Source organism: Felis catus, chromosome D1 (assembly GCF_018350175.1).
Source record: "Felis catus isolate Fca126 chromosome D1, F.catus_Fca126_mat1.0, whole genome shotgun sequence".
NCBI classification, from domain to species: Eukaryota; Metazoa; Chordata; class Mammalia; order Carnivora; family Felidae; genus Felis; species Felis catus.
The window spans coordinates 26,782,156-26,885,728 of NC_058377.1; the positions used below are offsets into that span (position 1 = coordinate 26,782,156).

Genomic DNA, 103,573 nt, shown 5'->3' on the forward strand with positions numbered 1-103,573 from the left:
GGCCCCACCTTCATGACCACATCTAACCCTATATAACTCCCAAAGTCCCCACCTCCTAATAGCATCACACTGGGGGTTAGGGCTTCAACATGCATAAACTTGGGGAAGGACACAAATCAGTCATAGCAGCTGTTCCAGAACTAAGACCAGAACCCAGCATAATTGGTTTCAGTGTGGCTGCATGAAAATGTGCTGAGGTCTCCACTGTGAGAGGCCCATACCCCAAGTCTTATCAGTGGCAATAACAGAAGTATAGAAATAACCAAGGGAGCAAGTGCCATAATGGGAAACAGCATTCGAAGGGGATGACATTACATCCAGGGGACAGAGGAAGAATGAAAATATTTTCAAAAGGTAGGGATTGGAGAGAAGACATTATAGGCATGGAAAGGGCTCTATTATGGAAAGGAGTGAGTTGTGTTTGGGAAATAGGGCAGAGCTTGTTTAACCACCAAGAACTAGGCACATCACGCAATAAGGCTGGAAAATCCAGAGTTCTTCTCATGACCCTACTGTTTACTCTGTGGACACTTTTTTTTTTTACCGTCTGTTTCCTAGGGAAGAGACCTTGTTCTCTATTTATTAGGTTGATTCTACAGCGACTAGCGAAGACTCTACAAAGGGTGGTGTATAAATCACACGGCTATTGAAAAAAAGCCAGCAGAGCACTCGCTGCGGCGCGACCGTGCCAGTGGTGAAATGGGGCAGGAGAACGTTTTCCCAGTTGAAGTGGAAATGCAGTGGAGCAAGAAAGCAGAGAAGCTGGTTTCTTGGCAGTGATCTTAAACTGAAAAAGGAAGAAAAAAACGATCTTTTCCTAAAACACACACGGGGACCTGGGCTTTAAGGTCAACGTAGTCTTTGCACCACTGGTTTCCAGTGGGAGGCAGGTATCCCTGGCTCGAGCGGCCGCTGGGAATGAGGATTAAGGATGAGGCCTGAGGAACGGAGGTCAAAAGCGTGGAAACACCGCCCAGCATAGTCACGGGGAAAGGGCAAACCCTGCTCTGGGCAAGCAGCTCGCTGGAGACCGGCACGCCTAGCGCAAGGGTAGGCAGAGGGGGGAAGCTCCCTGGTTTTAGGCCGTCCCCAGCGTCAGGGGGAGGGCCTTCAGTAAACCTGCCTGGGCGCGGAACAATTCTGGTGTTTAACAAAAATTTTTAAAAATTCTGTTTTTAATAAAACGTTTTTCAGAACCTCAAAGAGGGCGGTACCCAAAGGAATCTGAAAAATACCCCGCAAGGCTAGGGGAGCGGGGCGTGCCCCGAATCAGGAGGTTGCAGGCGGTCGCACAAGCGCTGCGCAGCCAGATAACCTTTCACGGTGCAGGAGGCCAGAGCAATCCCCCACCCGCAGCGGAGCCGCGGCCTCCAACGCATCCCGCGCACACCCCCTAGCTACGCGGCCGCAGCTACGGTCCCAAGCGGGGGCGGGGCCGTCACAGGCAGGGGGCGGGGCCTGCCGGGGCTCGCGGCTGGGGCGGGAGGGAGGTGCGGGATCTTTTGTTCCCTGATTGGGTCTGGGCCGAACAGGGGGCGGTGCCTTGGGGCGGCTCTACGGGGCGGCATTGGGCGTCGGAGAAGGAGGGCGTGGTTTTGTGAAGTCAGTTCCGGTTGGTGTAAAACCCCCGGGGCGGCGGCGAACGGGCTTCAGATGCTTCTGGGTCGCGGTGGGGAAAGCTCCCAAGTTGTTGTGTGTGAGCTGCATTAGTCGAGTGCTTAGAGCGACCCGGCGAGGGATGGCGGCCACCGGGACCGCGGTCGCCACGGCCACCGGCAAGCTCCTGGTCCTGCTGCTGCTCGGGCTCACGGCGCCTGCCGCGGCACTGGCTGGCTACATCGAGGTGGGGACCGGGCGAGCGCCCGAGCGCAGTCTCCTTCGGCCGCCGTGGGAGCGCGGCCTGCCAGCGGACCGGCGGGCCGCGGGGTCCGGGCCGGGCTGGGGGCGCGGCGTGGAGAGCGGGGAGTGGGGGTGGTCCGGCGCTGCGGCGGGTCTGGCGGCGCCTCCCCCGCCCGCCCCTGCTTGGCGCAGTGCTTAGCGCTGGAGGTCGAGCTGCCTCCGCCGCCGCAGAGGCCAAATGAAAGGCATCGGGACTGCGGGGGGCGGCGGGCCGCCTCGGCCGCCCCAGCCCCCATACCGCCCGCGGCGCCGCCACATCCTCTGGGGACCCTGCGCGGCTCAGCCGCTCAACCCGTTCTCCCCCGGGATTCCGCGAGCCTCTGCGCCCCGAGGCCGCGGCCGGCGGTCCTCCGCTCCGGACCTCGGTGCGGCGCGGCTCCCTCCGGGGGCGGCTCCGCACAGACCCCAGCTCCCGGGCTGAGGCGGGCAGCGCGCTCCCCGCGTCCGATGGTTGGGCATCCCCCCTGGAAGCAGGAGATGCAGCCTTTGTTGGCAGCGTGGGCTTTGCCTGTGGGGATGCAGGCTTCCTGGGCTGGCTCTTGGAAAGTGTCGAGGTGCTGGGGCGAGCGCCGCTTTGGCTGCACCGGGAGAATGCTCCTGCACCAAGCAGCGGGTGTGCCTTCGGCTTCCTGTGTGCCTTCCTCTCAAAAGATCCACCGCTCTGGCATCAGGCCTTTGGGAGGAATCGTTAAATATAGCTGTTTGTCTAAGTCTAGTAAACAACGGGAAACCCCTCTTTGGTGTTTGCGCTGCTCCCCTTTTCAGTGGGTTCCAGCGAGGAGGAAAGGTACCGATGAAGACGGTGCAGAAACTTGTTTAATCCTACTTTTTTTGGCGTCAGAATTTAAGTAGCTGTTCTGCATCTGACGACCCCATCAACATCTTTGTGCGGCGAGGTGGTTAAGTAGCCTGGGTTCTCGGGTGATTCGCTGGAGTTCAGGCCGCGGGAACGGGCAGGGTTGCTGGGGTCGGTGAGGGTTCGAACAGCGTGGTCTGGCCCTTGCCGTTGGTGAAAACCTTTCTGTTCCTGAGGGAGACAGGGGACTTTATTTTTACTTGCCTTCTGGATATAGTGCTTGAACTGTCGGATTGGAATGTGCTTCGGGTGTAGTTTATGTCTTTTCCCTCTTCACTGTTTTTAAAATTACAATAGATTTCTGCGTATTTAGCTAATTTCAGAGAGAAGTGAGACTGGATTGGATTACATAGGCATTGACTGCGAAGTTTCTAGCAAAACCCTCAAGTTAGAATGTGGTCTTCTACAGAATGTTTAAACATTTCCAGGGTCAAGTAATCAAGAACACCCCTCCCATGGAACGGCTTAAAATATTTGTGTTCATCCTGCTTAACGCTTTATGATTCTTTGGAGGAAGGTGGGGGAAGGAAGTTATGTTTTAAGTAGGAATAGTTAATGTTTCTACATCCGTGCTTTCAGATGAGGATTATTTTAGTTTCCACACAGTGGTAAGATTTGTATCTGTGATCCCGATGTTGGGAGAGGTAGATCAGTGGATGGCAGAGGAAGGGGAAAAAAAGAATTTTGCGTGGAACATAGAACTTTTAGGTCAGGGTGTCAAAAACGGTTTTGCACCCTCTTTTACCTCACTTGCCAGGGGAATGGGTAATTTTAGGCACTCGTAGATTCATCATAAAGGAGTCATTGGTTTTAAAGAACATCTTTTAAGTTTAAGCAGAATATTAACACCTGTATGGATGCCTGCAGAGAAAGAAAAACTAGCAGTATCAGAATTAGTTGTGGATTAAATTCAGTTGTTACCCACAACATTGTTCAATTGAAAAGTCTGGCTAGATACAAGGTATTAATTAGACATTTCCCTAAAATGGTTTTTAAATGCTGTTTTATGCTAATTTCCGTCTTTGAAACTATATTTTTGCCCACACTAAATTATCTTTCAGATCGTTTTTCCTTTTGTCAAGCAGGCAAAATGTTATTTGTGTGTGTGTGTGTGTGTGTGTGTGTGTGTGTATATATATATATATATATAATTTCATTTCATTTATTTGCTTTCAGGCAAAGGATTGCCTAAACCTTGATTTAGATGAGAATGGCCTAAATCAGGATGTCTTTGGGAAGGTCTTTATTGAGATTAGCCAAAGGGATTCTAGCCAAATCCCTGATCAAGTTGCTTGGCGCAGAATTATTGATTGGCAAATCGTTAGGGTTGCTTGCTGTTGACGGAATTAATCTCTTACACCTGTTTAAAAAGAAAAACCCACCTCGGTACTCAGGTCATTGGTTTTAAATCCAGGATATGTTCTGTTGTGTGCATGCTCCCTCCCATTTGGGATTCTCAGACCGTATTTATGCTGAAACTCTGCACTCTTTAACAATGGACATGACGCTTCTGAGAGCCAGAACTCTGGTTCATTCTGCTAACATTTAAAAGAGGGGCATTTATTTGATAGGCAGTTTTCAGGAAGCTCAAATACAAGGTATGACAATTGATTTAGAAGATAAAGAAGGCTTTGTGTTGGTATTTCTGAGTGGTGGTTTAGGGAATGTCTGATTGTGACTTGGGGAGATGTTACGGCTTCTGGCAGGATTATCAGTCATTTTATGATAACTGCTAAAAATCTTTTGGTGAATATGATAAACTAAGGCTTAGCAATCAGGTCCTCCTATCATAGAGGGTATTGGTTTCATCATCTAAATCTGGGCTCTTTTACAGTGTAGCCACATGTGGCTCCTGAGCATGCAGTGTGGCTAGTATGATTAAGAAATGAGTTTTCCACTTTATTTAATTTTAATTAACTTAAGTGGGCATTTAAAGCTGAAAGTTCAGTGATTGGAAAACTTTTAACTGTATTTCAAACAACTTGGTTATGTCGGTCTACTTTTTCACCTGTATACTTAATGAAATCTAAACGCATCAGGAATTTGCTATGAAAATTTAGCATCTGAATTGAGATGTACTCTAAAATGCACACCAGATTTTGAAGACTTAATGTGAAAAAAATTGTAAAATATCTCACTAATAATTTTTATATTGATTACATTGAAATGATACTTTAATCATTGGCTAAGTAAAATATGTTAAAATTAGTTTCACCTGTTTCTTTTAATTTTAATGTGACCACCTGAAAATACAACCCATAGAGCTTATATTTCTTCTGGAGGGTGCTAATTTAATGTCTTGCTTGCAGTCGGTCCAGCATGATCTTGTTTTTTAGGACAATTTTAAATGTTACTTTTTGGTTACTTTTTTCAATTAAAAATGTTATTTGGAGATAATTTAAGCTTACAAAAATAGCGAAAATTGTAGAAATGGCTCTCATATCCAGATTCACCAGTTGTTAATGCTTTCCCTATTCAGCATTTGCTTTATCTTTCATTCTATTATTATGCATTTTTTGCTGAATAGTTTGTGAGTTGCATAGTCGTGCCCCTTAACCCCTTCATTGTATATTTCCTAAGAACCAAGGACATTGTCGTAACATGGAACTCTTAAAACATACCTTAGTACAGTTATCAATTTAAGGAAATTTAATATTGATAAAATACTTTGATCAAGTCTCCTGTTTTCCAGTTTGTCAGTTGATCCAATAATGTTTTTTATAGCATTCGAAAGCATAGTTATTTTTAAAGCTAAAGAGCTTTAAAAGTCTTGGCAGTAACATGTGAAGGGCTATTAATGTTTTCCAAATATAAAAAGCAGATTTTTAACTTCTCTGATGTTGCTTTGACTTTGGAAGACCAAAACTTAAACACTGTTCAAGATTCTTGAATTATGTTGTTCACCCTTAATGAAATCTTGGGCTTATGCACTTTTTTTTTTTTTTTTTAGAGATTTTATTTTTAAGTAATCTGTACACTGAACGTGTGGGGCTCATATGTATAACCCTGAGATCAAGAGTAGTATGCTCTACTGACTGAGCCAGCCACGCACCCTATTCTGCATTTTCTTTTTAAAATAACAGAAGAAAGGTTATATAGGTTGTGCACATTCACTGTAAAAACTAAAAAACTACAGATAAATAAAAAGCTGAAAAAATAATCTCATATTATCCAGGAAAACGTCACTGTAAACATTTTGGGGATATATATTTTTGCAGATATATCAAGTACATATATCTTATAAAACTGGTTTATAGTGCATATTGGAGCTGGTACCTAACACTTACTATTTTGAATTGTCCTGAAACAAACTACTGAAAGAAAATCAAGTTTTCTGTGTGACAAAAGGTAGGGATAAATCTTTGTCCAGTAATCGTAGCTTCTATGGAGGGGGCCATTAGGGGGAGAATTTGAAATCGTCTATAATTCAGTTTTCATGAGTTGTGTTTTAGTGAGATAAAATAGATTACCTTGATGCTTAATTAAATTTAGTGTCGTGTACCTTGATCTATGGCCTAAGATGGAAAGTGAACCATGTAGGCCCATTCAAATAGAAATGGATTCCCATCCTTTGTATCAACTACAATTCATTACTTTTGCTAAGAGAATGTTTCTTACATAATCATCTTGAAGGTTTTTTAAAATGAAATTTCTTGAAACATAACTAAAATATGCTTTTAAAATAAGACTTTTCGTTTATTATGTCTCCTGCTAGTGTTTATTGAATCACTGTTGTGAGGTTCTGTGTTAGATGCTAAATGCTACATAGTAAAAACAAATACACGTAGCGCTTTTTTACTCTACAAAGTGCACATGCATGTGATTTGTAGGCCCCATCCTCAGAGGTTCTCATTGAGTGCATCTGGGATTCTCAGTTTTAAATGCTCCCCAGGTGATTCTTGAGTGCAAGCCGAGAAAAACAAAACTCCAGGAAATAAAAAAACCCTAACAGAACTCATTTGGGTACCTTATCTGCTGTCTCCAAACAGTCTGCTGAAGTGTAGGTATTGTTATCCGCACCTAAAAAGGGAGTCGGTAGAGGCCGAAGGTTTAAGGCCATGCAGCAGGGCCATGGTATCAATCTATCCATCGTCTTCTAAATCTGTTGCACTTTTCTTTTCTCTGTGTCACGGTGTTTCATAATATTTCTCGTGTCGTTGTAGATTTCTTCTTCTCTTTTCCCCACTACCTAAATATTTGCTTTAAGAGAAACTAATTTAGGGGCGCCTGGGTGGCTCAGTCAGTTAAGCGTTCCTACTTCGGCTCAGGTCATGATCTCACTGCTTGTGAGTTTGAGCCCCTCATCGGGCTCTGGCTGACAGCTCAGAGCCTAGAGCCTGCTTCAGATTCTGTCTCCTGGCACTCTCTGCCCCTCCCCCACTCGCTTTCTGTCTGTCTCAAAAATAAACATTAAAAAAACCCCTGATTTCCCAGAAGTTCCAATATATCATGAATCAATATATACCGAAGTCTTTGAAGGATGTAATTACAGGGGACTTTGCCTTTTCACATTTTCCATGGATTTTTAAACACTTCTAATGCCTTTTAACATAATGTGCCAGTTCCCTCCCTCTCTAAATAGTAAGCTTGTTTCATCTTTGTGTTCTGTAAAATTTAAGGAAAGGAAATTTAAAAGACCGCCTGTGGAGGGGGGGATCTTCTCAAAATCAGGGTATGGGATTATTTGGAAGAGAAAAGACTATCCTCACCAGATTTACCGTCACTAGCCTACTGGATAGACAAACCATAAGAAGAGGGTGACACTATAACCACAATGACTGGAATAAGACTGGTCCAGAGAAAAGTTAATCAGCATTTGAAATGGGGCACCTGTGAGATTGGTTACTTGAGCAGCTCAGCCCAACCTGTCCACTGGCCCTTTCTCAGCCGAATGCCTCTTGTGGTTGCAGATTGGGTGTTGTGGTTCCAGAGGACGTGCTCTGGTATAAGGTCCAGGGGAGGAAGAGGCTGTCTCTTCTTGTGTATCTCCCCTTAGGGTGAAGAAGTCTTTCTCAAAGCCCACCAGCACAGTATCCGCAAGTCTTACCGGACAGAATTACATCAGATGCTTCTGGCCAAACCAGTTCTCAAACTGGCGGGAATGGTGCTGCCAGCTGGGTTCTGTTGGAAGAGAGGGCTGTGGATGTTGGGTAGATAACCTGATGCCTGCTACAAGGGCATGCTCCATTTGGGAGCTTATATAATAGCTGGGCTGGCTGGAGGGAAAAAGAACGAATTTATTCTTATCTAAATGATCTGTGAATTAAACATTTGCTGGCAAATTGGAGAAATTGGAGGAACCTCACACAGTGCGTTGATTAGGATCTTGGCACTTCATTTTGAGGGATGTTGCCATCTAGGACGGAACGGCTAGAGTGGTGAAGACCTGAAACTGGGATGAACTGTAAGAGAGCTATTGAGCCTGGAGAAGAAGACAATGTGGATTAATGGTGGTGGTGAAGAACGTTAAGTATTTTAGAATATTTTGTAGTTTGTCTCTGGAAGGCTAAACAGATGAATTGCAAATACTGAAGCAGAGTTTTTATGTGGAGAAACAGGCTGAGAAGAGTGTAGGATATTCTTTTGTTTTACTCCCTTTAATTAGGACTATTTCCAACATAGTACAGCAAAAATACAAGATACTCCTAGATACACCACCCAGTTTTGTCAAATGTTAACACTTCCCATATTTGCTTTAGCCTTTTTCCCCTCCAGTACTAAAACATTATCGATACAGAAAGAAAACATTGCAATAGAAAGGCCTCCTTTGAACGTTTTCTAATCCCATTAACCTACCTTTCCAGAAGTAAGTTTTATCTTGAGTTGGGAATTTAGCATTCCCCTTCATGTTTTCATGTTGACAGACACCCCTTTCTTTCTGGATTCCACAGAAGTTTGCTCAGTCTCTTAGAGTTGTAATAAATGTTTGTTATCAGTGTGGAAGTATTCATTGTTTGAACATACTATGATTTAAAAGCTGAGATACTTGGATGGAAAGTAAAGCTAACCCCGTACTCAAAGGTGCCAAGCATGCGTGGCACCATTACAACCCTCCCTCCGTCAAAAGCCCCTGAGTATTTTTGAGCTTTTAAAAATTTATAGTTCAGTGTGTGTTTTCATAAAACACGTACTTGTGTAACCACTGCCAAGGTCAAAAAATAGAACATTCCCACCCCAACCCCCTTTACCTCCCCAGGTATTATTATCCTGACCTTTAGGGTCATTACTTACTCTTTATAGTTTTACCATCCAAGCTTTATCCTAAAGCACTGTAGTTTATCCTGTTTTCTAGATTTATATAAATGGAGCCCTTCCTTCTGTATGTATTCTTAAGTACCTGGGCTCTTTCAGAAGCCATGTTTTGTTTTGTTTTGTTTTGTTTTGAGTAATCTCTGCACCCAATACAAGGGCTCAGATTGACAACCCCGAGATCAAGAGCCACATGCTCTTCTGACTGAGCCAGCCAGGCACCCTTCTTTCACTAACCATGTGGTGTTTTGTTTTGTTTTGTTTTTGCTTTTGCTTCACGCCTAGTGCAGAGCCCAACACAGGGCTTGAACTCACAACCCTGAGGTCAGGATTCAGACACTCAACCGACTGAGCCATCAAGGTGCCCCTTACCAACCATGTTTTTGTCATTTGTATTGTTGAGTGTAGCTGTATAGTTCTGCTGATGGACATTTGGGATGTTTCCAGTTTGAGGTTGTTGGGATACTGCTGTTCTCTGTGACTTACATTTTTATTTGTCTTAATGATGTCTTTGGGAGAAGTTCTTAATTTTGATGTATACTTTATCTGTTTATTATTATGATTATAGGTGCTTTTTGTGTACTATTTGAGAGGTCTTTTTGTACCGTGAGGGCAAAGTTATTCTCCTAGATTAGGAGCTTTTTATTTTGCCTGGCACATTTAGAACTACAATTTACCTGGGACTGATTTTTTTGTGTAATAAGAAGTATGGGTCTTTTTATTTTTATCTTTTCCATATGGGTATGTGGCCCATACCATATGGCTATCCAGCTTGCACCATTTATTGTCAAGGTCATCCTTTCCCTTCTGTTCTGCCATGGTGCTTTCATTGCTAATTAATATCTCTGTGTGGGTGAGTCTGTTTCTCGACTCCCTTAATCACTGATGTCCATGTGTATCCTTGCACCAAGCCTGTGTCTCTCGATACCTATACTTATATCTACCAGAGCATGCCCTTTTATCTTGGTTGTCTTTACTAGTGTTTTGACTATTTCACAATTCTTTTCTTTCCATATACATTTCATCAAAATCAAACACTGGATAGAATTTTGATTGGGATTGCATGGAGTCTGTGGTTAATTGGGGAAAATTGACTTTTATAAATAATCTTACAATCTAGAAACATGGCATATACCTTTATTTAGGTCTTCTCTCATTACTCTCAGTCTTTTGTATAGGTTTCTGCATAGAAATGTTGTACCATCTTGTGTTGGATTTATTCATAGGTATTTGATTATTTTTAATGGTGTTGTAATTTTTTTTGTCCTTTTTGTTGTCCTGCATCGTGGAAATGCAGTTGATACTTCCAAATTGACCATGTATCCAGGAGACTTGCTAAACTAGTGTACTAATTCTAATAATTTGTGATTTTGAAAATTTCTGAATATATTCTGTGAATTATGACAGTTTTATTTCTTTCCTTCCTGTTCGTACAACTTTTCTTTAAAAAAATTTTTTTTAATGTTTGTTTCTTTTTGAGAGACAGAGCATGAGTGGGGAGGGGCAGACACACACACACGCGCGCGCGCACACACACACACACACACACACACACACACACACACACAGAATCTGAAGCAGGCTCCAGGCTCTGAGCTGTCATCACAGAGCCCGACGAGGAGCTTGAACTCACAAGCCGTGAGATCATGACCTGAGCTGAAGTCGGACGCTTAACTGACTGAGCCACCCAGGTGCCCCATAGCTTGTCTTTCTTTTTCTTGCTTTATTGCACTGGCTAAGACTCTAGTAAAATGTTTAAGAGAAGTGGTAATAACTGATATCTCTGTCCCAACTCCTGATCTCAAGAGGGAAACTATTTCACCATTTATATAATACTTGTAGGTTTCTTTGTAGATACCATGCCCATTATTAGATTAAGGAAGAGCTCTTTCATTCTAAATTTGCTAAAGATTGCTGTCATGAATGAACATTGAATGTTTTTCACTTTTTTTTTTCAGTTAGTAAGATGGTCATGTGATTTTTCTCTTTAGTTTTGATAGTATGAAGTATATTAATTGAGTTTTTAAAATATGTAAGCAACTTTTGCATTCCTGAAATGAGCCAAACTTATTTCTGGATTTGGTTGGTAAAGTTTTGTTCAGGATTTTTGCCTTTATGCTCAAAAGTATGTTGGACATGTAATTTTTCTCTTTTATAATGTATTTATCAGATTTCAGTGTCAAAGTTTTATGGCTTCAAAATGACTTAGAGAGGCTATTTCCTTGTTTTCTATTCTCTGGAGTATTTTACTTAAGATTGACATTATTTTTTCTTTAAGCGTTTGGAAAAAATTTACCAGTGAAGCCATCTGGACTTTTCTTTGTGGTAACATTTCCAATTATGGATCCAATTTATTTACTAATTGTAGGGTTAGTCATACCTTGTGTGAGTTTGGTTATGCTTCTCTGGTAATCTATTAACATTGGACCTTTAAATTGATATTATTTGATTGAAGTTGTTTATAATATATTCTTAATGGTCTTTGTAATATGAATAGAATCTGCAGTGATGTCCCCTTTTTTCATTCCTGACTTTGGTTATTTTTGTCTTTTTTTTTTTTTTTTTTAAGTCAGTCTTGCCAGGTGTTAATAAGTCTTTTTAAATAATCTACTTTGGTAGATTTTTGTTGATCCTCTCTGTTGTATGTTTATTTTGCTTTTCTTTCTTTCTCCCTTCCCTTCTCTTCCCTTCCCTTCCCTTCCCTTCCCTTCCCTTCCCTTCCCTTCCCTTCCCTTCCCTTCCCTTCCCTTCCCTTCCCTTCCCTTCCTTCCCCTTCCCTCCCCTTCCCTCCCCTTCCCTCCCCTTCCCTCCCCTTCCCTCCCCTTCCCTCCCCTTCCCTCCCCTTCCCTCCCCTTCCCTCCCCTTCCCTCCTTCCTAAGATTTTACTTTTAAGTAATTGCTATACCCAATGTGGGGCTTGAACACACAACCCTGAGATCAAGAGTTGCATGCTGTATTGACTGGCCAGCCTCCATTTGATTTATTTCTGCTCATTATTATTTTCTTTTTTTTACTTCCAGGGATTTAATTTATTCTTTTTCTAACAATTTGATGTGACTACTTAAAATTTTTTTCCAGGCTTTCTGCTTTTCTATTAATTTAAAGCTATAAATTTTCCTCTGGAAAGGGCTTTAGCTGCACCTCACAAGGGTTTGTTTTAGTTTTAGTTTTCTATTATACACACACACACACACACACACACACACACGTGTGTGTGTGTGTGTGTGTGTATAAGTTTATTCAATTTGAGAGAGAGGGAGAGCGCACGAGTGAGCAGGGGAGGGGCAGAGAGAAAGGGAGAGAGAGAATCCTAATCAGGCTCCATGCTGTCAACCCAGAGCTTGATCTTATGAACTGTGAGGTGTCCCTATTTAATACATTTTTAAAAGTTGAGGTGTAATTGACCTATAATGTATAAGTTTGAGGTGTGCAGTGTGTTGGTTTATGTATTGCAGTATGATTACCATTATCATGTTAGCTAATACCACCATATTATATATAATTCACGTAATGTCTTTTTTGTAGTGAGAACAATTAAGACCTAGTCTGTTAGCAACATTGAAGTTTATAATACGGTATTTCTTTTTTTAAGTTTACTTATTTTGAGAGAGAGAGAGTGGGGGAGGGGAAGAGAGCGGAGAGAGAGAATCCAATGTGGGGCTCAATCTCATGAATTGTGAGATCATGACCTAAGCCAAGAGTCACATACTTAACTGACTTGAGCCACCCAGGCACCCCTATAATATAGTATTGTTGATGGTAATCACTATGTTGTGTGTTACATCTAAAACTTATTTATCTACTAGTTGCAAGTTTGTACCCTTAAACAGCATATAAGTTTTGATAATAATATTTTCATTATCATTCAGTAAAAAAATTTGTTTTCCAGGGGCGCCTGGGTGGCGCAGTCGGTTAAGCGTCTGACTTCAGCCAGGTCACGATCTCGCGGTCCGTGAGTTTGAGCCCCGCGTCAGGCTCTGGGCTGATGGCTCAGAGCCTGGAGCCTGTTTCCGATTCTGTGTCTCCCTCTCTTTCTGCCCCTCCCCCGTTCATGCTCTGTCTCTCTCTGTCCCAAAAATAAATAAACGTTAAAAAAAAAAAATTAAAAAAAAAATTTTGTTTTCCTTTGTAATTCAATTTTTTTCTATTTAGAAGTACATTTGTTAATTTCTAAATATATGGGGATTTTTCTGGTTGTCTTTTGTTATTTATTTCTAGCTTAACTGCACTGTGGTCAGAGAACCAGTCTGTATGATTTCAGTCCTTTGAAATTTGTTGAGATTTGTTTTGTGATTGGTTTATGGTAAAATTTTCATTGTGTGCGTGAAGAGACTATGTATTCTTCACTTGTTACTTCTGGTGTTTTATTGTATGTGCTGATCATGTTGTTTCCATGTTGTCCAGATTTTTATCCTTAATGATTTTTGTAATCTTTTTTTTCCCGTTAGTGAGAAAAGTATGTTAAAAATCTCCAACTGTGATTTTGAATAATTTTTTTTTCTCCTCATAGTTTTGACAATTTTTGCTCTGATTATTTTGAGGCTGTTCTTAGGTGCATACAGGTTTAGGATTCTTATCCCTTCCTAAAGAGTCTCTCATAGTTATGGTTTGCCTTTTTATCTCCAGTAATGTTTTTTACCTGTACTAATACTTTGTCTAATATTTTTATGTGTTTTAGATGTGTTATGGTTGTTGTTGTTATTATCTGTTAACCTGGTACTTGCCTTTTACTGGAATATTTAGTACATATACATTTAATGGGGCTGCTGAAATGCTTGGGTTCTCATCTACCTTCTAATTGGGTGCTTTTTGTTCTGCCGGTTCGGTGTTTCTTTTTTTTCCTTACTTCTTTGGAATTTGTTACTGTTTTACTTCTCCCTCTTATTACTTTGGAACATGCAGTCGTTTATTATTGCTTTAGTGATTACTTTAGAAATTTCATCTTTCACATATTAGTGCCTTACATTAATTGGTACTTTTATCCTCTTCCTGGACTATAGAAGGACCTTAGAATAATACTTCAACTCCATTTAACCCTTTTTTGTCTTTTTTGCCATTGTTGTTATGTATGTTAATTTATTTTATTTTTAATTTTATTTTAATGTTTATTTATATTTGAGAGAGAGAGAGACAGACAGACAGACCGACCATGAGTGGGGTAAGGGCAGAGAGAGAGGGAGACACAGAATCCAAAGCAGGCTTCAGGCTCCATGCTGTCAGCACAGAACCCGATGCAGGGCTCGAACTCACAAACCGTGAGATCGTGCCCTGAGCTGAAGTTGGACACTTAACTGACTGAGCTACCCAGGCGCCCCTATGTTAATTTGATTTTAAACCCGAGAAGAGGTTATACAAACCGTGTTCTATATAGCCAAATAAATTTAGGTCAGTAGTTATTGACTCTGGAGGCACAGTGGTGCCTGGCTCCAATTCTGCCAAATTACATCAGGATCTCTTGACAGAGGGGGTCATGCGTTAATATTTTCTAAAAACTCCTCAGGTAATTAAAGTTTGTGGTAAGATTGAGAGGCTCTAATTTAGATGCACATATTTATTCTCTTCATTATTTTCATTTTTTAAAATGTTTATTTTTGAGAGAGTGCATGTACGCGTGCTGGGGAGGGGCAGAAAGAGAGGGAGACCAAGGATCCGAAGTGGGTTCTGGGCTGACAGCGGAGAGCCCGATACGGGGCTGGAACTCACAAACCGTGAGATCATGGCCTGAGCCACAAACGCTTAACCAACTGAGCCACGGAGCCACGCAGACACCCCTTTCTTTGATATTTATTATGCCTCTTTCATTTCTGACTTTTCTGGGATAATTTTTTGTCTTCCAAAACATTTTAGAATTTTCTTAAGGATAGGTTGGCTGGTGACATATTCTTTCACTGAATATCTTTTTCACTGTCTTTCTTGAAAGAGAGTTTCATTGGGAATAGAATTTTTCTCATCATCTTAAAGCTCTTACTCCATTCCTGATATTTTATGTTACCAGTATCCTGATGTTGAATGTTATCAACAACTTACTGGAATTTGCTGTCAGCATAATTACCCTTTTTTGAAGGTAATATGTCCCTAAGTCTCTGTCTGCCTTTAAGCTTTTCCCTTTGAATCTGGTTTTCAGCAATTTTGCTATTACATACTTAGGTATAGGTTTCTTTGTTTTGTTTTGTTTTGTTTTCGTTTTTTTTTTTAAATGTATTCTCCTTGCAGAGCTTCTTGAATCCGTGATTTGATGCCTTTCATCAGTTTTAGAAAATTCCCAGCCATTTTCTTTCTAAATATTTAAATGTTGCTTCTGTGTAATTCTCTCCTCTCCTATGGGACTCCAAAAACAAACATCCTAGATGTTGTCACTGTATCCTGTGTCTCTCGCTGTGCCTCATTTGATAAATTTTCTTCTGACCCATCTTTCTGTCTACTAACATTTTTTCAGCTATATCTGATCTGTGAAGTTCATCCATTGAGTTCTTCATTTCAGTTATTGTAGTTTCAGTTTTGTAGTTAAAATTTTTTGGAAATTGTTTCTCGATCACGTTGCAATTCTCAAGTTTTGTCGTCTGTGTCTCTGAACGTGGTAAATATCATTTGTTTGTGTCTGATAATGCACCATGGAGGTCTTGCCCAGCCAGGGGCCAGTGTATACCTGCAAGAGCAGACTGTTCTCCTCATCACGTGTAGCTGTCCAGGTTGGGTTGGGACTTGGTAATCTGGTTCGGCCCAGTCTCCCTGTCCAAGAAGTAGCTCATCCCAGCCACAACCTGCTTGCGGGTGAGCAGCACGGGCAGTGTGCAGCCATGGCACCTGTCGTTGCTGGCCTCGTCTTCCCTGAGGATGAAGAGTCCCAGCGGGTACCCATTATTGGAGACTTGGTGTGTCTCCTGCTGGTCCTGGGGCTCCGGGCCAGGGCCGGAGAGCCCAGCAGGAGCAGCGTGGTGGACAGGGGCCTGGCCATCGTGTGCTTGCAGGCAGGTGAAACCCAGGGGGGAGCGATCCGGGAGTGACCCTCCCTGCTTTTTAAAATGTGTAACATTTGCCCCCTCAGTTGCCTTTCCATACCCTGAATATGGAATACTTAAGTTGATGCACAGACGTTTCCCGTTACCCCAGAAAAAGGTTGTTTACCAGCCAGAGGTTGGGTATTTGCAGCAGTATTGGAATTGTAATTTGAATATTTGATTGCATTTTGCCCTTATTTTATAAGAATGAGGAAATGGGAAACAAAGTGTTTATGGTATTGATGTGTTGGTACTTGGTGCTTTCTGGAGAGTCTGTGAACTTAGGTGAATACTCAGTGTTCCTACAATTATGTAGGAAAAGAGAAGGAATGTTTTTATTTATTTTATTATTACTCCTTTTTTATTTTAAGTAGGCCCCAGGCCCAACATGGCACTTGAACTCATGACCCTGAGATTGGGAGTCACATACTCTACTGACTGAGCCAGAGAGGCCTTCCTATGAGGGAATGTTTTTTAGATGCTGGAGTTAAGTTTCCAAGGGTATTTTTTTCCCTGAAACACTGGGAATAATTGACATTTGTATAAATAGTTCCGTTAGCAGAACCGCAAAATAACATGCATGTCTTTGAACTTGCCCATTGGGGTGCCTGGGTGGCTCAGTTGGTTAAGCATCTGGCTTTGGCTCAGGTCATGATCTCCCAGTTCATAGGTTTGAGCCCAGTGTCGGGCTCTGCATTGACAGTTCAGAGCCCGGATGGAGCCTGCTTTGGATTCTCTGTTTCCTCTCTCTCTACCCCTCCCCTGCTTGTGCTCTGTCTCTCAAAAATAAATAAATAAACATTAAAAAAAAAAGAGAGAGAATATATTAGATACAAAGCAAGGATATCTCTATTCTGTGATGTATTTAATTCATTCCTTTATAATTGGATATTTATGTTTCTAATTTTTCTCTAAACAATATGCAATAGATATTGCTCTTTTTTTTTTTTTTTTAAACCACTTTAGCTGTATCTCAAATTAACATTTAAAAGAAGCTTTGGATATAACTTGTTCTTAAGTTGAAGACTTTTCATGGTAATTGGTTAATTTGAAGACCTTCATAGTTGTCATTATTAGCCCATATTTATTAAATTGCTATGTGCAGGGCACTGTAACAGTACAGAGAACACCACAGCTAAAGGCAGCATGTAGTTACTAAGATGACAGATGAAAGAAATCTTTATGTTGTTGGAGAAATGACAGTCAACATGTTTCCAGTATTTTAAAATAGATTATTTTAATAGAGTGTATATATATATATATATATATATATATATATTTTAAACATATTTCTTGGGTTTACTTCCAGATATTTTACATATGTCAGCCTAAAGATATAAAATTTTCTCTAAATTGTACAAATGAAATCTGATAAATTTTTTTTGGTGAAATATGTGTAACATAAAAATGGTTAAAATGGTCAGTTTGAAGTTTATAGTTCAGCAGCATTAAGTACATTCAGAGTATTCTGAAACCACCAGCACTGTTTCCAGAGCTTTTCATCATTTAAACAGAGACTCTGTACCCATTACACATAAACTCCCTGTCTCTCCCCCACCCCAAGCTCCTGGAAACCTCTCTTATGAATTTGTCTGTTCTTACAAATGTTCTAATAAAACATTATAATGTTTTCAAAGTAAATGTATCAGAATGTCATTCTTACTTGTTTATTTATTTATCTAAAGTTTATTTTGAGAGAGAGCACATGAGCAGGGGAGAGGCAGAGAGAGAGAATCCCAAGCAGGCTCTGCCCGTCAGCACAGAACTGGATGTGGGTTTTGACCTTACATCTATCAGACCTGACTCAAAATCAAGATTCCAACACTTCCTGACTGAGCCACCCAGGCGCCCCCATATGGTAATTCTTCATGTAACTTTTTGGGAACTGCCAAACTGTTCTGCATAGTGGCTGTACCATTTTACATTCCCACCACCAGCACACAAGGGTTCTAATTTCTCCACATCCTCCCCAACAGTTGTTTCTATTATTTTTTGATAAGAGCCATCCTAATGGGTGTGAAACGGTATCTCATTGTAGTTTTCATTTGATTTCCCTAATGATTAGTGATGTAGAGCATCTTTTCATGTTGGCCGTGTATATACCTTTTTTGGAGAAATGTCTATTCACGCCTTTTGCCCATTTTTGAATTGGGTTTTTGTGGTTGAGATGTAGGAGATCTTTATATATTCTAAATATTCATCTCTTACCAAATACGTGACTTGCAGATATTTTCTCCCATTCTTTGGGTTGTCTTCATTGTCTTGAGAGTGCCCTTTGTGCAGAAGCTTTTAATTTTGATAAAGTCCAATTTAGCTATTTTGTGTGTATCTTTACTTTTGGTGTCATTATCTAAGGAATCGTTGCCAAATAAAATGTGAAGATTTGCCCTTCTGTTTTCTTTTAAAAGTTTTATCTTTTTAGCTCTTGTGTTTAAGTCTTTGATCCATTTTGAGTTAATGTTTGTTTGTGGTTTAAGGGAAGTGGCCAACTTCATTCTTTTGCAGGTGACTGTCCAATTGTCCCAGCAATATTTGTTGAAAAACCTGTTCTTTCCCTATTGAATAGTCTTGGCACCCTTGTCAAAAATCATTTGATATATATATATGCGAGAGTTTATTTTTGAGGTCTCTATTCTATGTATCTGTCTTTATGCCAGTACCACATTGTTTTGATCACCATAGGTAGCTTTGTGGTAAATTTTGAAGTCAGGAAGTGTAAGTCTTTGAACTTTGTTCTTTTTCAAGAGCATATTTCCATATGAATTTTTAAAATTTCTAAAGAAATTTATGCAGAAAACACTTGGGCTTTTGATGGGGATTGCACTGAATTAGTAGATTGCTTTGAGTAATTGTTAATCTTAATCTCAAATCTTTAGGTCTTCAACATAAATTTTTGTAATAAAATTTTTTAAAATTGACATAATATGATTAATTTTAGTTTATACTCTGACTTCCGGGTGTTAGGTGTTGATGAAATTTATGCTTTTTAAATTAACTGCCATCCCTACTAACTGATTCCTGGTGCATTACCTGAGAGTAGAGATGGGAAACCTGCCACCTGCACACAGAATGTGGCCTGTTCTTCTCTTTTATTTGACTCTTCACCATGTTGGGCTTCATTGTATTTTCTCTTTCTCTCTTTTTTTAAATTTATCTATTTATTTTGAGAGAGAGAGCACCCCAAGCTGAGAGCATGGAGCCCGATGCAAAGGCTCAAACCCAGGAACTGTGTGTTTCATGACCTGAGCCGAAATCCAGAGTCAGATGCTTAACTGACTGAGCCACCCAGGCACCCCAGGCTTCATTGTATTTTTAAATTCAAATTAAACATCACCATTTCCAGAATGTTGGGCAGGCTCAGGTGGAAGATTGTGTAGGTCTTGATCTCAGGGTTATGAGTTTGAGCCCCGTGTTGGATGCAGAGATTGCTTAAAAATAAAATCTTAAATAAAGGGGCACCTGGCTGGCTCAGTCGATTGGGCATGCGACTCTTGATTTCAGCTCAGGTTATGATTCCCTGGTCATGGGATTGAGCCCTGCCTCAGGCTCTACACTGAGCATGGAAACCTGCTTAAGTTTCTCCCCCCCTCCCCCCTCCCCCCTCCCTCCCTCTGCCCCCTCCCCCGCTTGCACTTTCTCTCTCTCTCACTCAAATAAAATAAAAACAAGCATTGCCATTTCCAAATAATGTGGATATTTTATGTGAAAATTCCTTTCCAGTTTAAAAACAATTGGAAGTCCTGGCAGCAATGCTCAGGTAGCACTGGGCCCACTTTAGATGAGAGGCGGACTCTGATTACCATGAGGGAGTTGAATGTGGGTTGCCATTTTTGTCTTATACTCCTGTCTGCTTCTGTTACCTCTCTGATATCCACAGGCAGAAAGTTTTCAACCCTGTTGAAAAGAGAGAAAGTTGGATTGAGTTATCTCTTGCAATAAATGTTTATTACTCATGGCGTATTTCAAGTGAACTAAAAACCACCTTTCATAACAGAGTCTTCTTTGACTGGTTGGCCTCTGCCCTGCTCCCTCCCCCCTTTTTTTAATTGAAAAAAAATTTTTTTAATGTTTATTTATTTTTGAATGAGAGAGACAGAGTGTGAGCAGGAGAGGGGCAGAAGGAGAGGGAGACACAGAATGTGAAGCAAACTCCAGGCTCTGAGCTGTCAGCACTGGGCCCGATGTGGGACTTGAAGTCACAAACTGCCAGATTATAACCTGAACCCCACAAGATCATGACATGAGCCAAAGTCAGACACTTAAGGGACTGAGCCACCCAGGTGCCCCAACTTTTTTTTTTTTTTAAGTAATCTCTGCACACAACCTGGGGGTCAAAGTCACAACCCTGAAATCAAGAGTCACTCCACTAATGGAGCTAGCTAGGCACCCCTCCTCGTAGCAGCTCTTAAAAAAAATGAGGCTTGATTAGATTCCTCAGAATCTACATTAATAAAATATCCTGCTGGGCTGTATTATGAAAGAATAATCTTGCGAACTGATACAAGTCATTGAGACTGAAGATTGGTTAATGTTGTTTTTTAAACAATGGAAATAGTAATCAGGGGAGATTAAAATCAGATTAAAATGTTTTAAGTATTGATTTTAAAAGATTAAATGCAAAACCTGATAAGCTCCCAGCCAAGCTGAGCCATTACGTGTGGTTTTATGTGTGTATGTAGAGTGAGTGAAGAAGTTGAACTTGTCACAGAATAACGGAAGTGAAGGCATATTGTAGATCTGGTGCCAGTTTCCAGTGGATGAATAAATCTTCATTAAACTATCCCTATGGTGATCTGATATTATGATATTATATCTGTCTTCAAGAAGCTATGGGAAATAGAAGAGAACATAAACTTGAAGTTGGGTTGGAGGTAATGATAGTAGCTTCAGTACACATTATTAAGAAGAAAGTGTTAGAAGTCTATTTTTAGCACTCTTTTTACTTCATAATTTGTGAAGATACATTTCTTTTGGATATCCCGTCAGTGCCATACTGGTATTTGGGACATTTGGGGTTTTATGGGGCCAGTGGTTTAGAGGAAAGCAAAGAGACAAGTGATCAGGTCAAGAGTGTCCTATGTAAATACAGGTAAGGTTACATTACTTCATACGACCACAGGTAGAATTCATTGTTGGCCAAATAAAATACTATGTTAAGTATTACTTATACTATGTTATACTATGTTAAGTATTACTGAGATTAGGGCTTCTGTGATGTTCTGTAGGCAACTATTAGTCTTACATACTTCTGGAGGTGTTTGAAACCAGTTTTTTCATAAGGCTGAAGAAGCCACTTTAACATAATATGGACACTCATGTACAGGCCGGCATTAAGTATTACAAATGAGTTGCAAAAATTCTTCCATTGAGCTACTTACTAGTTGTTCCCAAGAGATGTGATGTGGAGGGTGAAGGAGAGTCATTCTAAATTTTTTTTTTTTTTCAACGTTTATTTATTTTTGGGACAGAGAGAGACAGAGCATGAACGGGGGAGGGGCAGAGAGAGAGGGAGACACAGAATCGGAAACAGGCTCCAGGCTCTGAGCCATCAGCCCAGAGCCTGACGCGGGGCTTGAACTCCCGGACCGCGAGATCGTGACCTGGCTGAAGTCAGACGCTTAACTGACTGTGCCACCCAGGCGCCCCAGGAGAGTCATTCTAATACAGGCCAACCTGGATCGCTCAAATTTGGCTGAGGTACTAAGTTACCAGATAGTAAGTACTATGCCTAAGTAGCTATTTGACCTCCCAGTCTTTAAAGGATTTAAGGTGAGCTAGCTCTGACGACTTTGTAAGATATTTAGAAGAAAAACAAGAGATTTCTATAAGAAAAGCATGTTTGCTACACAAGTTCTCATATGTGCTGAAGATGACCTCTATGCCTAAATGCTGAGAAGCCTTTTTTTGGGGGGAGGGGCAGGAAGGATACTGTGTAGGCAGAAATAATTTCTTGCAGTGTTTGGGTTGACATCATTTAGAGGCTAATGTAACTACTACTAAGGAGATATAAACACTGTTTATAGTAAAGTTACTGTTTCATAAACTGGTGTGATTGTTGGTGCTCTCAAACCATACTCAGTTTTCATGGGGTGAATTTTTAAGAGTTGAATTTGTGTCTACATACATATATATGTGTGTGTGTGTGTATGTAAAACATGCATACATGTATGGTTGTGGGTTGTAGTGATATATTAAAGAATAAAGGCTTTTAACTGTCTGGGACTTTTTAACAATTTGGGAATATATAACATCAGGTCAGCAAGGTGGTTGTCAGTTTATCGTCCAAAATACAGTAGTTTGGAATTTGCTGATGGTTGCCAGGCTGTCGTCTGCCTTTTACTGATTTGCTTTTATGACGTGTTTGAATTCAAATTAAAATGGGGCACCTGTGTGTCTTAGTTAAGCATCCGACTCTGGCTCAGGTCATGATCTCGAGGTTTGTGAGTCTGAGCCCCATATCAGGCTCTCTGTTGATAGTGCAGAGCCTGATTCAGATCCTCTGTCTCCTCTCTCTGCCCCTCCCCTGCTCGTGTGTGTTGTCTCTCTTTCTCCTTCTCAAAAATAAATAAACATTTAAAAAAAAAGTGCTTTAAAAATGGCATGTGATTATCAAGAGTAAGTGATTCAACTTGGTCTGAGCATTGTCTGTAAATCTTCAAAGGAAGGAGGTTTTTCTTTTTTTTTTAATATGAAATTTATTGTCAAATTGGTTTCCATACAACACCCAGTGCTCATCCCAACAAGTACCCTCCTCAATGCCCGTCACCCACTTTCCCCTCCCCCCCACCCCCCATCAACCCTCAATTTATTCTCAGTATTTAAGAGTCTCTTGTGGTTTGCCTCAAAGGAAGGAAGTTTTTAGCCCAAGGAAAGGATGGTTTGATTGCTCCAGGAAAAAAAAAAAAATGATTAGGTGGATTTTTAGGAAAGCAGCATTCAGGGGAAAGCTACAAATACTGGAATGGAAACACCACAAAGTTTTCCAGAAAAGTTAGCTGAATTTGGGAGTAAGAGTTCACTATATATCTTTGGAAAAATGCCTGACTCCTTCCTTGACGTGATTGATGCATTCGTGTATAATGAATTGGCAATGGACTCATCCAGGCACGTAAATTTGAAGGAGATAATAAGGGTCTTAGAGCCACAAAGGGTATTCACACTTGCTCCAGAGGAGTTTTCCAGGAAAAGATGATGTCATCTCCCTATACTTCATTAGATTTAAATATTTTAAGAAGGCTTAGCCACTATAGCTCATGAAGGAAACAGTCTAAAAGAACTTTTATGGTGGAGATACTTAAGTTTATAACAACATTTATGTGTATTCTTTTTTCTCCTGATTTTCATATTCAGGAATAGAGTCCTAATTTTTATATTACACCCATAGAAACCAGGGGTACCATCACTGCACCTTTTATTTTGGCTTAGCTTTTAGCTATTGTTTAGGAACCAATCAGATAGAAGTTGGGCCGTCCTCTATGGCAGAGTTTAAGAATCTTTCCTTTTTTTTTTTTTAATCTTCATTTATTTTTGAGAGAGAGAAAGAGTGCAAGCAGGGGAGGGGCAGAGAGAGAGGGAAACACAAAATCTGAAGCAGGCCCCAGGCTCTGAGCTGTCAGCACAGAGCCTGACGTGGGGTTCGAACCCATGAACCATGAGTCCATGACCTGAGCTGAAGTTGGACATTCAACCAACTGAGCCACCCAGGCTCCCTTAGAATCTTTCCTTCTTAATTAGGATTATTTTGTCTCTTCTGCCAGGCCAAGCCTTCATGCACATGAGGACTTGTGACTCATTCATTTTGTTGTCTTTAGAGCCTACTCTTGTAAGGTCTTAAAATGTTTACTGACTTAAAAATAATTCAATCAACAATTTCTATGTGATGTGAACATCATATCATATATGCTCTATCTGTTCTGGTTATTTTTATTGTTTTTGGATGACCCTTGGATTTTGTTATGTGGTTGTCAGAAGCCTGGAAGAAGAGGGTTTTTTTTTTTTTTTGTTTATGTCTCAGTGATGGTTCCTTTCATATACGTGGATCTGAGACGTTTGAGGAATGGAGGGAGACTGTCCACCCCCCACCGCCCCACCTCCCAGCAGTTGGATAAAATAAGAACTTTGGCTCTTGGCACTTAACCCACTTCCATAACCCATACTGAATCCTCTCCCCCCACCCCTTTTTAAATACTGAATCTCTCTTTTTTTAATGTGTGTTTGTTTTGAGAGAGAGTGTGTGCACCTGTGCGTGCTCAGGGGAGGAGCAGAGAGAGGAAGAGAGAATCCCAAGCAGGCTTCAAGCTGTCTCTGCAGAGCCTCACGCAGGGCTTGATCCCATGAACTGTGAGATCATGACCTGAGCCAAAATCAAGTCAAAAGGCTTAACTGACTGAGCCCCCAGGCACCTCAGTACTGAATCTCTTGTAAGAAGAAATGTCTCAAGGTCCTTTTTCCTGTCTAATTCCTGTTCATTATTTTACTTCACTTGTCTCTTTTGAACTAGCCTAGCCTCTTCACTGAAGTTTTATGGCTTTTAACCCATTTAACTCTTGGCAACTGGAAGATTTATCAAGGAACAATCTGAGTTCCTACCCCATTCTTCCAATCACTAGAAACTCCTGCTAGCCTTAGTCTTCATGATGAAAGAAGGGAAAATGCATATATATATATATATATATATATATATATATGGAATGTATATATATATGGAATGTATATATATATGGAATATATATATGTTATTATTTATATATAAATATACATATTTATATAAAATATATATACTTACATACATATAAATATAGTATACATTTTATAATATATATATTATATTTATATATATTTATATATAAATTATATTTTTATATTTATATATAATATATATATTTATATATAAATAATATATATGTAATATATAATATATGTTATATATAAATAATATATATAATATATATAATATATATAATATGATAATATAAATATAAATATATAAAAATATACATTTATATAAAATATATAAATATAATATAAATATAAATATATAAATATATAATATAAATATAATAAATATAATAAATATAAATATAATATAATATATAAAATATATACATCATATATACATACATATATATATATACATATATATATATATATATATGGAATATAAAGGTGAATGAAAAAAAGGCATTCGGGTCATGCCTTCCTAGCACAGTATTGACTGAACATTGAACACAGCACTGTCCCACAGAAATAAATGCAAGCCACATGCATGTAATTAAAATAGTTCTAGTTGACATTTTTTTAAAAAGCAAAAAATAGCTTTGGTTGGCTCGGTCCATAGAGGATGTGAGTCTTGATCCTGGGGGTCATGAGTTCAAGCCCCATGTTGGATGTGGAGCCTGCTTGCAAAAAATAGGTGAAATTAGTTTGAACTTTATATTTTATTTAACCCAATATATTTGAGATATAGTCATTTCAATATGTATAACCGTGTTAAGAAGTCAACATGTAGTAAAGTTGAGATATTTTGCATTTTAAAATTTACATATTAAGTCTTTGAAGTTCTGCATATATTTTACATTTATAGCCACATCTCAACTTGGATGGTAATCTTCATTGGAAATACTTGATCTTTATTTAGATTGCATGAAGTTTACAGGTGGCAAAGTAGACTAACGTTCTCAAGCTCCAAACAAAACATTTTCTAATAATTGAATGAAGTAAAAAAAAAATCATGTTCCTTTGATATTTGCATGCATGTTGACATAACTGGCTCATGTTTTTTAGAATCAATTTTACCTTGAAACAAAAGTATGTACACTCAAAACTGTCATTTAGTAAATCCACTAACTCTTGTATGAACTCAGTACTATTCATATCAATTCAAAGGAGCATCGCGTAAGTTGAAAGCACCCCGAAATTAATCAGTGTCAGCAGGCATTCTTCAGATTTCTCTTGTAGTTTTTGTAACCAGTGCACATCACACTATGCTTTTAATTAAAATCTTCTGTATATTCATATTATAAAATGAGTAAATTATTAATTTGTATAAAAAGTTTTAATTTCAACATAACAATTTTTTGTGGTTATATAGCAAAGGCACAAACTTTCCTTTCCTTTGAACATTGTATTCATATGCAGGGTGATAGTGATGTGACTGTATTAGGTTTGCTAGGGCTACTGTAACAAAATACCACAGACTGGGTGGCTTAAACAACAGAAATGTATTTTCTCACATTTCTAGAGGCTGGAAGTCCAAGATCAAGGTGCCAACGGGGTTTGTTTCTGGTGGGTCCTCCCTCCTTGTCTGGTGGGTGGCTGCCTTCTTGGCTGCATCCTCACCTGGGCTTTCCCCTTTGTGTGGGAGGGAGGGAGGGAGGGGGGGAGAGAGAGAGAGAGAGAGAGAGACAGAGAGAGAGAGAGAGAGAGAGAGAGAGATGGATCTCTGATGTCTCTTCCTCTTATAAGAACACCAGTCCTGTTGGATTAGGGCCCCTCCCTTATGACTTCATGTAACCTTGTTTACCTCCTGAAGGAGACCTACTGTCTCCTAAATACAGTCACATTGGGGGTAGGGCTTCAACATAAGAATGGGGTTGGCAGTCAGTGATGAGATACTTCCTTATTCTTTTAAAACCCACACCCTAAATTTTGTGAAATAGCTCTTTCAAGATCTAAATCTAAGTTCAGTGTACTTTGATTCTTAGTGTTAATGCCTTTTAAAGGGGAAACCTTACATAGATGCATACATCTAAAGAAGATCTAAGGTGGTAGCATTTTGCTGCAGTTACCACATTCATTTTTCAGTCTTACCATTAATTACAGAAATATGGTTGAAATTTCACTAGTAAACTTCCTCTTCCTTGTTACTCATCAGTATCCTTACAAGCCAGTTGAAAATGTTGCATTTTATACTAAAAATTAAAAAAAAAATTTTTAATGTTTATTTTTGAGAGTGAGAGCCAGAGAGAGAGTGAGAGTGGGGAAAGGGCAGAGAGGGAGCGAGACACAGAAACTGAAGTAGCCTCCAGGCTCTGAGCTCTCAGTGCAGAGCCCAACGTGGGGCTCAAACTCCAGAACAGTGAGATCATGACCTGAGCTGAAGTCAGACATGTAACAGACTGAGCCACCCAGGCGCCCCCACAAAACAATTTTTTTAATGTTTGTTTTTGAGAGAGAGCGAGAGAGAAAGCATGCACATGTGCTCGGGGCTGGGGAGGGGGAGGATGGGGGGAGGGGCAGAAAGAGAGGGAGACAACAGAATCTGAAGCAGGTTCCGGGCTCTGAGCTGTCAGCACAGAGCCTGACATGGGGCTCGAACCCATGAAACGGTGAGATGTGACCTTAGCCGAAGTTGGATGCTTAACCGACTGAGCCACCCGGTCGCCCCACTTTGATATTTTTAACAAATGGATACACAGCCACAACACAGTAAAATCTTCATTTTGGAAGATTTAAAATGAGTTTGGAAAATTGATTTCAGTTCAGGTGTACCTAGGTGGTAGGTCTATAGGTGACCCATTTACCATTTAGAGAGTAAAATAACAAGAGACAATTTTCCGTGAAAATACCAATTTTCAAAATGCTTTCTCCGTAGCCATGAGTTAACTTTTAAAAAGCAATTCCTGAAAAACAAAAGAAGCAATCCCTTTATGACTTACTGTTTAGAATGTTGTATTTACTTTGAAAACAGAAATTAAGATATTTTTCCAAATTCTCTGTCTGGTACTGTTATACACTTGCCATCGCAAGTTTAGAACATTTATTAAGGAAAAATATTATTTTTCAATTGATGACTCTCATAAGTACTTCACCACAAGGTGAGCAAGAGATGAACTTCTGGGTGGTACAGTACATTTCCATGGTTATTCCTCCTCCAACTTCCAAGTATTGTAAACTTTGTACCTTCTCGAGGTCTTCCAGTGTGCAGTATGAGGTTGACACAGGTCGTAGTGTTTCTCTAGGGGGGTGACCTGGCACACCCACCTTGGAGATCCTGAGTCTGTGCACATAGGCTGTTTGCACACCTCTCATTTGTCATGGGGATTCATGTGACCTTGTTTCTAGCGTTACCACCACATTGAAATGACTGGTGGTCTCATAACCACCCATTTCTCACGTGAACATTTGAATCTGCTGCTTCATCTCTCGAGATATGGCTTCGTTGACATTCTTTCCTGGTTCTTCCACCTCCGTCACAGACTTTCCTTCTGTGTGTGCCCATTAAATGTTGGTATTTCTTACGGTTCCGTCCTTTTCAAATGCAGTCTCCCTAGATGATCCTACCTGTTTTCTGGGCTTAAAATTCTTTCTGCCTGTTAAATAGCAAATTCACAATTCCAGCCCACGTTACCCTCTGGAGGTCCTGACCTGTATTTTTTGTCTGGTAAATACAGTTTTGCCGCATGGGTGACTTTGGAGTATGTTGAAGATAGTGCATCCCAATTTGATGTTTGTCCATCTCTAGTCCCCTCCTTCCACCCCGTGCAGTTCCTTTGCTTATTAGCGCCATTGCTCCCCTAGTTGCCAGAATTAGAAGGTTGGAATTGTTCACACTTCTTTCGTATCTTTTGTGCATATCCTATCCACACTTCTCCAGGCTGTCCCTTTCTGCTTAATGCCACTCCAGTGTTTGTTCATCACCCTTTTTCCTGGATGAATGCAGTGGCTTCCTAACTGGCCTCCTTTCTCCATCTAATCTTCTCAAATCATACCCTTCCACCTTCTAAAGTATGCCTAGCAAGTCCTACTCAAGCTGGAAGAGAGCCCAAGCCCAGTTTTTCTGGGGGAGAGGTTCTGAAGACTTGCCCGCCCCCCTCCAGCTGTTCCTCTTCTGTGCTCAGCCCTGTGCCTGTCTCTGTTGTGGCTCTTCTCAGGTTACACTGCATTCACGTTTCCTCTTCCTCACCTCTCATTCATAATGTACGTGTTCTACTGTAGTTCTGGCTTTCTCTCTGCCTGGATCCGGTTGCTAAGACTGTTAGCTCCCCGAATACATACACTGAGTCTTACGAGTTTATCTAGTGTGTTCATTTGCTAGGACTGCTCTAACAAAGTACCATGAACTGAGTGGCTTAAGGAAGAGAAATGTATTGTTGGACTGTTCTGGAGGGTAGAAGTCCAAGACCCAAGTTGTCAGTAGGGTAGGGCTATGCTCCCTCTGAAAATGCTATTAGCAGGATCTGTTCCAGACCCCTCTCCTAGTTTCTGGCAGGTCTTGGCTTTTGGCAGCTTAGGCTCCATGGCATTCTCCGTGTGCGTGTGTGTGTCTTTCTTTACATTCCCCTTTTTATTTATTTTTTTAATGTTTATTTTTGAGCGAGAGAGGGAGAGCGTGAGCAGAGGAGGGGCAGAGAGAGAGGGAGACATAGAATCTGAATCGGGCTTTAGGCTCTGAGCTGTCAGCATAGAGCACGACATGGGGCTTGAACGCACGAACTGTGAGATCATGACCTGAGCTTAAGTCAGACACTTAACCAGCTGAGCCACCCAAGTGCCCCTGCATTCCCCTTTTTAAAAGTCTATTTATTTAGAGAGAGATTGGGGTTGGGGGCAGGGCAGAGAGAGAGAGAGAGAGAGAGAGAGAGAGAGGGCGGGGGGGGGGGGGGAGACAAAGAATCCCAAGCAGGCTCTGTGCTGTCAACACTGAACCTGATGCGGGCTGGATCCCACAAACCATAAGATCATGACCTGAGCCGGAATCAAGAGTTGGACGCTTAACTGACTGAGCCACCCTGGCTGGAGCCTGTATATTTCCTTTCTTATAAAGGCATCAGGCATATTGGATTAGGGGCCCACCCTAATCCAGCATGACCTCATCTTAATTACATCTGCAGTGACCTTATTTCCAAGTAACATCACATTTGAAGGTAGTGGGGTTAAGACTGCACATATTGAGTTGGTGGGGATGTAGTTCAACCAATAGTATGTTGACTGTAACATACTTGTAAAGTGATCAAATGAAATAATGTGAGTAAAGAATCAGACTTTTATTTTCTCAGTGGGCATTATGTTTAAGTTTTTTTCTTTTACATTTATCTATTTTTGAGAGACATAGCACAAGTTGGGGAGGGGCAGAGACAGAATGAAACACAGAATCCAAAGCAGGCTCCAGGCTCTGAGCTGTCAGCACAGAGCCCGACACGGGAATCGAACTAACAAACCATGAGATCAAGACCTGAGCCGAAGTTGGACACCCAACCAGCGGAGCTACGCAGGCACCCCATCAATGTGCATTATGTTTAAATAATCAAAAACAAAAGCTTATGATCTTGTTAATACTTTCCTATCTCTTCTTTTCAACTATATTTAGTAGCTTTTGAATTGTTGCATCTCAGAAGATTCAGGTGGATGATTCTAGCTATTCTGACTCTGACTCTGTCCTGATAAGAGAATGCAGCTAATCTTTTGATATATTTAATACATGAATAGGCCAACAGGGACAAAGGACTGGAGAGAAGGAGAGATGTCCACAGAATCTTGAAAATGGAAAGCAGATGGGCCTGAGTAGCTGAGTTATTACCAGGCCAGAGGAAACTGAAACCTAAATGCAAGGGGAGAGGCCAGCTAAAAGCAAACTGATTTGCAGAGCAGGATTTGACTGAGGAATGAGAACTGTACACCCCAGGAAAAGAATTTTCCTGGTTTAGCTGGGGGCGGCAAGCTCAGCCATAGATGAGGGGCTAAGAGGTGGCAGTTTCCTTAACACAGCCAAGCTGGTGGGCCCCAGACAGGGGACTTGTGGCATTCCTCTCCAGAGAGGTCACTTATTGACTGGTTCTATCCACATGCAGAAAACTAACCAGCTCTGTAGTGCTCCCTTCTTTTTCTATGATGATGATGATGATGATGATGATGATGATTATGATTATCAACTTAAATCCAAGTTAGTTAACATGTATGTACTGTAATAACAATTTTAGGAATAGGCTTTAGTGATTCCTCACTTACATCCCAACAAGTGTCCTCCTTAATTCCCCTTCCCCACTTAGCCTTTCCCCCCACCCAACATCCCACCATCAACCCTCAGTTTGTTTTCTGTATTTAAGAGTCTCTTATGGTTTGTCTCCCTCTCTGTTTTTATATTATTTTTGTTTCCCTTGCCTTATATTTATCTGTTTTATGTCTTAAATTCCACATGTGAGTGAAATCATATATTTGTCTTTCTCTGGCTGACTTATTTCACTTACATCATACCCTGTAGTTCCATCCACATTATTGCAAATGGCAAGATTTCATTCTTTTTGATCACCGAGTAATACTTCAGTGTGTGTGTGTGTGTGTGTGTGTGTGTGTACACACATACATACATACATACACATCTTCTTTACCCTTTCATCAGTTAGTGGACATTTGGGCTCTTTCCATACTTTGGCTATTATCGATAATGCTGCTATAAACCTTGGGGTGCATGTGCCCCTTTGAATCAGCACTCCTGTATCCTTTGAATAAAATACCTAGTAGTGTAATTGCTGGGTTCTAGGTTGGTTCTATTTTTAATTTTTTGAGGAACCTCCATACTGTTGTCCAAGAGGCTGCACCAGCTTGCATTCCCACCAACAATGCAAAAGAGATCCTCTTTGTCCTCATCCTCACCAATATCTGTTGTTGCCTGAGTTGTTAATTTTAGCCATTCTGACAGGTGTGAGGTGGTATCTCATTGTGATTTTGATTTGCATTTCCCTGATGAGGAGTGATGTTGAGCATCTTTTCATGTGTCTGTTAGCCATCTGGATGTCTTCTTTAGAAAAGTGTCTATTCATGTCTTTTGCCCATTTCTTCACTGGATTGTTTCGTGGCGTTGAGTTTGATAAGTTCTTTACAGATTTTGGATACTAACCCTTTATTAGATACGTCATTTGCAAATATCTTCTCCCATTCTGTTGGTTGCCTTTTAGTTTTGCTTATTGTTTCTTTCGCTATGCAGAAGCTTTTTATCTTAATGTGGTCCCAATAGTTCATTTTTGCTTTTGTTTCCCATGCCTCTGGAGACGTGTCAAGTAAGAAGATGCTGCGGCTGAGGTCAAAGAGGTTGTTGCCTGTTTTCTTCTATAGGATTTTGATGACTTCCTGTCTTGCTTTTAAGTCTTTCATCCATTTTGAGTTTATTTTTGTGTATGGTGTAAGAAAGTGGTCCAGGCTCATTCTGCATGTCGCTGTCCAGTTTTCCCAACATCATTTGCTGAAGAGACTTTTTTCCATTGGATATTCTTTCCTGCTTTGTCAAAGATAGTCGGCCATATTTTGTGCATCCATTTTTGGGTTCTCTATTCTGTTCCATTTATCAATGTGTCTGTTCTTGTGCCAGTACCATACTGTCTTGATGATTACAGCTTTGTAATGTATAACTTGAAGTCCAGAGTTGTGATGCTTCCAGCTTTGGTTTTCTTTTCAGTATTGCTTTGGCTATTCAGAGTCTTTTCTGGTTCCATACAAATTTTAGGATTGTTTGTTCTAGCTCTGTGAAGAATGCTTGTGTTATTTTGATAGGGATTTCATTGAATATGTAGATTGTTCTAGGTAGTATTGACATTTTAACAGTATTTGTTCTTCCAATCCATGAGCATGGAATGTTTTTCTTCTGTGTGTGTGTGTGTGTGTGTGTGTGTGTGTGTGTGTGTGTGTTTCAATTTTTTTCATAAACTTTCTGTAGATTTTCAGTGTATAGATTTTTCACCCCTTTGGTTAGTTTTATTCCTAGGTATTTTATGGTTTTTGATGCAGTTGTAAATGGGATCGATTCCTTGCTTTATCGTTCTGCTGCTTCATTATTGGTGTGTAGAAATGCAACCGATTTCTCTACGTTGATTTTTGTATCCTGTGACTTTGCTGAATTCATGGATCAGTTCTAGCAGCTTTTTTGGTGGAGTCTTTTGGGTTTTCCACAGAGAATATCATGTCTGCCAAGAGTGAAAGTTTGACTTCCTCTTTGCCAATTTGGATGCCTTTTATTTCTTTTTGCTGTCTGATTGCTAAGGCTAGGACTTCCAACACTATGTTGAATATAACAGTTGTGAGAGTGGACATCCTTGTGTTCCTGACCTTAGGGAGAAAGCTCTCAGTTTTTCCCCATTGAGGATGATATTTGTGATGGGTCTTTTGTATATGGCCTTTATGATCTTGAGGTATGATCCTTCTTTCCCTACTTTCTGGAGGGTTTTTAACAAGAAAGTATGCTGTATTTTGTCAGGTGCTTTTTCAACATCTATTGAGAGGATCCTGTGGTTCTTAAAGCCTTTCTGTTATTAATGTGATATATCACATTGATTTGCAGATATTGAACCAGCCCTGCATCCCAGGAATAAATCCCACTTGATCATGGTGAATAATTCTTTTAATGTGTTGTTGGATCCGTTTTGCTAGTATCTTGTTCAGAACTAAAAAAAAAAAAAATTTAATGTTTATATTTGAGAGAGAGAGACTGAGTGCAAGCAAGGGAGGGGACAGAGAAAGAGGGAGACAGAACCTGAAACAGCCTCCAGGCTCTGTGTGGGGCTCAAACTCACGAGCCATGAGATCATGACCTGAGCCAAAGTTGGACACTTAACCAACTGAGCCACCCAGGCACCCCAAGAGAATTTTTGCCACCATGTTCATCAGGGAAATTGGTCTGTAGTTCTCCTTTTTAGTGGGATCTTTGGTTTTGGAATCCAGGTAATGCTGCCCTTGTAGAATGAGTTTGGGTTTTCCTCCATTTCTGTTTTTTGGAACAGCTTCAAAAGAATAGGTGTTAACTCTAAATGTTTGGTAGAATTCCCCTGGAAAGCCATCAGGTCCCCTTGGAAAGCCAAATATTTGTTGGAAATTTTTGATTGCTGATTCAATTTCTTTACTGGTTATGGGTCTGTTCAAATTTTCTATTTCTTCCTGTTTCTGTTTTGGTAGTTTGTATGTTTCTAGGAATTTGTCCATTTCTTCCAGGTTGCCCAATTTATTGGCATATAATTGCTCCTAATATTCTCTTATTGTTGTTTGTATTTCTGTGGTGTTGGTTTTGATTTCTCCTCTTTCATTTGTGATTTTATTTATTTGGGACCTTTCATTTTTATTTTTCATCAATCTGGCTAGGGTTTTATTAGTTTTGTTAATTCTTTCAAAGAACCAGCTCTTGGTTTCATTGATCTGTTCTACTGTTTTTTTTGATTTTGATATCATTGATTTCTGCTCTAATCTTTATTATTTCCCTTCTTCTGCTAGTTTTGGGCTTTATTTGCTGTTTTTTTCCAGCTTTTTAAGGTGTAAGGTTAGGTTGTGTATTTGAGACCTTTCTTTTTTAGGAAGGCCTGGATTGCTATATATTTCCCTCTTATGACCACCTTTGCTGCATCCCAGAGGTTTTGGGATGTTGTGTTTTCTCATTGGCTTTCATGTACTTTTTATTTTTCTCTTTAATTTCTTGGTGAGCCCATTCATTCTTTAGTAGGATGTTTTTAAATCTCCAGGTTTTCGTGGTTTTTCCAAATTTTTCCCTGTGGTTGATTTTGAGTTTCATAGTGTTGTGGTCTGAAAATATGTAAGGTACGATCTCAATCCTTTTGTACTTGTTGAGGGTTGATTTGTGACCCAGTATGTGATCTATTCTGAAGAATGTTCCATGTGCACTCAAGAGGAACGTGTATTCTGCTGCTTTAGGATGAAATGTTCTGAATATATCTGTTAAGTCCATTCTTTCCAGTGTGTCATTCAGTCATCGTTTCCTGTTGATTTTCTGCTGAGATGATCTGTCCATCGTTGTAAGGGGTATTAAAGTCCCCTACTATTATGGTATTATTATCAATGAATTTCTTTATGTTTGTGATTAATTGATTTACATATTTGGGTTCTTCCATATTGGGGGTATAAATATTACAATTGTTAGATCTCCTTGGTGGGTAGACCCCTTAATTATAATAGAATGCCTTTCTTCATTTCTTATTACAGTCTTTATTTTAAAATCTAGTATGTCTGATAAAGTATGGTTATTCCAGTTTTCTTTTGATGGCCATTAGCATGATAGATCATTCTCCATCCCCTTACTTTCAATCTGCAGGTGTCTTTAAGTCTAAAATGAGTCTTGTAAGCAACATATAGATGGGTCTTGTTTTCTTATCTGTTTTGATACCCTGTGCCTTTTTTTAAAGAATATTTTTAATGTTTGTTTATTTTTGAGAGAGAGACAGAGTATGACCAGGGGAGGGGCAGAGAGAGAGGGAGACACAGAATTTGAAGCAGGCTCTAGGCTGTGAGCTGTCAGCACAGAGCCCGATATGGGGCTGGAACCCATGGACTGTGAGATCATGACCTGAGCTGAAGTGGGACGCTTAACTGACTGAGTCACCCAGGTGCCCCTGATACCCTGTCTTTTGATTGGAGCGGTTAGTCCATTGACATTTAGAGTGATACTGAAAGATAAGAATTTAGCGCCATTGCATTGCCTTTTGAGTTGGTGTTTCTGGTTATGTTCTCTGGCGCTTTCTCGTCTTTGTTGTTTTGGATGTTTTTTGTTTTGTCTTTTCATCACTCGAAGGTCTTCCTTAAAATTTCTTGCAGAGCTGCTTAGTGGTCATGAACTCCTTTGGTTTTTTGGGAGATTCTTTATCTCTCCTATTTTGAATAACAGCTATGCTGCATAAAGAATTCTTGGCTGCATATTTTTGTGATTCAGCACATTGAATATATCTTGCCACTCCTTTCTGGCCTGCCAAGTTTCTGTGGATAGGTCTGCTGTGAACCTGCTCTGTCTTTTCTTACAGGTTAAGAACTTTTTTTCCCTTGCTGCTTTCATAATTCTTTCCTTGCCTGTGTAGTTTGCGAATTAGACTATGCTATGCCTTGGTGATGGTTGGTTTTTGTTGAATCTAATGGGAGTTCTCTGTGCTTCTTGGATTTTGATGTCTGTGCCCTTCCCTAGATTAGTTTTCTCCTATAATTTGCTCACATAAACCTTCTGCCCCTTTTTCTCTCTCTTCATCTTGTGTGACTTCTATGTTTTGGATATTATTCCTTTTTAATAAGTAACTGAGTTCTCTAAGTCTTCAATCGTGATATTTTGCCTTTGTTTCTCTCTTTTTTTTCTGCTTCATTATTCTCCACATATTTACGTTCCAAATTGCTGATTTGCTGCTCTGCTTAATCCATCCTTGCTGCTGTGGCATCCATTTGACATTGGATCTTGATTATAGCACTTTTAATTCCGTCTTGACTAGATTTTACTTCTTTTATCTCCTCAGAAAGGAATTCTGTGCTTTTTTTTTTTTTAACCCCATCTGATATTCGTATTATCTTGTTTCTAAATTCTAGTTCAGACATCTTGCTTATATCTGTGTTGATTAAGCCCCTGACTGTTGTTTTTCCTTTTCTTTCTTTTGGGGTGAATTCCTTTGTTTTGTCATTTTGGAGGAAAAAAATACAGTAAGAAATTAAAAATTAAAAGCAAACCAAAAAATCAAATAAAGGAAGCTATATATGAGGTGTGTTTTGGTCTGCTTGTTGAAAGAAGCTTGATAGAATAGACAAAATAGGGAAAGAAGAGAAAAAAGGAAAAATTTAAAAATTGAAAAAATTTTTATATAATAGGATAGAATAAAATTAAATAAAGTGAAATAGAACAAAAAAATTTTAAGTAAAAATATATAAAAATAAAAATAAAATTTTCTCTTTCTGCCCAACTCTGTGACTCAGGTTATGCAGATTGTTGTGTTAATTCTCAGATCAATTTCCTAGGTGTTCAAAATGGTTTGGGGCTGATCTGACTGCATATCAGATAGAAGACAAGCTCAGGGTTTCTGTGCTCCTCTGCCATCTTAACTCCTCCCCTGTAGTGCCCCCTTCTCAAATATTGAATTAGATGGCTGAGAAACACCAAAGATTTCAGGAATGCCTTGAACATGATCAAGAATGAAAATAGATGAGGCAAAAGAACTTGAAGACATTGCAGGGGACAAGTAACTTCAGATAGGTAAGTTCTTGATATTTACTTCAAAGAGGGGAGGGTATTGCATCTATGACATAATAGTTTTCAGTAAAATAAGGCAGAGAACAAGGGAGAGTTCTCGAAGATGAGAAGTGTGATACCAGAAATCTAATCATGGTGTGCCTGGGTGGCTGTGCAGTTGAGTGTCCAACTTCAGCTCAGGTCACAAGCTCACAGTTCATGGGTTTGAGCCCCACATCAGGCTTTGCGCTGACAGCTGAGCCTTCTTTGGATTTTCTGTCTTCTTCTCTTTCTGCCCCTCCCCTGCTCACACTGTTTCTCTCTCAAAAGTAAACACTAAAAAAAAAATTGAATAGGAATCTTTCAGAGGAAGAATAAGAAACTGGAAAGGAAACAATAGGGAAAGCAGGGGATTAATATAGAAGGTCAAAGATGCAAGTAATAAGAATTTCAGAAAGCGAATGAGGAGACATGTAGCACTCAGTGTGTCCAGGTTGACCTGGCCCATCAAAACCTCAGTTCAGGGACAGAAACCCACACCAAGGCACATTATGTTTAAATGTCACAATACCAAAAATTGGGAGAAGTCTTAGAACTTACTTTCATATAGAAAGAAGCAGACCTGCACAAAAGATTAGGAATCAAATTTGTCTTATATTTATCAGCAGCAATGCTAGAAGCTAGAAGACAGTGGCTCCACACCTTAAATTCTAAGGAAAAATTGTGTTCAGCTTACATTTTAGGTCTCATCCAAATCAGTGATAATGTGTGTGCATACCCTTTCTGGGGAAGCTGTCTAAACTAAAGTAGGCAGTAGGTCAAGACAGAGGAAAGTACTGAGTCAGGGAATAGGAGGAAGGTGGAAGGAATTTGTCATCAAAGTCCCAGGAATGGCAGCTGTGTCTGCTGTGTCCAGGTCTAGAGAATAGTCCCTGTAGATGAAGCGGGAGAAATGGCAGGCCTGAGGGAGTCCTGTCTTCAAGAAAGAAGGAATTGAGGGGTGCCTGGGTGGCTCAGTTGAGAGTCCGATTTCCACTCAGGTCATGATCTCATGACTCATGAGTTCAAGCCCTGTGCTGGGCTCTGTTGTGTAGCCTGGAGCCTGCTTTGCATTCTGTGTGTGTCTCTCTCTCTGCCCATCTCCCACCCATGCTCTGTCTCTCTTTCTCTGTCTCTCTCTCTCAAAATCAGACACTAAAAGAAAGAAATAAAAGGAAGGAAGGAAGAAAGAAAGAAAGAAAAGAAAGAATCGAGGGGAGCCTGGGTGGCTAGGTCCATCAAGTGACTTACTTTGGCTTAAGTCATGATCTCATGGTTCGTTGGTTCAAGCCCTGCATCAGGCTCTGCACTGGTCATGCAGAGCCTGCTTGGTATTTTCTCTCCTTCTCACTCTCTGCCCCTCTCCTACTTGTGTGTGTGCAGGTTCACTCTCTCTCTCAAAAACAAATAAACTTTTAAAATTAAAAAAAAAAAGAAGAAATCAAAACTATTGGATTACCTCGTGCATCAGGCTGTACTGAGGGAGCTTTGCAGACCTTTTTGACAATCTCGGAGAGTGAGTGGTCAGTACATGTGAAACCACACCAGTAAAAGGAAAGATGCAGTCCCTAACTCTAAGGGGGAAAATAGATGCTTAACAAAGAAGTTGTAATCAGAGTACATTTTAACAGTATAATAATGTAAATGGGAGTATTGGTTTGACCAACAGGGCAAAGGGAAGTGAGTGGATGAACATAGGGTATGGTGGTTTCTGAGTGAAACTGTTTTTTCCTAGGGAGTTACTAGATCATGTCTGGACTGAAAAGGATACAGAAATAAATAAACTATGCTGTTCAGCAGCGTGGAGGTAAATAGCAGAGAAAAGGCTAGAAGCGTTGCCTCTCAGCAGCCTGGGCTCGTCGGGGCGGAGGCACTGCTGTTCTAGTACAAGCCTGTGTTGTGTAGCTTGTTACACTGTGTACATGGACGCACTCGCACTTGGCAAACATTTTTTTAAAAATGGAAACTTGTTGGGGTGCCTGGCTGGCTTAGTCAGTAGAGCATAGGAATCCTGATCTCAGGGTTATAAATTCAAGCCCCACATCGCACATAGAACTTACTTTGGGGGAAAAAAAAATGAAACTTGTTATACTGCGTAAGTTTTTTTTTTTTTCATTTAATTTGTCATTCGTTATAGATCTGCTTCATTGAAACTTGTACAGTGTTTTGTTTTTCTAATTTTTTTTAACGTTTATTTTTGAGACAGAGACAGAGACAGAGCATGAATGGGGGAGGGGCAGAGAGAGAGGGAGACACAGAATCGGAAGCAGGCTCCAGGCTCCGAGCCATCAGCCCAGAGCCCGACGTGGGGCTCGAACTCACGGACCACGAGATCGTGACCTGAGTCGAAGTCGGACGCTTAACTGACTGAACCACCCAGGCGCCCCTGTACATTTTTTTTTTAATTTTTTTTTTAACGTTTACTTATTTTTGACACAGAGAGAGACAGAGCATGAACGGGGGAGGGGCAGAGAGAGAGGGAGACATAGAATCGGAAGCAGGCTCCAGGCTCTGAGCCATCAACCCAGAGCCTGAGGCGGGGTTCGAACTCACGGACCGTGAGATCGTGACCTGAGCTGAAGTCGGACGTTTAACTGACTGAGCCACCCAGGCGCCCCTGTACGGTGTTTTTTTTAAAAATGTTTCATTTCTCTTTTTGAGAGAGACATGTGAGCACGAGTGGGGGAGAGGCAGAGAGAGGTGGGGAGCAGAGGATCTGAAGTGGGCTCTGCGCTGACAGCAGTGAGCCTGATGTGGGGCTCGAACTCACGAACTGTGAAATCATGGCCTGAGCTGAAATCCTGATGCTCAGCTGACTGAGCCACCCAGGTGCCTTGAGACTTGTACAGTGTTAATCATTTAGGAATTGCTGAATGGCATCTGCTAATTAATATTAGTTTAAATGTCTTAGAAAAAACCAAAAGTACAGACTTTAGAGTCAGACATTCACTCACTTGGCTGTAAATGACTACTTACTGCCTTCCAGGTCCTGCTTCCAGATCAGTGGTTAGAAAGCCATGTGAGAGGCCTCTCCTTTTGAGAAACTCCTGTTCTAATGGAGAGAGGTGGACCATGCAGGTGAACCAGCAAAGTAGCTTCAGATTGCTTGAGGGGGAAATAAAACACCAGTTGGGGATTGTCCTCAGGAAGGACCCACAGAAGATGCACATGTGAGGGGGGTCTTGACCGTTGAGAATGCTCCTGCTCAGGGAAGAACGGGGAGGGAGTACTAGGTGGAAGACTGAGGCTGGAAAGACCCTGGCTTGTGTACAGACACACAGACGGGAAGGGTGGTGCTGAGCCTGAGGCTGGGCGATGGAGTGAGGTAGAGGTTGTATGGGAGAGTTGGAGTCTCCTGGAACAGAGGAGTGATTGGTGTGTTCTGACCTGAGATGATTCAGAATGCTGTGGGGAAAGCGGACCAGGGAGGGCAAGCATGGACACAGCTCCCCAGAGGCCCACCACAGCACAAAGTGACGTCATACTTCCATTGTAGGGATGCGTTCGTGCTCATGTGTGTTCACGTCCACATTTACATCCTTTTTATTCATTCTTTTTAGTTGCGTGTAGCATTTCCTTTCTCCTTTGTGCATTTATTTAGTAGTTCGGTGGCTCGAACCCAGGAAGGCTAATTAATGGTTGAGGCAGCAAGCAGCAAACATACCGACTAACAGCTCATACTAGCTTTATTACTTTATTTTTTTCAAATTGCTGATAATTACAATAATGCGCATGGGCACGGGTCCCAGACAGGAAGAATCATTGTCTGCAAGCAGATCTGGTGTGAGCTGATAATACAGTCTGTATTTACTTTTAAATTTAAATGCTACATAAATCATAGGAAAGATGTCTTTTTGACTTGCTTTGAACTTGGGGAGGGTGGAGATTTTCCATATTTTTGTTATTTTCAGAGTTGTTTTAATGAACATTAGAAATTAATTTGCTAGATCACGATTGGTATCTGAATATTGCTTGCACCTAGTAAACATAGTAAAATGTTTAGCAGAATAGCATATAGAAACTGCTGTTTGTATTTTGAAATGTGAATTTCCTCTCTCTCTGCCCTGTAAAAGTCATTATGGCATATTGTCCAGTTTTCTAGTTATAAACAGGTATGAGTTATTCACCTAAGAATTTCTGCCTTTTCTTGACTTTGAACATCACAATCTCAGAAATAACCAAGCCTTTGGTTTTCATTGAAAAGTAAAAAAAAAAAAAAAAAAACTAAGACATTTTTAGATAAAGCCATCAATTCTTAATATTACAGAATGAATATTTAAAAAACCAGACTATAAATTTACTATTGGTATCATTTTATGAAAAACATTTTAAAGCAAAAGATAAAAAGATAATCTGAGAATTCAGAGCACTCTTTCGTCAAGAGAGCACAGTTAGCAATTCCATACCTTTATACATTCATGTGCACACACACCAGACCCGTCTTATTTTTCAGACCACTGAAAACCTGCATTAGACCTCATTAGCCTCCCCCAGTGAGTGTTAGGGAACCCCTATTTTAAAAACGCTAGTAAAAACCATTCTGTGTGTTAGAACATGAATGTTTTCAGCTGCATGGATTTCTTTTCTTTTCTTTTCCTGGGTATACGAAAGGAAGAGAGATGATGGAATCAGTTTCAGATCTCTGCATTAGCTATTCATGTTTGCAGTTGTGACATGTGAAAGTCAGTGTTTCAGCTAAAGCTGGCATGTGGATAGTTTCCCAGCTTTACCTTGGTAAAATCATTAAGTTGTGTATATATTTTAGTGAAATAGAACCTATCTGAATAATACAGTATTCAGTTTATTACATTCAGTTTATTACATTAAGGACATGAGACATTTGAAAAAATGTTGAAATAGTGCCTAATTTTTAATGATTATGACCTGATGCACTTGAAATAAAATATTATAGAGCCAGAATATTATCTGATCAGCCAGACGCAAGGAGCATGCTTATTGTTTCTGAGAAAATTGTCAGCTTTGTGCTTGGATACCCCACAGAATACTCCTTACTCCAATCATTTGTATTTTTTCTTTATTTTTGTATTATTTCTATCATCTGTGAATCAGTAAGAATGATTTAGCATGAACATATTGTTAATGTTTATTTTTGAAAGAGAGAGAGAGAGAGAAGCAGGCTCTAGGCTCCAAGCTGTCAGCACAGAACCTGACGTGGGTCTCGAACCCACAAACCTCAAGATCATGACCTGATGACTGAAGTCAGCCACTTAACTAACTGAGCCAACCAGTCACCCCATATTATTATTTTTTTTTAATGTTTATTTTTTGAGAGAGACAGAGTGCGAGCTGGGGAGGGGCAGAGAGAGAGAGAAACACAGAATCCAAAGCAGGCTCCAGGCTCTGAGCTGTTAGCACACAGCCTGACGTAGGGCTGAAAGTCACAAACCGCAAGATCATGACCTGAGCCGAAGTTGGATGCTTAACCGACTGAGTCACCCAGGTTCCCCTTGCACATATTAGTTATTAATATTTAATCAGCATTACTTTGGGCATCTGTTACTTGAAATCATTTCACTCTTTAGGTTTAGGAAATTCATTCCTATACATTCCCCCTAACCCTGCATCCACTATTTATGTAGCACACTCAATAAATAACTAAGTAGTACTGGCCAGTGAGTTCAAAGGTTAAGCTCAAGTTCACACCATTTAGATCATCTTACATTAATACTCAAGCCTCCTGGCTTTCTGGCCTCTGCAGTTAGCATGCCTTCAGAGTATGACAGATTGCTGCCTGGCTTCCGAATCCTGCAGATTCCGATTCAGTGAGGAAGCAGTCTTTGTTTTGAAGCCTTGTTCCTTAGGCATCAGGAGTTGGCAGAAAGTAGAGTTCTGCCTGTTGTAGTGTGAACTGTAAACCAAAGTCCAAAGTTAATATTGTGGGTGTCGTTTATTAGAATACCTAAAATTTCAGTAGCTCCATATTTATGTTGCACAAAAACGAAAACGAATGTCAAGAGAGGTTATTCCATAAGGTTGCATAGCTAGTAAGTTGACGGAATATCCTTCCCTTCAGAAAACACATCTAGAGAAATGACTTACATAGTGCTTTTGATCACTGCAGTAGTGACTGAGTAGTAACTGCAGATTCATCTTGACCTAGCTTCCGTGCCAGCCGGAAGCTGGCCTGGGGCCAGGAAGCCAGCAACTCCCGGTGATTTTCTTTTACATGGTAGGGCAGTATTAAATTGTTCATGTAAGCCTGTGGTGACTGAATTCCCACAAAAGAAAATGTGGAGTATTAACGCAGCCGACTTGAAGTATGTCCGGATTTAATAGGTAAAGAAGGAACATGTGGTCTTTTAAGCCCATTTCCTGCCATCCTGGATTTGGGAGGATGACTAGTCCCATGGAGACTTCATGGGTTCTTCCCTGTGCACTCCTAATTTAGGCCCCAGTTCTGTGATTGCAGCCAGAGAGAAATGAATCTGCCAGTGACAGTGCTGCTAACATGTGAGTGCTGCTCTGTGGCAGGTGCCGTGCTTTGTGCTTCCGTGTGAATCCCCACAACAGGCCCCAGAGGCAGAGGTATGTTAGGAGCTCTGTTTTACAAAAAAAGAAATTTAAAGCCTGATAACAATGACCATCAGCATTTGAGGAACTCTTTTCTATAGAACAAGCCTATTTCAAAGCACTTTACACAGGTTAACTCCTTTGAACCTCAAGACAACACTATGGTAATGTAGTTACTATTATCATCATTTTATAGATGAGGAAACTGAGGTCCAGAGAGGTTAGTTGACTTGCCAAAGGCAGCGTAGCTAGTCAGTGATGGGACTGGAACTGTGTCACGATCGGTTGTCTTAGAGTCCTTGCTTCTTGGCCACCATCTCACACTTCCTCTGAGGTCAGGAGTGGAATGAGCAGAGGACTAATGGTTGGTCACGGCAGGTCTCCATACCTGCTAAAGTCAGTTTCTTGGAGTTGCTATTACGGGCAATTGAAAAGAAACACAGGAACCAGTAAAGAACCTGTCCACTTGAGAATTTTAGATCCAAAAACACCATTCCGCTTTTTTTTTTCATTTACATAAAATTATTATGTATTTATGTATTTTTCAATAACTTCCTTTATAGAAGACTCTTGGCTCTCATCTCGGAGACAAATAACAGATAGACCTCTCTTAAATCTTGGGACTTGGATCCTTACCAGTGTAATCCAGATGAACAAATTACTGTGTTCCTATAAAAAGCCTTGGAGACAGTCTAAACCATTTTTAATCTTGGAAATGATACTTCATTTATACTTTAATATTTAGAGCTCTAATAAAGCAGAGATTATTTGTATAAATTACTGCCTGTGGAAATAATACCTAACAGTTGGCATATGACAGTGGAGGAATAATGGCTTTTTGCATTTGGCGTTTTCCCCCTAAACCTAATTCACCAGTTTCTAATCAGAATTAAGTTCAAATGTTAAAAAAAAAAAAAAAAAAAAAAAAAGGCCAAGGATTTTCAGTTGGTGTAATACAAACTGTCACTTTTAAGAACAGGTTTTCTCAGTTTGCTGCTAAAACTGGAAAATGCTTAACAAGAATCCTGCTATATTTTTTCCTGCTATTTTGTTAAATAGTGGGTTGAAATGTTTGAAGCTTGGCGTTTTTTAAATTGAAACCTTCACTTTTTTACTGCTGATAAAGGTACCTTAAAGGCTTCAAACTCCAGTCACCCTTTTGACAGTAACAAAAGTGGACTCTTACTTGTTAGGCTCTGGGCAGAATCGTAGTAGTCCTCCCATCAGAGAGAATTTAGTATCTGTACACATAGTGTTTTTCTACATTAGTGTTTTCTACATTTTCTACTTGTGTGTTCAGAATGGTTTGTTTTTCAGGTATTGGGCCTGCTCTGATTATACTTACTAGTAACCCTACCTAAAAGTGTGTCTTCTCTTTGTGACCAATTGAAACCATACAATCACAATCAAAATTCAGGCTAGTGGTGAACAGGATTTTAAAAACCCAAACCCCTTTATTGATTGATTGATTGGGAGAGAGTGCATGTGTATGTGCGAGCAGGGGAGGGGCAGAGGGAGAAGGGGAGAGAGAGAGAGAGAGAGAGAGAGAGAGAGAGAGAGAGAGAGAGAGAGAGAGAGAGAGAATGAGAATATCTTAAGCAGTGGGGCGGGGGCTCCATGTCATGACTGTGAGATCACGACCTGAACCAAAATCAAGAGTCAGATGCTTAACCGACTGAGCCACCCAGGCTCAGTTTATTTTCAACCTACTTTAGTGGTTTTTAAAAAGTTGTGGGGGTGCCTGGGTGGCTCAGTCGGCTAAGTGTCTGATTTAGGCTCATGTCATGCTCTTGCAGTTCGTGAGTTCGAGCCCTGTGTTGGGCTCTGTGCTGACAGCCTGGAGCCTGCTTCTGATTCTGTGTCTCCTCCTGTCTCTGCCCCTCCCCCACTCACACTCTGCCTCTCTCAAAAATTAAAAAAAAATTTTTTTTTAATAAAATAAAAAGTTGCAAAAATACTACAGAGTTCCCCTATACCCTTTCTGGACTTCCTTTAATCTTAACATCTGACATAACTGTGGTGCACTTGTGAAAACTGGGAGATTAACGTTGGTACACAATTATTAACTGACTCAGACCTTATTCAAATATTTGCTCCACTTTTCTCACTAATATTCTTTTCCTGCCCCAGGATTCTGTCTTGGCTCCCATGCTGCATTTACTTGTCATTTCTCCTTAGTCTTTTAAAATGTAAGAGTCCCTCAGCCTTACTTACCTTTCCTTGTGGCTTCTCTTACGTGGCTTACTGCTGGTGAGGGTAGTGTCAGTGTGTCCACTGTGCAGTAATTTGTCTTCCCTTTCGTAGTTAATAACTACATTGGAGAGGTACCTGAAACTATGGATTTTTTTATACTTTGTTCAGTTAAGTAAATCTTAGGTGCAGATTTGTGGACACAGACTTGTCATTTAAAATTTTTTTTAATGTATATTTATTTTGAGAGAGAGGCAGAGACAGAGCATGAGCAGGGGAGGGGCAGAGAGAGGGAGACACAGAATCCAAAGCAGACTCTGAGCTGTCAGCCAGAGTCCGACATGGGGCTCGAACCCACGAACCGTGAGATCATGACCTGAGCTGAAGTTGGAGGCTTAACTGATTGAGGCCACCCAGATGCCCCCAGATTTGTCATTTTAATTTGTGAATCATGAAATGCCATGCAGACTTGGACAAGAATGAATATGTTATATAGGATCTTGGCATCCATGAAGAGATTGTTGTTTTACTGACTCTCTCTTTACAAATGGAATGTCTTTGATTATGAGTGATGTGCCTTTTGATGTCTGTAACATGCGGGTGGTAACTGGATGCTACGAAGGTGTGCTCTGTTGAGTATTGGTGAGCACTAGAACTGGGTTACCTTGCCTTCCTGGGGTGGAACTGGAACACTTGCCTGGCTGTAACGCAGCACCTTCCTATCCAAGGAAACATGATTCACTCAGTAAGAGGATAAAACTGTCCTCTTTAGACGATGCTCCCTCCACAGCAGGCACTTTCCCAAACCCTGGAGCCAAATTTGATTCTGGGGCAAGAGTTTCAGTGAGGAAGGAAATAATGGGTTTCGATTTCACTTTGGACTGGGTGCTGCATTGGTCCTGAGCCCCTTTGTTGAAGGGAGGTGGGGCTTAGGTGGGCCCAGGAGTTGTATCTTTGAGATGATGATTAAAGGCCCTCAGTGAAGTTAGGCTCAGATTTAGATGTACTTATATTATTGCTTTAAGCCATTTCAGATTTTCAACCAAGTTACTAGAAGCACTTTTTACCAAGTTGAATTTCTGTCCTTGGATAGCTAAACTCTTTTCCCTGAGCCAAATTAATAAAATGGAATTTCTTATTAAGAATGAATTATTAAGTAAAATGGAAGCACTGGGCTAGGGAAACATTTGATGCAATTTGTTTTCAAAGCCTTAAAAGTGCTGCAATGTGCACCGATCACAAAGACCGGCTTAAGTGCCAGAGTGTGGGGCATTAATTTTCTTTCGTCAAAGATTCCAGGTTCACAGGATATCAGAAGTGCTGACTTGGCGGTGAAATCCCATTTGTAACATGTTAGATTAGGAAACAGATTGATTTATACATTGATGTAATGGATCCAGGCACAGTGTGTGCTTAAGAAAATGGAAGTGCATTAAATAAGAGCATTTTCAAAGGAAAGAAGTAGAAACATCACAGAAAAACCCCCGATCCTCTTATGCCCTAGGTAAGGTTGGGGTATGTTTGATTAGTTGATTCCTAGACATGGTCCACAGAGGCTTTTTATATTTCAGATGATACCTTCTTGAGAGTCTCTTATGACCACAAGGATTAATCTTTCTGAACTCAAAAGTGAATCACTGCAGCATATTAGTTGTCTGGAATGATTCCAGTTACTCTCCTTTTTCTTGGTGGTAACTGATGTGAGGGGCTGCTGCTGCTTAGGCCTCTTCCTGTTGCTTTAACCTCTGGTATTTTAGATTCTCTTTAGGGAAGGCAGTGCTGACCATCTCAGCACAAAGATCAAATGCACTCATCACTGATGTGTTGACCTTAGTGGTTGACCCATAAACTGAACATTTATACAGTTGGAACTCTTGTGGTCTTTTAGCCAACAACCATAATGAGTAACATGTGGAACATAATCTTTGGTGCTGATAAATGGCTGCCTGCACAGTTTTGACCAATCCATGTCTGTGGCTTGGGTGAATTCACGTAACTAATCGACACTTTCTTACCTGAATTCACGTGTGGAATTTAAAAGGTTAATGCCCCACCCTCTGCCCCCAGTACTTCTATGGCACCCAAAATCCTGTTTGTTTAATAGTTGCTTTTAATGTTAAAATATACAAGGCCAGGGGCTCCTGGCGGGGTCAGTCAGTGGTGTGGGAGACGCTTGATCCTTGGGGTTGTGGGTTCGAGCCCCATGCTGGGTGCAGAAATTACTTAAAAATAAAATCTTAAAAAAAAAATTATGCAAAGTCAAAGAGAATTTATGAATTCTTGCTCAACATTTTTTAGATTTAGCTGTGGTGGTTCAATTATAGCAGGTTTAGGAAACACTTTCCTTTTGACCTATTGATTTGGCTTTCTTGCTTATATATCATTCTTCCTCAATTTTCTTTCTGTCTGGGCTTTGAAGTAGGAAGGAAAGAACTTAGGGAAACTCTGGTTTGGGGAGATAAAAGTGTCCCTGGGGTTTCTTTGCCTTTGTCTCTGTATTAACCCTTTTATATGTGTACATACCCATTTTCTTCCATATCGTGATCTAAAATTCTAGCCTTAATCCTTAGATATGGCTCTCAAAAGAAGAACGGCCCATAGAAGAGGCATTTTGGTACACATATTGAACTCACTGTGAGAAATAAACACATTGGTCTTATACATCCTTACACCTTTTAGTGATTGGTTTGAATTAAAATACCATTAGAGTATTGCCTATAAATAAGTGTGTGTTCCTTTCCACAGCTATCCTGAAATATTCTTTCTTCTTCTTAGCCTGTAGTTTCATATGCAGTTATGTGGCAGGTATATATAGGTCTGCCTTGTACTTTAATAAATGATTATTTGTCACAGTAGGGCTATAATCAATTCTGTTTAATAAAGTTGCTAATTGTTCTCTTCATTGGATTTAATTGAGGTGTTTTTTTCAACTTTGATTGATGTTGGCAATATTTTCATCCCAAATTATTGTTCTCCTAGCTATCCAACAAGTGTTTGTGTTTCATTCTCCTGTACTGGTAGAAAGTGGGCTTATTTTAATAAGCTTGTAAGCAAAATATATGGAGGATGGTAAACTTTTCCTGGAGAAAGGTCATGATGTATTTGAAAATCAAATGTAGTCTCCTGATTGGAAGGGCCATTAATGTCTTTGTAGTCCATCAGCACAAATAAATGAGAGTTGCTTAGAAAGCACACATTTTCCATATATTATGAAAGGCAAAGCTACCCTTTCTGTTAATAGGAAAGCCATTTTATGTTAATTGCTCTTTTTAAAAAGAGCAACATGATAGACCATACAATCTTAACCCTATCCGCCAAGTTTTAACACTTAAAAAAAAATTTTTTTTTTTTTAAATTTTGAAAGTACTTTTACATTAGGGGAGACCACAAAACTGCATTGTGGATACAACAATCAATATTAGCATATTTCTAGATGCTAGGATCCCTGGGGTTTTCCTGCACCAGGAGACTTAGTAGAAACCTTAACTGTCATCATGCCTAAAGTTATTTCTCACCTGTAATTTGTGAGCTGGTAATGGCTGTGATGTTTTCACAAAGAGGATATAAGACAAAGGAAGACTGTAGAGTCATTGATTGTTTTATCTAATACAAGATAAAATTGTTCATGAAATCCCTTTTAGTGTTCTGTTTCTGTGAATGATGCCATTCCCACATTGAGTAATGAAGCCATGCTTGACATCTTCTTCCTCGACTCCCTGGCTAATCTGTCACCAAGGCTTGCCAGTTGGGCTGTCTGATACCTTGAATCTGTTTCTCCACTGCACTGCCTTAGCCCAAGGTACCAGTCTCCCTCCCTCTCTTTCTCTTTCTCCAAATTTCTTTGCCATCCTGCAACCAGAAAAAGTATCACAGCTGCATTCTGACAGTATTAACTTTGTGCTTGAAACCTCTCAGCATCTCGGGACACCTGGATGGCTCAGTCGGTTAAGCATCCAACTCTCGGGTTTTGGCTCCCGTCACGATCTCATGGTTCGTGATTTAGAGCCTCACATCAAGCTCTGTGCTAACAGCGCAGAGCCTGCTTGAGATTCTCTGTCTCCCTCTCTCTGTGTCTAATCCCTGCTCATGGTCACTCACTCCTGCTCTCTCTCTCTCAAAATAAAGAAAGCAGGGGCACCTGGTTGGCTCAGTTGGTTAAGTGTCCGACTTCAGCTCAGGTCATGATCTCTCGGTTTGTGAGTTTAAGCCCCGCATTGGGCTCTGTGTTGACAGCTCAGAGCCTGGAGCTGCTTCAGATTCTGTGTCTCCCCGTCTCTCGGTCTCTCCCATGCTCATGCTCTGTCTCTGTCTCTCAATTGTAAATAAATGCTAAAAAATTAAAAAAAAAATAGAAAAATAAAGAAAGCAAAAAAACAAAACAAAAACTCTCAGCACCTCAGGATAAATGTGGAAGTCCTTTCTTGGTGTGCACACTGTCTAGCCTTGCCCCCGCATGCCTCTCCTCCCTTCTCTCACTGCTGTCTGCCTCCAGTCTACGTTCCCGCCACGTGATGCTCTCAAGTGCTGCTGTCTTCAGGAGACTTCCCTGACCACCTCCATACCCAAGCCTCAGTTAAATTCCCTTTCTGTACGCTGTTTGGCACTGTGTTCTTTCCCTTGGTGCGACATCTAGGAGTGTGATCACACTTTTGTATGTGTGAGTATGGACTCTTGCACTAAACTGTAAGCCCCATGAGAGCAGGGACCATAAGTTTTTGCTCACTCTTGTGTCCTAGACATTTAGCACGTTGCTTTGCAAGATAGTAGCTGCTCAACAAAATTTTGTTGTGTGAGTGAATTACTGGAACTTTAGCCTTTACTATAGTGGTTTAATCTGTTAAGGGATGAAAAGTGAGATGTGTGTTTCTATTAGAGCAGTCTTCAGCTGGATTATAGGTTCCCAAGTTCCGAAGTACTCAGATGGGGAGTGAGGGTTAGATTTTTTTCCATTGACATTTTTCTTTGATCATGTAAGTCCAACAATGATTGTTTTTTCTGGCCTAACTCCTGGGGAAAGGCTTTGTTTATGAAGATAAAAATAGTAAATAATGAAGTTTTAAAAGATCAGTTCTACTGTCACAAACCATGGGATGACTCTACCTTTGTGTCAGCTGTTTTGGAGTAAACCTGGATGTTTTCCCCTTTGGCAGGCTCTTGCAGCCAACGCCGGAACAGGATTTGCTGTCGCCGAGCCTCAAATTGCAATGTTTTGTGGGAAGTTAAATATGCATGTGAACATTCAGACTGGGAAATGGGAACCTGACCCAACAGGCACCAAGAGCTGCTTTGGAACAAAAGAAGAAGTTCTTCAGTACTGTCAGGAGGTAAGAGTGGTGCCAGAATGTGAAAACTGCTCTTTTCTGGGTCATGCTTGAAACTGCTTACCTTAGAAATAGATACTCTGTCATTCTTTTTTTTTTTTTTTTTTCAACGTTTATTTATTTTTGGGACAGAGAGAGACAGAGCATGAACGGGGGAGGGGCAGAGAGAGAGGGAGACACAGAATCGGAAACAGGCTCCAGGCTCTGAGCCATCAGCCCAGAGCCTGACGCGGGGCTCGAACTCACAGACCATGAGATCGTGACCTGGCTGAAGTCGGACGCTTAACCGACTGTGCCACCCAGGCGCCCCTGTCATTCTGCTTTTTGACCTAAGATCACATTGCCAATGACAGAACACCAGGCGTTTTCTTTCTGAATATATACGACACGACTGAGGCTTGTCAGAGGCTCTGCCTGTGTGCGCTGTGAGCTCTTGGTTCCTTGAGGAGGGAACGGTGCAGAAGCTGGGCAGGTCCCGTACAAGTAAAGCCCGGCTCTCTTGCTTGTCACTTGCAGTGTGGGAGGACGTGAAGTCAAATGTGTGTATCTTGTGCTCTCCACTTGCTCATAGAAAGCCACCAGTATTGTAAATGATAATCTCAGGTCTGACTTGAGTCAGAACTTGACCTAGAAGGGGCTATGAGATGCTTTAACTTCTTACCAGGACTAGCACAGAGGGCCAGCATTGAAGTATTACTCTGTAATCTCACCAACAGACCTTTCCATGGACTTGCCCTTTAAATGTTTTCCTTCTCAGCTCTTTACATGCATCCTACAAATGGGCTTGATACCTCATCGATTTATTTTGGGCTTGAAAGCTTGCTGCTTTTGTATGTCCTTAAATAAAGATGACTTTTTTTTTTAAAGAGAATGCATTAGAAGTGATCAGAAATTTACCTGTCAAAAGAAAACTAATAGTTACAGTATCTTTTGACTTGCTGAGTTCTTCAGTTAGAACCAGGGGCAGCACGAGTGGAGGCTTAGATTTATACAGGATAATGATGACGCTGAGTAGCAGACACCCTTACTTGCAAATGAATGTCCATTTATTATGGGTAAAGTCAATTTATTGTGTGTGTTTTCTTTTCCCTTGCAGATGTATCCAGAGCTACAGATCACAAATGTGATGGAAGCAAATGAGCCGGTCAGTGTTGACAATTGGTGCCGGAGGGACAAAAAGCAGTGCAAGAGTCACATCGTGATACCTTTCAAGTGTCTTGGTGAGTGTCCTTTAGATGATCGTGGTTGCTTCTTGGGAAGTAGAGGTTGCTCATTTTTAAATTTGATTTTCTCTTGCCTCACAGTGAAATAGCTACATCTGTTAAGAAGCTGAGGGCTACAGGAATGTAGTGGGGGACTTCTTTTTTGAATATTTATTGCCTTCTAGTGTTGATGGTTGACTTATCTTTGATGGTTATTACCTCCCCCACCATGGGCACCCTCAGTCTTTTAAGGATGAGCCTTTTGCATGGCACTGAGAGTGCTGCCCTCAGGGCCTCCCAGCTTTGCCTTGCAGTGAGTGCTTGAAACTCCTGCTGTATAATCATAGCAGGAGTGGTACTGAACAGCCCAAGGGATGGAGTCTTCTGTTCCCCTCACTTCATCCTGTACATATTTTGCAAGGTCCTAAGATCCTGTATTGCTAGGCAGGCCGGACTTGTGGTAGTCTCCGAGAGACGTGACCCCTAGCTGTCTATGCACCCCTGCCTTTCTGAAGGGCCCGTGACTGGTACAGGTGTTTCTGACCTTGTGTTGGTGTTGATACATTCTCACATGTATCCAAATCAACCAAAGGAGGAGTTGGCACCTTAGTGACCGTGTTTATGCAGCAATTACTGTTGTCAAGTATCCAGTAGGGAGAAAGGGGGGCATTGCGGGTGCTCGACACCATTTACTTTACAGTGGAGCATCATGCAGTGGCGTGAGGCCTGGAAGCCTTGTGCGTGGTGTAGCTGAGAGATGTTCTTCCAATCCATTTGGCCCCGAGATCTCTGGGTGTGAGGTTTCATTCACTGCCTGTCAAATCCTGGAACTAAATGAAGCAAGAGTGTAGTTTTGAATATTTGTAGTCAGTAGGTAGGCAGTACTTGCATTTGTTTCTTCCTTTTGCACCATTACCCCCTGAAGACTTTGCAGCCTGGTCTTCCCCTTGCTACGTGTCTTTACGACTTGCTGGCTCCAGTCCTCACCCAGAACTCTGAGTTGAGACCTGGGAGACCTTTATCTCCCTACATCCAGTCAGCTTTCCAAGCCTCATTCTTACCCCTTCAATACGGCTTCAGTCTGTGGTTCCCAAACTGTGCACTGAGGCACCCCAGGGCGTTGCAGCAGACTCACACAGTGTGGAGCATTGTGGGATAGTTTTGGTTTTTCAAAGGAGACCTCTTTCAGACATCCCATGAACTGGAGGTATTTACAGTATCAACATCCTGTCAGTCCATTCCTTTCAGTGACCTCCTATCTTTATAGAGCGTTGTCTCAGGGGTTCCTGTGTTAAAGAGCCAGCATCACAGCAGAATAACCTGGGAAGAAGAGATGAGGGTGACGGTGTCCAGTCGATTGTAACATTGGAAGAGTCGTTCAGCGTCCAGTATGCGCTAAGGGGTTAGGACACGAGGACTTACTATGTTGTTGGACCCAGCTACCTAGCTTTGGGTATTCTTTTGGCCTTGAAGTGCTGTGAAAATATTACTGAGACACTCGGGGTGCTGCTACTTTAAAGTTGGGACACATCTGGCTTATAATCCTTTTCTTCCTTCTGATTCCTGCTGCGTTAGTTCAGCCCTTCATCCTTTGCCGCCTGGACTGGGACAACAGCCTCGTGTGCTTCTCAGTTCTGTTGTCCGGTCTGCTGCCCTCTGACCTAAAATGAAGATTGAGTTGTCTTTCCCGCACATCAAAGCCTGTAGTAGCTCTTCCTCACATAAAAACTAAGGTTTCATTAAGCTGCCCTGCTTAGCGTAAAAACTCCATAATGTGGCTCTTGCTTTGGCCTTCCCTGTTGTCCGCTCTGTGAGCCACCCAGCAACATCGACATCTTGCAGCTCGTGGCCACCCACTGTCCAGGTCTCATTGTTGGAATGCCTTTCCTCTACTTCCCCTGCTAGGGGGGTTCTTCCTTCAAGACTTATTTCAGGGGCTGCTTCCCTTAAAGAAATCTTTTCCTCCTGGTTATGTTTTCTCTCCAGACATGCAGGTTTCTGAAAGTCTCCCAATGTTGCCATTGCATCTATCACCCTGTCCAGTGACGATCTGTTTCTGTATCTTTCTCCAACTTTGCTGTAAGCACAGTGAAACCAGGACCCTGCTTTATTTAGTCTTCTCTGTCCTCCAGTACCGTGACAATGTCTAGAACATAGGATACACTTTAAAAAAAAAAAAAAGTTTGTTTTTGAGAGAGAAAGGGAGAGGAAGAGAGCATGAGTCGGGGAGGGGTAGAGAGCAAGGGACACAGAGAATCCCAAGCAGGCTTCCTGCTGCCAGCACAGAGCCCAGTGTGGGGCTCAAACCCACAAAACCGTGAAATCATGACTGAGCCAAAATCAAGAGTCAGATGCTTAACCAACTGAGCCACCCACGCGCCCTTCCATAGACTCCTTAGAAAGCATTTTGGTGATAGTCTTTTAGAGTTGCTTTTGCCTTTTAAAATTAAAAATAATTTAGGGGCACCTGGGTTGCTCAGGTGGTTAAGTGTCTAACTTCAGCTCAGGCCATGATCTCACAGCTCAAGCCCCACATCGGGCTGTCTGCTGTCCGCACAGAGACCACTTTGGGCCCTCCGTCCTCTGTCCCCCTCTGCCCCTACCCTGCTTGACCCATGCTCCCTCCCTCCCCCCGCTTCTCTCAAAAAAATAAACAAAAAAAAAGGTAGTTTTAAAATAGTTTCAAGTTTACAAAATGGTTAGAACAATAGTACAAAGAGTTCCTGTACACTCTTTCCTCAGATTTCAGATTTTCCACCTGTACCATTTGACTAATATGGTAAAATTAACCTTATTCACTCCCATAGTACCCCCAACCCTTGTCCCCCCCATTACTGAGTTTTTGTGTTTTGAATCATTTAAGTTGGTGTCTTTTTATCCCTTAGTACTTTAATATAGATTTTTTAGAAACAAGGACATTCTTCTACATGATCACATCATCAAAATTAGGAAACTGTTATTGATCCAAATCTAATCTGTAGACCCTATTCAGGTTTCACCTTTTGTTCCAATAATACCGGGATCTGATTCAAGATCACACATTGTATTTAGTCTCTTCTCGTCTTTCATGACCTTGACTTTTTTAAAGAGTACAAATTACTTTGTGGAAATACCTTGCAATTCGGGTTTGTCTTATGACCTTTTGATTTACACATTTTTGAGGGGACTACCGTAGATGTATTCTTCTTGCAGCATAACATTAGGAGTTGCACGATGTCAGTTCCATTACCCATGATAACGTTTATCCCCTGGCTAAGATGGTGTTGGCATTCACTTATTTCCTTAAGCACTTGTCCAGATTTGACAAAAAGATGCTCTAGGCTGATCCTGTGTTTTCCTGACTCTACCCCTGGAATCTGCCATTTCTCCAGGAAGCCCTAGTTTCTTTCAGTGGAGAGTGGTGTTTAGAAACCAAGTCTGGGCATTATGTGTACTTACTGGTCTGGGATGTTGTTGCTTCTAGGCCCACTCGGACAGAGCCAAGAAACACACGTTGGGGTGCCTAGGTGGTTCAGTCAGTTAAGCATCCGACTCTTGGTTTTGGCTCAGGTCACAGTTTGAGCACAAAGTCTTCTTGGTATTCTCTTTCTCCCTCCCCCACGCCCGCCCCGTCCTCCTCCCACTTGCACTGTCTGTGTCTCTCTCAAATAAATAAAACTTAAAAAAATACATGCATGTATATATGAGTACATGCACACATAAATATATATTTCTATAGCTACATGTATATATATATATTTTTTTTTAATTTTTTTTTTCAACATTTATTTTATTTTTGGGACAGAGAGAGAGAGAGCATGAACGGGGGAGGGGCAGAGAGAGAGGGAGACACAGAATCGGAAACAGGCTCCAGGCTCTGAGCCATCAGCCCAGAGCCTGATGCGGGGCTCGAACTCCCGGACAGCGAGATCGTGACCTGGCTGAAGTCGGACGCTTAACCGACTGCGCCACCCAGGCGCCCCTAGCTACATGTATATATTAAAAACATTAGCTCATACTGATGTCTTTCAGTTCCATTATTCTCACTATATTTATTTACTTACTCAGTATCTTCTGTAAATGATCAGTCTCCACTTTTTAAATTTATTTAAATTTTTGTAACGTTTATTTATTTTTGACAGAGAGAGAGACACAGTATGAGTGGGGGAGGGGCAGAGAGAGAGAGGGAGACACAGAATCTGAAGCAGGCTCCAGGCTCGGAGCTGTCAGCACAGAGCCCGACGTGGGGCTCAAACTCACCGCAAGATCATGACCTGAGCTGAACGAAGTCAGACGCTCAACTGACTGAGCCACCCAGGCGCCCCTAAATTTTTTTTATTTTAGAGAGGGAGAAAGAGAGAGTGGGAGAGAGGAGCAAATGGGAAGAGGAAGAGAGAAAATCTCAGGCAGGCTTCATGCTGAGTGCAGAGCTCAACACGGGGCCTGATCCCTTGACCCTAAGATCATGACCTGAGCCAAAATCAAGAGTCAGACGCTCAAGCAATTGTGTCACTCAGGTGCCCCAACCTCTGCTTTTGTAATTTAACTTTTTAAGCCTTTAAAGTTTATTTATTTGAGAGGGAGAGAGACAGAGAATCCCAAGCAGGCTGTGCACCGTCAGCATGAAGCCCAACTTGGGGCTTATCACACAAACTGGGAGAGCATAACCTGAGTTGAAACCAAGAGCTGGATGCTTAACTGACTGAGCCACCAAGTGCCCATACTTTTTTAAATTTTTTTTTGAATGAACTTGTTGAGATATAATTCATACTCTGTGTAATTCACCCATTTAAAAGTATACAGTTTAATGATTTATAGTATATTCAGTGAGTTATACAACCACACACAATTCTTTTAACGTACAAACTGTACTAAAAATGGACACAGTTAAAAGTAAGAGTTCTGTGCATTTTATTCACCAGAAGTAACCACAGTAGCTGCCTTTGTACGTGTTAAGATGAATACCACGTGTTGGAGTAAAGTGATGTAGTAGTATGGTTAGCCTCAGCCCTAGGACCCCCCTTTAAGATAATATTGCCTAATGGGGCGCCTGGTCGGCTCCATCAGTGGAGCATGCAACTGTTGACCTCAGAGTTGTGGGCTCAAGCCCCACATTGGGCACAGAGCTTACTTAAGAAAAGAAAAACAACATAGTACTGCCTAGTAAACCTAAATCGTAGGTAGATAGACCAGAAGGTGTGGAAATGGAAACTGGGAACAGGATTTGTCTATAGTGGTTGGGTTGCCCGTGTGAATTGGCTTGAATATTCCAGCGTCCTTACCTGTGTCCTCAGGCACCAGTTTTGTCTGTCATTGTTTTTGCTCTGTTGAGGGAAGAGGGATGTGTCCTGATTACCATGCTTGGAAAGCAGTTTGAGAATGAATTCAGGTTGCTAAGTAGTGGTTGTATCACCTGGTGTCGCACTGCCCACCCGCGTCTGTGTTCGTGTCACTCAGCTCTGCCCTCTTCTGATGCTTAACCACCCATCAGTGTGACTTTGAACCTGCTGTGTCAGTTCAGTCTTCTCTCTCTTCAAAATGACCTTATATCATAGGTCATTATCACTACTAATCGACTCCTGTTTATCTCTAACATTTTAGGTGGGTGGGTAGGTAGGTAGGTACGTAGGTAGGATGTTCCAAGTAGGACAGAGTTGGTGATGTGTGAAGAAGTGAAACTGCTGGTATTTTGGGGGAAGGCGTTAGTCATCTCTGACATTTATCTGTAGGCTGGCTTCTACACCAAAAGAAGAGGGCTTTGTAAGCCCGTGACTGTTTTTGTTTTGAGTTATTTTTGGATGGAGATCTGGACAGAGCGTTACTGTGATGTGAGCACTGCCAAAGACAGTTCTCATTCTCAGAGGCTTTGGGGCCGTCTTCAGCAACGGTGCACCGTGGTCTCTCACTTGCCCATTGCAGGTGTCTGTTTGCAAGGCAGCTTCTACCTTTGAATTCACGTTTGCCCTGTTCCCAGCATGGACCCTTGTGTGTTTTCGCTTGCAAGAATTATCTTGGGTCTTTAATATCAGAGCCCTATTGACCTCAGGGACATCTAGGGATGGCTGCTATACCTCATGGGAAATTGCAGTGGGTGGTCAGGTTGATTCTCTGGGCTCCCTCTCATGACAGAAGGCTATCTTCTCCCACCTGGTTACCGCTTCCATGAGCCCCATAACTGAAACGGTCTTCCAGCTGTTCGCAGCTGTAGAGTACTTTCGCAGTAGGTTTTTAAAAACTGTGTGTGAGTGTTGGTGCTGCTGAGGGCTTCCCCAAGTGGGGAATAACAACCTTTGTTATTTTTAAAAGGAATTTGAGTAACTCTGGAAGAGCTCTAAAACCTGATGGCTATCATGGCCTTGATGGATGGGCGTGATATGGAAAAGAAACAGAATCCTAGGGAATGGATGGGGGTTGGAGATAGATCATAAATGCAGCTTAAGCGAAATCCTGTAGGTTTAGGTTTTGTTAAATTGCCATATTCATTCCTCAGCTTTTTAAATAGCGAAAACTCTATAACCTTCTGTGTCCCGTGACTTGCGAAATTGTGGCCATTATCTATTACAACCTAACTGACTAAATTGAAGATTGTTAACAAACTTCGGTAAAATTCTAAACTGAGACCAAACCATTTTCAGTGTTCGTCTATACAACAGTAATATTGATCTGCCTAAGTCAGTTTTTTTTTTTCTTAGAAGCTTCTGATAAATGTAGCAAAGGCAAAAAAAAAGTAATAGTGAAAATGCCAGAAAACAAATGTTGGGATTGAAATGTGTTCCTCTTTAGTTTACATGCTTAATAAGTTTATTTTTCAATAAAAGACCGTGGGGGAAGCAAAAATAATTTCCAGTTTCTACACCATGATTAACATTTTGGTGTATATAGACAAGACTTTTTTCTTTGGACACATACAGAAATATGTGTACTTTTAAATGCATTTTTTTCTTCCTAAAAGAGGTCATACTACATATGCTGCCTTGTTTTTGAATTTTTTTTTTTAATATTTAGATTTAAACATCTATTATGTGCTGTTCTTAGGGACATATATCAACATATCTGTATGGTTCTTTGCTTATATTTGTATAGACTTAGCCTTAAGGAGTTAACCAGGGTGAAGGAGGAAGGTTAGGGATATGGAGTATGTTTCTTTCTTTCTTTCTTTCTTTTTAAAATTATTTAACCACTATGGAAGTTTTCCCATGTTAAATATAAACGTAAACCATATTTCCTGTGACCTGATGGTATTCCATTGTATGTAACTACCATCATTTAATTCCTGATTGATGGGCATCTAGGTTGGTTTCAGTGTTTGATATTAGCAACACAGCAATGAATATCTTTGTTTTACTTGCTTAATTATTTCCTTAGAGTGTGTTGTTGGAATTGCAGTTGTTAAAGAGTATTCTTTTGTTTTGTTTTATTTTTACATTTTAGTTCCTGGTCCAATTTCAGTGGTGTTAATTCTCTTCTGGTTTTCAGAGGTCAGAGAGATCGAGTCAATCATGGGATAGCTAAGGGTTGGTAGCATTTAATTTTACTGTATAGCATGGAGTTAATTATTGAATTACTGACATTTTAAAAGTTTTGATTTTAAACTTCTTTCTGAAATACAGCGTTTGAATGATACTGAAAAGGTAAAATATGATGGTGACTCAGTACTCATCATCCTGATTTAAGTTCTTCAACAGCTTGCCAGGTCTGCTTCATCCGCACCTTATTTTGTCATAGAGGGAGTAAATGTTTCAAAGCCCCATCCTTTCTTCCCCTTTCCTCCCTCTTGCCCTCCCTCACTCCCTCCCTTGTTCTCAAGGTAGCCACGACCCACTTGTTGGCATGTATTATTCTCACGCATGTTTTTTGTTTTTGGGGGAAAGAACCCAAGTTTCAGTAGCTACTGTTCTTTCTCATTAATTTTTAAATTTTAATTCCAGTGTAGTTAACATACAATGTTATATTGGTTTCAGGTGTACAGTGTAGTGACTCAGCACTTCTGTACCTGACTCAGTGCTCATCATGATGAGTGTGCTGTTAATCCCCATCAGCTGTTTCACCCACCCACCCACCCATCCCCGGCTTCCCTCTGTCTCACGCATGTTTTTATACTTTTGCTGTATACAGATGTTTCTATAAACCATTTGTTTTTGTGTTTTTAAGCTTACATAAATGGTATCATTCAGTACCTGACATCACTTTTACAACTTGATTTTACTTTACATCATTTTGGGGTGTATCTAATGTGTGATACAAGTAGATTTCATTCATTTTAACTCAATATATAGTATTCCACTGTATGTTTATTTCTGTTAGTATTTTTTCCACTGTTTTTTTATTGAGTTTTAAAATATTTATTTATTTTTAGGGGAGGGGCAGAGAGAGAGGGACAGAGGATCCAAAGTGGGCTTTGTGCTGACAGGCCGACAGCAGTGGGCCTGATGTGGGGCTCAGGCCTACGAACCATGAGATCATGACAAAGGTTGATGCTCAACCTACTGAGCCACCCGGGTGCCCCCCACTGTATTTTTTAAAAACCCGGTTTGTTTATTACCTCTGTAGACTAGATATATAATAATAAAATTGCTGGGTTTAAAAAAAAAAATACTTATTTTGAGAGAGAGAAGGAGCACGAGCTGAGGGGATAAGGGGCAGGGGGAAAGAGAGAAGAGAGAGCGAGAGAGAGTCCCAGGCAGACTGCATGCTCTCAGCACAGAGCCGGACATGGGGCTTGAACCCATGAACTGTGAGATCATACCCTGAGCCAAATCAAGAGTTGGGCCCTTAATTGACTGAGCCACCTAGGTGCCTCTAAAATTGCTGTTTTAAATGTTTTTCTGATGTTGCAGTTGTAAACATAAAATTGATGTTTTAACAAATTGTAGATTTCTGTATGATAACTGTGGTTGTATATATAGTTTGCTTTGTATAAAACTAGTTACTCAGCTCAAGACTTACCAACATTACCATCAGTAATTAGAAATAGCACAATTACGTACTGCTTAGTGTTTACTGTGTACCAGAATCAGCTCTAAGCTTTTCAGATGTTGTATTCTATTATGTCATTTATCATCACACAGGATAAGGAAATCGAGGCACAGAAAGGTTAATAAGTAAGTTAACCTTCTTTATGCCTAAAACCATTCTGCTGATAATGATGGTGCTGAAATAGAACCCTGACATTTAACCCTATACACACTGTTCGTTAATACACTCTTTTGTTGCTTTTTGTCATAAACTAAGTATAAAATTGCCTAGTCAATACAGCATAATCACATTAATACAATATGAGTTGGTGTTTGGGTGTCAGGGTTTAAGTAATTTCTACTTGGTTGAATATCAGGATTGTTTCTTCTAGTAGAGGCACATCCTCATTTATCATGAGGATTTTGGATTTTTTAAGCATTGTGTCTAGTTGATTGAAAAAGTGTACATGTTCTACCTCCCTAGAGCCTTTAGGGCCTCAAGGCAACACTATGTCTAACTTACTTTGTGTTCCTGCATGAGGAAATTGGCTTCCAAATTCCCTGTACTAATAGTGGTGTGAAACGTCACTACCCTGTGTAAAGTTCTGAAGTGGGGAGGCTGTTTTTACTGCCCCAGCGTAATGTCACAGCACATCTTCCCCCTTAAAGTAGATTAAGGACTCCTTTCGCTTGTCACATGGGTCATGGAAGGATTGACTTGTATAGTGCCCACAGACTGAGGCCCGAGGCTGAGGGGTCCTGGAGGACCAGGCCATGATGATGAGCTTGGCGGGGGGGTCTACACAGACTTTGCATTAAGGTCAAAGCCCTACGACCTTTCTCAGGCCAGATTACTTTCATATTCTATGCTTCCTTCTTTAAAAAAAGAAAAAAGAAAAGAGAATCTCAGAGGTTAGCCTGCCTGCTTCCTTTCCCTTGCCCCCACTTACGACATCTCTTCCTGAACTAAGCACACACCTCTCTCCCTCTCTTTGTTTTCCTCCACTTAGACCCTGTATGGAGCATATTGGTGATGCATCAGAATCTCCTGGAATGCTTGTTCAATGAAAATTACTGAATCCTACCTTAGACCTACTGAATCAGAATCTCTGGGTGATGCTCCCGTGATATATGAATTTTTTTTTTTTTTTTTTTAATTTTAGCTCTATTCCCCACGTGGGGCTTGAACTCACGACCTTGAAATCAAGAGTCATCACATGCTCTACTGACTAAGCCAGCCAGGCGCCCCAGAAATACATGAATTTTTAACTTTTTATTATGGAATGTACAAACATGTCCAAAAGAGAAAAATAATACTGTTAACCCTTATGTACCCATTGGCCAGCTATGCAGCAATCATTAGTTCATGAGCCACTTTTACATTGTCTGTGGACAATCCCACCCACCTACTCTTGATCAGTTGGAAACACATCACAGATATTTTTTTTTCCTGTAAATATTTCAGTGTGTCTTTCTAAAAGATCATCTGTTTTTTAAACAACTATGTATATTTTCCTCACAGCTTTTTACTTTTGAAAAGTTTTAGACCTATAGAAAAAAAATGTAACTGTGAATACTTCTGTACTCTTTACCTGGGTTCTCTGATTTTGTCTTCTCTCACTCTGTGTGTGTGTGTGTGCATCTTACGTATCTTTTATTGTTGTTATTACACCCTTTGAAAGTAAGTTGGGACATTGTGAAAATTTACTTCTAAATATTCAGCTTGTTTCTCCTAAGAGCAAGGACATTCTCTAACATAACTACGATACAGTAATCACATTTTGGGCAATTTCTCTCTAACTATCCAAATAGTGTCCTTTATAGCTTTCCTTTAAAAAGGATTGAACTATTACATTTGGTCTGCAACAGTGCCCCAATCAACTTTTTTTTTTTTTAAATCTTTCACAACAATGGTATTTTTTTAGTTTAGGCCATTTGTTTAAATATATCCCTGAATTTGAATTTGTCTTACTGTTTCATCATGATTAGATTCAAATAACATATTTTTGGCAGAAAGACTGTGTAGTGATATTTTCTTCTTTTTTTAATGTTTGTTTATTTTTGAGAGAGAGTGAGAGAGAGAACGTGAGCAGGGGAAGGGCAGAGAAGGGGGGGAGACCGAGAATCCCAAGCAGGGTATGTATGCGCTGTCAGTGCAGACCTGATGTGGGGCTCAAACACAAGAACCTGACAAATGACCTGAGACAATGACCTGAGCCAAAGTCAAGAGTTGGACACTCCACCGACTGAGCCACCCAGGTGCCCCAGTGAGATTTTCTTCTTAGGACATCACGTATATCAGCTTGTCACTGTTGGTGATGTTAAGCTGGTCACCCGCTTAAAGTAGTGTCTGCCAGAGTTTTGGATTGCAAAGGCACCCATTCCCTTCTATCGATGAGTCTTCCCTGAATCAGTGGTGGTTTGTCTTAGAGCTACATGTTTTTAGGTACACAAAAGGACCAAAGTAAGATTCGTCTGTACTTCAAAGGAACACCTGGTCTTAGTTTCTTGGGGATATTGTTGTTAGAAATAATGTGGGCAGAAATAGGGATGTAGGAGGCTAGGGATATTAATTAATGTGAACTCAAAGGTGGTGGGGAGTATCTGTGTGCATTTGAGATCATGGAATCGGGGGGTGGGGGGGAATTCCTATTCCTGTTCCACCCCTCCTGTATTCTGATAGCCCTGCAACTGGACTGTAAGGGATTGGAGTCCAAGAAGAGTGAGGAAAGTCCCAGGCATCATGACCTGAACAGGATGTTGAGCTCTTGTAGCTGCTTTACCTGGAGCTGTAACATCCAGCTGACCTTTGAAGATGAGAGAGGCACATCAACTTACATAAATTAGAGACTGCTCCTGTGCACACCTGACTGTGTAGCTGCCCTGATCTGCAGCGAGGGTCCTTTCTACCTCAAATCATGATCAGATTTGCTTATAACAATGCTTTCTCTTTTCCAGTGGGTGAATTCGTAAGTGATGTTCTACTCGTTCCAGAAAAGTGCCAGTTTTTCCACAAAGAGCGGATGGAGGTGTGCGAGAATCACCAGCATTGGCACACTGTAGTTAAAGAGGTAAAAGAATGGATCATGTGTTGTTTTCCTTGTTAAGAGAGAAAGAAAGAAACATTTTCTTCCAAACCTCCTCATGATTTCAAATTGCTTTTATTTTCTCTCTTCAAAGTTTGCAATTACTTGTATCTTCTAAGTTAAAAATATTTGGGGGCACCTGGGTGGCTCAGATGGTTAAGCCTTTGACTTTTGGTTTTGGCTCAGATCATGATCTCATGGTTCATGAGTTCAAGCCCCGCTTCAGGCTCTGCGTGGACAGTGTGGAGCCAGCTTGGGATTCTCTCTCCCCCCTCTCTCTGCCCCTCCCCCACTCACACATGCTGTCTCTCTCTCTCTCTCTCTCTCTCTCTCTCACTTAAAAAAATTTTTTTTAGGGGTGCCTGGGTGGCTCAGTCGGTTAAGCATCTGACTGCAGCTCAGGTCATGATCTCGTGGTTCATGAGTTCAAGCCCCTGCTGACAGCTCAGAGCCTGGAGCCTGCTTTGGATTCTGTGTCTCCCTCTGTCTCTGCACCTCCTCCACTCACACTCTGTCTCTATCTCTCAAAAATAAATAAGCATTAAAATTAAAAAAAATTTTTTTAAATAAAAATATTTGGGAGGATATTTTTATTGAGAAATACAGTGTTGACAATCCAGCTCCTAAAGTTAAGGATGTTGAAAAGATTGTTAAGCAAGGATGCTGTCCGTGGGATTTCCAAGGAGGCCATCCCAAGCCTTAGGGCCTTAGGGTAGAAATAGCCAATTCTAGAAAATCTGTGTCTTGACATGTATCCTCATAGGATTGGATGCCATTTCATCTTTCCATTGAGGAAAAGTACCCTTTCTTATACTTGTCTTCTGTGGTTAAGTTGGATCTCTAGTCAGTTTCTTTGGTCAGATTCTGACACAATGCCCTCACAGTGAGGAATGTAAATTATCACTGACCGCCTTTAGCCAGCATTGATAAGTACTTAATTTTTTTCTAACTGTGGGCTTTTGTTGTTTCTGGCCCAGATGATGATTCTCCATTGCAAGTGAAGCAAAATTTGTAAATCTTCTTAAAATAATAGCATCACAACTTGTTGACAGAAAATTTGTGTGTCTGTGAGAGAATGCTTTACATAGTGATTTGATAGGGGTTTCTTTTGTTTTTTTATTATTTTTTATAATATTTTTATTTTTGAGACAGAGACAGAACATGAACAGGGGAGGGTCAGAGACAGAGGGAGACACAGAATCCGAAGCAGGCTCTGGGCTCCGAGCTGTCAGCACAGAGCCTGACGCGGGGCTTGAGCCCACGGACAGCAAGATCATGACCTGAGCTGAAGCTGGACACTCAACCAACTGAGCCACCCAGGCGCCGATAGAGGTTTCTTTTGGATGAAGCTAGTGATGGGGGACTATTTGACCAAATTTATTAATGTTCTGATGTTGGATCTGTGGGTTTCTTTTAGGCCTGTCTGACTGAGGGGATGACCTTATATCGCTATGGCATGCTGCTGCCATGTGGGGTAGACCAGTTTCATGGCACTGAATATGTGTGCTGCCCTCAGACAAAGACTATTGAATCGACTGTGTCAAAAGAAGAGGAGGAGGATGAGGAGGAAGAAGAGGAAGAGGATGAAGAGGAAGACTATGATATTTACAAAAGGTAAATTCTTCTTCTACACCTGTGTGATTGTTTTGCTGGTGGTGGTGGGCTGCCGGTCCCTCCCTTCTGGATAAAGTGGGCATTCCCTTGTTCGTGTTGGCATTGAGCCAGCTGGCCTTTCATTGTCGCCCTAGCTGATTGAAGGACTGCCGGTGGCTCTCGGCTTCCTATTCTGTGGCCACGGTATTTTCTGCAGGCTAATGCAGTGCCTGCCCACTTACTCCTCCCCTCCTCCTCCCCAGCTGTAGCTGGGCTGAGGGCCGTAGTGGCACAGCTAAACGTGAGTTGAGCTTATTTCCTGTCTCTGTTTTTGTGTTTCAGCATAGGGAAGAGAATCATTGTTGTGCCTTGCACACAGGAATTGGTCTTAACCTTCCTTTTCTGTTGTGACCTTTAGTGAATTTCCTACCGAAGCAGATTTGGAGGACTTCACAGAAGCAGCTGTGGATGAGGATGACGGGGATGAGGAAGAAGGGGAGGAGGTGGTGGAAGACCGTGATTACTACTACGACACCTTTAAAGGCGATGACTACAACGAAGAGAACCCTACCGAACCCAGCAGTGACGGGACGGTTTCAGAAAAGGAGATTACTCACGACGTTAAAGGTAACCTGATGTATTAAAATCCATCTGGTAATTATTTGCTTACAATTTTGGACTGCATTCATCACAGGTAAGTCACAGAGGGAGAGGCGGCACTCCTGGACGCTGGCGTGAAATCTGCTCTCCAGCCCGCTGATGGTGCCATCTTAGCGCTCGGTGGCCAGGCTGCTGACACGGTCAGGGGGGGGACCCAGGATTGAATCAGAAACTGTTTGTTGGCATTATAAGGACTGAACTAGAGAACAGGGACCCAGAGGATAAGGGAGAAGATACATGGTTTACACTTGGGCAGGATTCTTCCACACGGAGCCTGCAACATTCTCTCCCCAAGGGGAGCCCCCTCCTCAGTACTTCTAAAGCCCTGACCTTCTACAATGAAATTAACTTCCTTGGTTCTTTTCTTGAGTGTGTGTTCCCATCCGTATGCTGCCCTGTGGGTCCACCAGAAAGATGCCTGTGACTGGGAGGGTGGCCTTTAATGACCTACTGGTGAGGAATCAGGCCCAGCAGTTTTTTCATCCTGTCATTTAAAAAAAAAAAAAAGACCATCTAGAGCCATTTACATGCAGCCTCCTGGAGAGTGTCTATCTGATGCCATTTAAGATCTGAAGAATTATTTGGGACTCCCTGTAGGGGAAATACTTAACAGTCTAGATGTTTGTTTGTTTGTTGTTAACATTTATTTATTTTTGAGAGAGAGAGAGAGAGACAAAGCATGAGTGGGGGAGGGACAGAGAGAGAGGGAGACACACAATCCAAAGCAGGCTCCAGGCTCTGAGCTGTCAACACAGAGCCCGACACGAGGCTCGAACTCACGGACCGCGAGATCATGACCTAAGCTGACGTTGGATGCTTAAACAACTGAGCCACCCAGGCACCACGACAGTCTAGAAGTTTCTGAGTCATCCTGAAGAAAGTGAAAATGTACATGTGTGCAATCCAGGCACTTACATAGCATTTCCTATAGTTATCACCAGTAAAACAGCCTCTTCACCCCCATTGGTCTCCTTTGATCCTTGATATGACAATCAACAAATCAGGCAAATATCTCAGAAGTGGGAGGCTCACAGAGCTGTGAGACACAGAATTCCTCTCCGTCAGTCTAGACTCAAGACAGTGTGAAAAACACTGTTTTCACTTCCTAAGTGTCTTTACTACAGTCAGGACAGAAAAACGACTAGTCCTCAGGAAGGCCGGGCTTGAGTCGGTGAGATGGTCCACCAGGGCGCTTGGGGTCCGCCCAGTCTTGGCCTCCGCTGACATTCAGCGGGTCGTTGAGCATGTGGCCTGGCCTGTCCTGTCCTCCTCCCACCCGTAGCAGTGTGATCAAAGCTGCTGCCTCTGTCCCGCTGACGCTCTGACCATTTTCACACAGCTGTCTGCTCCCAGGAGGCGATGACGGGGCCCTGCCGGGCTGTGATGCCTCGTTGGTACTTCGACCTCTCCAAGGGAAAGTGCGTGCGCTTTATATATGGCGGCTGCGGAGGCAACAGGAACAATTTTGAGTCTGAGGATTATTGTATGGCTGTGTGTAAAGCGATGAGTAAGTCCCGGCACGCTGGCTTCGTGCAGCGGCTCTGTCCTGTCCGGCGTTCTGTCTCTCCCGGCCGTCCCTGTGACCGCGTCTGTGTCGTGCTCCCTTGCCGACTCAGGTGTTGGCTGTCAGTCGTTTTCCCCTCATCTCTGTGCTTTCTAGACCTAGGCTCTGCTTTCCTGTTGGCAGTCGTGAGCCCAGTTTTGTACGTCCGTGCTCACCGTGGGTCTGGTGGTGGTGGTGGCGGCGTGTCCCCTCCCTGGCACAGCAGAGAGCCCAGGGGCCTGTTCTTTCTTTTCCTTCCTTGTGTCTGTGGGCCCCTGGAGGGCTTCTGTGTTGCTTGGGACAGCAGCCTTACCCTTGGCTGTGTCTAGTTGAAAGGCACAGGGGTTAGCAGATCAGCCATGAGTTCTGCACATTCTTGTTTCCGTTCTTTCCTCCCATTCTTGTCCTTGAGCTACCCTGTCGCCCACCCCCATGGTGCATGTTGGCTGAGGGGGACACTGCTCTTCACACGAGGGACACCAGGAATACTCCTGGGAGTCCGGAGTCCTGAAATCTCTTGCTGTCTGCGTTCTGTGGGGAGAGTTCTGCAGCTGAGTGGTGGTAACTGTTTTTCCGATAGTTTGGCAATGTTGGATCATGCAGAGCTTTAGGAAGTGAAAGAATTTTAGTTCGTGTGTCCTTTGGTCACGGAGGAAATTCAGTGGTTCAGCTGAGTTGGGTTTACTTAGACATGGGTAGGAGAAGCTTTGCTTTTCTCCGTGGTTACCCCCCTTCCTTTCTAAGGCCCTCTTTCTCTTATCTTGCAGTGCTAGCCCATGGGTTTGGAAGATCCTCAGGCTGGACACTCATTTCTTGGTTCTGATTCTGGAACTCATTAGAATAATGAATTGCTGGTCATTCCTGGTATTTGCTCTTACGATTTTTGGCTGTCGGTTCTGGTGGATTTTCATTCAAATACCTCCCTGTTCCTTTTTCCTCCCCTGCCCAAAAGATTTTTAAATCTTAATATCATATGGTGTGCTTTAGCACCTCCACTCCAGCTGCTGCTCTGTGGAGAGACTGTTTTCATTAGAAATCATTGAAAATGTGGAAACAGAATGAGTCCTGAGGGAACTTTGATGGCAGAAACTTTTATTCAGGAAAGATGTGGAGACAAATTATTGTGGTATTTCCTATTTTATAAAATTACTTAAAATTAGGGGCAACAAGACATTATTTGGGGGTGAAGCCTGAGGAACCAGGGGTCATTAAAGATCTCACTGAATATGGGAGGTAGTTGTTCCTGTAAAGGGTCAGATAGATAGTGCCGTAAGGTGCTGTGGGGTGGCACTTCTCCAGAGCGTTAGTGGTTTTCCAGTCTGCAAAATTGTAGTTTCCTGATGCGTGTAGTTGGGAGGACTTGCCACAGAGAAATTGTGTCATGTACTTGTGGGGTCCCCGGCTTGAGTGTTCTGAGAGCCCAGAAATATCACTGTGCCACCGGCCAAGTTTGTGCTCCCCTCTGAAGGGGTCTGAGGTGGGCGGATGTGCTGGTTTTGTGAGCCAGTTTTCATAGGGACAGAAGGGTGGGTGCCCTCGCATCTTCAGAGCCAGACTTCTTGGGCTGCAATGCCTTTACCTTTTTCTTCCCGGGGGTGGAGGCAGCTTGGGTTTTGTATAATCTTTACCTAGCCCAAACTGTCTCCAACACACAAGCCTTTAAGCTGCAGATGTGCGTTGCTGATGGCAACGTGCTCATTGGCACTGATGGACTTCAGTGCTTTGAAATTCTCTCAGCTGAACTTTTGAGTATCGGGGAATGTGGTTTGTGAAGCTGTATATTCTAATTTAGTTAATCTGAAAATTGGCTGTGGTGATCCTCTTTAGCTTATGTAAGAGCCAAATATTCTTGACAAGATTTTAGTTATAGCTTTTAGGTTTAGAGCTAAGTAAAAATGCCTTGACGGAAGAACTTTGGAGTGGCTGGCTGATTTGTAGTGACAGGTCTACAGTTGTCTTAGTTGTTTTAGTGTCGTATTACAGTTATGCAGTTCTGGAAATTAGGTGAACTTCTTTCTCTCTGAACTGAAATTTGTTGGGTTTGGTATTTGCTGTCCGTGAGCTCTAATATTATGATACAGCAAATTGTACAAGTAAGTTTTCTATCCGTCCTCCCTGGCTTGGGAAATTGGGAGTGAACTGGGCTAATAAGAGTTTTTCATAGGGATTTCTTTAGGGGTTGAGCAGGTAAACTTGTCCTCTCAAACCTTTCCTTTGTGGGGTTAAGCTCCCTGTGCAGATAACCACTTGCCTGGGGTCAGTAAGACCTTCCGCTTGAGGAGCAGTGAGGAAAGGGTATTCTAATGGGTTTCCCCTCTAGTGGGTGAAGGCCTGGGAAGGCCAGCAAGCCCAGCGTGTCTTCACACTCTGTGGTGAATCCTTGTCAAATACAGCAACTTAATGTTGTCCCTCATCCTTGATATGAAGGGCTAAGACTTGTTCAGTCATATTGAAAACTAAAAAAATTATAGCTAGAGCACTTTGGACTTTGCCTACCCAGTCTACATGCAAAGAGCATGCAGCACTAAAGTTTCTTTCAAAATGGAGCTTTTGTGGAAGTTGCCTTTGCAGGCCCGATGTCTGCCCTTGTCTCTGGCCAGAAGCGATCAGTGACAGCAATAAGTAATTCGTTTTTAGGTTCTAAGATTTCAGGAACTGAGGGAAGATGTAGAAGTGATTTCCTTTTCTTCCCCTGAAGCCTTAAGTAGATGCCAAGGACACCAAGGGGGCACGGACTGGCCTGGTGGCTGAATGTCACAGAAGGAAAGGGGAGCAGTGCGCTCTAACCAAGTGGAGTCTTGGCAGACAGGAGCACCTTGTACCGTGAGCGTGGTGCGAGATAAACTAGTCTGTTCTGCAGGTCCTGGGTTTGATTTCTTTCCTAGGGCACAGTGCACTTTCAGTGTTGGGCCTGGCCCCCAAAGGGAACCCCCTCTTGTTTTGTTCCAGTTCCCCCAACTCCTCTGCCAACCAATGATGTTGATGTGTATTTCGAGACCTCTGCAGACGATAACGAACATGCCCGCTTCCAGAAGGCTAAGGAGCAGCTGGAAATACGGCACCGCAACCGAATGGACAGGGTAAACCTTGGCACTCCCCTTCTGTTACAGGTGTTCGGCACTGGGTGGTAGGGTTTTCATAGTGGAAGAGAAGGGTCACCGCCCTCCTAGATTGTCACTCTGTGTTAGGACAGGTGAAGTGTGAGAGTATAAGCAGGTCTCCCTTCTGGGTGTGACTAGCCCCTCCCCTCTGCCCCACCTCCATCTCCATGATGATATAATTAGCCTCTGAGTGCTTATTGGGTTCAGACTGCGGAGTACTTCCTGTAACCATTATGTTCTTGTTATTTTTCTTTGCTATTAACTGGCTTTAAAAAAATTTTTCTTCTATGGAGGGAAAATTTATATCATTGTTGTAAACAGAAAGCTAGTATCATTTGCCATTTAGAACTAGTTAAATGTAAAAATATATTAGATGAAAGCAAACCTGTATTAGTATATTCTAGCTTAGATACTGTTGTCTGCTGAAGGCTCTGAGTCTCGAGATGCTTTCTTTGTTCTTTTTTTTTTAAGATTTTATTTTTAAGTAACCTCTACACCCGGTGTGGGGCTTGAATTTACAACCTCGAGATCAAGAGTCACACGCTCCACTGACTGAGCCAGCCAGACACCCCTCGGGATGCTTTCTTAAAAAAGTTACAAGTGTTAGAGCAACATGAGCACCACAGTGCAGCTTTCTCCTAGTTACTGAGAAAGACTGAAAGAAAATTCAAAAGAATTTCTTAGGTCTGAATACCACCTAAAATCTCATACATTACCATGTGCCAGGCTTGTACTTTTGGAAATGTTTGTTGACTCTATTTTATCCAAACAGTTCTGAGAAGTAGGTATTTAAATGCGCCCCCCCCACCCCCTTTTTTATGTGTGTGAGGAGACTAAGGCACAGAGACTTTTTTAAAAAAATCTTTTTAACGTTTATTTTTGAGAGAGAGAGAGACAGAGTGTGAGAGGAGCAGAGAGAGAAAGGGAGACACAGAATCTGAAACAGGGTCCAGGCTGTGAGCTGGCAGCACAGAGCCTGATGTGGGGCTAGAACTTGGGGCCAGCAAGATCATGACCTGGGCCAAAGTCGGAAGCCCAGCTGACTGAGCCACCCAGGCGCCCCAAGGCACAGAGACTTTTAAATAACTTGCCCGGGGTTATAGAATGGGGAGGTCATGGAATTGAGGCTCTGTTTGCTGATGGTTGGAGTGCAGGACCTTCTGAGACCGTAATTCTGTGAAGGAGCTAAAACTGCCATGAGCTTGTGAGGGGTCACATGAGGCGATTTCCTTTTGCACAGTTTCCTACATTAGATTTCAGGGCCTGGCGGTATTGTTAGAAAATGGGGGGATTGTTTTAGAGATGACTCTCTGGTGATACTGGCTTTGACCTTTTTCTAGGTAAAGAAAGAATGGGAAGAGGCTGAGCTTCAGGCCAAGAACCTCCCGAAAGCAGAGAGGCAGACTCTCATTCAGGTAAGATGTGTTTTCCAGGGACATAACCTCTGAAGTCCAGTCAGAGCCACATTCCCAGGAAATTACCGTTCGACACCTTTCGCTTAGTTGAGAGCTTCTCTTACAGGAAGTTTTAACTGCCTTCCCCCTCCCCACCCCCACCCTCCAACTAGCTTTCTTTAGAATTGATCACCAATGGTAGAAGGAAAGCAGACCAACCAGTGTACCTAATTCATGCCAGGAAGCAAACCGTAGCTGGCTGTGTTTGTTAATTCTGCTCTCCTGGCAAAAATCCTCAATTCATCTTCATTCTTAGGCTGTGACTTGTTTTTCAGCAGTATTGAATTTTATCTATCTATCTATCTATCTATCTATCTATTTATTTATTTACAGACTTCTTGAAAAGTCAAAGTCAGACAATAAAACAGTGATGCCAGTTCATCTCGGGCTTTGCAAGAATGTAACATTAGAACCAGCAGCAGCACCCACCCCACCCCCCACCCCCCCCAATAGAACAGTGTGTTGCTAGGAACAGGGATTGCAATTTATAAGACTGGTTTGGGTTTCATAAAGCTGATTGCATTTAAATCAGTTTGTGTTTATGATGAACTGAAATCTTCTCAGGAGGTTAACATTCTGTTGGAACACCTTTTCTTTCTTAGCAATCATCTAGAAAATCTAAGAGTTAATTTCTATGCAGCCAATGCATCCTGTGCAGGGAAATTTAAAATTTAGTTCCACAGCCTTAAACTTTACCTTTCAGCCTGGCCAGGTTTTCCCCAGACAACTCGCCCTTCAGGACATCAGTGTGAATGACTCAGCATAACCTACCGCATTACTGGGATATATTTCAAAATATAGTTCCTGTTGGTCTGTGTCTCAGGATTCGGATCTGGGGTGCCTTTGCCACAATGTGGAAAGGGCAGCATTCCTTCTTGCACAGGGCACGTTGAGAAACCCTGCATAGGGGCTTGCCACACTAGTGATTTCAGGAGCAAAAGTGCTAAGAAGTCCACTGCCCCTCAGATTTAACATGCTCTCATTAGATTAGGAAGTAATTTTCCTGACAACAATCAGAGTATATTTACGTCTATCTTACCCTTGCTTAACTCTTCTGGACCTGTTACCGGCTTACACAGGCTCTAGGCGAGGAGGCATAGTCCTGGGGTATCGCTGTTTGCTTAGACTTCCTCCAGGTACCATGCATTTCACGTTGTTCCTGCCTTCTTGGTTTAGCACTTCCAAGCTATGGTTAAAGCCCTAGAGAAGGAAGCAGCCAGCGAGAAGCAGCAGCTGGTGGAAACCCACCTGGCTCGGGTGGAAGCTATGCTGAATGACCGCCGCCGCATGGCTCTGGAGAATTACCTGGCTGCCTTGCAGTCCGACCCACCACGGGTGAGTGGTGTGCAGAGCCCAGAGAACGGTATCCTCGAGGTCACCTCCTCTAAAGCAGCGTATGTGTAGAACATGTATGATGACCTGACACGGGTCAGCAAAAAAATTACATTTTTATGACGAGTTCTGGCAAGGGAAGACAGGTAAGGAGAGAAGAGGGGAAAAAAGGTGTCATCTTGTAATATGTTCTTACGTCACCTTAGCATTACACTTTATGCTTGCATATGCCACCAGTGATACGGAAGTGTCTTACCCTGGAAAAGCATAATCTGAGGATATGGGTTGGTAGTTACTCAATTATTGAATTTTTATACTAGCTTTTTTAATGTTTATTTTTGAGAGAGAGAGAGAGAGAGAAAGACAGATTGTGAGTGGGGGACGGGCAGAGAGAGAGGGAGACACAGAATCCGAAGCAGGCTCCAGGCTCTGAGCTGTCAGCACAGAGCCCGACGTGGGGCTCAAACCCAAACCATGAGATCATGACCTGAGCCAAAGTCGGACACTTAACCGACTGAACCACCCAGGCGCCCCTTATAGTAGCTTTACTTTCAAAGAATAAAAACTTGCCTTTTGAACACGCTGTTGTAATAAGATTATGAAGAAAAGGGTAAAGGGACTTCTATCAAAGCCCCTGGTGCTGGTGGTCTCGTGCTTCTTTATCCCTTCACTCTAACCTACCTTGCTTTTGGGGGACGGAAATACTGGAAAGAATGGTATTGGTATCCTTCTTAGGTGAGCAAGCAGAGTCTTTTCTGGGTGACACAGGGACTGCCTACCTTGCAATTTAAGGTGTCGGACACTGAGCTTAGGAAAGAGGACAGATTGAGAGGGCTAGAGATTCTGGAAAATACTGTTCCTTAAGGAGCCAACATAACTTTGGAACTTAGTTTTTGGTACATTGTGTAGAAAGGTAGTTTCTTCTTACTTGAGAAGCTTAAAAGCTTTAAAAAGCACAGCTTTCCTTTTTGTTGCCCAGCTGGCTTTTACATTCTTAGGTGAGTTTTTTAAGCCTTTCCTGCCTGTTTTCAGTTCTGTAGTGCCTGGATATTCAAACTGCTGTTCTCTCTTGCAGCCTCATCGCGTCCTCCAGGCCTTGCGGCGTTACGTCCGTGCTGAGAACAAAGACCGTCTGCATACCATCCGTCACTACCAGCATGTGTTGGCTGTTGACCCAGAGAAGGCAGCCCAGATGAAATCCCAGGTACACTAGACACAGTCGAAATTGCCGCAGGAGAGTGTCTCTAGCGGGGAGAAGCCGCTTCGACGGTTGGTTGGGCAACACTGATAGCTGTGCTTGGAAAGTGATAAATGGTTTCCGAAGACATTATTAGATTACAAGAGGTGGTTTTTGCAAAAATACAGTTTCTAAGATCTCTTTTCCATACTTTGTTCTATTAAGTCCTTTCTCCTTAAAGAGTTTCTGAAAGTTTAGTGGAAAAACTAGACTATCATGTAGTATTTTACAGAAAAACAGCCATTTTTATATAGTGAGACTAGAAGGAAAGGAGAGACCTTGATCAGTGTATTAAATTAACAACTAGGGAATGAGTTGTGTGCCAGCAAGATCATAGTGCCACACCAGATGGCCCAGGAAGTGGAACTCTCTCCCTTGCAGACCTCGGGGGGAAACCCCAGCCGTCCTGTGTGATATTCGCTCTGTGCTCTAAGCCCTTAGTTCCAGTGAAGCTTGGCTGCTGAATTACATGAACTTCTGCATGTTCCCTGTTGTGTTATCTACACTCTGGGAAGTGCTGAATATGTTCAGCCTATTGTAACGTGCGCATTTGGTCTGGGATGTGAGTGTGGTGGTGTTCTTACCCCTTATGTGAGCTCAACAGCTCACCGTGAGGACACTGATGTCCAGTACCCTGCCCCCCTGTGGTTCTTGTTCTCCTGTGGGCATAGGAACCGTCCTCAGTCAAATGGCTCCTTAATTCATCTGAAATATGACAATGTCCACACACGCCAAGACTGTGGGTGGTGCATTTTCAGTTTCCACTTGCATTTTTTCTCTCAGGCACTTATTACTCTGGTGCTTTCCCGTCAATTTACTTGATTGAAAGAATGGCAAATATAAAATTAAATTACTTTCATCCCTGCTTTTAAAGGTCAGAGAGACATCAATCTACAATAAAAGCATCTTTCCATTTAATTTTTTTTTCGTTTGGCCATGTTACATGGCTTCAAGCCCACATAATTAATCCATTGGCTTAGAGCACCCTCTTTAGGACGAGCATGGTAAGTGCCAGTGTAACCAGACAGGCGTACCCGTCCTGACATGCCTCACTGTGGCCTTGGGGTGGACGTTAGCCCACATCACCTTTCATTTCCACCCCAAAACCTTTACAAGTAAATGACCAGTTTTGATGGCTTTTTTTCCTTTTTAAAAAGTATGAACAATCCGGAATTGTTGCATTCAGAAAAGGTAGTGAACCGTGGAACAGGGATGGTAGATAAGTCTTTATCACTCCTTAAAGTCAGGTTTATTTATACCTCAATGTAAAGTTTTGAAGGAATAACTAATCTAGTTAAATATGAATGAACTAGTTCTGTTATTCACCATGATAATCATTTCAAGCAATTACTTCACTAAGCAAAATCCATGAATGGCCCCCTCTCCGTGCCAGTCTGCTTTTAGCCAGTGATTTCATTCCTTTTTTTACCCCGTCTAATCTGACTGGTGGTAAAAATGGACTCTTTCCCTCTTTCACTCAGCAAAACCTTACCGAGTATCTTGCATTGTACAAATTAGGTTCTCTTGGGGCACCTGGGTGGCTCAGTCGGTTGAGCATCTGTCTCTCAATAATAAATAAACATTAAAAAAAATTTTTTTTAGAAAGAAATTTTAACGTTTATTCATTTTAGAGAGAGAGAGAGGGACACAGAATCCGAAGCAGGCTCCAGGCTCTGAGCTGTCAGCACAGCCTGATGCGGGGCTTGAACTCACGAGCCGCGAGATCATGACCTGAGCTGAAGTCAGACACTCAACCGGCTGAGCCACCCAGGCACCCCTAAAATGAATAAACGTTAAAAAAATAAAAAATTAGGTTTCTTTTAAGCTCAATTACTACAGTTAGTAAGTGCCTCATATAAAAATCAAATGAATAACTGCCTAGTGAAAGGTTTCAAATTTTGTTTTTAACTCAGAACACTCTCTGGATAAATTCTCAGATTGCCAAGGGGTATTACACACAGTCTGCACATACTCCTATACAGCAGTCCCCCATGGTCGGAGGCTTTGCTCTCTGCGGTCCGCCGTGGCCCGGAAGTGAATGATCCTCCTGATGTATCATCAGGAGGTCAGTAGTAGCCTACCTTTATGTCACAGTGCTATGTCACTCATCTTGCTTCATGTGGGCATTTTATCATCTCACATTATCACAAGAAGAAGGGTGAATACAGTATAAGAAGGTATTTTGAGAAACAGAGACCCCATTAAATAACCTTTATTATAATTGTTCCACTTGATTATGTTATGGTTAATCTCTTACCTATGCCTAATTTATAAGTCGAGCTTTGTCATACAGGGAAAAAAACCCCAGTATACAGGGGGCTCAGCACGGTTTGCAGTTTCAGGCGTCCATTGGAGGTCTTGGAATGTACCACCCACAGATAAGGGGGGACTGTTAGACTTCAGTGGTCAGTAAATAAGGATGGGGATTAATGGATTTCCTCTGCCTGGCTGCTTTGCTGGACTCTGTAGAGAATATACTTTTTCCGCTGATCTTTACGGAAGTGTGTGCATGTGTCCTGTCTGCAAGCTTTGTCCTGGCTCTGTTGGTAACGAGGTCTCTCCACCATACTATACTTCCAGGTGATGACACATCTCCATGTGATTGAAGAAAGAAGGAACCAAAGCCTCTCACTGCTCTACAAAGTACCTTATGTAGCCCAAGAAATCCAAGAGGAAATCGGTGGGTGCTGCGTTTGTACTGAGGTCTGTGAGGGACTTTGGCCAAGACTCAAGGGTGGCAGTGGTACAAGGGCCAGGAAGCTAGGCATTAGCACTCCAGGGTTTAGGTCTGGAATTCACTGGGGCTTACGTGGCAAGCAAGGTCAAGGAGTAACCTGGGGACAGATGTACTGGCGGTGAGCCACAGAGCCTTGAGTTTCTTAACCTTTACTCTGTTACCGGAAGAAAAATTGAGGGTGTGAAATTGCAAGGGACCGGGGAGTTTCCTGTTGCCCTTTCCCCCTTAATTGCTGATGCATTTCAAGGCACCTATTTTACACACATTCTCATTTCCTCTCTCTCTTCTGGTCTTCTTTTTTTTTTTTTTTTTTTTTTTTTGGCAAATATTTATTGTGTCTACTGTGTGTCACAGAGGGAAAATGGTGTAGACCGTATATCCTGGAGGTCATGTTATAGTATGAGACAGACAGGAAAACAAGAAAAGGAGTGCCATGTGGGGGCATCAAATAGGGTGGAATGGCAGAGAGTGGCTAGGTGGTCAAGAGGTTTGTCTTGGGTGCAGTCACCTGGGACCCACATGACAAGAAGGAGCCATCCACGCAAAGACCACAAGGGGAAAAACACTGTTAGTAGAGGAAATGACTACTGCAGAGGCCTGAAGTTTAAGTCAAGTGTGGACACATTTGAGTAGATCTGTGTGACTAGAACATAGTGAGGGAGAAATGGGGCCAAAGAAGTTGGCAGAGACCAATTTGTTCAGAGATTTTAGCAAAATCAAGGAGTCTGGGTTTTATTCTAGGATAAATGGAAAGCTGTTAGAGAGCTTTAAACTAGGGAGTGACCAGATCTGAATTATGCTTTAAAAAAGAACATGAACCAAAGAAAAAATTACTTGGCTGCTATGTGCTATTAAAATTAGAAACCTGCCAGGAAGCAATTGTAAAAATCCAGGCGACAAATGCTGATCGTGGGCACTAAGATGGTAATGGAGGAAATAAACAGATGTGGGGACTTTCGGGCACGTTGCAGATGAAGGGTGAACAGTGTGCTGCTGGGTTGGATGCCGGAGGTGAGGGACAGGAAGACATCGAGGGTAATGCCCAGCCTTCCATTGTCAGCAGCTGAGTGGATGGTGATGCCGCACTTGACTGAGGAAAAGCGTTCTCTTTATACATGATAAAATAGAAGTTGGACATTAAGTGGGGGTGTAAAGGGGGCTGTTCAGTGAGCTGGAGGTCGGGCAGTAAATATGAGGTACAGATTTTCAGATCGTGGCCTGTGGATGGCATTTAAAACTGTGCCATTGGATGAAACCACTGAACCAGAGTGAGTTGGTAAAGAAGAGGAGTTCTGGGGCACTGGGGTTCCGCGGTGCTACAGGATCGGGGGTGCAGGCAGGAGGGAGTTGTCCACTGCGAGCTAGCGAGATGCTCCCCTCAGTAGATCCCAAGTTCTGTAATGCCATGAGTTAGCCTTGTTCACACTGGTGGTCCCTCTGAATGCCGGTTCCCTGCCATGCCTCTCTTTGTCAGATGAGCTGCTTCAGGAACAGCGTGCAGACATGGACCAGTTCACGGCCTCTATCTCAGAAACCCCCGTGGACGTCCGGGTGAGCTCCGAGGAGAGTGATGAGATCCCACCATTCCACCCCTTCCATCCCTTCCCGTCCTTACCTGAGAACGAAGGTGTGTATGATTGACAGCGCAGCTTCTCAGCGGCGCTGGGGGCGGGGATGGGCCTGCGGTTGGAAAGTTGAAGGTAGAATTTTGAACCTGGGTTGTGTTAGGGGGGCTATTTTCCTGGTGACAGTTGGGCAGGGAAATGGAGACTGGATTCATTGAGCACCTACTGTGTGCAGGCACCATGCTGGGTGCCTTCAAATCCTTGGCTTCAGTATCACCATGAGGTTAGTGACATTTCTCCCACTTTAGAGAGATGGTTTGCTGAAATCCTCTTTTTTTTTTTTTCTGGTCCTGTCAGCTGCCTTCAGAGTGTATGACACCTTGCATGTGGAAGTCACTCTGCTTCTTAAAGAGCACTTTCACGTTATATTAGGTCATTAGCTTTTCATAACAAGCTGGGGAGCAGGCAGTGGAGAGACGACAGAGGTGACTTTTCAAGGTGATACCTCTGGTGTTGGGGGTGATAAGAAGCCATGTCCCTCTGACTCTGTCTGGCACGCTTTCTTCTATTCCTTTGCTGGGTCTTGATGTTTAAAAGGATCTTTAAAAGCTGTGGGTCTGCACCAGAAATAAACAAGCTGCTCAGCTCGGTGCCCTGAGACCAGGCTGTGGAATCAGTTTCTATTTATTTGTCTGCTGCTATTGCTGCTGATGGTGGTGGTGATAAAAATAGTGGCCACAGCTATAGAGAGCCCTTATCATATGCCAGCTTTAGCTAAGCGCTGTGCACGGATGCTCTCATTTAATCCTCAAAATAGCCCTCTTAGGTAGGTACTGTGAGTGTCCTCATTTGGGGATTCCAAGATTTAAAGAGGTTAAGTGTCTGTCCAGGCTCACGTAGCCTGTGGGTGGAGAGTAAGGATTTGAACCCAAGCTGATGTGGTCCTGCAGTCCTGGGTACTGTCGCCTACCTCAGACCAGATGTAGCAGTGCTGGGACAGAGGCCCGAAGAAGATACTGAATGGGGAGGATGGGGTACATCCAACTCAGCCTTCAGACTTAAACAGAATGCCTTCTGAACAAGTTACCCCAAAGGTACCAACTCGTACGGTTGACCCTGCGATAGTAAAACGGAATGTGAGAAAGGAGCCAGAGAAGTAAAGAGATCCCACTTTGTTCCTAAAACCTGCACTTACAAATCCCATACCTGCATGGGCTTGTAGGGTGGACGTGCTTACGTATCCCATTTGGGGGTGAGGGCATCTCGGACAGATCTGAACTAGGACCTTGTCTCCTTGTTAGAAAACCACAATCGATACTGACTGTATTTTTGTTATTTTCTAAGAAAAATAACTTTGTGGGCTAAGCTAAATAATTTGGGAATCTCCCCAAATTTCCCCCAAGACAGACCTACTTCTTTCTCTCCTACCTTCCAGTCATATGTTGTAGCTCTTAACTGCTGGTTTGCTTATGGGATGTGTCAGGTGTGTTTTTAAGGAAGAATACTTTTTATTTACGTTATAGAGAAATTCTAAGATAGCAATTTTGAAAGAAGCCATTTTCTTTCTTAATCTCCTTTTTTGTGCTATTTTTTTTTTTTTTTTATTGTTTTCCTTTCTGCTAGACACTCAGCCGGAGTTGTACCATCCAATGAAAAAAGGTTGGTCTGTCAAAGATGTTCCCTTTAAGACCTCCATTCCTTTGCACTTCCCCCATGTGTCGGGAGGCTCATTTTCTGTTTCATACCATCACCTGAGATTTTTCCACCTCATTTCTCCAGATGTGGCTGTGAGGGGAGCCAGAGTAGCCTTGGGTCCAGCACTTAGAATCTGGTGTCAGTGGTACTGGTTACAAGGTGCCCATCTTAAACTTTCCTTCTGGATATCCAGAGAATACAGAGTAATCAAAACAGATATTTTTATGAGACATTTCTTCTGGGTAGATTTTTTTTTTTTTAAGTCATTTATTTTGAGAGAGCAAGAGAGCGTGAGTGGGGGAGGGGCAGAGAGCGAGAATCTGAATGAAGCAGGCTTTGTGCCCATCTCACAAACCAAGAGATCTTGACCTGAGCTGAAACCACGAGTCAGACACTTAACTGACTGAACCACCCAGGCGCCCCTCATCTGGATAGATTTTTAAATGTATATTCAACTTAAACAGGTTGGGTGGAATTGCTAGTATATTTGAAAATATGCTTAATTTAGGGGCAGGTGGAAGTTGGTTCCTTTTACCTCTTCCCCCCTGCCCATCCCCCCCACTGCTCCACTACATCTTGCCCTTTCCTTTCAGCTGTACCCAGCCCTGTGTCTGTGCCCACCTGTCTGTCGCCACTAGTCTCCGTCTTGACTTTAGCATTACTCAAACACTTAGAAGCTGATGGATGGAACGGGTTGTGACAAGTGGACTCTGGCTGTGTGGTAGTGAGTGTCCAAGCTTCAGAACAGGCTGGGACTGTGTAAGCGCCACGCCGAGTGCCTCGCGTATGTGGCCTCACTTCATGCACTGAGCACACCTACTGGCCGGGGCTTTAGCTCTCTCTGACAGATTAGGCGGTTGGAGAAGCCTCAGACTGCATGATTTGCTCAGAGTCCTGACTGTAAGAAATGGAGGAATCCGAACTCAAACCCAGTTGCTTTGTCTTCAGAGCCTATGCAGTTTCTGTCACATAAAAGGCCGCTGCATTTCCCCAGCTTGTTGGGTGGTCCACAGTCCCAGGGTCATTGTGAATAAGTGCATATGCTTCATGTTCTCAGTGTGTGTTTTATGAGCCTGCTGACTTTGACCAGCTGTGGATGCACCACACGGTGTTCTCTAAGAATTTGATGTTGTGGTTTGTGCCACGGCTTTTTCTCAGAAGAGTGCAATTTCAATCTTGTAAAGATCACTTCTGTGTTAAATGCTTGGTTTTATTCTACCTGGATATGCCTCTTCTTGGAGGTGACTCTGAACCATGCATCCTAGGTATTTACAGATAAAGATGAATTTCCTGGAAGCTTACCTGGCTTTCACCCACATACTTCAGTTGTTGTTGGTTGGAATAATTTAAACATTAACTTTTGTTTTCTTAACATCACTTGATTATGCCTTTTATAAAAGCAAGGTGGTTTGGGTCAGTGTTTAAGAGAACACGGGAGTTTCACCACCAAAGGAATATCGGAACAGTCTAGACTGGTCATAGGACTTTAAATTAGTTGGTTCAGTGCCGTGTTATTTCTCATGTAGGATTCTGCCCTCTGACCTTTAAAATCTGGAGGAGGAGAGAGAAAGTGATGGAAGGGTTAGAATTTACTAGCCTTGTTCATCCACAACCTTGCTGAGACAGCACCTTTCTAGATTCTTCTTTCTCAGTCGAAGTGCACTATTGCTGTTTCAGTGGCATTTTGAGACCATAAAAGCCAGGCCTGATTTAACTTACCCTAGAATCAAGTTGGGAAATTGCTCTTTAAGGTGAAAACTTTAGTAGGAAAAAACAGTGTTATTTTGGGCTGCCTTCTGATGGGTGAACGCATTAGCTAGCCCGCACATTCCACACCTGCAGCAGCTGTTACTGGTGGTTCCGTGTCAACAACGAGCCTGGTTGTGAGCCGGAAGGCCTTGCTGTGGCTGGGCCTAGTGTCATTGGCTCTGGCAAGCCCCGGGACAGCAGTGCTTGGCATTTATTCATGTTTGAGTCCTACTCACATGCAGGTGATCACCTTAGAATGAGGAGTGTGCCATCCAGTTGATCTGTTTATAAGAGGTTCAAATTGTGGACATTTATATTGGACTGTGTATCTTATTAATGAAAAACTCATAGAGTAGGTAGAAATCACATGCTTTCTGAAGCTAAAATAAGGAGGATCGCTCCTCACTTTTCCTCTGCCTGGGTTCGTGCTGGGTTCAGTCGAACCGCATCTTTGGATGCTGTCATTTGGAGTGCCACACACAAGTGATGTCGGCTCTGGCGATGTCTGACCTTGACAAGAGGAGTGTGGCTAGTCTTGCTCCCTTTACAGAAAGGAACCTTCCACCCTCGTGTTTGAATTCTCCCTGTCTGTGAAATGCTTCCTTCCTGCTCATTCTTGAATGACCACTGAAAATGTGACATCTGTGATCCAGGCCCTCAGAGGGTTGCAGGCTAGAGGGAGACACAGAAGAAAATGAGGATAAACAGTGATTTCGAGTGCTGTAAGCTGGGAATGTCTCCCAAGAGGAGCTGCAGCTTGAAGGACAACTAGGAAGGGTTGGAGGTCAGGGAGGGTATTTCAGGCAGAAAGAATTGCCTGTGGGATAAAATAAGATGCTTGAGACAAATGTGCACATTCATTGCTGGTGTGATGGTTCTTCCATCCAAAGGGAGCGAGCACAGAGTGTTGAAGGAGCAGGTTGTGGGCTTATAGGCACTCGGTAATATCACATACAGGTATTACATGTTTTTCTGTGCTAGAATGCCTCTCAACTCCACTTCTGTTTATCTTACAATAAACATTCTCTTCTGAAGGCTGTCATTCCGTTTTTCCAGGTTGGATATTAAGTAAGCACTCTCTCCTCCTCCATTAAACTCATCGGTCCTCTGAAAATGCCTGTACCATTCATCCTTATAGAGCACAGTGCATCCTCAAAAATGGGAACAAAGTAGCCTATCATGTCGCAGCGGGGGAGGTGATCAGTGAGGGCCCCTGCTTCTGTGAGGTTGGCATGAGATCAGCCCATCCTGGGAAACGCTCAGCTGTGATCTCTCTCCACACAGGATCTGGAGTGGGAGAGCAGGAAGGAGGACTGATCGGTGCTGAGGAGAAAGTGATTAACAGTAAGAATAAAGTGGACGAAAATATGGTGAGCCATTTCTCCCCTCTGCCCTGCCCTGTTTTAATTTTGAGACTAATTAGAATGAGTGGCATTGTTTTAGAGGCTTTCCAAATGAACCTCCCTGTGTTCACTTTCCATATGGTAGAAGATGGGTGGGCTCCAACTGGTCCCACAAATCTGCTGTATTCTTTAGCATCTGGCTATGAGAAGGAATAAAGAATTACTTTTCAGCCGTAGCTCTCCTCTTACGATACAGTGGGGGAAATATATTTGCAACTAAAGATATGAATAAAATATGAGAGGCCATTTTCAAGTGAGTATAGAGATTTAATAACTTGTAAATGGAATAGAGTCGGGTTTGGTTCTTATATTGCCTTTGGTTTATACACACTATTAGTTATTATTCTATCATTTTCTATCACTGATATTTCTGGATTATTGTCAACTGAGGTTTTTTTTGTTTCGTTTTGTTTTTTTAATATTGAGAGAGCACAAGCACGCACGTGAGCAGGGAGGGGCAGAGAGAGGAAGACACAGAAACTGAAGCAGGCTGTAGCCTCTGAGCTGTCAGCACAGAGCGCGACGCGGGGCTCGAACTCACGAACTGTGAGATCATGACCTGAATCAAAATCGGACACTTATCTGACTGAGACACCCAGGCGCCCCAATATTTATTTTTAATTGTTTTTAATGTTTGTTTATTTTTGAGAGAGAGATAGATTGTGGGCAGGGGAGGGGTAGAGAGGGAGGGAGACAGAGAACCTGAAGCAGGCTCCAGGCTCTGAGCTGTCAGCAGAGAGCCCGACAGGAGGCTTGACCCCACAAATCGCAAGATCATGACCTGAGCCAAAGTCAGCCGCCTAACTGAATGAGCCACCCAGGTGCCCCCTGAGTTTGATATTTAAACGTGAATTGTTGGTAATTTATCCTGTAATGTCACTCCATAATGGTTACCTAAAGGAAAAGGCAAGTGGAAGCACTTAGGGAACTAGCTGCAATACAGTAACTTGTGTCCACACTTGCTTCTTTAGGGGTTTGGTGAGTGGATTTAGAAGAACGTGACAGAACTGCTTGGTTAGTGGGTGTCCTCAGTATCCACCTCCCTCCACCAAATAATATGTGGAGTAGAAAAGAAGCTCCATTTATGCTTAATGTCCCCTTCCACCCAGTTGCTGACATTTTCGTACCATTTCAGGTCATCGACGAGACCCTGGATGTTAAGGAAATGATTTTCAATGCCGAGAGGGTTGGCGGCCTGGAGACAGAGCCGGTACGTATGTGTTCAGCTCCGGAACCTAAATGCCAGGTTTCCCATGGGTCTCGGCTGCTTCTCTCTTGTCTTCTCATTTCAAATGGAAAACGGAGAGACGCTCGGTGTCTCAAACTCTCAAAGACCCCCATCCCCAATTTCCATACTTTTGGGTAAGAAAGCTAAAATTAGGATCTCGATGGAGATTGGAAAAAGTGGGAGTTCTCCTCATAAGGATGGTCCCTTGGAAAGCAGCATCTCAGAGTTCCCTCAGTGTCGGAGTCACGACTCTACAGGGGCCTGGCCCTCCTTGAGCTGCTGGTCTCCCGCTCGCCATCTTTCACATTGTGCGAAGAGTCGCTGAGACCTTGTCGCACATCTACTTTGTTATCGTAGGAATCCGTGGGGCCACTGCGGGAGGACTTCAGTCTGAGCAGCAGCGCCCTCATCGGGCTGTTGGTCATTGCAGTGGCCATCGCCACGGTCATAGTCATCAGCCTGGTGATGCTGAGGAAGAGACAGTATGGTACCATCAGCCATGGGATTGTGGAGGTGAGTAGCAGGGGCTCTCTTGTGACTTGGCCTTGAGGTGGTGATGGTTTGCTCTGTGCAGTCAGAGAGGCTTATGGAATTCAGACATCTTAACTTCGTGGGTGCTGCACTTCAATTAAATTACTCACTGGATTATTAGATCATGTTTTGGAAGTCATTCCCAACCGAATTATGTTGGTCCTATCACAAAGGGCTGTTGCCAGCTCCGACGGTGAATGTGAGGAAACCATAAGAGCATTTTATGCTGCAGAGGGTGAAAACTTCCTGAGTGTTTTCTTCTTTCAGGTATGTTAGATATTTGAGAATGAGGACTGTTGATACTCTTTTTTATTTTTGTTCTTGTTATTGACTTGTTTTTTTAAGGAGCAAACCAGGTATACGACCAATCAGGCAACCCTGGCAATCATGAATCTTAAAAATATGAAATAGAAGTAATATTTTTTTTAACGGGGGAGAAAAGCAACAGGAAATTTAGAGCCAGAGCAGGCTGTTTTCTGTTCCGTCTTCTGCTGGTTCATAATTAGAACTGCTTACCACTCATTTTGTGGTGGGGGATGGGAATGGCCGGGGTGTCTTGGTTCCAGAAAACAAATACAGTAAAGAATATGATACGGGGCGCCTGGGTGGCTCAGGCGGCTGAGTGTCCAACTTCGGCTCAGGTCATGACCACGCGGTTTGTGAGTTCGAGCCCCGCGTCAGGCTCTGTGCTGACAGCTCAGAGCCTGGAGCCTGTTTCGGATTCTGTGTCTCCCTCTCTCTCTGCCCCTCCCCTGCTCACTCTCTCTCTCCCTCTCTCTCAAAAATAAATAAACATTAAAAAAAAGTTAAAAAAAGGAATATGATACACTCTGGAAAATTGGTTCAGATGTATGTCCACCTCCTGCTGGACACCAACTTCATTATGGAATTTCAGAGCTGGAAAAGACCCCAGGGATCTTGGGGCCCCAGTCCTTATTTTCTAGGGAACGCTCCCCTGTGCTGTCCTGAACAGTAAGTAGCAGTACCGAGACGTGGTCGTCACCGTGGTGCTAGGAAATTCAATTCACTCTGTTCTCTAACTCGGACCAAGCTTTCAGGACTTGTGCTTTCAGAAGCCTCTCTGACCCTCTTCTTTTCTTTCTCCTCCTCCTGTGTCCTCCCCACCAGCTCTTGTGTGGTGTCCCCAGTGGAAATGGGACACCCGGTTGACCTCACTTCCCAGGGGAGTGCACAGCAAACACCTTAGGTCTTCTGACGTCCTGTGCAATTCTCTTGTGGTACAGTGCAGTGATATTCCGTCTCTCTTCCTCCAGGTTGACCCAATGCTCACCCCAGAAGAGCGTCACCTGAACAAGATGCAGAACCATGGTTATGAAAACCCGACCTACAAATACCTGGAGCAGATGCAGATTTAAGTGGGAGAAAGCAAGTGGCAGCACCTGCTGGGGGAGGTGCTGCAGGTGGGCTAGAAGGGGTCCAGCATTTTGGATCAACTACTGGACCAGCAGTGCTTCCAGAGGATTCATCTGATGTGCAGACCTTCTGGATTGTTAGGACTCTAAAGTACTACTGTAGAATCACAATCTCCATTCTTTTAAATGGGTGAAAAATGTTAATATAACAATATATGATATATAAACCTTAAATGAAAAAATGATCTATTGCAGATATTTGACTGATGTAGTTTTCCTTTTTTAAATTAATCAGAAATCCCAGTTCCATTGTATTGTCTCACATACGCGCTCTGTAAATGGGAAATGTTGGTTTTTGGTGATAGACTGTATATGCAGGCCGTTCCAGCTGTATTGTATGCGTCACTCCTTTAGGCTCATTCACTGTCCTGGTTTTTATTAGGAAAAAAACAAAAAAACAAAAAAACCTAAGGCAGTATTCCCTTGTTAAATGAGCTAGCTTTCAGAAAGTTGCCCAGAAACTAAATGTTAAAGGGAACCGTGATTGACCATTCAAACACATCATGATACTCTTGCAAAATTATTTTAAAGGACCAGTTCTTTGGAAGTCAGGTGTTCCCAGTGCTGGGTTCCTTGGTGTCACAAGGAGGTTAAAAGCGTTTGAGCCCCGGCATCTTTTAGTGAGAGCCTCACGTATACAGGTTAGGGCATCCACTACTGCTTTCCTTCTGAATCCAGTTCTTCCACAGAAATTAGCCTGTAGTTTGTATATGACGTTCTTCCACTGTCTGCCGTTACTGACCGTAGCTTTTTACTGCTCACTTCCCTTCCAAGTAACGTCCATACGTGCTGTCTTTTCCTCTTTGGACATTTTCCCCCGGAAGGCACTGGCCCTCAACCCTCCCCACTGTACCTTGACTTCTCTGCCCACCCTCGCCCAGCACCAGCCTCTCTGCTGTTCAAAGACCACAGCGGTAGGTGGCCGTGCACCTGGGAGGGAAGGTGGGGGGCTTGCTTTGACGTGCAAGGAGGATGTTCCATGTTTTATGCGAAACGCTCTGTAGACACCGTGGAAAATTTTGGAGATTGTTTCCTTCACCTGAGTCTTTGTGATGCTTGTATAGTGGATGATGCTCACAGCTTTTTCTTTTTCTTCTCTTTTTTTCTTTTTTTTCTCCTCCCCTCTCCCCCTCTTTTTTTTTTTTTTTTTTTTAATTCTGAAGGTTCTGGTAACCTGTGGTGTATTTTTTTCTATTTTCCTGTGACTGTTTTTTTTTTTTTTTTTTTTGTCTTCTTCCTCCCCTTCACCTTATCCATGTGTCTTCCCACTATGCACAGATAAAAGTTCACCCACAAACTCCTTAATCTGATCTGTGGAGAATGTACAGTTTAAACACATCAATAAATACTTTAACTTCCACCAAGAGTCCTTGTGTCATTGGCCCGCTGTTAATCCGTGGTGACGGTTTTAACCCTTCTGCCCTCCAGACTCTGGGTGTCGTCCTTCCCTAGGGGACTGCCGAGCCGCACCGCAGGGGCAGGGGTTCGTTTGCTCCAGTGAGTTAGGCTGTTAGGCTTTAATTCCACTTTTCATTTAAAAACTAAGGGAACTTAACAGAAACCCATGGGGGAGGGGAAGGAAAAAAAAAAAGAGGTTAGAGTGGGAGAGAGCCAAAGCATAAGAGACTCTTAAAAACTGAGAACAAACTGAGGGTTGATGGGGGGTGGGAAGGAGGGGAGGGTGGGTGATGGGTATTGAGGAGGGCACCTTTTGGGATGAGCACTGGGTGTTGTATGGAAACCAATTTGACAATAAATTTCATATATTGAAAAAAAATAATAAAAAAAAAAATAGAAACTAAGGGAGCCTGGCTGGCTCAGTCAGTTGGAGCATGTGGCTCTTGATCTTGGGGTTTTAACTTTGAGCCCTACATTGGGTGTAGAGATTAGTTAAAAAAAATAAAATCTTTTAAAAAAAAACTAAGGGGAAATGCCTTCAATCTGAAGGCAGGTATCTTTGATTTCCTCCACCATATTTTATGTTTTCTAAAATGCTAATTTGGTTAAACCTTGGACTTCTTGATTACTTCTTGTTTGTTTATATTTTTTAAGAGAACAGGATGGGGGAGGGGCAGAGGGGGAGAGAGAGAGTCGTAAGCAGGCTCCACACAGCACGGAGGCCAATTCCGGGCTTTATCCCAAGACCCTGGGATTGTGACCTGAGTCAAAATCAAGAGTCTGATGTTCAACCAGCTGAGCCACCCAGGTGCCCCGATTGTTTCTTCTTTAAAAAAAAAAAAAAAATTCTATTTATGTAGTTTTAGTCTATAATCTGGGTGATTGTTTTATCTTGTAGCCTTTTCTTGTGAATTTGTAAGTTTAAAATTTCATAGGAGCTGCATCCCTCTTCATGATGACAAATCTGAGTTTTTATATGTCAGAATTTTAAGTTTTCTTTAAGTTACATCTTTCCTTTTGAACTATTCATTTCCTGTAAATGTGTAGCAATCATTTATTTGATCAATGGTCAGTTAAAAGAAAGGGTGGGGCACCTGTGTGGCTCAGTCAGTTGAGCGTCTGACTCTTGATTTTGGTTCAGATCATGATCCCGGTGTCGTGAGATCTAGCCCTGTGTTGTGCTCTGCACTGTGTGTGAAGCCTGCTTGAGATTCTCTGTCCCTTTGCCTCTCTCCCCCCGGTTGCGTGTGTACACACTCTCTTTGTAGTAGTAAAAAAAGTAACAAGAGGGAAAGTTAGCTGAGAGTTTTGTCCAGCAAAATTTAATTTGAGCTACTGATATTTATTAATACGAGTCTTTTCTTTTTGGAACTGGAAACAATGAGTGGGGCCTGTGTCTGGATTTGCAGAGTATTTCCAGCCCTGATTTCTGTTTAACGATGTACCACTAGGAGGTGCTATTTTCTCATTGAAGGAGGTTTGTTTACCTGCCGTCTGCTTACGGCTCTTTGTCCCTGGGGGTGGTTTTCACTGGTGATTTAAGTGTTTTTTAATGTCCGGCTCCATGTAGAAGAGTAAATTCAGGGGCTAATCTTAGCATTCTTACCCCAGCTGAGTGTAATGCCAGTTTACATACGTGGTGCAGTCAAGGTCACATTGCATATGCGTCTGTAAATGTACATGTGTACACATACAATGCATGTATCTTGCTTACGGTTCTAGAATATAATGAATGTGCATGTTACAAACCTGTGGCCAGGAAGCACCATGGAACAAACCAGTTGAACAGGCTGGTTCTTTATAACCATCAGCACTTCCCCATCTGCCTCTTCCTCCTGGCCACTTATATGGCTATCAGGAAAGCCATGGGGGGGGAAAAAACCAAAAACACTTAATTTTTAAAGGCAGTTTCTGCCAGAGTGGTCTCAAAAGCGTTGTCACTTGACCTTCTGCAATATCGGCTGGGAAGTGTAGTTTGAGCATTCCTTATCTGGTTCCAAATCTAACAGCCCAGCTTCATTTATTTTAGTGCTTGCCATCTGCTAGCTGCTTTACATGCAGTGTCTCATTTAATTGTCTTAACCTTTACAGCATGGGTGTTCTTATCTTAGAGAAAGCGGAGGCCTTTCGATTGGTAAGGGATGGAGCAGAGATCCAGGCTCAGAGCTGTTCCAGTAATTGCCTTGTTCGCTGTACCTCTGTCCTGGAGGACAGTAGGTCCTGGGGGTCATCCCACAGCTGGTGCCTGTCAACTAGGACCCATCCAACTGGTTGGCTATTAGGACTTTTATCCATTACCAACATTCCAGTCGATGGGCCCCAGAGGAGTTTGGGGCTGGTGAAATTGCAGTGTTTTCAGTTACACATCCGTTACCCATACATGGTCAGTACAGAAGCAGCTGGGATTAGAATCGAATGTGCTGGCAACTAGGCTCACAGGCCTCCCTCACCCTGGATTGATCTAGATACGCAGATATGATACCTATAAAGAGTATGTTTTTTCATTTTGAAAGGAAACGCCCACAGCGATGAGTGTGTGTCCAGCAAGGACTTCCCAGCAGGCCTCACCCTAGACCAGCTCCACTCTGCTCCCTGGTGGCACCGTCCCCTCTTTGGGGACTGAGAGAAACTTACTCATCTCCTGGTTTCTGCCTTGGTGACTCAGCTTTGCCTCCTGGGGAATGTGGCCCTGCCCACCTTGTCATCAGCAGCAGGGGCCAGCAGTTCCGAGCTGACTTTGGTGCGAGGCCCTCCTACCTCCCTGTCTGCTCTCAGTTACAAATCAGAGCCCAGCAGCTGAGGTCTGAGCCAGCCCAGGTGTCCTGGCAATCTCCTCTGGTTTCACTTGCTGTCACACTGATACTCTTACCCTAGGAGACACGAGTCCCTCAGATTTGCAGGAATCCCAAGGGTTCGCTCTAAAGGAACGTACAGTCTTACCTTATTAGAAGTGATGGGCATGCAGAAAATGAAGAGAAGGAAGTAGAAGGGCCCTCATGGCTTCTCTCATTTCACAGTTGAAACATGCCCACAAGGTCACATGCCAATCAGTGCAGAGCCAAAGTCTGTGGTATGTGCAATAGGTTCTTTTTTTTCTGGGACAAACGGTAAAGTGGTTCTTCTAAAATAAGATTATCTTGCCTTTGTTACCTACTGTGAAATGGGGTACTTCCGTCTGGGGGTATTCTGTCTTATCACTCCTTAACTGCAGGCTGTTAGTATGAAACCGCTGTAGAGAAGCCTAGGTGTCCAGAGGACGGGACAAGAGACAGAATTCACAGATACTTATTTCTGTATTCTTGAAATGGATGGGGCACTACTTGGGAGTCTTCAATAGTTCCATGGCCAAGTTAGCCTAACTAGCTCTGATCAAACTTCAGATACTGAAGTCAGTGGCTCTGATTAGAGTAGCAACCTCCATCAATAAAACATTTTTAGGGGCGCCTGGGTGGTTCTGTCGGTTGGGCATCATGATCTTGAGGTCTGTGGGTTTGAGCCCCACGGTGGGCTCTGTGCTGACAGCTCAGAGCCTGGAGCCTGCTTTGGATTCTGTATCTCCCTCTCTCTCTGCCCCTCCCCCTCTCATGCTCTGTCTCTCAAAAATAAACAAACATTAAAAAAAAAGGAAACATCTTTAATATGTGCCCTATATGTATAATTATTTGAAAATTATATATATATATATATATATATATATATATATACACACACATATATATATATGTATATGTATATAATAGAGACTTGGAAAGTATAAAAAAATGAAATTACTTTTTTGAATGTTATCTAATAGAGCCTTTTTGGGTCCGGTAAAATATTACTAGCTTTAGTGCAAGCAAAGTGATTGCTTTCATTCTGTCGCAACCAATTCCAGAGCTGATTCAGGTTTCCTTAGTTTTTATCGGACGTCGTTTTCTGTCTCAGGATATCACCTTGTATTTAGTTGTGTCTTTTTTTTTTTTTTTTAATTTATGTATTTTTGAGAGACAGAGGCAGAGCATGAGGAGGGGAGGGGGAGAGAGAGAGGGAGACACAGAATCTGAAGCAGGCTCCAAGCTCTGAGCTGTTTGTTAGCACAGAGCCTGACGCGGGGCTCGAACCCACGAACTGCGAGACCATGACCTGAGTTGAAGTTGGATGTTCAACCGACTGAGCCACCCGGGCACCGCTTGGTTGTGTCTTTGTAAGCTCCTCCTGACCATGACTGTTTCTCTGACTTCCCTTGTTTTTGATGATTTTGGCAGTTCTGGGGACTGCTGGTCAGGTATTTTGTAGGATGCCCCTCTATTGGGATGTGTCTGATGTTTGTCTCCTAAGACCCTGGGGTTTTGTGTTACTCGGGAGGAAGACTACAGTGCCATGCTCATCACACCATATCAAGTCACTGTGACTTAATCCCTGTTGCTGGCATTGCTCACCTGGCTGAGGTGGGGTCTGGCAGTGTCTGTCCTGGGAAGATACCCTCACCAAGTCCTCCTCCCTCCTCCACACTGAAGGAGTGGAGTGTTATGCTATGCTCTTCCATATTTTATTATTTTTAAATTGTGTTTGAAGGCTTAGAGCAATTAAAAGTCTGGCCCAAGATCTATTTGTTTCATTACTTAACGGCTTAGCAAAGCCGAGGTTTTGATCGTAGTGATGGTTTGATGGGTATATTTAAACTTGTACACTGTTAGTATGTGTGGTTGACTGTGTATCAATTACACTGCAAAGTTGTTAAACAAACAAAAGGCTGGGAGGGGGGCGCCTGGGTGGCTCAGTCCGTTAAGCGTCCAACTTCGGCTCAGGTCATGATCTCTAGGTCTGTGGGTTCGAGCCCCGCGTCAGGCTCTGTGCTGACAGCTCAGAGCCTGGAGCCTGCTTCCGATTCTGTGTCTCCCTCTCTCTCTGCCCCTCCCCCATTCATGCTCTGTCTCTCTCTGTCTCTCAAAAATAAATAAATGTAAAAAAAATAAAAAAAGAGCTGGGAGGGACACCTTGCACAAACAGGTTGGATGAGAGAAGTGGGTTATTGGCTCTGCCTGTTCCAGCACAATCCTATCAGTCAATTCTGCTTCTGAGTTTACACAAACAGGGCTTTTAGGGGAGACATCACTTTCAACAGCAAAATAATCTAGTAATGGACACCATTCCACACATTTGTTTTCCAATTTCTCCATTGCATAAGCTTCTTCGGAAAAAGCAAATCAGGGGGTGCCTGGGTGTCTCAGTTGGGCGTCCAGCTTTGGCCCAGGTCATGATCTCATAGTTTGTGGGTTCAAGCCCCACATCAGGCTCTGTGCTGAGAGCTTGGAGCCTGGAGCCTGCTTAAGATCTTGTGTCTCCCACTCTCTGCCTATCCTGTGCTCGCGCTTTGTCTCTCTGTCTTAAAAATAAACATTTAAAAAATTGAAAGAGAGAGAGAGGGAGGGAGGGAGGAAAGGAGGAAGAAAAAGCAAATCAGGGGCTCCTGACTGGCTCAGTCGGAAGAGCTTGTAAGGGCTTGGTCTCGGGGTCGTGGGTTCAAGTTCCACGTTGGGCCAAGGGCTTACTTAAAAAAAAGAAAAAGCAAATTATAACAGGTGTTTTTAGCTTAAAAAAAAAACTTAACAAACAGTGCAACATCTTTTAAGTTCAACAACTTTTTAAATACTTTGTCGCAATATGAATCTGCATGAAACAAAATGTTTTCTTGGTCACTTCCAATCTTATTTTAAAATATTGCAAAGATTCTACCATATTTTAAGTGTTCCTGATTTTTATCAAAATAACCACACTGAAGACATTTCATAACATATTGTACATTTAAGTTTTCCATGTGGGCTAGCACCAGAACTTTATCTGGAAATATTTCCTTATTCTACCAAAGCAGCCAATCCGATGACATTACGTTTTCTGAAATTTTTCACAATACGTTCTTTTCCATAAAATAAGATAAAATGTAAGAGGCAGCTATAATGTTACAAGTGGGAATTTGAAGCCAATTTGGCTAGCTCTTCCTAATTTGGCTACCTACTAGGTAGGGGCTCAAACTCATGACCCCAAGATCAAGAGTCACATGCTCTTTTGACTGAGCCAGCCAGGTGCCCCAGGTATTATTATTTTAAACTGTTGAAAACATATCTTTTCCAGTACACAGGGCTTGCTAAAGGTACAGTACTTGGTCTTGATGATTTATAAGGGTTTTTTTTTTTTTGTTGTTTTTTTGTTTTTTAAAATAGGCTGTATGCCCAATGTGGGGCCCAATGCAGGGCTCAAACTGACCCTGAGATCAAGAGTTGGACACTTAATCAACTGAGCCACCCAGGCACCCCAATGATTTAGAATTTTTTAACCAACTTCTTGATCAGATGATAATTATTGTAACCTGATATTGTGGCCATTGAAGGCTTGTACTAGGAGTAGAAATGTCATTATGGGGGTGCCTGGATGGCTCAGTAGTTAAATATCCACTTTGGCTCAAGTCATGATCTCACGGATCAGGAGTTTGAGCCCCTCATCGGGGCTGTCAGCACAGAGCCTGCTTTGGATCCTCTGTCTCCCTCTCTCCCTGCCCCTCCCCTGCTTACACACACTCTCTCTCTCTCTCTCTCTCTCTCTCAAAAATAAACATTAAAAAAAGGGGAGGGGGTTTCCTGGTGGCTCAGCTGGTTGAGCAGCCCAACTTTGGCTCAGGTCATGATCTTGTGGTTCATGGGTTTGAGTTCCTCATCAGGCTCTGTGCTGACAGCTCAGAGCCTGGAGCCTGCTTTGGGTTCTGGTCTCCCTCTCTCTCTGCCCCTCTCCTGCTTGTGCTATGTCTCTTTCTCAAAAAATGAATAAACATTAAAAAATTAAAAAAAAAAAACAAAGCTTTGAAGCAAACCTGAGTTTGAATTCCAACTCTATACTCAAATAAATAAATAAATAAATGTCATGGTGGACATTTTCTTGTTCTGTGCTTGAAGTACTGGTATTATCTACTTAATTGCAGTGAAGATAATATTTTGCAACAATCTTGTAAAACCACACAGACGTATATTACGTTATTTGATTAAAACTTAAGTTCTTTTAACTAGGCACATGAGCACTGAACTTAGAATGTAAGCAAATGAGTCAGGGTACTTGGACTTTTTTTTTTTTTTTTTAAGTTTATTTACTTATTTGGAAAGAGAGAGAGATTGAGAGAGGAAGAGGGGCAGAGAGGGAGACAGAAAATCCCACTAATAGTGCAGAGCCCCATGTGGGACTCAGGCTCACAAACCACGAGATCATGGCCTGATCTGAAGTCAGATGCTTAACTGACTGAGGCAACCAGGCGCTCCAGGGTACTCTGATTATTTAGAAAGCCCACGTAGGCCCCATGTAGCACTGTGGGACTGGGAGTAGGCTGAGGCATACACATATCAGATGGAAAAAGGGGTGAAATTGGATGTGTGGGTGATAGGGTTAGGGGAGGGGAAGTCTCACAAAAGGAAGTGCTCAGTGCTGCTGTCTAGACAGAGCATCAAATAAGTAGTAGCTTGGGGTAAATAAAATGCCTTTTGGGGATGCCTGGTGGCTCAGTCAGCTCAGGTCATGATCTCGTGGTTCAAGAGTTTGAGCCCTGCGTTGAGCTCTGGGCTGACAGCTCAGAGCCTGGAGCCTGCTTCAGATTCTGTGTCTCTGTCTCTCTCTCTGCCCCTCCCGTGCTCATGCTCTCTCTCTCTCTCTCTCTCTCTCTCTCAAAACTAAACGTTAAGAAAATTAAATTCTTTCTAGAAAGGCTCTGAGAGCACCTCTGGACTACCAGCTCAGCACCTGCAGTTGCCTAGTTCACAGACACGAGGGTACCTTTTGAGCAGCGCTCCTATATCTGGAAGATTTCCATATTAAGGGTCCTGCCTACCCAAGGCAGGAAACAGAACTCGACTTCTCAACTGGCTTGTAGGTAGGGCACAGACCTAACTCAGGATTGCCAATGAGATGAACTCACAGGAGACTCATTCAGGAGGGAACAAAGAAAGGACACAGGTCAGTCTCTGGCTAGAGTAACAGTAGAGGCAGGCAGCTTTGAGGAACAGGGTCAGTCTCACAGGGATGCGCTGGACAGGAGCAGCAGGGACTTCTTGAGCAGCCCTGTACTGTGGCTGGCCGTGTTCCTGGCTGTGTTTCCTCTCCTCTTGCCTCTTTGACCCTCCCAAAGATTCTATGAACTTCCTAAGAATCTTTTAATAATTTCTTTTTAACTTTTTCCCCTCTCAAATTAACTAGAGAATTCTGTTATTTGTAAACTGGCATGTTAATAAAAACTCCATTAAAATCAAAGTCACTGAACTCTAATGAGAAAACTGTACCTGTGACCTTCATTTAACAAAGGAGATAGGAAAAAAAAAAAAGTGACGTGAGAGCAAGGACTCTCAGTGTGGGGAAAAAATACAGATACAAGATAAAGTTCTGTCAATTCCCTGTGGTCCTTAATTTGAATTGGAAACATCAATATAAATTTCTTGGGTATTTTATTTCTTTAAAAAATTCCTAGCTTTGTCCACCAAACGTCCCAGAAGCAATGATCAACTAAGTAGTAATAAATATCCCTGGTACCCAGGAGATTGTCTTGAAATACCATTTCTCACTAAAAAAGACACAGGATGTCCTCAAGAAATGGCTGGTTGCATGTCTGGGCAGGGAATAAATGTATAAGAAGAACCTGGAACATCTTACCAGAAAGCAAATCAATGATCAAAGATGATTAGAACTGGACCAAAAGTAAGAGCCAATTAGAAGAGGCTCCCACCTGTCAAAGAGGGGACAATTTCAGCATCACTAAGCATAAAAATGACAAGGAACCAAAACGTAGCAAATATATTTAAAAATCCAAGAATTCATAATAATACAAAAACAAGCAAACACGCTCCAATTGGTTCTTTTGGAAGATGTTAGAGATTTAACTATTTTGAAACTGGTAAAAAGGGGAAAGACTCAGGCCTTTACCCTTCTTTTCCAATACAAACATTACCAGTGGTTGATGATATAGATGGGAAATTTTGCTTTATAGAGATATTTCAGCCAGTAAATAAACAAGGAATGATAAACTGAAAAGTTACTGTTCACATTTCCTGAATTTAGAACGTAAGCATGAAGCTGGAAATAGAAGAGATGGCCAGACAGTGCCTCATATTGAAGAAGACACCACCACATGTGAAGTTACCTTCCCTCCCCTCCACAAAAAATCACACTTAAAGAAAAAGAAGACAATGTTTAGGGTTGCCTGACTGGCTCATTCAATAGAGCATTCGACTCTTGACTCTTGATTTTGAGGTCGTGAGTTCAAGCCCTAAATTGGGTGTGGAGCCTACCTAACGAAAGAAAAAAAAAAAATCAAACCCTTATCTGATTAAGCCTCTAGCTACTACAATTCCCAGGATATACAAAGGGCAAGGGAACTCACTAACTAGACAACACTTTGAGACGACAATCAGCAAAATCCCGGGTGTGGGAAGTCTGCAGAACAAATGATATGATTTCTTCAGTAAACAAATTGTAAAGGGAGAAAACAACAAGTGGGAAGCTCTAGATTAAGGGACCTAAAAGACATTTAAAACAAAAGAGATGGGGTGCCTGGTGGCTTAGTAGGTTACGTGACTCTTGATTTCGGCTCAGGTCATGATCTCGAGGTTCATGGGATTGAGCCCTGAGTTGAGCTCTATGCTGACAGTGCGGAGCCTGCTTGGGATTCTCTGTCTCCCTCTCCCTCTGTCCCCGCCCTCTCCCAGCCCCCCCCCCCACTCTTATACATGCGCACTCTCTCTCCCTCTCTCGCTCAAAATAAATAAATAAACTTAAAAAAATAAATAAATAAAAGAGACAAGGAACAGGCCAACGCTAAACTGAAGTGTGTAGTGATTCAGGCCTGGATGATAAAGCATAGAAAGAAAAATCAGAAAATAGTCACCTCAGATGTTAACATTGTGGCCGCTCCTAGTGGGGGGTTGGGGCACAGGGGTTATTTCTGGGACAGGCACACAGAGGGCCCGGGGGCGGGCTGGTGTTGACAGGTTCCGGTTCCTCTCACGGGTGGCGATGACTAGGGTGTTGCTGTAGAATAATCCAGTAAACTGTGTACTTGTTTTATGCTGTTTGAGTGCTAACAGAAAACCAGAAACATTTACTTACATTTTCACTTATTCATTTAGGTTTTAAATATTTTAACAAACACTTTTTGTGAAGTGAAGAAATCAACAGACACTGCTCCTTGCCTTCAGGAGTTTGTGTTCTGAGAGGGCAGTGATGTAGCGCCCGGGATCCTGCACTGTAATCACAGCACATCGGATCAGAGAGGAGCGAAGCGAAAGAAGGCAGGGCTTCAGGAGGTGGTCGGGGTGCGGTCCAGGGAGGAGATGAGAGATGATGGTGGCTTGGAAGAAGGACACAGCACTGGAAAAGAGGAATAGCTAGATTTCAAATATACTTTGGAGGTAGAACTGTCCAAGACCTTGAGAACAGGGGGCAAACCCAGCTGGAGCGGACTGTACCAGACGGGATTTGTTTGTTCCTTGTTGTTTGTGAGTAGGATAAGGGAAAAGAAGTCAGTGAAGTCTTTTGAACTGTTTTGACCAAGTGGATGATGAAGCCACTTGCTAAGATGGCTGGATCCATAGTAACCTAAGTGAGATGGGACTCATGGTATTCAAGCCTGGTGGAGGTGCCTGGCTCAGTCAGTAGAGCATGTGACTCCTGATCTCAGGGTCATGAGTTCAAGCCCCATGCTGGGCCTAGAGCTCACCTACAAAAATAAAATAAAACCTGCTGTCCCACTAGGAAAGAAGGGTTCCTAGAGCATCACTGCTGGTCTTATGGAGCTAAGAAATGCCTTGCACACAGAGGCACTCAGTGCTATTCTCTGAATGCAATACACCTGAAGTGCATTTAATGTAATTTCAGATCAAGAGGAAGCAACGTGGGCCAAGACCCTTCTCTACGATCGATCACTGTGTCAGGTCAACTTCCTGAGTGCTGAATGTGACAGAGGAGCAAATTAACTATACATCATTACATTAAACCCATTTGGTTTCCTTCTCATAAAATTAGGATATATAAGCTACTTTTATTCCTACACTATAAATGGAGAAACACAAGAGCAGAAGCCTGAGCAGGGGATGATATACTGATATTCTCATCAGCTTCATGGGCTGTCCTCACTCGTTTCTTGCAACATTTTTTTCTTTTTTTTAAAGTTTATTTGTTTTGAGAGGGAGAGAGTGAGCGAGCAGGGGAGGGGAGAGACAGAGAGAGGGAAAGAGAGAATCCCAAGCAGACTTCATGCTGTCTGTGCAGAGCCTGACATGGGGCTCAGTCTCATGAACCATGAGATCAAGAGTCAGATGCTTAACCAGCTGAGCCACCCAGGCGCCCCTCTTGCAACAACATTAAACAGCTCTTATGTGGATCAGTACAATCAAATGCCCTGTAACGTAAGCTCTGATTGAGGAGCGTACCAATTTCTGGGAGCACTGAGGAAGAGAGATTAATATGCCTGGAGAAAGTTCCACTGAGTGATATTTTAGCTTAATTTGGATTTCTGCAGGACAAGGGGAAAAGGTGGGGCAGGGTGAAATAATCAGGCAGGGAGAAGGCTGAATCACCTTGGGGCTACCAAACAACTCATATTTATACCTTGCATTTTTACCTTGACAGGGAAGTGGTAGAGCAGCAGCAGCACAAAAGCAAAAGTGGGGCTACGTGCCAGCACCATAAACCCCTTTGTTGGAGAAGGTGTGGATACATTCACAGATGTATCCATGTGTATCCGTAAGTCGTTCACTCTGCTCCACCCCTTCATTCCAATCCTCCCCCACACCCCACACCTCTTGTCAGACTTCTCCTGGCAGAAGTGAGACGAGCCTGCTGGCCTGGCACAATCTGCTTCAGCTGGGTCTGCCACCCATCCCCCTGTTCTCGCCATCTTGGACAGTGACAGAGCTCTGGGATTTTAAACCGGGGCTGGGTCTACCCAAAGTGGCCCCCCTCTCTCCCATGTTATCATCAGCTGAAGCCTGTTTTTTGGCCTGTAGTCAGGTCCATACTTGTACAAGCTCTGCATGGCTCTGGCCCCAAGGGCATTGGGCTAATTGGGGAGGCCTTTGGAGGGGGTCCCAGTGACACAGCCCTGCCTTCCCCAGCAGACAGAGTCCTGGGGTCAGGGTGAGAAAGGCTTATCCTCAGATGGCTGACAGCTTTGGAGTGGGGGTGTTTGGAGCAAGCAGGGGACGATGGAGGCTGCATGAGTCGGTCTTTGCCACAAAGAAATGACACGGGCCTCACACTGAAATGTGGGTTTGAGTCTGGGTTTACCCCTTAAGAGTGTGAGAACCTGGCTACATCCTTTAGGCTGCATGCCCATGGCTTTCTTCACTTAAAATTTAGGAATAAAAGTACTTATCTCACATAATACAATTTTATGAGGATTAAACCAAATCGGTTTAATGTAAATGGGCCTGACACAGTGATCATAGAGAAGGGTCTCCGTCTGAATCCTTTCCTCTTAATCTGGAATCACAGTAAATGCCCTGCATACGTATTGCGTCCAATAGCACTAAGCGCCTTCTGTGTGCAAGGCATTTATTAGCTCTGTGGGATAAGAGATGATGCTCTAGGAACCTAGAAGACGATAGGAGACACTCCTTTTTCAGCAGAACAGCATGTTTTAGTGCCACGAGCCCTATCTCGTTGTTGTTACCTTGGATCTGGCTTACTTTCAATCACCCACACTAACTGAAGTGTATCATGTCATTGGTAATGGTAGTGCCTACAATGTACTGTCGGTGACTTTGTCCTGCTGTGCAGAAAATTATTTTTGATAGCTTCTCTTTAGCTTTGGAATGCTTTCTATAGGCAACGGCAGACTTATTTTCCTTTATTAAATTGACACGAATTATTTTGCTAGTGTTCTATGCTCTGAGGACTCAAAGTTGAGTGAGACACTGGCAGAAATGCAAAAAAAAAAAAAAAAAAAAGGTGACAAATCCCATGATAAAGGTACAAGCAGATCTAGTTCTGGTTTAGAGGGAAAGAAGATCTCATGGAGGAGGTAATATATCAGGATGGGCTAGGTTTGCCGCAATGTTGAATGACCGTGAACTCTCAGTGGCTTCACGTCCCGGAAGCTGACTTCTCACTCATGCTCCATAGCCAGTGCTCATCGCATCGGCAAGAGTCTCCGCCCACTGAAGCCCCTTAGGATCACAGGGTGATGGAGGTTTTGTCTGTACAAGTACCTCACTGGGGAAGAGGGCTTGGGAGTGCGTATTCCTTCCTTAGGCCCCTACCTGGAAGTGGTGTTTATTGTTTAACATTTCCTTGTCCACAGCTAGCCATGTGACCACACCTAACTTCAGAGTGGAAGGAGTGCAATCCTCGCCTGTGCCCAGAAGGCAGAACGCTAAAAGCCCTCAGTGAATAACGACAACACACTCATGACTACCGTGGGAGATTTTGTCCCAATGTGCAGAGACGAGTGTGAAGGAGAAGGGCTTGTCAGTGCACAAGGGCCTTTAGGAAAGGTGCACATGTCGGAAAGTCTGGTTTCAGGGACAGGGTCCAAACAGGAATGCTGGGAAGTAAGCTTGCAAAGGAAGACAGGTCACACTGTGAAAGCCATGCTAAGGAGGCTGGATTTGATCCAGGAGACACTGAACGTTCTACAGAAGCTGTGGCTTCGGAAGAGTAACTTGAGGGGCTCCTGGGTGGCTCAGTCAGTTAAGCGTCCAACTCTAGATTTTGGCTCAGGTCATGATCTCACGGTTCATGGGTTCAAGTGCTGCACTGGGCTCTGTGCTGGCAATGTGGAGCCTGCTTGGGACTCTCTCTCTCTCTCTCTCTCTCTCTCTCTCTCTCTCTCTCTCTGCCTCTCCCCAGCTCTTTCTCTCTCTTAAAATAAATAAATTAAACTTAAAAAAGGAAGAGTAACTTACAGGAGGGATCAGAGGATGGCAAACTGGAGACAGGAGATCCATTTGCTCTTATGTAAATCCAGGACAAGGGTGATAAAGGTTTGCTTTCAAGGGGTCTTCTAAAGGGGGAGGAAAGAAAAGAGCTATACATATAAGCAACTTGAGAGAAAGACTTGACCGGATTTGGAACTAATTAGATACAAGGTATAAGAGGGTGGACAGTGAAAGATAAGTCCAAGATTTTGAGCCTAGGAGACCACTGTTACAGCTAGAGAAAGAGTGGAAGATGGTCAAGTCTGGAAAGGAAGTTTGGGGCTTGTTGTTTGCAAAGTGGGAATTTTTATTTTACTTTTGTTTCCCAGCACCTGTAACAGTACTTAGCATATAATATGTGCTCAATAATATTTGTTGATTATGTAATACCAGTAGAGCACAAATGGAGAAGTTCCCAAGCAATTATTACTGTTTAAAGTCTTTTTTTTTTAAGTTTATTCATTTATTATTCCAGAGAGAGAGAGAGAGAGAGAGAGAGATAGAGAGAGAACAAGCAGGGGAGGGGCAAAGAGAGGGGGCAGGGGAGACACAGAATCCAAAGCACGCTCCAGGCTCTGGGCTATCAGCACAGAGGCGGATGTAGGGCTCTGAACTCACTTTGAGATCATGACCTGAGCTGAAGTCAGATGCTTAACGGACTGAGGCGCCCAGGCGCCCACTCCCCCACCCCCCGCCCAGCAATTATTAATGCAGAATTGGGACTCCTTCGTGATGTCAGTAAGAGGAAGGCAGATTTACCTATTTGAAGCCATAAGATGA

The 103,573-nt window shown here is 42.5% G+C and overlaps 1 protein-coding gene across 4 annotated transcripts; it reads left to right on the forward strand.

Moving 5' to 3' along the window:
* Positions 1–1,635: 1,635 nt before the first annotated feature.
* APLP2 (amyloid beta precursor like protein 2) lies at positions 1,636–88,833 on the forward strand. Of its 4 annotated transcripts, XM_011286479.4 has the most exons (18): positions 1,636–1,843; positions 50,821–50,994; positions 52,088–52,211; positions 64,085–64,197; positions 65,630–65,826; positions 66,224–66,432; positions 67,805–67,972; positions 70,958–71,088; positions 72,450–72,524; positions 73,740–73,898; positions 74,971–75,099; positions 77,713–77,812; positions 79,344–79,496; positions 81,058–81,093; positions 84,163–84,248; positions 85,417–85,491; positions 85,867–86,022; positions 87,315–88,833. In XM_011286479.4, exons 1-18 carry the CDS (start codon positions 1,739–1,741, stop codon positions 87,414–87,416), a joined length of 2,292 nt encoding a protein of 763 aa, XP_011284781.1. In that variant the 5' UTR covers positions 1,636–1,738; the 3' UTR covers positions 87,417–88,833. The 4 variants fall into 4 exon arrangements, with proteins under 4 accessions (XP_011284781.1, XP_011284783.1, XP_011284784.1 ...); XM_011286481.4 differs by lacking the exon at positions 67,805–67,972; XM_011286480.4 differs by lacking the exon at positions 81,058–81,093 and having other exon boundaries at positions 1,637–1,843.
* Positions 88,834–103,573: the final 14,740 nt, after the last annotated feature.

Excerpts from the sequence above, each read along its gene's own strand:
- APLP2 (XM_011286479.4), top strand. The coding sequence starts at position 1,739 with ATGGCGGCCACCGGGACCGCGGTCGCCACGGCCACCGGCAAGCTCCTG. Across the intron at positions 64,198-65,629 it reads GGCACACTGTAGTTAAAGAG|GCCTGTCTGACTGAGGGGAT; the intron begins GTAAAAGAATGG and ends GGTTTCTTTTAG. Across the intron at positions 81,094-84,162 it reads GTACCATCCAATGAAAAAAG|GATCTGGAGTGGGAGAGCAG; the intron begins GTTGGTCTGTCA and ends CTCTCCACACAG.